At 46.0% G+C, this 136,750-nt stretch overlaps 13 protein-coding genes, 1 long non-coding RNA gene and 1 pseudogene across 23 annotated transcripts in view; 8 read left to right on the top strand and 7 right to left on the bottom strand.

Moving 5' to 3' along the window:
* Nucleotides 1–12,336, top strand: part of LOC112893244 (protein MON2 homolog) — a 19,228-nt gene extending 6,892 nt beyond the window's left edge. For both annotated transcript variants that reach the window (XM_025960455.1, XM_025960456.1), the window contains 29 exons: nucleotides 80–204; nucleotides 297–354; nucleotides 551–648; nucleotides 1,553–1,637; nucleotides 1,732–1,797; nucleotides 2,026–2,085; nucleotides 2,256–2,342; nucleotides 2,524–2,698; nucleotides 3,240–3,283; nucleotides 3,362–3,493; nucleotides 3,573–3,701; nucleotides 3,772–3,824; nucleotides 3,906–3,954; nucleotides 4,376–4,434; nucleotides 5,840–5,988; nucleotides 6,069–6,202; nucleotides 6,530–6,658; nucleotides 6,740–6,825; nucleotides 7,251–7,366; nucleotides 7,457–7,569; nucleotides 8,522–8,645; nucleotides 8,723–8,841; nucleotides 9,124–9,328; nucleotides 9,425–9,596; nucleotides 9,790–10,114; nucleotides 10,251–10,390; nucleotides 10,681–10,802; nucleotides 10,958–11,159; nucleotides 11,871–12,336. In XM_025960455.1, coding sequence (XP_025816240.1) covers nucleotides 80–204; nucleotides 297–354; nucleotides 551–648; nucleotides 1,553–1,637; nucleotides 1,732–1,797; nucleotides 2,026–2,085; nucleotides 2,256–2,342; nucleotides 2,524–2,698; nucleotides 3,240–3,283; nucleotides 3,362–3,493; nucleotides 3,573–3,701; nucleotides 3,772–3,824; nucleotides 3,906–3,954; nucleotides 4,376–4,434; nucleotides 5,840–5,988; nucleotides 6,069–6,202; nucleotides 6,530–6,658; nucleotides 6,740–6,825; nucleotides 7,251–7,366; nucleotides 7,457–7,569; nucleotides 8,522–8,645; nucleotides 8,723–8,841; nucleotides 9,124–9,328; nucleotides 9,425–9,596; nucleotides 9,790–10,114; nucleotides 10,251–10,390; nucleotides 10,681–10,802; nucleotides 10,958–11,159; nucleotides 11,871–11,949 — 3,435 coding nt within the window. In that variant the 3' untranslated portion in view covers nucleotides 11,950–12,336. The remainder of the gene's footprint in view (nucleotides 1–79; nucleotides 205–296; nucleotides 355–550; nucleotides 649–1,552; nucleotides 1,638–1,731; nucleotides 1,798–2,025; nucleotides 2,086–2,255; nucleotides 2,343–2,523; nucleotides 2,699–3,239; nucleotides 3,284–3,361; nucleotides 3,494–3,572; nucleotides 3,702–3,771; nucleotides 3,825–3,905; nucleotides 3,955–4,375; nucleotides 4,435–5,839; nucleotides 5,989–6,068; nucleotides 6,203–6,529; nucleotides 6,659–6,739; nucleotides 6,826–7,250; nucleotides 7,367–7,456; nucleotides 7,570–8,521; nucleotides 8,646–8,722; nucleotides 8,842–9,123; nucleotides 9,329–9,424; nucleotides 9,597–9,789; nucleotides 10,115–10,250; nucleotides 10,391–10,680; nucleotides 10,803–10,957; nucleotides 11,160–11,870) is intronic.
* An 886-nt stretch (nucleotides 12,337–13,222) lies between these two features.
* LOC112893419 (single-stranded DNA-binding protein, mitochondrial-like) lies at nucleotides 13,223–17,354 on the top strand. Of its 2 annotated transcripts, XR_003228788.1 has the most exons (8): nucleotides 13,223–13,445; nucleotides 13,595–13,665; nucleotides 13,775–13,917; nucleotides 14,006–14,211; nucleotides 14,329–14,429; nucleotides 14,595–14,654; nucleotides 15,093–15,179; nucleotides 17,305–17,354. XR_003228788.1 is itself a non-coding variant. In XM_025960730.1 (7 exons), exons 2-7 carry the CDS (start codon nucleotides 13,602–13,604, stop codon nucleotides 15,107–15,109), a joined length of 591 nt encoding a protein of 196 aa, XP_025816515.1. In that variant the 5' UTR covers nucleotides 13,224–13,445; nucleotides 13,595–13,601; the 3' UTR covers nucleotides 15,110–15,393. The 2 variants fall into 2 exon arrangements, 1 of the variants encoding a protein (XP_025816515.1); XM_025960730.1 differs by lacking the exon at nucleotides 17,305–17,354 and having other exon boundaries at nucleotides 13,224–13,445; nucleotides 15,093–15,393.
* Nucleotides 17,355–20,390: 3,036 nt separating this feature from the next.
* On the top strand, nucleotides 20,391–24,240 carry LOC112893418 (signal recognition particle 54 kDa protein 2). Its single transcript, XM_025960729.1, has 9 exons — nucleotides 20,391–20,621; nucleotides 20,753–20,852; nucleotides 21,832–21,985; nucleotides 22,061–22,211; nucleotides 22,305–22,453; nucleotides 22,926–23,026; nucleotides 23,109–23,266; nucleotides 23,439–23,553; nucleotides 23,641–24,240. Exons 1-9 carry the CDS (start codon nucleotides 20,391–20,393, stop codon nucleotides 23,970–23,972), a joined length of 1,491 nt encoding a protein of 496 aa, XP_025816514.1. The 3' UTR covers nucleotides 23,973–24,240.
* Nucleotides 24,241–31,476: 7,236 nt separating this feature from the next.
* Nucleotides 31,477–38,026, top strand: LOC112893117 (dymeclin). The gene is made up of 18 exons (XM_025960285.1): nucleotides 31,477–31,869; nucleotides 32,806–33,045; nucleotides 33,180–33,243; nucleotides 33,336–33,465; nucleotides 33,575–33,716; nucleotides 34,127–34,381; nucleotides 34,461–34,545; nucleotides 34,970–35,072; nucleotides 35,447–35,572; nucleotides 35,648–35,761; nucleotides 35,934–36,052; nucleotides 36,153–36,240; nucleotides 36,337–36,429; nucleotides 36,501–36,590; nucleotides 36,681–36,800; nucleotides 36,893–36,984; nucleotides 37,361–37,415; nucleotides 37,630–38,026. Exons 1-18 carry the CDS (start codon nucleotides 31,671–31,673, stop codon nucleotides 37,657–37,659), a joined length of 2,145 nt encoding a protein of 714 aa, XP_025816070.1. The 5' UTR covers nucleotides 31,477–31,670; the 3' UTR covers nucleotides 37,660–38,026.
* A 383-nt stretch (nucleotides 38,027–38,409) lies between these two features.
* LOC112893118 lies at nucleotides 38,410–43,768 on the bottom strand. Its single transcript, XM_025960286.1, has 15 exons — nucleotides 43,556–43,768; nucleotides 43,389–43,466; nucleotides 43,143–43,229; nucleotides 42,893–43,060; nucleotides 42,645–42,713; nucleotides 42,412–42,538; nucleotides 41,904–41,976; nucleotides 41,680–41,796; nucleotides 41,217–41,336; nucleotides 40,495–40,513; nucleotides 40,104–40,182; nucleotides 39,390–39,673; nucleotides 39,148–39,263; nucleotides 38,971–39,064; nucleotides 38,410–38,707 (listed from the first exon to the last, which is right to left on the bottom strand). Exons 1-15 carry the CDS (start codon nucleotides 43,697–43,699, stop codon nucleotides 38,651–38,653), a joined length of 1,632 nt encoding a protein of 543 aa, XP_025816071.1. The 5' UTR covers nucleotides 43,700–43,768; the 3' UTR covers nucleotides 38,410–38,650.
* Nucleotides 43,769–53,630: 9,862 nt separating this feature from the next.
* On the bottom strand, nucleotides 53,631–56,537 carry LOC112895890. Of its 2 annotated transcripts, XR_003229292.1 has the most exons (3): nucleotides 56,383–56,537; nucleotides 54,222–54,724; nucleotides 53,631–54,113 (listed from the first exon to the last, which is right to left on the bottom strand). It is a non-coding gene; the product is annotated as an uncharacterized LOC112895890 (long non-coding RNA). The 2 variants fall into 2 exon arrangements; XR_003229291.1 differs by having other exon boundaries at nucleotides 53,631–54,724.
* Nucleotides 53,957–57,051, top strand: LOC112895887. The gene is made up of 5 exons (XM_025963888.1): nucleotides 53,957–53,995; nucleotides 54,098–54,171; nucleotides 54,261–54,347; nucleotides 54,423–54,626; nucleotides 55,029–57,051. The coding sequence occupies exons 2-5, from the start codon at nucleotides 54,141–54,143 to the stop codon at nucleotides 56,924–56,926; spliced, it is 2,220 nt and encodes a 739-aa protein (XP_025819673.1). The 5' UTR covers nucleotides 53,957–53,995; nucleotides 54,098–54,140; the 3' UTR covers nucleotides 56,927–57,051.
* A 1,102-nt stretch (nucleotides 57,052–58,153) lies between these two features.
* Nucleotides 58,154–69,656, top strand: LOC112895888 (alpha-mannosidase I MNS4). 2 transcript variants are annotated; one of them, XM_025963889.1, is made up of 17 exons: nucleotides 58,164–58,413; nucleotides 59,245–59,364; nucleotides 59,462–59,554; nucleotides 60,984–61,070; nucleotides 61,538–61,628; nucleotides 62,118–62,173; nucleotides 62,584–62,656; nucleotides 63,201–63,310; nucleotides 63,643–63,693; nucleotides 64,335–64,423; nucleotides 64,951–65,032; nucleotides 65,118–65,231; nucleotides 66,288–66,367; nucleotides 67,099–67,234; nucleotides 67,927–67,997; nucleotides 68,083–68,317; nucleotides 68,856–69,656. In XM_025963889.1, the coding sequence occupies exons 1-17, from the start codon at nucleotides 58,273–58,275 to the stop codon at nucleotides 69,243–69,245; spliced, it is 2,019 nt and encodes a 672-aa protein (XP_025819674.1). In that variant the 5' UTR covers nucleotides 58,164–58,272; the 3' UTR covers nucleotides 69,246–69,656. The 2 variants fall into 2 exon arrangements, 1 of the variants encoding a protein (XP_025819674.1); XR_003229290.1 differs by lacking the exon at nucleotides 68,856–69,656 and having other exon boundaries at nucleotides 58,154–58,413; nucleotides 66,288–66,386; nucleotides 68,083–68,207.
* A 347-nt stretch (nucleotides 69,657–70,003) lies between these two features.
* On the bottom strand, nucleotides 70,004–70,786 carry LOC112895889 (photosystem II reaction center W protein, chloroplastic-like). Its single transcript, XM_025963890.1, has 2 exons — nucleotides 70,626–70,786; nucleotides 70,004–70,521 (listed from the first exon to the last, which is right to left on the bottom strand). The coding sequence occupies exons 1-2, from the start codon at nucleotides 70,678–70,680 to the stop codon at nucleotides 70,199–70,201; spliced, it is 378 nt and encodes a 125-aa protein (XP_025819675.1). The 5' UTR covers nucleotides 70,681–70,786; the 3' UTR covers nucleotides 70,004–70,198.
* An 11,457-nt stretch (nucleotides 70,787–82,243) lies between these two features.
* Nucleotides 82,244–86,191, top strand: LOC112894664 (transcription factor BHLH148-like). The gene is made up of 3 exons (XM_025962439.1): nucleotides 82,244–82,696; nucleotides 82,787–83,104; nucleotides 85,784–86,191. The coding sequence occupies exons 1-3, from the start codon at nucleotides 82,259–82,261 to the stop codon at nucleotides 85,919–85,921; spliced, it is 894 nt and encodes a 297-aa protein (XP_025818224.1). The 5' UTR covers nucleotides 82,244–82,258; the 3' UTR covers nucleotides 85,922–86,191.
* A 1,812-nt stretch (nucleotides 86,192–88,003) lies between these two features.
* Nucleotides 88,004–90,042, bottom strand: LOC112895194. Its single transcript, XM_025963114.1, has 6 exons — nucleotides 89,819–90,042; nucleotides 89,601–89,659; nucleotides 89,178–89,405; nucleotides 88,935–89,064; nucleotides 88,360–88,830; nucleotides 88,004–88,249 (listed from the first exon to the last, which is right to left on the bottom strand). The coding sequence occupies exons 1-6, from the start codon at nucleotides 89,921–89,923 to the stop codon at nucleotides 88,004–88,006; spliced, it is 1,239 nt and encodes a 412-aa protein (XP_025818899.1). The 5' UTR covers nucleotides 89,924–90,042.
* An 892-nt stretch (nucleotides 90,043–90,934) lies between these two features.
* Nucleotides 90,935–96,310, bottom strand: LOC112893167. 6 transcript variants are annotated; one of them, XM_025960348.1, is made up of 7 exons: nucleotides 96,007–96,309; nucleotides 95,311–95,670; nucleotides 94,778–94,936; nucleotides 92,675–94,688; nucleotides 92,016–92,131; nucleotides 91,783–91,874; nucleotides 90,935–91,500 (listed from the first exon to the last, which is right to left on the bottom strand). In XM_025960348.1, exons 2-7 carry the CDS (start codon nucleotides 95,636–95,638, stop codon nucleotides 91,393–91,395), a joined length of 2,817 nt encoding a protein of 938 aa, XP_025816133.1. In that variant the 5' UTR covers nucleotides 95,639–95,670; nucleotides 96,007–96,309; the 3' UTR covers nucleotides 90,935–91,392. The 6 variants fall into 6 exon arrangements, with proteins under 6 accessions (XP_025816133.1, XP_025816135.1, XP_025816136.1 ...); XM_025960350.1 differs by having other exon boundaries at nucleotides 94,778–94,933; XM_025960351.1 differs by having other exon boundaries at nucleotides 94,778–94,891.
* Nucleotides 96,311–98,877: 2,567 nt separating this feature from the next.
* On the top strand, nucleotides 98,878–103,407 carry LOC112893371 (myosin-binding protein 1-like). Its single transcript, XM_025960660.1, has 6 exons — nucleotides 98,878–99,238; nucleotides 100,022–101,082; nucleotides 101,169–101,321; nucleotides 101,415–101,555; nucleotides 101,646–101,810; nucleotides 101,881–103,407. Exons 2-6 carry the CDS (start codon nucleotides 100,113–100,115, stop codon nucleotides 103,194–103,196), a joined length of 2,745 nt encoding a protein of 914 aa, XP_025816445.1. The 5' UTR covers nucleotides 98,878–99,238; nucleotides 100,022–100,112; the 3' UTR covers nucleotides 103,197–103,407.
* Nucleotides 103,408–103,696: 289 nt separating this feature from the next.
* On the bottom strand, nucleotides 103,697–115,956 carry LOC112893369 (TNF receptor-associated factor homolog 1a-like). The gene is made up of 14 exons (XM_025960659.1): nucleotides 115,769–115,956; nucleotides 114,822–115,036; nucleotides 113,075–113,186; nucleotides 111,384–111,472; nucleotides 111,232–111,300; nucleotides 111,029–111,158; nucleotides 110,300–110,458; nucleotides 109,828–110,191; nucleotides 108,784–108,896; nucleotides 108,425–108,563; nucleotides 106,925–107,128; nucleotides 106,725–106,840; nucleotides 106,461–106,647; nucleotides 103,697–105,632 (listed from the first exon to the last, which is right to left on the bottom strand). The coding sequence occupies exons 2-14, from the start codon at nucleotides 114,997–114,999 to the stop codon at nucleotides 103,860–103,862; spliced, it is 3,633 nt and encodes a 1,210-aa protein (XP_025816444.1). The 5' UTR covers nucleotides 115,000–115,036; nucleotides 115,769–115,956; the 3' UTR covers nucleotides 103,697–103,859.
* A 2,789-nt stretch (nucleotides 115,957–118,745) lies between these two features.
* LOC112892358 lies at nucleotides 118,746–134,938 on the bottom strand (annotated as a pseudogene).
* Nucleotides 134,939–136,750: the final 1,812 nt, after the last annotated feature.

Below are 136,750 nucleotides of genomic sequence, written 5' to 3'. Positions count from 1 at the left end.
AGAACTAAGAAGAGACGATTCCTATGAATAAAATAATGAATCTGGGAATTTAAAGCTATTATTTTTTGTTTGTTTTTAGCTTGAATCACCAAAATGTGAATCAAATAGTGTGGAATGTAGTGGACAGTTGGCCCTTCTTTGTATGGCCATGGTCAATTCAACGTGGTTAACCATCCTTGACTCTCTGTCACTTATTTTGATGAGGTCAGCCCAATCTTTAAACTTATATATGTACCTTCCTATAAATTATATGATATTTTTCCTGTTCTTACGGTTAGGGGTAATCTAATTAACAGGTCACAAGGGGAAGCTATAATATTAGAGATATTGAAAGGATACCAGGCATTTACTCAGGTAATAATAATGATCTGTTGATGTATCAAAACCTTTTGAAAATTTCCCTACTTGAGTCCACTTAGAGAATAACAGTATCCCTCCCATGATATGGCTTAAGAGCTACTGAACTTCTGTTGCTTTTTCTATTCTATCATTTCCCATCCTTTGTAGTAAATTAACTGCTTTGATAATCAGAATGTGGGGTGCATTTCAGGCTTGCGGAGTTCTCCGTGCTATAGAGCCCTTGAACTCTTTTCTAGCATCACTTTGCAAGTTTACAATCAATACTCCAAATGAAGGAGAGAAGAAAAGGTATGCCACTGGTGTCTGGTGTCTTGTTTCCTATAATACCGGCATACGGCCAAATATCTTGTTTTGAGAATAATATATCAGTTGCCTGCAGCCCCCTTCTCTTCTAAGTTCCTATTGCTCTTTGTAATACATGAGATGTGATGAGTATCGTTGTATCATTTGCCTGCAATATTCATTGTCTTGTAAATTCCAGCTTTATAATTTGTCTAAGGATAATTTCTGGGGTCTATGACCTCTTAAACATTTAGTCCAATTAAATTTTTATCTTAAGCATGTGATAGCGCTAAAATTTGTGGCTTCATCTGTCCTAAAAATGGGCTTTTCTATCTTTTGAGTTTTAAATTTGAAACTAAGGATTTGAAAAATGGTACTGTATTCTTTTGGACATTGTACTGACAGACTTACCTGAGATTTTCAGGGCGTGCTTGATAATTATTTTCAAATATTTGCCGACACACGTGTTCCTTTACTCTATTTTGGTAGGATGCTCTGATTGTAGCTCCCTTTTTCTTTTGATAGCTACAACTACAAGAATATTTGCAGTCTTGTCTGCCATATCAGGCATCACTAATTAACTCATAGAGGATCAGATTTTTGTTTCCTTGTTTACTTCTGTGGTAGTAGTATTGTGATTTGATATGTCAAAAATGGCAGCTTAAATGGCCACTGTATAAAATATTAAACACAGATCTTGAAGGTTGCTGATTGGATTACGCCTTCGCTAATGTTCCATTTACCCTTGTCTTAGTCCAAAATCTGGAGATTCGTGCTTTTATATTTCATGTGATGTCTTTATTTATACTGAATGGTTCAGTTGTGCCTAATGCTGTGTGCCGCATCTGCTATTTATGACCTTCCAGCAATTATTCACACCATTCTTATTTTCCTTTCATATCTATGCCAGCATCTTGCAGTCTCCTGGATCAAAGAAGTCAGAAACTTCCATGGATCAGCGTGATAGTATTATTCTCACACCAAAAAATGTGCAGGCAAGTAGGAAACAAGCGCAATGTTTCTTACAGCTGTATCATGATCCCTTGCTTTTTTTCACATATATTTACACTTGTTTCATTCTGAATCCAGGCACTAAGGACACTTTTTAATGTTGCACATCGATTACACAATGTCCTTGGTCCTTCCTGGGTTCTGGTAAGTTATGTTGTACTCCCTCCGTTCCAAAATGTAGGTTGTTTTGAATTTTCTAGGTTCATAGATTTTGCTATGTACCTAGACATGCGTTATATCTAGGTGCATAGCAAACACTACGAATCTAGGAAAGCCAAAACGACCTACATTTTGGAACGGAGGGAGTACCATTTTTTTAAAAAAATTGAGTTTCATGAATTATTGCTAGATCTCTTATCCTTGGAATTGTAGGTATTGGAGACTCTTTCAGCACTTGATAGAGCTATTCATTCTCCACATGCTTCCACTCAGGTTACAGTCTTTTCTCCCCAATTTACTCGTTATGTTTGGTGTGGAATTTGTGTTATCCGATATACTCTTCTTTTCAGCTAACATATGATTACCAGAAATGATACATTGTTTCCTATGTCTACTTTATGTTAGTACTATCATTTTGTTGACACTACCATTTACTCTCACAGGAAGTATCAGCTTCTGTTTCAAGACTTTCAAGAGACACATCTGGACAGTATAGTGACTTCCATATTCTCTCTTCTTTAAATTCTCAGGTCAGGAGGGTTTTTCTTTTCAGTTTTTTTTTGTTGCTGCTTTTCATCTCTTAACTGCATTGCCTGTATGCTAAAGTGCATTTTATTCCATTGATGGAGAGATTTGTTCGAAAGTTGCTGCTTTTCATGTTTCAACTACATTGTAATGCTAAACTGCATTCTGTTTCTTTGTTGGAGGAAGCTGTTTGAAAGTTCAGCCTTGATGAACATAGCTGCAGTGAAGTCACTTCTGTCTGCACTGCACCAATTGTCAAGTCAGCACATATCTGGAAGTTCTCAATTGTCAGGCCAGCAGATCGGGAGCATTTCATTTTCAGTGGAGCGCATGGCATCGATTCTTGTTAACAATCTGCATAGTGGGTGCTTTCTTTACTTGGAGCATTCTTTTAGATAAAATAACATGTATGAATCAGTTATAATCTTTTATGCTGCAAACTAGAAGTTTGATCAGGTATAAATACTGCGAAGATGTACTTTTCTACAGTGGCAACTTGAGGTTATTTGTTATTTTTACTGGATATGTTTTGCTAAATTGAACAGTTGAATTTGCTGGATTTCTGCTTTTCGAATTTCAAAGGATGAGCGTAATTTGCAGTTGATATCATCTATATTTGTGCTTGTGAGACATCTCATTTTGTCCATTCTGTGTGGCATTGGTAATTTATTGAGGAGCATGCGGTTGCATGAGATATCCACATAGTAAATTGTTACTGATGACATAGTTCATGTGAATGAATGAGCACTGGATTTAGGAAGATCAGATCATTGGTGAACTTGATCATTAGTCTTTTCTGTGTGGTGTAATTGATGTGGAGCATATTTAGGAGATAAATCTAATTGACACCACAATTTTTTGTAATCCTGCTATTGATTATTTTTGTTATTTATCCTGTTCAGGAGTTGAGCCGATATGGGATCAAATTGCTGCTCATCATCTTGAGGTAGCAGTATTATCCAGTGGTAGTTTTCTCTCCGTTTATGTAACACCATGATGATCTTGGTCATGGCAACACTTGCAGCTTGCCAATTGCTCCAACCCACAATTACGAAGTATGGCTCTGGATTCATTGGATCAATCAATTTGTTCAGTAGTGGGTTCTGAAAAATTTCAAGGCATCAGTTCAGCACCTCATCAGTTTCAAGAAAGCCAAGTAAGGGCTCGATAATTTTACTCAGCTGTTTGCTCTGCTTATGCGATTTGTCTGACATTTCTGCTCATGTGCTTGGTAGATGGTCAATGAAAGTGAAACTGTATCATTTGAGTATGCAGTTTTATCTCCATTGGTGATCCTCTATTCCTCCAACAAGAATGTTGATGTTCAAATGGGTGCACTAAAGATTCTTTTGCATGTTCTTGAGGTACTTATTTTCTTGTATATGCTTTTCACTGCGGGCATCAGACAATATCTTCTTACCTGTATTGTTTCAGAGACATGGAGAAAAGTTGTCATATAGCTGGCCCAGCATTCTTCATATGTTAAGGTGTCACCAATATTCATTCATTCCATGGTATATGTTTTTATTTGGCATTTACTGGTTGCTTACATACATCTTTTCTTCCAGGATGGTTACCAATGCATCAGAAAAAGATCTCATCTCCTTAGGCTTTCAGGTAAAATTGCTAAATTACTCTTTGCTATGTTTAGCATGATATGATTTCTCTGTGGGAAGTTCCCCTCTTGCATAGCTGCTCGGGCCTGTTATATTTTTGCCTACATTGGACTATGGAAGTCGAATGGAATTATGGGACTATATTGCTCAACTCTAGAATGGAGGACCAAAGAAGCATTTTTTTTAAAAAAAGTACTGATAAACTAATTTTGTCCTCTAAAAGCTGTTTTAAATACGCAACTAAGATACAGTGGGGAACATTTATGAACTTGAACACTGATTTTGTTTGTACTGGTCATTTTAGTTAAACAAAAGGATAATAAATGTCAAGTGCTCATTTGTTCATCTTAATGCTCTGTTACTAGCATATAAGTTGTACCATGCCCTTTATAGATGCTTCAACACAACCATTTAATTTGCAGAGCATACGTGTAATAATGAATGAAGGACTGGCAACTATACCTGTGGAATGCCTTGATGAGTAAGTCTCTCGAATCCACTGTTTTTAGTAATGTTTCCTCTTGCTAATATTCTCACTTTGCTAAAAAATAGCAACGTATTTGTTGCCTATGAGAGGACCTTTTCTCCAGGTTTTTCCCTGGTTATTTCAAAACAAAACAGAACCATGGAAAAATAGGAAGAAAACATGTATTAGTATCTCCTTGGATTCTATGACTTGACAGATAGTAACAATTTTAAGTTGGATCGGTTTCATTGAAGCAGTCTTTGGTGGAGTGACAGTATACATAATACTTGAGACTGTTGAATATGCTGTGTAGTCTGTCACCATGGCTCTTGCCGGTTTAACTTGGTGATTTGCAGCTTATCATCCTTGCATAACTGATGCTGCCAATTACGCCACTTTTTTTCATGTAAAAGTACCCATTCAACAGTTAGTAAATAACATGTTGGTGTTTCTTTCGTTTCATAGATGGCATGTCTTGTTTTGTAAGACTAGTTAACATGAAAGTAAATTCCAATTTGAAAAGGAAAACTAAATTAAATTATTTCAAGTCTTGGCTTCCTTACAATTTCATTGAAAGGCAGACCATAAAGTATGGATCTTTCATAAACTATTGTCACCCACATAAATCCTGAAGAATGATGATTCAGAAAAATTCACATACTACACCTTGGGGCTTGTTTGTTTTTTTGGATTGGCTTTTGCATGAATGAAATGTTACATGTGATACCCCTAACAAATCAATCCCACGGGAACCAGCAAAGCTCCTCAAGACCTCTTCTGGCTTCTAATACAAATGCAGCTCTTGGCTTCCAAAATCCACTTCAAGAATCAGGCTGTTTGTTCCAGCTTTTGGCTTCTGATAAGCAGAAGCCGACAGAAGCTGAAACAAACAGGGCCTTAGAATAGTTTGCTTATGTTAACTGAATGGACACTAAAAGTACTTAAGGCTGTCAGATGTACAAATTACAGATGCAATAACCCTCGACTGGTATACTCCCTACACACGAAGTATATGATGATATTGAGTATCTTAAATTGGTAAACTGCACTGACAAATAGACTTATAGACATCCTGTCTATGCCATAGTTATTTGGACACAAGATCAGGGCCTGACCAGTGATCTCAATATCATTTGCCAATCGCCATCATTTGCTGCATTTATCTAGATTTTTTTTGTGCTTTCTGTGTCAATCATGACTGATTGAATTGGCCGGTTAAACAAACCCCGTTTGAAATAGAGGGTTAGTTAACAAAAACAAGGGTAAGAAGAAAATTCCAGCTTGGCTTCTCAGTAAGGCTCTGAAAGGAAAATTTATATTCAGTTCACAAGAGTTTTATCCTCATCTTGGAAATGAGTTGTATATTTTTTTTTACTATTTGTTGCAATTTTCTTAAACTTTCTTGTGTCAACAAATGCAGATGCATTTTGGTAACTGGAGCATATGGTACCCAGAAAACTGAAATAAACATAAGTTTAACAGCAGTTGGCCTTTTGTGGACTGCTACTGATTTTGTTGTGAAGGGATTAATCAGCAAGTCTGTTGAGCAAGCTAATCACATGAATGAAGGTGTGTAATCACCACGCATACTTCCCCCTCCCTGATTTCGTGCATCACTAATAATACGTAGCTCTTGTTTTGCTTTGCAGAGGCTCAGTTGGGTGCCACATTTAAAGAGACAAACATCAAGCAAGTTTCCCCGAAACAAGTTGTTGATTATAATAAACTTTTCTTTTCAGTTTTTTCTGTCCTCCAGAAATTGGGTTCAGATGATCGTCCTGAGGTACATCTTCTCAGCAAACCATCTGTTCTGTGCATGAACACCCGTGATATAGTCGAGCAATTTTTTAGTAGCTCATTGAATGATTGGTGATCTCTGTATGGTACTGCCGTTGTGCTGTAATACTAGAAATTCATGGTAACCTTGGCATCCTATGTATGCGCATCACAAATACAACGTACACTTCTTATTCCTATCACGAAAATAGTTTTAGTTTGACTTTTTCTTGAAGAAAATTTCAATTGAATATTAGGCAGGCACAAATTTTCTCGCTGCCAATAACATTGTTGTACAAACTTATGCCAATTATGTTTTTCTTTCTATCTCAAGGTTCGGAACTCGGCTGTTAGGACTCTCTTTCAGACTCTCAGCACTCATGGCCAAAAGCTTTCTAAAAGTATGTGGGAGGATTGTCTGTGGTTATATGTTTTCCCTATGTTAGAGCATGTTTCCCACTTGGTAAGTTAATGTCACAAGTAGGTATTTGATCCTTCCCATGAATCTCCTCTGATGTTAATTAGTCTAAACCTTCTTTTTCAGGCATCTACCTCATCTCGAGATGAGTGGCAAGGGAAGGAGCTAGGAACTCGGGCAGGCAAAGCTGTTCATATGCTTATCCATCACAGGTTTAATTTTTTTCAGAGAACCATAAACAATTGGTGTTGGCTATTAACTGAATATGAAACCACAAACTAGTGCTTATCAGAAAAGAAAGGATCAAGTGCTGTGAGCTTTGTAAATTGATCTAGGGGAACATTAATTGACTTAAGTTTTGGGGGGCTTCACTAGAACTTCAATAATTTATGATCGTTAGCTTCATTAGGAATACACCTAGATATTAGCTTCTAGCTTCTGCATTCCCTGTAGGGTTAATTGCTCTGCATTCTTTTTGAGTTTGCACACCTTTTCAAATCTTAAATCAGCGAATTACCTGCTGCGAGGATAAGAGGTTTGAAGTCCAGGATTGAAAAAAGTGTTTCTTATCCTTGCTAATTGCCTACTCATGGAGTTACCTCCGTCTTTCTTCTAATTTACTTCTTTGTTTTTGCAGTCGAAATACAGCACAAAAGCAATGGGATGAAACTATTGTCCTTGTACTAGGTGGTATAGCACGGCTTTTGCGTTCTTTTTTCCCTTTCCTCCAACAATTGAGCAAATTTTCATCTGGTAAACTTTTCTTGCACTGCCTTCCGTACGTATGTCTGTAATCTGTTATTAAATTTCAAGTAACGTTTCATTGTATGGAAATATGTTCAGGTTGGGTACTTTTACTTGATTTCATAAAAAATAGCATCTTACATGGTAGCAAGGAGGTTGCTCTTGCTGCCATAAATTGCTTGCAGACATTTGTTGGCGCAAATTGTCCAAAGGTACTCTCCTGCGCCCCAACAATTTCTCTCTAGAATTGTCAACTTATACTTTTTACCTTGTCTGGTAGGAGCGACTTAATCTGCCCTGCAGGCCTGCTTGCTTTATTCACCATAAGTATCTGCTTATTATTGTTAGGGAGAATACCTACGTGTCATGCCAATTTCACTGCATTATCCCTATTTTTTTTCTTTTTAAGAAATTTATGTGAACAAGTATCAATTTGTACAAGAAAAAAAAGTATGAAAAATTAACATGGGCCTTGGCCCAAAAGGTGCAATGGTGTTAAACAAGTTAGCCAGGTCTAGAAGCTCAAATCACCTGTGGTTTGTAATTTAGTATAGTGCTCACTTTGTTTGAACTCTGTTAAATGTCTTAATTGAGCAGACTAACTTCAGAAATAAGTGAATAACAAAACCATGATTTCTCATAAATGTATTCAAGTATTGGCATACCAGCAAACAGTGTCCTTTGGTACTTCTTTCCCAAACAAGTCAAGAGGTTACTAATTTTGAAACTAATGGACAGTTTTTGTCGAGATTGTGCAGCCTTGTATGCTGGCACTAGCCACCATTACTGGAATGCAATCTGTTAGGAAATGTAGTTACATGATAACGGATAAATTGACTTACAAGTTACCAATGCACTGGCTTATATTTGGTTTTTATTATATCTGAACAATACTTGATCTGTACTCCCTCCGAGTCGACAAAACATTTGTTCTGACTGGAGCAAGCAGGTAATTTTGTTAAGCAAGCCTGGTCGGAAACGACATGTTTTGCCAACCAGAGGGAGTATTTCACTGGAAAATTAATTGTTATTAACTTATTACCTGAAAAGTGCTTATTATTACTGTGGTTGAAATTGAATGCATTGGACCAGTCATACATTTCAGATATTATTTAGATAATGAAAGCATCATAAATACATGTTTCATGGATATGTTTTTTTCAGGGAAATCTGGAATCTTCATATGTCAAATCTGTTCTTGATATTTATGAACTTGTTCTTCAAACTTCACCCAATTTTAAGAATGACTCAACTGACAAAGTGAAGCAAGAGGTCCTCCGTGGTCTTGGTAATTTATGACTTCCTGTTTTATCCTACAAGCATCAGATAATGCAACGAGCTATTAATTATGTTTCACTCCTGCAGGTGATCTTTACGTTCAAGCACAATCTCTGTTTAATGATGAGATGTATCTAAGGCTCATGGCAATTATGCATCTGATGATTAAGGCTACCATGACTCCTACTGATTATGATAGTGAACTGGTATACCTGTGCATGCATTTTTATTGATATATATATTTTGCCAGAATACGGGGTCTAACCATATAAGTTTCTCGGAACATGCTTCTTATCCTACAGATCTGGTTTGTGTGAAAACTGGACATGAAAATACAGCACTAGATAATCCTTAAACTATTTTCTTCTCGTAGACAGTCTTGGAACCTGTTTCTTTTTTTATGCTTCTATCCTGATAACTTTCATACTTTCAAATTGGGTTTGGTCCAGTGTTGAATTTGTTGTCTAAATTACTCTTTTATACTTTAGGGTAGTATCCCTGCTGTACAACGAGGTATATTGGAAATCATTCCTATGCTACGCCCGACGGCTATATTGTCCTCCATGTGGACGCCTCTCCTCCTTGAGCTGTTATGCTATCTTAATGGTCAAGAAGGGCCCCTCCAGAAAAATAATAGACAAATACATGATCAGAATTCCGGTGTGCCGGTAGACGGTGCAAAGCGTACCCTTGGTAAGGCATGTTATGATATTTTATGTATAGTGTTGCATAATCTGAGAAAATATATTTCTTGTTGAGAAATATGTGTGTAATTTGCTATGGTTACAGTTGAACGAAGTAGGCTCAATGGCAGCGGTACAAAACTGGATAGTGCAGTGAGCTGTGGTTGGGGTATTCTGTTTGTAGAAAAGCTTGTGCCGATTATTGTCAATCTTTTTCTGGAGGCTCCACCAAGTGAAAGGTTTAGTGCCTCTCCAGAAGTCATTCATGGTCTTGGGAGGTAATTTCCTTTTAATTGATATCATAATGCAAAAGTAAGAATACATTCACTTATCAAGAAGGCTCTACGCTCATTGCAGAACAGCAGAACTGTTTTATACTTATTTTTTATTTCCATGTCAAAATCGTTTAAACAATGCAGATTCTAAATAACGAGTGGTCCTGTATGCTGACTCTGAAAGTTTCCTACTTAGGTGCATGAATACAAGGAGAGACAACCCAAGGGGTACCCTTTGGAGAATATCTGCTGAATGCTTCAATCGTGTTGTGACCGGTGAGGTGAGGCAGGACAATGCCGATTGCAAAAGTGATGTGAATTCATATAGACTTTCTAGAGCTCGTTTCTGGAAGGAGGTTGCGGACGTGTATGAAACCTTTCTTGTTGGTTCTTGTGGGCGCGTGTTGTCATCAGATGTTCCTTCAGCTGACTCTAATACAGCTGATGAGACCCTTGAGATGAGTGTCCTCACTGTATTTGGAGATGATATTCTGAAATTGCAAAAGGATGCTCCAGTTGAGGTTAGTTTGTCAATAAGAAGTATTTGTTTACCTCTTGCAATGCACCGACACCCTCTAGTCCGATGGCTTCGAAGTTCCTTTTCTCCTGACCTTGTAAATGCTCAATTGTGACCATCTGACGATCACATTCTTTCAGGTTTTGCAAAGGCTTGTTAACTGTCTTGATCGCTGTGCCTCACGAACAGGATCCCTGCCTGTTCAAACTGTTGGTCTTTTACCTTTGCACTGCAGCCGATTTTCGCTGAGCTGTTTACAGATGATGTTTTCTTTATGCAGGTATAAGCATTGTGCAAGTATATGTAAAATAGTGTGCGCATCAATGTTTAAAGTAATTTTGCAGTATGACTCATTTGAAGAAGTATGAATATAACATGCGAGGGATTTGGGGAATAGGGATCTGTCGAAAAAGATACTGGGTGGATGGCAGTCTTACATGCATCTTACTTTCCATTTCTCCTTTTTGCGGCACTGCCTCTATTAGATGTGGGCATTTGGCAATGTTAATTTCTTCTGAAGCTGAACTGTGTAAATTTAGAACTCAATGCAGCTATTTTCTCCGGTTGCAGCTGTATAGCAAAGGCAAGCTCATGTGCTGCAGCATCAGAAGCCAGCAAAGTTTCGATTCCAATTCTTATGAAGCGGTGTGAGGTTATATTGGGCCAATTTTTAGCCGATGAAAATGACCTAGGTATGTTCGAAATTCACATTTATATTCGTGAGCTTGTTTTTTCTTAATAATCCTGATGTACTAATATTCTTTAAAAACTATAATCTACCTTACCATTATGCTTCAATTTATAAGTATAAAACCCATTGATCTTGTCGTACTATTGGCGTTTGCAGGAGAACATCCTTTGCCTAGTGTGAGGGTTAAAGAAACGATTTGTGTTCTTCAAGAGCTTGCTAGACTAATCATAGACATTAATACAGCTAATGCTCTCAACATACCTACATATCTGAAAGAAGCTTTGGGGAAAAAGAAATCCCATCGTCGGGCTCATTTATTGTCTTTGCTTCCCACTTTCTCTGAGCTAGTGGTCTCAAGGTAAGAAAAAGGTTTCTTGTAAATCTTACAGCACAGCTGACAGCTTATAGACCATGGCAGTTCATGTCTTGTTCCTTTTTATGCTGAGTAGGCCATTTATCGTAGCCAGCAACTTGTGCATTCCCATGCTGGATTAGAAAACTCTGATCATGTGACATGCAGGCCAAAGCTTCTTGACTTTGTTCGCCCCTGTTTCTGTTTATACTGACTATCAACATTTTAAAGTTGAAGGTTTTTTTCCCCTCATACGATCCACATGCAACAGTAAGACAAACTCTAAAAAGTGTTGTGTAGATATTGGACACTAGGGACTCAGCATAAATATCTAAAGTAAGGTATTGGCTAGCTCAAGTCATTTCTAATATTGGAAGTGTAGATAGTTAGCATCCCGTTACAACCGAATTTTGAAAAGAAATTGCCCAAATTACTGTGCAAACTTAGAAACATCAGATTTTGAAACTTAGACAACTAGGATATATGTGGAATACTTTGGGTCAAAGTAGAAAAGCCAAAGGATATAAAACCTTCATTTTTAAGCATCAGATTTGAAGCAATCAAAACTATTGCCGATATCATGTGTGACTTTTATAAGCTTATAATTGATGTGTATGTGTGAACAATAGCTTAAGAGTTGGCTTTGGGTTTTTATGACCCAACTTTCCTTGTGGTTGTGTAACTTATTGATTGTTATTGTCCCTGCTGATCAATCAGAGAAGCTAGGGTGCGGGAGCTTGTACAAGTGCTGCTCAGGCTCATTTCCTCGGAGCTTGGACTACAACGTCTGACATAACAACTAAAGGCGAAGTTCTGTTTTCTTTTCTTTTTTTTGTTGGATGAGAAATCATATAGTTTTGTCAGTGTTTTTTTTCTCTTGCAAATTCGATTTTGTATATCCATCATGACAGGCAGCTTAGGTGCTTGTCACGTGTATCTAGGAGCAGAGTTTGTATATGTAACATTTTGATGGGAAAATATGGTGGCTGTTTCTGTAGTATATAGCCCATTCTTTTGACGTTTTTGACGTAAGGAATACCCCTTCAGCCACTCATGTAAGTTATGCCACTCCCATGTACCTTTTGACATGAATATAGGTTGTGGACTCTGGAGTTGTCTTGAAGAACAGAACGCTTGCCCACGCGAACAACCTTGCAAGTAATATTAAGCTGCGTTGTTTAAATTTGCATAGGTTTTTCATTGTTCCTGATTAAGTTATGACGTTTTTTATTCAGTTCTGGACCAATTAAAGTGGCGTATGGTGTATAACTTTTTTTATTTATGAAATTTCTCCAGTCCAGACATGTTACAATAGTTTTTATGCAATTGGACTGGAATCGTCGCACCGCGAGGCTGGCTAATACTCCCTCCGTTCTAAATTACAATTCATTTTACCTTTCTTTTCTAGATACGTATATTTTGCAATACACTTAGATACTATATCTAGATATATAGTAAAAATTATATACTAAAAAGTTAAAATAAATTATAATTTGAGACGGAGGGAGTAAATGATAACCAATCAGTTGTTGCACATTTGCACGACTTGGTCTGATTGGGGCTTGGACCAACGGCTGGAAATCTCCAGCTGTCTTGGTGAGGTATTTGAACGGATGCTCAAAGATCTCTTGGCGAAGCAACGTGACAGTATGAAAAGTGTCTCAGATCGCCCTTGGGTCCTCTCGCTCTCCCGCTTGACTAGTATAGATCGAGCTGCAATCAAACAGCAATGTTCGTTCTTTATTTATGAGTTCTCTGTCATCTTCGAATTATCTCCCCTTGATCGTATTGAATGGGAGAAAGAGCATTCAGTTGGTAAACGGAGCCGGTCCAGTCATCACTCACTTCATCCTGCTCATGAAAAAGTTTAGAGAGTCCTCGAACGTGTTTTTTATCAGGTAAAATCCATTTTTCACTCAGCTCAATTGGTATATAAATGCATTTCTCAACGAATAAAGTCAATATTTTATAGATGAATTCTAATTTCCTTCTTTTTCTTGAGAAGGAGCAAATTTCCTTCTGAAAATACTGAGACGAATTTGGGCTTATAGACCGTTCAGGGCCCAGCCCAAGACCCGCACTGACCTCGAAGCACTCTGCTGAGACTGCGACGCCGTCGTCCTTCACTCCTTCCTCGCCCGCGCCGTCGAATCCCGCCTCCAGCCATCGCAGCGCGCCAGGCAACGACACCACTAACCCCGCCGCGTGGTTGTCCTGCTCCTCCTCCATTTGCCGGTATTGGACTGCGGTGGGGTTTTGATTCATTGGAGTTTAGATTGATTTCTTCCGCTGGTAAGGAACCCTAACTTGCTTAGGTGTATCTTTCGAAGAGTGAGTTTAATCCTAATTTCATTCTCGCGGTAGATTTGTAGGAATTTTTGGTAGGACCAGTTGAATCCATTTCACCTTTGGCTGATTGTCGATTGTATCCATGTGTGTAGACTAACCATGGGCACAAGACTTATGAAGGGCTCAAGCCTGAAGAGGCTCTTAGCACAGCGGAGCTCAGCTGGTGGGTAGTAATTCTCCTTTCTCGTCACGGAAGAGGCTCGCGATGTAAATTTACATACTGCTACAAATTTTTCTGACATAAAGTGCACAATATTGTTTCTTTTCTATAGATCTTTGCCATAAATTACGAGCATTCAGCTCCACTGTATCTATTTCTGATCTCGATGAGAAGGATGACATGGGTGGCAAAGGTGATGATGAATTTAAAGGTCCTAGGAAAAATAAGGAACATCAATTCCGAGGTGTATACCGGGTAATCGATACATTCAACAAGAACAGCTATTCATACTTTAGTTTACACTGGGGGAATCTGACTTGTTTACATAACTCATTCTTGCCAGGCAATTATTTGTGGCAAAGTTGGACGGGTGCCCGTGCAGAAAATATTAAGTAACGGGCACACGGTAACTGTATTCACTGTTGGGACAGGTGGTATGTTTGACCAGAGGATAGTAGATGATAACTTGCCAATGCCAGCACAGTGGCATCGGATAGCTGTCCATAATGAGGAGCTTGGTGCATATGCTGTTCAGAAGTTGGTCAAGAAGTATGTGATCTAAATCATAGGGTTTTTGTTTTCTTCTGAATGATATGATATCAGAACTTTAGTTCAGAGTGTCATTTTTACTGGTATAAAAGCTTTTATAACCATGCATTATTTCAGTGCTGCAGTCTATGTTGAGGGTGATATCGAGACTAGAGTCTACAATGACAGAGTCAATGATCAAGTGAAAAATATACCAGAGATCTGTTTGCGACGTGATGGTATGTTAATTTCCATTCAAGTCTTGGTTATCCTCTTTTCCCTGTAACATCATTCTATAGCAAAATGGCTTAACTCATATGGGGTTAATTCATCCCTGGCTGGCTATATTGTTTACTGGAAATGAAATTTCCGTGCTAATTATAATTTTGTTCATTTCTGTGCAGGCAAAATCTGCTTGCTTCAATCAGGGGAAAGTGATGTCAGCAAATCATTAGATGAATTAAGTAAGTCCAGTTTGCATCTAAAAGGTTTTACGTTTCTTATTTACTTGTTTAGAACATATGGATTATTGTACTCCCTCCGTCCCAAATTATTATTCTTTTGGCTTTTTTAGATGCATAGATTTTGCTATGCATCTAGAAAAGCCAAAACGACTAATAATTTGGGATGGAGGGAGTAAGTTCTTATGTACGATTAGTAACTAGGCAACATTTTAGTTCTAGAAATGTTTATCTGTGTTCCTTTTGCTTATAGACTAGCAAGCTCACTCCATGTTTATCAGCCAGTAATTCAGCATCCACTGGGTACTGTGATTTCTCATGAAATAGGAAAATGGAAGCCTAATTCCCTAATAATTTTGTTCACTAAGATACAGATTCATGTTTAGTATGTCTTCCTCACAATTCATAAAACATCATGACAACAACCTTTTGGTGTGGCAGGGGAAGGACTATTCTAGTTGCAACGCAAAGGACTGACGGCTAAGACAAGGAGTTGGACGAGCGTTAGATTTGCTCCTTGAGCCGCAGGTTGATGGGAATGCTCTTACTATGTTTTGCAGCATTATGCCATTATGTCGGAGTGATGCACTTCGTGTCCTTCAAGATGCTAGAAATGTGTTCTCTTTCAATTTGTTTCTTTTTTTTCTGAATTTAGCTGAAGGGATGATCTTATGAATGTTGTGTCACGACCCAAATTCAAAACCACGTGGTTAAAAATTTAAAAACATCATCATGAGCATCATCCAAGCATCAAGGAGCATCATGTGCATTTAATTACCTGGTGATCATCCATTTTCTTGTGTGGTTTAAGTGAAAGTTGCGAAGCAAGTTTAAATTTTTCTATGTAGCTGTGCCCCCAAAGATTTTATTCAAATACTAGATTTCAAATGGTGATTTGTAGATATTTTTCCTCAATTTTTAGATGTCTCTTCCGAGCCATAAAATTTTTGGAAAGTTTGAAAACTGCAGTTTTGGATGAATTATTGCGGGCAATATTTAATGCCTTTTTGAGTGTTTGTTTTTGCATTATGTTCTTGGTAGTGTGATCTTGCTTCAGTAAAAATTTGGTGAATTTTGGAGCCCGGGAAGTACCAGTTTTAGATTTTTGAAGTTGGGCCTTCCATTTTCGGGTATTTTCCTTCCTCCCGGCCCCACCCGTCAGCCTCTCCTCTCTCTCCCCGCTCGCCCGGGCCCGCGCGTCAGCCGTCCCCTCCGTCTTCCCCGCGCCTCCGCGCCCGCCCGTTGGCCGGCCGCGCGGCGGGCGTCGCTTCGCGCCCGCCGGTTGGCCAACGCGGCCCGGGGCAGGAGTTACCCCGCGCACCGCCGCTCTCCCTTCTCTTTCCCCGTTCAAATGTGCCGTTTCCTCTTCTCCCTAAACCCTAGCTTCGCCCGCCGCCTCTTCCTCTTCCTTCCGCCCGCCGCCGTCGATGAGCCCCCATCCAATCCCTCGCGCCCACACCACCTCCCCCCCTCTCCTCGTTCGATTCCCTCCGCCTGCAGCTCCTCCCCGACACGCTCCTCCCTCTGCCGCCGCCATGCTCTGCCGCGCCGCCGCTCACCGCCCTGCCCCGCTCGCCCGTGCCGCGGGCAAGCACCCTTGCTGTGCCGCGCTGCCTGTGCGCGTGCGTCCCCACCCCCTCTCGCGCTCCCGCTACCTCGCCGCCCGTGGGCCGCCGCGGCGTCGCACCGCGCGTGCGCACGTCCGCGTGCGGGCCGTGCCGCGGGCGTGCGCTGGCCGCGCCCGTGGCGAGTCAAGGCCACGGCTGACCTTGACTCCGCCCGGGGCGTGCGCTGGCCGCCTGGGCCCGCCTGTCGGTGCCCAGGGGCGCTAGATCCGGGTGGATCTAGCGCTTGCCGCCCGTTTTCTTTCTTTTAATTATGCTGTGAACTTGTAAATTGCATAGAAAATGTTCCAGGTCTCCAAAAATTGTGAAACTAGATTTGTTGGACTCCTCTGTGATAGATCTATTTAGAGAAATTAAGTTTGAGCATGTTAAAGTCCTGTGCCTTGAGTTATAATTTATTCTTTCTAAACCTAGTTAAATGCTTAACTTATTTTGTGATGCTCCAAAAATGCTAAATCAAGCTTTGTTAGAATCCTTGCTAAAAGTACTAGATGATATTGCAGATTGTGCAAGTGTTTCCATGCTGTTTGATAGGGTTTAATGTGTTTAATGATTTTCTGCCCTGCAAACTTATTAATTTCATAACTTGGGTTTGAAACGTGATAAAATGTCAAAACCACTTTTGTTACCTTTGTTATCATGTCGTTTGTCTCTGGTAATTCTTTAAGAATTTATGAGAATGCTTTGAGTGCCTTTTAAGATTTAACTTGAGTCTAGCAGCTGAAAATTTATAAATAACATAAGTAATTCCATAAAGATGCTTTTGCTGCAATTTCAACTCTCATGAGTTTCTTTTGAGGTTCCCTTTGTGCACGATTTAAATCATAATTTATGCTTGTTAGATGCCTTGTTAAGCAAATTTCGCCTTGGCCTTAGAAATAAAACTAGTAGTCAAGCTTGTTGTGCCATGGTCGTATTGCTTTCGTATTGGAGTGACATTTTTCTTCTATTGCCATATCATTGTATGTCATCTTATTTTCATGCCATTAGTATCATCTTAATGCACACATCTCATTCATGCATTATAGTGACCGAGACGCCGGAGGACGCACCCGTTGAACCCACCGAGACCGTTGAGACCGAGCCGGGAGCCGAATTTGTTGTGGAACAAGAAGAAAATCAAGGCAAGCAGCTAAGCATGATCCCTTGACCCTTTTAACTTGATTAGACTTAGTTATCTTAATGGGTATATATATATATATATTTTATATGTTTAATTATTGCATCATCGCTCCTATTTACTTGTGACGACCTTCCTTGTTTTCGCTCTCATGTCCTTGTCACGTGTAGTAACAACTAAATGATCTAGCAAATATTTAGTCATGCTTAGAGTTGGCTTTTAAACTTGCAAGAAACACTAAAATAGGGTTACCTTGTTCACTACACTACCCTTAGTATGTTCCTACTTATTCTTTGTTTGTCGGAAGATCGGAAAAGGGATTAGTGGGATGGTTATGTCACGATTCGAGCGGAAGGTAGGGTCTAGGGAAAAGAGTCTCGGAGGCTTAGTCCGCTCGAATTGGTTAAGGACTGTCCGTGGATGACCTCGGAAATTGAGCACTTATCGTACTACCACATATCCATTCATGGGGTGGATAAACCGATTACCTTCTAGTTCTAATCGTTGATGCACGGTTCTAGATACGTGGCCATAGGGCTTTGTAGAGAGGCTTAGGGGTGTCCCCGGTGGATCTAGGTAACTCTCCGCGCAAGTTAGGTGTGATGTTCAACGGTTACAACTTATCGGGAAAGGTTGATGCGAGTACCCTCTTGCCCAACGTGATCGATTGGGTGAGTCGCATGGTCCTTGTGTCGTGTGGGTAAAGATGTATACCCTTGCAAGGTTATTAAATCAATTCGAATTGCCGCGCTCTCGGTTATGAGCAAGCTCTTTATCCTACGAATTCTTCGTAGAAGTTTTGGTCATGTGGTTGGTTACATGTTACCTCTTGTTCATGTTTAGGGATTGGTCAATTTAATTAACTAAATCTTGAGGTGGGTTGGGCAAGTAAATTAAAATGCTAAGGGGCTAGGTGGTAGGTTTGGGGAGCCCATGCTTATCTAATAATACTTAACCCTAAAGCCTCTTTTTGAGCCTTCATATGCATACTCCTTGGTTATTAATTATTCGTGTAAGTCTTGCGAGTACCTTTGTACTCATATTGTTTTGTTATACTAAGTTGCAGGTGAGCCGGAAGTGGTATTTGGCCATTTCTACCCCGCCGATTCCGGCGCAGGTGAGGAGTAGGCCGATACGGTTATAATCGTGTCCTTGAGCAAGACGCCATTATTTTACCTTGTTATATTTTCCGCTGCGCTATCGTATTTGGGATTATCATGTTAAACATTAAACTCTATGGTTTATATTCCGTTTAATGTATTGTGAGCCCGAGGCTTGTATCATGTACTGAACCTTTAATTTCAGATTTGGAACCCTCCCTCGTATCAATGTTGTAATGGTTAGTTGCTTAATTTTATATTAAAACTTGCTCTTGTGGATCATCGGTGATGTATGAGCTTGTGACGGTACGTGCATGTGCATGATCTTGGGCATATGTTGGAGCACATACCGGGACTACCGAGTTTAATATCATTTTTGGCGAATAATAAGTTGATCCTTTGTAGGTTAGATGTGGGTTAACCCGTGGCGCGCTATTTATACGAGCGCGTGTTAGCTCTCATTTTCGTAACAAGGACTGACGGTTTCGTTTAAAATGGTGTTAAATTGGGCGGTTCTCACATGTTGAAATAAATTTATGGTGTCATCTGAGATAAGAGTGAACGACATTTCAGCCATTACTTCATAAATTTGCAGTCTTCTCTCATTTTGTCTCGAGCTTGACGGCCTCTTTCTGCAGACATGATTTGCTTATCTGGAGAAACCCTCGCCATTATCTGGCAAACAGAACTGCGCGATGGGTAGAACTCTAGCGATTCTTAAACCAATGCTCTATGAAGGACGCATGAGAACCTTCATCTCATTAGCTGAGCACTAGTTTTCATCATGGGACTGCTAAAATCGAATGGTTCATGTATGACCCTTGACACCAGATTACTTCTGGCCACGAAGATGCCAAATTTTTTTGGCATGCCTATATTTTAACATATCTATATTTTAGTAGCCAACCAAGCAGGCTCTGTATTGCATGCGGAGTTAATACCAAGTCAGTTAGTAGAGTCGTCCAGTTTCGCTACAAATCACGAAAGACCATATGAGCTTATCCGACGAATCAAATATGTTTTTAGACTCCACAGCTATGATAACTTATATATGATATGACCACCAATAGTTTACATACCGAAAATGTTTAAATTTAACAATATCATCCAAAAAAGATGAATATATCTGCATTTTATCGCTCTGCAAATAATACCCATCCAATACTCCAAACAATCAAGTTAAAACCATAATGTTAGATAATCCATCCATCCCAATCCAATTGATAGATCCAAACCATCACATGATTCCGCGTTTCGGGGATGTTTGGTTTCACGGACTAAACTTTACTGTCATATCAAATGTTTGATTACTAATTTAAAATTTAGAAGTAATTTAAAAATATTAAACATAGACTAATTATAAAACTAATTGCATAGATGGAGGCTGATTTGTGATATTAAGCATAATTAGTCTATGATTTGACATTATGGTGCTACAGTAAATATATGCTAATGATGGATTAATTAGATTTAATAGTTTCATCTTGTGAATTAGCGCCTATATATATAATTAGTTTTATATTTATCTCATATTTAATTTTTCTAATTAGGATCCGAAGAATCGATGCAACGAGAACTAAACTTTAACTTTACTCCTGTATCCCTAGCTAAACACTGTTTGACATGTACAAGAAAGTCATAAATTCGTAACTCCCCGACGGAGGAAACGTCTCACCGTAAGCGCGAGGCGGCGTGAACGCATCTCACTTTTCTCCTCTCCGCGTTTCAACCCCCGTCCGTCACCTCCACGTCACCATAACCTCTTCTTCCCCATCCCATTCTCACGCGAGCGAGGCGTCCCCCCGATCGGAACCCTAATCCTCTATTCCCTCACCCACGGAAGCTACCACCACCGGCAAGGGAAGCGGAATCGGGGCACCCCCAGTCCGGCAAGATGGTGCTCGCGCAGCTGGGCGGGAGCATCTCCCGCGCCCTGGCGCAGATGAGCAACGCCACGGTGATCGACGAGAAGGTGCTCAACGACTGCCTCAACGAGATCTCGCGCGCGCTCCTCCAGGCCGACGTCCAGTTCAAGATGGTCCGCGACATGCAGACCAACATCAAGCGCATCGTCAACCTCGAGGCGCTCGCCGCCGGCACCAACAAGCGCCGCATCATGCAGCAGGTAGGGGCGTAGTGCTCCGTCGCCTCACCTGCCCAATCCGTCGAAAGCTTCGAGGGATTTCAGTGTGATTTGGGAGGGGACCTGTGCATCTCGTTGATTGCGTCAATTGATCGGTGTTGCTGCTGCTGTAGGCCGTCTTCACGGAGCTCTGCAACATGTTGGATCCCGGGAAGCCTTCCTTCACACCCAAAAAGGGCAAGCCAAGCGTTGTCATGTTCGTTGGTCTGCAAGGTTGGTCCCCCTGTTGCTGCTCTATGCCTCATGCTGATAGCTGCACATTTGCCCAAGTGAAGTCTGGCTTATGGTTTCCTTTTCTCAAGAGCTCCTGAACTATCAAAACTTGATTTATTGCAATCTAATCTAATTGGAATGTTTTGCCCTTTGCTCATTTTTTTTTAAAAAATAACAGACCATTGCTACCCATTATTAATTTAAGTGAAGCTGTTGAACCATTTTACGCGCATAATGATGTTCACAGTGGCTTTGGTCACTGGCTCACCGCCAGCAATCCAACTCAGAAATTTAAGGCGGTTAAGCTCTTACTTGTATCAGGAAGTAACAAATTGATAAACTGAAAGTGCGATTACATTGTTAACTCTCTCAGATTTGCTCATTCTCATATGGGGTTTATAGGTGCCATTATCGAGGTCGTTAATACCTGAAAAGTTGGTCAAAGGCCAGTGCCAAAAGCCCTAGCAAAGTGCGCACTTTCCTATCTAATTATTGATCTTGTTATCCTTTATAGAAAAACATATATATATGTCAACAAGTTTTCCTAGAAATCAAGGACCGCTCAGTTAAGTTATAAAAGCTTTGTTGGACGTTCTGCTTTCTGGAATGTACCAAAGGTAGTCGAATCGTTGATCGATACCAGAAGTTATGTATATCTCTTGTTAATATCGAGTTGTTTTTGTCATTTCCTTGAAGACACGCATCTTGAAGTCCAAGCTGTTTGCTGAACTTATGGGCTGTTTAAAATCTGAAAATGAAGAAGATGGATGTTTTGATATGAGGCTCAGTGCTATAGCATCAAGTTTCTCCATTCTGGCTGAACTTGGCTACACATCAAGACATACCTTTATGTAATAGGCCTTTCTACAGCATATGTAAAGATGGGACAAATCCTAAATTTAATCACGATAGAATCAATGTGTTGTTATCCCTTGCACGCTCATCATTCTTGTCACAAGATGATGTCATTTTCGTGCAGGTTCTGGTAAAACTACCACTTGTACAAAATATGCGTACTATCATCAGAGGAAAGGATTCAAACCAGCACTGGTTTGTGCTGATACATTTAGGGCTGGTGCTTTTGATCAGCTAAAACAAAATGCAACGAAGGCCAAGATCCCCTTTTATGGAAGGTGCTGTAACTCTCATGTTCATTTTTTTGTTGATCTTATTATTATCTCTTTTTTTTTCTAACACTCTCTTTGCAGCTACATGGAGTCTGATCCAGTGAAAATTGCTGTTGAGGGTGTGGAGAGGTTCAAGAAAGAAAATTGCGATCTCATAATTGTAGATACAAGTGGAAGGCACAAACAAGAAGCAGCACTTTTTGAGGAAATGCGTCAAGTTTCAGAAGCAACTGTATGTGCACTCGAAATTCTCAATTACATTCTAGCTTTCAGCATGCCGTGAAACCTAGCAAAATTTCACCGCCATTCTTGTATTTTCCTGCAGAAACCAGACTTGGTAATATTTGTGATGGACAGCAGTATTGGTCAGGCTGCATTTGATCAGGCACAGGCATTTAAACAAAGTGCTTCTGTTGGTGCTGTGATTATTACGAAAATGGATGGTCATGCGAAAGGAGGTGGCGCTCTTAGCGCGTTAGTATTCTCTTCCTTTTGTTTCAATATGGTCTTGGTGGTATTCTCTTTTGTGGCTTTAAAGATTTGATTCCCAAAAAACTGAAGTAGATGCTCTCAATTGGAATCTTTCTTATAGTCAGGGTGCATTTTGCTCACATAATTCCACACTTACATTCTAGAGAAGTGATGTAATGAGTACTCAACCATGAAAGGTCAGTTGGATGAAGATTCTAGATGGGACTATGAGATAGCATTACTCTTAAAACAGCTACATCAACATTTTGCTTAGGATAAATGCAGTTTGAGCCTAGAGTTACTGTACTCAGAACTTTTGTGATGCCTTTAGTTTGTTCTGTTTCTGTAACAAGGTTTTTGCCTAATGCACATGTGTGCATTTAGGATACCTTCACTGAAATTAACTGTACATCAGATTCAACATTTCAAAACATATGTGGAACTTAACATGTCTTGCATCCTTGTTTATTTTCAGGGTTGCAGCAACAAAAAGTCCTGTTATATTCATTGGAACTGGAGAACATATTGATGAGTTTGAAGTTTTTGATGTGAAGCCATTTGTTAGTCGCCTGTTAGGTCAGTGAAAATATAAGGCGTTTTGTTTTATGACTTTATCTGTGTGTTACCTTCTGTTAAGCTTTCTTTGTGTAATTCGCAGGTATGGGAGACTGGTCAGGCTTTATGGACAAGATTCATGAAGTAGTGCCTACAGATCAACAACCTGAACTTCTGCAGAAACTGTCTGAAGGAAGCTTTACTCTCAGGCTTATGTATGAGCAGTTCCAGAACATTTTGAAAATGGGTCCTATTGGCCAGGTTAGCTGTTTATAATCCTTAAAAGTTCTTGTTCATCTTGTTAAAACCAATACAGTAGTAACAGATACCTTTTCAAAATGTTTTTTAGAATGGCAGTAATAGAGGATTTGTTCCTTACATCATTATCAAGGCTCATCTCTCAAATACAATTTTGAATTTCAATTATTTTCAGGTCTTCTCTATGTTGCCTGGATTCAGTGCCGAATTGATGCCAAAAGGGCATGAGAAGGAAAGTCAGGCCAAGATTAAGCGGTACATGACGATGATGGATTCCATGACAGATGCAGGTAAGCCGCAGTGACAAATTTCCTCCCTACACAAATTACTGTATTAATATTGCAGATGTTGTGTTCATGTAAACATTTTCTTCTCAGAGCTTGACAGCACCAACCCAAAGCTAATGACTGAGTCACGGATTATTCGGATTGCCCGGGGGTCTGGCCGGCCTGTCAGAGATGTCATGGACATGCTGGAAGAGTACAAGCGGCTTGCTAAAATCTGGGGCAAGATGAAGGGGCTCAAGATCCCAAAGAAAGGAGAGATGAGTGCACTGTCCCGCAACATGAATGTCCAACACATGAGCAAGGTCCTTCCGCCACAGATGCTGAAGCAGATTGGTGGCATGGGTGGTCTGCAGTCACTGATGAAACAGATGGGATCAAAGGAGATGAGTGGAATGTTCGGAGGCATGGGTGGTGACCGGTAATTTCACAGAGACAAGGATCAACAATCATCAGAAGTATTGTTTTGGGTGGATCAACAGGATGCTAAATTGAGACCTTTGAAGTTGAGATCGTCGTCAGAGTTTTCCCAGAGGATTCGCGTGCGCCTTGTTAAAAATGTTTGATTCGCGCACAGGATTACTGTAGCCCCCTCCTTGCACCTGAAAATTTATTTTATGTACTTTATGTTGGCTCTGGCAGATGGAAATGGTATATTTTGACAGAATGAAGATAGTTGTGTAGTTTGCACTCCATGCGCTACTCGTTTTTCCTTCGGTTCTATTTCGTGCCACTGTGTTGGTTAAGCATGTGAATCCGAAGGATCGAGCCGGGTAAAATTGTAGTCCGGTGGAAGATCGAACAAACTGCAAACAGCGTTAGCCCAAACATTTTTGGCACGCCCATTTGAAAATTACACGTTAGCGATGAGCGGTCATACTATGTACTGATTGGTTGTCCAGATTTGATTTTATTGGCATTCCAAGATTGCATTTTTATTGCTGAAGAACGCATATGGTGTCCTCTCGTTCAATTACACTGCTGGTTGTCCGACCAAAGCGAGTTGGAGGCGCACGATGATTCATCGCCTCTCCAGTCTCCACCGGCAATCGAAGATACGAACGTCAGAGCACGGCCACGGCGGGGAGATCGTCGTATTCGTCGGCGTCCGCCTCGCGCAGCGCCCGCGCGATGGCCTGCACCGTGGCCGGGCTCGTCCTGCAGCACCCCCCGATGAGCGCGGCGCCCGCCTGCCTCGACTCGCCGACGCACGACACGAAGTCCGTCCCCGACGCGCCCGCCGTCGAGTCCTGCAACGCCGTCTCCCCGCTGTTCGGGTACACGACCGATCGGCTTGCTCGTCGCCTCTCCGATCGAGACGATGAGCCCCGTAGATCAGGCTGGGAGCCGTGCGCTTCACTCCGACGGCGGCGACCCTCTCGCAGGACTCGGCCACGGCCGCGCACTCGGGGGATCGGGTCCCCGCTCGCCGCGCTGGCGCCGTCCCTGGAAGTGAACGAGAACCAGGCCGCGATCCGTATGTCATTAGTCAATGGTGCGAAGTGTGATCGTGTGAACAATGGTTTCCTGTGCATCAAAGATGAAGAATAGCTAGATAAGAGCTGGATGACCGTGAACCAATGGCTGGGAGTTGCTGCCCGAAGAAAACTTTCATTTTCATTCGGCTGAAGGATGACGTCGCCCAATTTTCCATGACGTCGCCCAATCTTCATTTAGCACATTTTCATTCGGCTGAAGGACGACGATAGCTGATGGCCAGCCGGACAGTTCAGGGCGTGGAAAGCTATACGTGGCAGCAAGTGCCAATCCTCCTCGGCGTTAGAAAGCTGCTTCCTGTTGATGTACACCCTGACTCATCTCGGTCCCAATGGAGTGACGGCCGCCGACGAGGCCATGGTGGTGCCCCGCCAGCTCGATCAGCTGGCCTTACGACGGCGCCATCATCGCCACCGCCCAACATGGCCGAGGCCATGGCTTGGTTACTGCGTGGGACGTCCAGGCACCACAGTTCTCGCCGTGCGACGTCTGCTTCTTCAACCTGCGTCTGCATCTTCAACAGGCCGTGTCGCGCTCCTGGCTGCGCCTGCGAGCGCGGCGAGGACTCCCAGAGGAAGAGCAGGAACGGAGGTTAGCGAGGGTCGTCAGAGGAGCCGACCGTCGACGGCTCGTCAGAGCAATGTCCGCGACGTGCCGTCCCGCCGCGCGCGGCCAGCAGCCCCGGTCGGTCCCCTTCGCCTGCAGTGCTCCAGGACAGCCATCACACCAGCGGGCCGGTAAGATCCAGGACGGCGAGGCTCCCTGGTGCCTGTGAGGAACCAGGGACGGCCTGAGCTGGGCGCGCCATGCCCGGGCAGGACGCCAGGGGTGGACGGTATTCGAAATACCGTCCACCCTTGGGTGCCTACGAACCGTCCGATCCGGCCTGTGAGGTATAGATTGGAAGCATCTCAAGAGCGTCTCCTCGCCGCCACCGCCAGGCGCGCGCGGCGCGGCAGCCGGTGGCCTGGAGAAGCAGCGACTTGCTCACTTCGTCGGCGACGACGGTGGCCAGCGGTGGCATGAACGCGAGCGGACGTGTTCGTGGAAGTGCTGCATCCGCTCGGGCTTCCGGCGAGGATCTTCCCGCTGCCGCGCGCACTGGATGCACAGCCAGAACTGGTCAGCTTGTGTGCTCTGCCGCTCCGGCGAGACACGTGCGGCTGCACAGATGCCGCCCACGCCCGCCTGGGCACCGTCCCGAGCGGTTCATGGGCACCGTCCCGGCGTCCCGGGCACCCACGAGAGGGTCCATGTCGATCGATCCTGAGTAATGACATCGGGCAAGCAGTCACCGGGCACTGGCATCCGATGAGGCTTCCCTGGGCATTCACGCCGCCGGCGTCACGGACAGCCCGACCCCTGCTGAACGACAGCGCCGGCCATCAGGCGTAAGCTGCGCGCTCGGTGGAACCGTGGAATGGTGGAGGCAACACGCGGCGGCAAGACTGCCGGCGCGGGGAATCTAGGGACGGTCTGAGTGCTCTGCCGCACCGGTGAGCCGTGGCGTGAAGCAGCGCGGGCGCGGAGTTGGAACCCCAGGGCACCCGGCTGGCTGCGGTCGCCGGCGACCGTGCGTGAACGTGAGGCCGGCCCAAACCTTTGCAAAACAAACCCTGATTTGGATAAGCGTGATCCAATATTTACAATTAGCCCCTAAGCATTTACATATGGACCCCTAAATCGGATCGCGATTAATAATCGCGATCCGAATATATACAAATAGATTCCTATATTTTACAAACACAGCCCTACTTAGCTTCCTGGTTCAGAGAGCTTTCCCCCCGGTTGTCCGCCTCCGCCGCCGACATCCTCTCCGCCCTCCGGCTGATCTACTCCAGCAGCTGGTAGCCTGCGAGCGGAATCCGGACGCGCACTCCGTTTGCCGCTGTCCCGCGCACATGGTCGGGCATGTCGCCCGACTTGGTCGACGCTCCCGCCCCCGTCTCCTCCCTGACCGCGGCAAGGTAGGCGATGCCCGGCCACGGCAGCGGTTGCTGTTAGAACTAAGCTTGACGATGAGCGGTGTGTGTGCGTTGTGTATGCGTGTGTGCTGCTTGGAGCGCGCCATGGGCGCGGGCGCATCGCGTCCAGCGAGCACGAGGTGGCTCGGGCTGGTGCGGGCGATGCGGATGGCACGAGCTGCACGTGTAGGTGATGCAGTCGTGGGTCGTTGGTGTGGTGGCGGGCAGCACGGATGGCCGTTGGGCACGAGCGCACGTCGCGCGGGCGGAGCGCGTCGCCCGGGCGCGAGAAGCGCGCAGCGTGCGGCCATGGCGGGATAGCCGGGCGCGGAGCGGAGCCGTGTGGTTATAAGAGCCACCACCCACCCCTGTGTAATAGAGTCGAGTCGAGATGTGAATGAAAGGCCAACATACAGGCCGCAGCGGCGGCCGGGGCGTTCGTCGCCGAAACACCGAACACCTTGTGTGCGTACTGTTCTTCTTCTTCCTTGCGTCCGCCGACGATTGTGAGCGCATGAGAGCGTCGCGAGGCGAGTGCGAGCTGGGAACGCGTGTTCGAGCTCGCCGCGGTTCCAACAATTGGTATCAGAGCCGGTTTCGACGGAGGCGCGCTGGTGGTGGCCGGCGGCGTGATGGCGTCGAGTGATGACGGTGCGGCGAGTTCGCTCGGTCGTGTGTCGGCCCGCGCGTGATCACTGGATGGAGGCGCTGGCAGTGGATCGTGTGTCGATCCTGCCGAGCGTGATGCGCTCGACGGTGTGTGTCGCCGGAGCCAGAGAAGACGGCGTTTGTCGCAGGATCGAGGAGCCGCTGGCGGAGAAGCCCAGCGTGTGTCGCTGAGGGAGTCGCCAGCGGAGAAGACGAAGTTCGGCGTGTGTCGCCGAGAAAGCAGATGGTGGCGCACGGCGGCGACGTGCGGAGCGGCAGCCGTCGGCGACGTACGGAGCGGCAGCCGTCGGCGCGGAGGAGAAGCTGTGCGTGTGTGGAGCGCGACTGGCCGTGTGTGCGAGCCAGAACGCGGTGCACGCGTGTGTCGGGTGCGGAGGCGCGTGTGTGCGTGCAGCCGTCGTAGGTGATCGTGTGGCGATCAAGATAGGCGTGTGTGCGCCGGACTGCGTGTATGCGCGCGCAGCGTTCGCGTGGGTGATCGTCAGAGCGATCAGTGGAGCGGAGATCGTGTGGGCGATCGAAGCTGTGATCGTGCGTGCGATCGGGCGGCAGCAATCCGTGGAGTGATGCGCGTCAGTCGCATGGAAGACGGTGATGGCGGAGTCGGGCAGGCTGGAGCCTTACAGCGCACAAGGAGCCGGCCCGGGAACGCGTGGACGTCGCGCGGACGTGGTGGCCGCACTATGCGGATCATGGCGAACGGCGGTGATGCGAAACGCGGCGGCAGTGGTGGTGCACGCGGTGCAGGAGACGACGCTGCACGCGGACGTCGGCGAGGATCCAGTGAAGCCATGAAGACGAAGGTGTCGCCACGTCAAGCTTAGGGGGGTGATTGTTAGAACTAAGCTTGACGATGAGCGGTGTGTGTGCGTTGTGTATGCGTGTGTGCTGCTTGGAGCGCGCCATGGGCGCGGGCGCATCGCGTCCAGCGAGCACGAGGTGGCTCGGGCTGGTGCGGGCGATGCGGATGGCACGAGCTGCACGTGTAGGTGACGCAGTCGTGGGTCGTTGGTGTGGTGGCGGGCAGCACGGATGGCCGTTGGGCACGAGCGCACGTCGCGCGGGCGGAGCGCGTCGCCCGGGCGCGAGAAGCGCGCAGCGTGCGGCCATGGCGGGATAGCCGGGCGCGGAGCGGAGCCGTGTGGTTATAAGAGCCACCACCCACCCCTGTGTAATAGAGTCGAGTCGAGATGTGAATGAAAGGCCAACATACAGGCCGCAGCGGCGGCCGGGGCGTTCGTCGCCGAAACACCGAACACCTTGTGTGCGTACTGTTCTTCTTCTTCCTTGCGTCCGCCGACGATTGTGAGCGCATGAGAGCGTCGCGAGGCGAGTGCGAGCTGGGAACGCGTGTTCGAGCTCGCCGCGGTTCCAACAGTTGCTGCAGCTGTGGTAGATATGGTTTGCATCATCAGGGAATACGAGGAGTATGGTGGCTGCGATTCGTTGACGGTCTGTGATCTCCTTCTGCACTCTGCAGCTGCACAATGCTGAATGACCCTGATCTCTCAGTGTGAATCTCCTCGTCGCAATGGATAGGGTTACATCTGGAAGCACAAGTTCAGTCCGAAATCAATGATAGCAACAAGGTTCTGACGACACGCATAAAGCTGCACTTCTCAACATCTGCCAATTCTAATCTGTCGGCAGCAGCTAACTGGTTGCGATGGACTTCTTAATTAGCTAATTTATTTGCATATTGCAGCAGCAGCCAGCATGTAGAACACAGCAATGTGTTCCTCTGAGTTAGCGATGACTGTCGACTGGTACAAGAAACTATAAAGTGCACTGGTACAAGAAACACACCAGTTAGAACAATCAGATCACACGGTTGCTACGTCCTCTCATCTCATGGAACCACGGTCCACAGGCATGGCACAAAGTGCCTGTATTGCAGAGAAGCAGAGAAATCGCACTAAGTGTGTGTTCGTTTCCTACCCTCTAAATTTTAGATCCATCGCATCAAAGAGAATCTTATCATTTAGAAGTATTAAATAAAGTTTAATTACAAAACTTTTTGCACAGATGGATGCTAATTCGCGAGACAAATTTAATGAGCCTAATTAATCCATAATTTGCCAGTAATCATCCGCTAATCATGAACTAATATATCTCATTAGATTCGTCTCGCGAATTAGCCCTGGGGTTCTGCAATTAGTTTTGTAATTAGACTTTATTTAATACTTCTAAATGATAAAATTCTCTTTGATATGACCCTCTAAACTTTAGACCTCAGAAAACGAACACACTCTAATAGGCTTCTTTCTTAAAAGCTTGCAGGAGCGCAAGAAAATGACATGTCGAAGAACAGGCCACGCAGAGAAATGTGAAGTACGTTCTGAACCTGCACCTTTCCCCAAAGGTCGTCATGATCTTCAAGATGTGATAGCGACTGTAAGTATATGACGCGATTGAGCAGACAAGAACATGGTGCGATAAAACTGGTCCCTGAATAGAGATACTGTGCTTGGCTCTGCGGCCACGTGGCAATGCCCATGGTTTCTTTTGTTGATCCTCAGATCGGTCCCAGTCTGGTGGTGGTGGAGGACTTGCGGCGGGAGGGACTAGACGGAGGATGAGGAGGTGCCATGGAGGTGGGCAGGGCTCAAGTAAAATCCTACTCCTCCCTGATGACCCGCTGGACGACGCAGTGTTTCTTTCGTCGCAGCGGCACGCGCATCTGCAGGAATCCTGGCCTGTACTACTAGCCCTGTAGAGCGTGGAAAGCTGTGGCAGGCAGCAAGTGCCAATCCTCGTCGCCGTAGAAAGCTTCCAGTCAACGTACCGGTTGGCGTGGCCCGCGCGACCGCCGGCGCCTGTCGCCCTCCACGGAGGCGCGGGGCGCCTCCTGCGCGACGTGCACGCTACGACGCAGCAGCGCCTCGCCCTCGCCTCCGTGAGGCCCCCCGAATCCCCGATCGCGGCCTGCGACCAGTAGCGACGACCGCTCCCGTCGTGACAACGCTTGTCGTCGTGGCGAATGTGTATAGCTGCTCGATGCCGGGTCTTGAACCGCACGTGGGTGGGCTTGTGTGGCTTGGAGGGGGTGAGGGCCTGGCCGCTCGGGGGACGTGCTGTCAGCAGGGACCCGCCGGCGGCCACGTCAATGAGCGGCGCTCCACGTGTCGTCCTGTGCTGGCAGTGCGTTCTACGTGCCTGCACGTCAGCACGTGCCTCGTAGTCGCCGCCGCATGGCTGATTGGCTGCGCGAGCAGCGTTCGCCGATGGACGCGATCAGTTAGTTGTTCGTTCCGGCGGCTCGTTTGGACCTACATGCATGGAATGCTTCTCCCCTCTCTCTCTAATAAATGTTATGTTAAATTTGGCATCAAGAAATGTTCTATCTTTCGTTGTCTCGTGCAGCTTGCTAACTGCCGGTTTTCCAACAAACCCAACTCCTGCAAAGAAACGAAAGACCCAAACAGAGGCGAACAAGTCAAACCCGCAGGGTCGCTGGGCCAGAAAACAGGTGGAGACCGCCCAAACCTCTCCTCGAACCCAGCAAAGTGCCACACAGCCGTCCTCATCACGCCCCCTGACTCCAATGAATGCGAGTCGCCCACCCCACCCCGTCGCGAATCCCGAATGCTCCGCCACCAAACCACCTCCACCGACGGCAGGCCGCCCCGCAACAACGACACCACCCCGAGCGCCCCCAGAAAAGACCGTCTCGCCCCCGGGATCCCCTCCCGCTTCGGGAAGAGAACCGGGGCTAGTCTGGCCATTTCGTAAGCCGATCAAAACCTCCCCAAACCCAACGCGCACCGGCTAGTCGCTGCGCTCGCACCCGACCTCCTCTCCTCTCCTCGGCTCCTCCCTCCCTCCCCTTCCGCCCGAAGTCTCCACGCTCCCTTTCTCCCGTTTAAAACCTTCGCTTCGTCTCGACTCCACTCGCGGCCGGCCATATCCCTCCCCCCCCACTCGCCCAATCCTCGCGCGCGTCAAAACCTAGGGCCCCGCGCTTCGTCCCCCCGGGGCGGGCTCCCAGATCCAATGGGCGCGGCGCCGTCGACGCCGAGGCTGGGCGCGGAGGGCGCGCCGCCGTCGCCCGGCGCGGCGGAGCAGATGTTCGCGGCGCTGGTCGGGGACAAGGCCTACCCGATCTCCTCCGAGTTCTGGAAGCAGCTGCTCGAGCTGCCCCTCCCCCAGCAGTGGCCGCGCGACCGCGTGCTGCAGGCGTGCCACGCCTTTGGTGAGTGTCGCGCCCCGCGCCCCCCCCCCCCCCCCGCGCGCGCCTTCCACGCGACCTGGGGCTGCGCTGATCGCTTCCCTGTGCTGCCGCGCGCGGTGAATTTTTTCCCTCTCCCCCTTCTGTGCGGGTTTTGATCCGTGGGGGCAATGCGGATCGTCTGTGTGCGGGCTTGTCGGCTTGCGCTGCGGTTGGTTCACGCCTTTGAAGTGGAGCGCTAGGTTGATCGGGGTGTTAACGGCATCTTTGCTAGGATGATTGCGTCTTTAGGGGGAGGCTCCTTCGGATGGCGAGCTTTCATGATGATGGCGATTCTGGGGGTTTAATTGCCGCTCTGGCAAATTTCATGCGGGCGTGCTGGAATCTGCGGGGCATGCGTTCGTATGAACTCGTGAGTCTCGGCTGGCAGTCCTTGGTTTTGTTTCAACTTGCAAATTATGCCATATTGGTAATGACGTTGGTAATTTCTGTGCGTCTGGGTGACCGAGTTTGTCTTTACTTGGACTACTTCGGCGAGTAAACTGTGCATCACTCCACTTTTTCGGTAATCTGAATGCTCATGTGGAAGCAAGTGATTGTTTGATTGGTTGAAAAGTGTAAATGCATTGGGTGCTAGCTCCAATTTGAACATTTGTTGGACATGCTGTGCTTTATTGTATAATTGATTGATTGGTTCCGGAGTTCATGGCATCAAAAGCCTGTGGAATGGACCACTTGGAACCAGCATTTGTGCTTTATGTTCTCAGTAATTAGTGACCTTGTCAATGTGCTGATGCAACAGACTCTTTGGTGCAATTGGTGACATTATTTCAAACTCCCACTTTATTAAACTTGATGCTCTGCATATTTTTGGCTGCTTTTACTTTTTTACACGATTGGTTTCTCAAATGTAACTCGCAAATATCTATGCTTACGGGATTTAGTTATGTGCATTTACAGCCCAGAACAACTACCAAACCAAGCATCTTGCAAAGATTTTGATCCATTTGGTTTGGTGCTTGCAAGAGTGCACCTTAACAACTTCTGTATCTTCTGTCGTATATGGAAGGGCTATCAATGCTGCATATATCTCATCCATATTTCTCAAATTCATCATTGAAAATGCAAAAGCTGATAATTGGCAAGAGCTATGCCTTGACATTGACAAGAATGAGAAGGGGATGGAAAAGTTTCCTGCAGGTAATTGATTATTCACATCCAGTCTAGTATGTTGCAAAGGATGCTTATTCTGCAAGCCGATATGTGCAAATTATTATATATAAGTGACTTGGCTGGAATTCTGATAATATTCGATGTTACATTGATCCTTGAAGAAAACACTGTGGAGTATTTTCTGATGAGAGGTGTGCTGAACTACATTGGTAGTGTAGATGTAAGGTATCTCATTCATCACTTCTATATATTAGTGTTTTCCATTTTAATATACATTTTTTATATGATCTAACTGTTTTATTTTGTCCTGTATTAAGCCTGGAATCATGCTACCTACATCATGAACTTTTGAACTTGATGCTAGTTCTTATGTCAACTCAGTTATGTTCTGGACCATCCCCAGAACCAAAAGATGTGCATCCTTTCATTGATGCAGCTATGCTTCAGGTAACACTGAAACTAGTGGTGCATGGTGCATCGTATATGCTGATTTATTTCTAGTCATTCTTGAGATAAAATTTGGAGTGTATCTCCGTGCGGCATTTTTGTTCTGCAGGACAGCTCCATAGTAGTCTCAGTGGTGCGAAAGTTGTTGCTCAATTTTGTAACACGGCCAAAGTTTCCTCAAAATGGTTCACACCCTGTTTTTTCTGATGATGGTAGGCCTGGTGTTCTGCAGCGAGTTGGGTCAGCAGCTGGTAACGTGGACCCCTTTCTTCAGCTAAATCGTTAATAAGATTATGAGTTACTACTAGATTATCGTTATGACGTGTGTCATGTCAATGCCCTAAGCAGTATGTCGCCTTCTAAGTTCAGCTTAAAGATGTTTCGAATATATCACTTGTCTTGTATTTTCATACTTCTCATGAGAATTTAATTGGTATTCCTCTTATGTTGTCCAATCCTTGTTTCTAACTTGCAACAGTATGCTAGTTAAAAATGATACTGTCCATTTTATTTCAGATAATACCAGAATATTTATATGTATATTTTTTACAATTACCAAACATCTTAGAAAGTCCTTGTACCATCTCAGCCATTGGCCATCCTTTATAGTTCTCAGTCTCTGCTAAGGTATCTGAATTACTCTGGTTATCTGATTCTGCAGCAAATTTTGTCTTACTGCCATATTATACGTTCAACTACCTTGTAAGCTCAACTCCTGAGGGTGCAACAAGTCAATTGGCAGATAACAGTTTACTTGTTCTGCTTGTTATGATCCACTACCGGAAGTGCATTTCAACTAATGATTCCATTCCAAGCAACAATACATACACGGGTTCAGATACCAATGACAAGGAAGCTCAGGTTTTTCATGAGAATCCTTATTGCAAAGCATTAAACAATGCTAAGGACATTCAATGTAAGATACACCATTACTACAGAGAAACTGTGGCACTGATATAGATCTCTAATAGTTACACAAATGAATTATGCTGCAGATGATCATGCTGATGTTGAAGGAAATGCTCAAGATGGACCTGTTGTCAGGTTGTCTTTTGCATCATTGTTTGATGCTCTTGGAAGGTAAGTGACTCCTTATCTGCTGATGTTTAGGGACATTGCTCATATTTTAATTTATTAGCTGCATGCCAAATTGCCAAATATTGTGTTCCATTCTCAAAAATAATGGCAGTGATCTATTTTAACTTGGAAATGAGAACACAGAAATAGTTTTGGTCACTTGTGGATTATAAAAAAAAATTGAAATATCTATCTCCTGATAGAATTCTCTGTCAGACTTTAAAGGTTAAATTTTCTGCAGTTCTCTATGGTTGTCCAACTAATATATTTAATAAATGTTCACATTTTTCAGGGCTCAATGTCTAGGGTCTATCATAGTATGGATCAATCATAATGTCTGTTTATCGTATTCCAGCATGCACACTTAATTTATTACTAGAAAATGCTTCTTGCAGTGCACTTCATTAGTTTCCCTATATCCATACAGATGCTTAAACAATGAGAGCTCGGTTCTGTTGCTCTATTCTTTGGTCCATGGGAACTGTGACTTTCAGGAATATGTCCTTGTTCGGACAGACTTGGATACTTTGGTATGTCTTGTTAGCTTCATTTCTAAATTATTATTGCTGGAGTAAATGGGTATTTATGGAAGATTGGGTTATGCTTTGGATTAATGAAAGAACTGCAATGAAGTAGTTTTCTTTCCAATGAGAGTATATTATCATTTATTATGATTTTGATTAGTATCATATGCACATTGGCCTTATTTTTTGTTTCATCTCTTTGCCTTCATGTACTGATTTATTTAGTTTGTTGGTAAGAAAGATATTTTATTCTGTGAATGAAGTGAATTCATCTATGAGTTGAATCAGTTAGCATAAAAAGGTTGAAAACTGTTATTTTAATCTAATTACATAGCAACCTCTTGATGCATGCTAATTTCTTTTGTCAATTATTTTAACAGCTCATGCCTATCTTGGAAATGCTCTACAATGCATCAAGGAAGACTTCGAATCAGATTTACATGCTGTTGATTATTCTCCTAATCCTCAGTCAAGATTCAACCTTCAATGCTAGTGTGCACAAATTGGTAAACAAGCTAGTTAACTTCTAATTTGTTTATTGCATATTGCAAAATTATTAATGATCTAACGTGCAACTCCAGGTGCTTCCTGCTGTTCCTTGGTACCATGAGCGCCTTATGCATCAAACATCTTTGGGATCTTTGATGGTTGTAATACTAATCCGGACCATCAAGTACAACCTCTCCAAGCTAAGAGTAGGTATCAGAATCTTTGGTGTTTTGTACTGGAAAATTGAAGTGTTCTTGATTTGCCATATTTGAAGTTGCCTTTTGAATTTTCCTTCTATTTGATGCTACAGTTTGTATGTTGTGCTAACACTATTCCTAGTAAGTAACTGTTCGGTGATAAGCTTATCCACACATGCAGGATGTCTACCTTCACACAAACTGTCTTGCGATATTAGCAAATATGGCTCCTCATGTGCATAGGCTGAGTGCCTATGCATCACAAAGGCTGGTTAGCCTATTTGACATGCTTTCTCGCAAGTAAGCGATCTCTTTCTCTCTTTCACTAGATTTATTTACTTGAATGCCTACTTCAAGTTGCACCTAAAGTAAACTTTTTTGCTTGTGTACAATGCACTAGGTATGCCAAACTAGCCGAGTTAAAAAATGACCAGTCCCACAAAGTTATATCGGATCAGATGGAAGCAGACAACATCGCAGATGATATGGTAGTCTACATTTATTTTGTACTGTAATGTCATCGGCATGACAGCGTCCTTGCTTATGTTTATCTCCTTTTTCTAAATAATGATTTATTTTTGCAGTCTACGGAGCTTCACGTATATACAGATTTCTTAAGAATTGTTCTGGAAATCATTAATGCAATCCTCACGTATGCATTGCCCCGAAATCCTGAGGTATGTGCTGGCCAGCAAATCAGTTACTTACAGGAAGAATAGAACTGCTTCTAACATTTTTTTTTCTACAGGTTGTGTATGCTGTATTGCATCGTCAGGAGGTTTTTGAGCCATTTAAGAACCATCCACGTTTCAATGAACTTCTTGAGAACATATACACTGTATGTGTTACTGTTTATATATCATGAAGTTTCAGAAGTACACATAAATATGTTTTGCAGATTCATCACATTTCATGCGGTATCTTGTAGGTATTGGATTTCTTCAATAGCCGAATGGACATGCAACAATTAGATGGGGAATGGTCTGTGGATAAGGTGCTTGAAGTCATCAACAAAAACTGCCGATCATGGCGTGGAGAAGGGATGAAGGCAATCATTTCGTCTTTTCTGTTTTTTGCCCTAAATTTATGTATGATCTTCTGGTAATAAGATTGACTGACAACATACGTGTTATTTTTCAGATGTTTACCCAGTTAAGGTTTACATATGAGCAAGAAAGCCACCCTGAGGAATTCTTTATCCCATATGCATGGCGCCTTGTACTGTCACGGGGGTAATCATTTGTTGTTCTATATATGATTCACAATTTTCAGATAGATCTTTAGCAACATGCAGTATTATAAATAGCAAGTCTTAGGCATGTCGTAAATGGTACCAGAGAGATGCTTTCAATCAATACAGAAAATATCTTGATTTTTATCATTCATCTTGGTTTAAAATGTACTTGTAAACTTTCACATGCAAGTCAGAGGATATGTTGAAATTTTGTTGAGTCTTTGGTGGCCAACTAGACATCTTTAATCAGTTGCCGAGACATTTCCTTTTTAGATTATAGAGTGGTGTCTTAGTTCATTCATGCATGTCAGGGCTCTACATTTCCAACTTCAATTGGCACTGGTTTGTCTAACTGTTTCGTGTATTCAAAACAGATTCTCTTTCAATCCTGGCGCCATAAATCTGTTCCCTGTGGAGATTCACCTTGATGTAAGTTACAATCTTCTCTCCTGAGTTGATGCTGCTATTATTAATTGGATACTACCTCTGTTCTTAAATTTGTTTGTCCACAACAGCATATATTTAAGAACAGAGGGAGTATTTGAGCCACTAACTCTGTTTCTGAGTAATAATTATGTGCACTGCAACTGCCACTTCATTCTCATTGTAACATTTTCTTTGTGCCAAAATGATTTACTCCCAGGATGCACCACCCAGTGAACAAAAGGTTTAGGAAGAAGGATCCCAACCTAAGTTCTGACAAGAACACAAAGACATCTTTTTGTTCCATCGCAGCAAAGAGCTCGTTGTAAATAGGCGGCATACAAACTGTACTAATTCTTTTGTATTAATATTTCTGTTGTTTTCATTATGCGTGTATGATGGAAGGGATGTGGAGGGATTGCGCAAGGGGTTAGATATTTTGTTAGTAGGGGATAGATGACTATGTAGCGTATATACACAATCTGTTCATAAGTTAATGTTGTATTGTACTTTAAGCTGAAAAGCCTTGTAACCACCACGGCCCCACTCTGCATTGTAAAATCCGCAACCTACCCTTTTTCCTGTGCTGTATTGTAAGCGCTGCCTCTGCCTCTGCCTCTGCACCTGGATTTTACTCGTCTGGTACCTGGACCATTTGCAGGTGAAATTTCGCTTTCAGAAGTACCCTTTTAGGTCGACATGGGTGCCATCATTAGCATTAATTTAAAAGTATCAGGGGTGTTTGGGTTGACTTATCACTCGCTCTGGGTTGTTCCATGGCCACCTCTACCTGTCCTTGACACGGAAATGACTAGTTTTTTTTTAAGGAATAAGGAAATGACTAGCATAAGCATAATGGATGGAGCCATTCTACTAAAATTTTAGATGATGCTCAGGATGGATTAGGTGATTTTCTCAAATAATACACCCCAGTATCATTGAGATGAAGATACTTATGTTCGTTTTGAAGAAAGAGCGCAACGAACGAGGGCAAAAAAAAAATCCAGATAACTCGTTCTTGAGCAAATTTTACTCGCCCGTGCTGTTGAAAAGTTCATATACCAAACCAACGAGACACTTATTTAGTGGAGACGCTCGAACATCCACATCCACCAGTATGCTAAGTTCCGAACAATAATGTGGCCATCCGTTCACGTTTCGATTAAGCAAACAGCCACAAGCTTTGGAGCACTTTGTACATATGCTCCATGATCCACTCATTGGTCTTTAACTGTAACACATTAGCTAGGTCGGTCTACATGCACCCTGAGATACCTGTCTAGGACATTCTGGAATACCTGCATCAGAAAAACAATATCGTCAAAGATGTTGGGTTGGTTTCATAATGATAAATCTGCAGAAGACAACCATTCGAGATTATTTCCATGATATCAAGCATGGCTGGCTAGTTTGCATCATTCCATGATAGGTCGGAAGCACGGATTGATGGTATTTGTATTTAAGCTAGTAATTGACAGGTCCGTTAGTTTTCGCTGTGTTATTTCAGTGAACATTTAGAGATTGTGGCACAATGATATATATTTTATGAATGCAGAAGTACCTGAAAAGAAAACAATTCCTTTCCATTGAGAAGCACATCCATTGCAGCATACTGATCCTCAAACACGCTATAGAATGTCTTGTAGAATTCAGCCCTGCATCATGTCATTCAACAGTTTAGAGGTGTTAAAATGTGGTCCGTGTCTGCCTTAGAAAAATGACAGGACAGAGTACTGACTGTTCTTCTTTTGTGGTTAGTTGATCGATCTCATCAAACTTTCTAGTCAGTATCTCTGCTCCTACTGGCCCGAGCATGTTGAGGACTAAAGTTTCTAATGTCCTTGGGAAGGTACGCTGAAAAATCATAGAAGTTTAAGAGGGCTCAGCTTAACAACAAAAAAAAAGTGATGTATCACATGTTGGATTTGGAAAGATAACAGAAATGCAACAGAAACTGATTGATCAATACATAATGCATACCACCATTGCAAGCATCATACTCCGTAACTCAAGTGGTTCAACTGACAAAATGGTTTTTGCAACAGGATCTTTGTCCAAGAGGGACAAATCATCTGGAGCAGCAATCTTAGTTTTGTCTCCTTGGTTGGAAGATGTACTCTCAGATGCGGGTTCTGTTCTGTCATTTTGGCTAACCACTTCAGCACTGTCGTGGACCAGTGAGACGAGTTCATAAAGTGCTTGGAGAGTGGAGGGTTCCAGAGTTTGCAATGGTGAATCCTTTTGCAAATTGAATAGATGGAAACCTGTTAAATGATAAACATAAATTCTTGTTTGTGTGTTGGAATCACAACAGAATCAGATCCAAAGAAATGGAATAAAAACAAATATAAAGAAGGTAACTGTTGATTCAATTCTATCTTTATCTTTACTTTTTCAAAGAGTGTGTTGGTGGTGGCGATGGTTGGTTCTACACCTAGTTAGAAAAATCTAAATTTGTGAGCGATGGCTCTGTTGTCAATTTTATCCTTCAATTTTACTTTATTGGAGATCTGTTGCAACGCGTGGCACACGGCTAATAAATGAAAATAAATTGCAGAAGAAACAAATTTATGTTGATGTGTGACATTAAAGTATCAAACTACGAACAACACCATAACAGTTGTTGTACCAATGAATATATCAAATAATCATAGGGTGGGTCTTAAGACGCCTCATGTAGCACAGAGTATTGACCTGTCAATGCTTTGTCCATAGGCTGAATATTTGTGCAGTCTCCCAAACGACAAAAAGGACTCCTTTGCACCATTATGTTCTGTCTCATGAGAAATGAATAAGGTAACACAGATTATTCATTCAAAGAAACATGAACCTATTCACTTATAGGAAATAGGAGTGAAGAACCAAAGATACAATGGGAAAAAGTATTGTAAAGTGCATGTGTCTTGTACTGCAAGCAAAATAGATGAATCCTCAAAAGTTTAGAGGGTTAGATCAAGACAAGGAGTGCAATAAACAAGGTGACTAGAAATCAACAGCACACTCCTACAGTTGATGAAAGTAAGTGCCTGCCTGTTCTTATTCTTCTTATTCTATAACTACAACAGAAGAGGTTAATGGTGCATACCATCTCCTTATCCACCAATCTTCACTAGAAACCATTTGTTGAGGCAGAAATCCATGAGACAGTGTGGAAACAAGGGTAAAACAGTCAGATATTGGTCGAGTATGGCAAAATAAACATTTTAAACAAAAAAAAAACTGGTGAGGAATTAATTTCATCAATGTCCTTCAGATGTAAAGTCACATTTGCCAGCAGAAAAAAATCTTATCCTCAGTGTCGTGTGGGGCCAGCACTATAGCCATTAGTCAACACCTGTCGGGAGGCAGCAGGGCAGCAGCTACCCTGTCTCCTCCTCCAGAAGCCACCTAGGCTTAGAGAAGAGTCCTTGTGATACTTTACTAGATTATTTAATCATGTGTCAAAGATTGTTAAGTAAGAAGTAAGGTTGGTATAAAGAATCTGAATTATATTGATAAATTGTTAAGGGGTATTCCTAAGATCTAAATCAGTTGGCATTAGTCTGAATTTTCATGGGATGGAAGTTTTGAGGGAACTACTCTATAAATTGACCTTTGATGGTAATATATATCAACACATACCAAAAAGGTAACAAATATGCGTTTATCACTGTGTTGCTTGCTAAAGGCTAGGAGTGGCAAACGAAGGTCGCTAGGAGGTACAGAATACTCATGTGCTTAGTCTCACTATGGATAACCTATCTAGGGCTAATGTATTACATGTTGAAGGAAATGTACATAACTAAAACAGTAATGCATTATAAATACCTGCTCAGGATTCGGCGTAGATAGTAGGCATCCATATGTTCAAACATTTGAGTCATTATTCTTGACTTCCACCAAAAGTTAATTGCTATGGTTAAATCATCACTGTCGACTTGGTGATACCTGTTACAAGAACACTCATTGTTAGCTGGTCGATGCAGTACTGATCTATCAGGTATAAATGACAGGATAAAATAAGGAAACAAAAGTTGCTATGCTACAATGTGCAAACTGTCACAAATATTTACTATCTTAGGAGGGAAAAGGTATGTCAAACCACATCACCACATAGGATTTCAGATTAGTATTGTGAAATAAAGTTCACTTCAGACTCTACAAATGCAGATTAAAGGTGGCTTAATATCTTTTTAAAAAACCTAAGTATCCGAAACTGAGTGCCACCAGATTGAAGTTTTACTGTGAACCACATAGTAGTGGTAATCAATGACAGAATATAGAGGTGTACCATCCTTCTGGTATGAAAAGAACATCGCCGCAGTTTAGGACAACTCTTTCAGAATATTCTTGCATGTATCTTGCCCTTGTATAGCTTGAATAATCTGGCTCCTCAATGCTCACAGAACTGAAAAAAAGATAGTGAGATCAGAAGAGGTATTTCAGGCAGCCAAATTTAGAATTACTCCAAGATAGTTCAAAGAATTAAAATACTTCCTGAGTGGAGGACTTCACCTGTGGTTGGAGGCCTCACCATACACAGGCATAGGGTATAAAAATGGGGATGCAGACGGAGGCCACAAAGTTACTGTGTTTAATTTATAGGAGAAAGAAATCATTAGCCTAGGTTTGTCTAGATAATCATCAAAGGGCGCTACACAAAATCCATAAGACAGACAACTACAAAGACAAGAGTTCTTTACAGTGGTGAATGATTCGGAAATCAAATTTGAATAAGGAGAAACAGAGATATTCCAGCTGCAGTTGCAGTGAAAGGAGTTTCCATGATGTCCCAAAATTGACACATACACCAAAGCACCAGCAACTTGCAAAACATGGGGGCACTTTTAACCATGTCAAAGCATTGTTTTTGTGACGCTGCCCCTCAATGGCTATTCGAAGCAATTAGATTGTACAAGAAACTTTTGCAAATAAATTAACTGTTTAGAGTTATGGCTAACAGTCCAAAATGACATCAAACAATAGCAAGTTGCCTAATAGCCAAAAAGCGTCAAATACTTACCCTTTTTGCAACCAGCCAACACACAAAGAAGGTTATGGTGGGGATCATAATGAGTACTCGATCTCAAGTGCGACCCATTCATCCAAAAGTTTATTGATGAAAATGATTTTCCTCTCAGGAATATAGGCTGTAGCAATAAAGAAAAACAAATTGAAAGAACAATCAAACTTCAATGTGCAACTTCAAAGTCATGAGAGTAGACTATTTGGCTAAAAGGCAAAATTGGTATATACCTCCTGAATGTCCTCTTTCAAAACTTCTAACGAGCATCTCTCTTTGTTCTCAGCATTCATAATAGATACCTGCTAAAGGCAAATTATTTTAAAAAAAAACGAACCAGGCAGGAGAGCTCTACTACAACACCAGGATGACCCCGCTGCCGCATCGTAGAGAGCATCCCGCAACCCCGCACCACATTATTAGATCCATTTCCTATCAACACAATCTGTTCATATGGTAAAGGTTAATGAAGTGTGCTTGCCTGTGCAAGATATACTTGTTCTGAGTTCTCCGAATTGCTCGAACACATCTCCCTCAAGCAAGTAGGCTCCTCAAGGATTCCCTGATCTATGAATGTATCACTAGCCCCATTTATCCGACTCAGGTAAGACTTGCACGAGTGAATGAACGTGGAGAATGGAACAGACACCTGAATGGATGAACAAGTAACATTAACATCTCCATTCCATCTGCTCATAACTTGCAAGTAGCAATTCAGAGCAAAAACCAGCCCTCTCATGGCTTCTGAGATCTCCATAGAACACATGCCCAGTGTTCGACATCATAGCTTCCACATCGACATCGCGTCCCACTTTTTCCTAAACAAAAAATAGACGAAGAACTGATGATTGTAGCGAAAATACGTAAAAGATAGATTGCCCCCCCCCCAACCCACCTACCCACCCACCAGCGTCCAAGGCGCATTGGGGAGACTTGCTAAGAAAAAGAAAAGAACAAGAGTGAGGAGTGATGGAAACCAGAAGGTAGTCGAGGCCACCATGAAGAGGATCCCACCGGGTGGAGGCTGCCCACCCCTTGGCCACGCCGCGGAACACCTGAAGACGCGATTTCACCCAGCGGGAACATGTCAAGAGCTGATGGCAGCAGAGGAGGGCTTTGGGAAGACGAGGGGTAGAAGGATTACCGCGGGGACGTTCTTCGGCTCAACTTCGTTCCCGAACTCGTCCGCGGACGGCGGCGACGTGAAGCGGGCGGCGCGGAGGCCGGCGTCCAGCCGCGCGCCCACGAACTCGCCCTCTTCCGCAGCCTCTTGCATCCCTGGGCCCATCGCCGCTGCGGAGCACGAAGCAGTCCCGGGGCTCTCCGAAGTCTACAAGAGAGCTGAGAAAGAAAAAACAAGGGGAACATCGGCATGGGCTGAGCTCGGCGCAATCTGGACCGGTCCCGCGGATCGGAGCAGGCCTGGGTAGCAAAAATCGAATTCGGCCCGATTTTCTTAGTTGTTTCGTGTGGTCCTAGAAGAAGAGCCGACCTCCAGCCCAAGATATTGGTCAGCCCGAAAAGATATCCAATGGATTACCGCCAATTCTATACAACTTTCGGGAGGCAGGAAACTCACCCACCTTCGATTTGTGCGGCTTCCGTAGATCGCACGATCTTATTCTTCCACCATCTCGCGTCGTACTCCCCGCGGCACGGCACCTCGATGCTTCCGTCCCACGCCGCTGCCGTGGCAGCCACCCCGACCCCTGCTTCCCGCCACGATCGTCCTCCGCTCCCTGCTCCCCGCCGCGTGCCGCCCGTCACCCCTTGCGTGATCCACCTTGGGAACGGAAGGGTAGGAGGCGGACGTGAGCGGCCGGCGGCGAGGTCGCCGGCAGCCGCTGGTGATGGTCTAGGCGGCGGTTTTTAGGGTTTAGGTTACCAGGGGTAGGTTCTCTCCGTTCCTGGCCTTAGAGGGAAGGACAGGGGCGGCAGGGCGGCCTGGCGGAGGTGAGGTCGGCGGCGGATGCCGTCGGCCTGGACGGTGAGAGAGAACGGTTGGGCCATGTAGGGGTGGGGACGATGACAACAACGATGGGCGGCGGGGTAGGAAGGCGGCAGCGGTGACTTGGCGCAGAAGCATCGACGCGGTCGAGACGGCAGCGGCGTCTCCGGCGGCGAGAACCGCCGGAAACGAGCAAGACAACGGCGGGGGCGAGGGCGAACGATGGAGGGGGGAGGAGGAGGAAGGAGGGAGGGTTTTGGTGGGGTTTGATGGGTTTTAAAGATGGATGGCTTATCCACCTTTCGGAAAGGTAGGTAGGAGCTCTATTAGCGTACACGGTGAGTCTGAAATATTTATACATGCTGCGATACTGATACTCTATCAGTTTAGTATTTATCTGTATAATATATATCTTAAGTGATGCTCAAAAGGAAGAGGGAAGGTTTGGGCATTACTCTTTCCACTTTGGCATACGATGCCAATTCGATGCGTGCTTTTGTGTCTGTCATCGTCAGAGGCCAGACGACAGTGAGCCTGCATGCAAGGGAGATGAGCTGATTTTGCTTGTGTATATATTTTGTTTAGTACCCACGTGGGCCCTACAGTGATGCATGCACGCTGCAGCCTGTGAAGCGTGGTGCCTGTTTTTCATGATGGGGCCCAAAATTTTTTGAGCTTCGCTTGCACACTGCGGAAGGCCAAGGAACCCTATTTAGTCAGAGTTACACAGAACACAGAAGAGTTCACGATCTACGTGCTGTGACTCTGTTCTATAAAATATTACACATATTGACGCTGATTTTCCTTGCTGTGACGAGCTACAGTACGGCACTACAGCTACATATTCGGTGGCGGAGATGCTCCCGCAGTTAGTTGATGGAGTTCGTCGACCGAGACAGTCCGTTTGGCATGACTCCAACACTAACTGTAGCAGCTCTACTCTAAAACTCCAGCTGAATCTAGCTTGTGGCGGCGTTAGAACTAGTTGGATGGGATGTTTGGCATGGAGGATGCCCAGCTCCTGAAAAAAGGTTTTGAAGGTGGATTATCCTTTTTTACCTCCAGTTTGATTGACTGTACCAAGATAAATGAAGTGGCTATAACTTTTTTTGCCGTACATATAAAATAAAGTATTCATAAAAAATAAAATACAAATATATTATGAGTCTACGGTCTCCAACTAAATATTCCATAGATTATAAAATAAATATATGATAGATCCAATGTCGCATTCAATGTCCAACGAAATTCACACTAATTCAATCGAATTCAACTAATTTTACTAGTATCCTAGTGTCTAGATAACAAATACAACACGTTTTGCTATAGAGAAAAAGAAGAGAGAGATAGGGAGAGCAAGATTCCTTGTCTGGCTCAATGGGTGACGCGTCGGGTCTTGTTTCTTGGAGGCGGTGGCGGCTTCCTGCAGCAGGGGAAGGAAGGGGTGGCGATGGCGGCAGTAGGGAGGAAGGGCAGCGCACGGCAACGGCAGCCAGGGGAAGGAGGGGTCAGCGCACGGCCTTAGCGTGGGGAGGAGGGGCGGCGCTCGGCGGGTGGCGGTGGCGGCGGGGCCTTGCGCATGAGGATTGGGTACGGGAGGGAAGGGAGGGAGGCTCGAAAAAAAAAATTAGAACCAAACGTTTTCTTTGTATAATGGATGGTATTGGTGGGTAATTAATTTAGAACTTCATGTCTAGACTGAGTTTTGGAGCTGCAAAAGATGTGCTCCAAAACTCCAAGCCTACAGTTCCAGAGTTGGAGGCGCTCTGTGAAGTTTTGGAGTTGGGGTGCTTAGCTCCAAAATTGATTGGAGTTGGTGGAGTTTCAGCTCCAGAGCCATACCAAACAGACCCTAATTGATGAGAACATTACTCATTTAGATGCACACAGCATTTCACCGCTGGACATTCAAGGTCCAATCACTGGAGCTCGTGCACGACAATTGAATTTAGACGTGAGCTCGTTACCAAGCACTTCAACTTATAATTTTGAGAATAGATTTTTACTTAATGATTATATTATGATTAGGAACCAAGGAGAGGATCAGGAGATGCATGTAGAAGGATTTGGAGGCATGGAGGTACACCTAGGGAGTGCAAGCCAAGTTGCAGACCCAGTCCAAGTCGACTTCAAGTCCCCCTCGGAGTTCAGAGCAGTCTGCCTTAAATTGGACGTCTAGGAGTCGAATTTGGACGTTCTATATATGGTTGGAATCAGAATTTTATAAGGCTTCCAATAACACCGGTCCCACCTTAAAATTCCTTCTGAGTAGACAGGAATTGTCGAAACAAATGAACGTCCAGAATCTGTCAGGGTGCTGCGTCACCATCTTTTGGGCCGCTGGCCCGTGTATCGTGTTGGAGCCCGTTAGGGTTGCGTCCAGAGTACTTGCACACCCCTAACTCCTTTTATTCAGTAGCCGTCGCCACTTTAGGGTTTGGGTTTTGCTTAGATTCAATCTGTCATCGAACAGTATCGCCGTTCATCGGTTTGTGAGACCCCAACTTGTGAGTTTAATCATTCATCTGCAAATTGGTTGCATTCTTTCTTGTTCTTGCTTGTGTTCTTCGATTCGCAAGCAAGAATTTGCCTTCTTGACGAGGTCGACCGAGCACCGCTGGTCGATAACCAGAGGAGACGTTGTGTTGCGATTGCGGGATTCGGAACGTGTTGTTCAAAAGCCGGATCGAATTGTGTAGCGACTCCACTGAGCTATCAGAACCTTTCGGAAGATTGGGAACCCTAATCTTATCATTAATAATATGAAAAAAGAGCAGAATGTTGCAGCACATGAATCATCCGGTAGCGGTGCATGCATGCCATGCTTTTTTTTTGTTTCATAAAGATAATGAGTGTAATGCTATACATATTTTTAATAGGTTGAAATTTGTATCTAATAGTACATTCTCTTTTACAGAGATCCTTAAAAAAGAAAGCAACTACAACCATTATGTCTTCTCCTCTTCCGGTGCTCATGTTACAATGAATATGAGTACAAGTGACAATAAATTGTTATGATGGAAAGCGAAAAATGTCACGGATAGTTCTCATTCTATAACGATTCCAACCATTTCACCATACACAAGTGCACTGGAAATCAGTATGCTGTATGCCGGAGCCTGAATGAGCAAGCCTCCAAACGATGCTAATGAGGGCCCCGACCATGGATTACAACAAGGGAACACTTTACAACCAAAATTAGTGCATCTGTACATTGAAAGCCCATCAATGGTCACTGTTCCTCCGATATTGGCCAAGGAAAAGAGATCCGCCACCCTCACCCTTGGGAGTGTCGAGTGTCAAGAGCGAAGGCTCAGATGTAGAGAGATCGCAACAATTAGCACAAGAAATGAAGTAGTAGATGAACCCATCTTAGAGGGAAAATGTAGATCTTCTCAACCCAAACACATGAAACTAGAGAGAGGCTCCCCTCCAAAAGGAAGCCATGCTGGAATGGTCGTCACAATTATTGCCAAATAAGGCACGTCATCATTTCTGACATGGGAAAATCTAATCACCAATGCAAGGTTCTGAAGAAATAGTTAGGACCTAAATCTTAAAGCTACAAGATTTAGAAGATGGGGGTGGAGAGGGTCTATCTCCCCACCTTCTCATCAGTAGTAGATCACAGCTAGCGAAGTCACTGGCATTGAGGTTAATTTTAGTATTTGAGCTTATGCTAAGTAGTAACATTTGTAGGTTCAGACACATGAGAAACCTGAAATCATAAGATAAACAAGTTACTACTAGCATCTAGGAAATAAATAGTTGGATAACCTGGAAAATTTAAGAACGAAATTCTGGATACTGGTAGTAGCGAATTGCCCATGAATGAAATGACTATTTATATATTAATCGTTGCCAGAGATGAATACAAAGACTAATAAAAAATTATTGGAGAAGATCAATGCACATATCAAATTTAATGTTAGCTAGCCGGCCGCATGCTCTACATGTTATCATAGAGATTATGAATAGCTTGGTCGAGGTGCATTGATTTAACACAAAAACAAAGCAAGATCTCATAATTTTTATATTTGATAATGTGAAATTAAAAGCGATACATCTATAGTGAGAACAATCTGAAAAAAAAATCAAGCTTACAACACATACAAGAGACACGAACATATATCTGGTTGATAAGTAAAGCCCAAAAAATATATTGGTTGAATTCAGCAAGAAGAATAAACAGAAAAGGCTAAATAATTTCAAGCTATAATTCCTTCATACATGCCGGACAAAAAAAATTAATGATTCTGAACCTCTTATATGATCTACTTATACTACTGTTGAAGTATTCAAACGCTGAACCCAAAAATGAAAAGATCATAGATCAATGATTCTTCTTTAGATCCATAAGATTTAATAGACATACGTGTGTTACTTCCTACAAAGATTTCTACGTACATGCCTGCAATTAATTTTTTTAATTTCTTGATGGAAAAGGGGCAAAACGGAAGAGTATATAAATCAAAGAAGTCAGATCTAACATCGAATTGATGAAGATGCATACAGGAGAACTACAGATCAATCGAGAAAGAAGCAAAGAGGTGCACTGAGTAAGAAAGAAAAAGGATAGGAAAAGAAATGATCAGAATTCAGAAGCAAACCAGGACAAGAAATGATCTGACTATACACTGACCAACTGACAACAAACTACCAAAAAAATCACGCAGAAATGTGTCGCCCTCCTAAAAATTCCTAGGGCAACACACATGCACATATCTTTGTGTTCGGGTTGTGAGGAAGGTAATTAAGAGCAAGAATACTATGGAGACAGGCACATCGATGACCCAAACGACTCACCTCAGAGATTATTTCTGTGGCGGCAAGGTGGGACAGAAATTTAAAGGCTGTATATGGAAAGGCCGGTTGCGCCTAATTTTTCTGTGCTCCAATGAGCAGGTGAAACTGCACAGCAAGATCTGAATCTACGCATCATCCAAATAAAGTTGTCAGACCCTCATCACCAGAAGATCGAAGGAACTTAATTAGAAGAAGAAAGATCGATCAGATCATGCTGGCAGCTTCAGCTGCTTAAGGTGCACACATATATACCACTCACATATCCATCCACATGATGATGAATGTTAGCTACGATATCACAGCAGGTAGTGGGTGAGGGGTTGGCGAAGGTTAGGGGGCACACAGGAGCTCCTCATATATAGAGAGCAGTAGAAGGTGAAGCGCAATACGGCATCTATCTCAGTTAATGTTAAACAGAAGAGAGGTTAAAGTTCAGAACGGGATCGAGGAGCTGAATTTTTGCTAGATTTTAAATGTCGAAAAGCTAGCTAGCTACGGGCTACTATACGGTGGTCCTATATAGGAGCGAGCATGCAGAGGAATATGTCGAAGAACCGATGTTGTCTTGCATATGCATGCGATGCTGATGCTGATGCTGATGCTCACAGCACCATGAGCATAGCATAGCATAGCTAGCATAGCCTTGGGTACCTAGGGTTTGCACAATTGTATGTATATCTGTATCTACTTGGACACCTTTTGTGCTGGGATTAGCCGAGGCGTGCGAACGCAAACAAGGCCAAGCTGGCCGTTGCAGCAACGGTACGGCGACCTAAGCTGCTACTGCACGGGACCATCGCTAGCTATAGCTCCCGGATGATGGTCTCATGCTGTGAGCCGAGAGCGAGAGCCAAGTTTCAGGCGTGTGACGTACGGAGCTAACTTCTTGCACGCTAGCTCTTCTGACGATGATGCACGATTGGTGTGGTACAGCACGTACGCAGCAACACTACAGGTCGACGAGTGCAACCTGTGACTAGCTAGGTAGGTTTTGATTCAGTGGGGGATTTTGGTGGGATAGTTCAGCAGAAAAATCTTGTGCAGTTGTCTAGTTTGATGTCAAGGCTAGTTTCCTCCGTGTTTCTGAATACACACACACACACACACACACTTGGCAATTTTGAAATAAATAAAGTGCAGTTGTCTAGTTTGATGTACGAGGTGAAGCCGCGGCATGCACGGCATGCACCGTCGTGCGTGTGTTGGTGAGACTTGTTGGTGTTTAACTCTTCTTCTGACGGCGCCGCGCCCTCTGAACTGAAGCCGCGAGGCCTGCCGGCTGGTTCAGGTTCTCGACTCTCCGGAGCTCCCCCTCAGCTACCACATACATGCGCTCAACAACAAACCGCGCGCGCGCGCGCACCGAACAGAGGGTGTTGTTGAGGCCTAGCCTAGCCTGCCCGGGCGCCGGGTCACCAGCAAAGATACATGGGTGTTCAGATACACTTAATTACCGGATGGTACTAGAGTTTTACTTGGATCGAGAAAGCTCAGCTAGAGTTGTGCAGACAGTTAAAAAGTGGTCAAATGGGCCTGTATTTTAGATGGGTTCAGTACGCATAGAGCACTGCACATACTGATAATCTTTTCTACAGCTGAGCGGCAACCGGCAAGGGCGCCACTTGCTAGCTCGATGGTTATCAAATTACCAGTAGAGGTTTCCGCAAATAGTAGTTACAATCATGCAAAGACGCATGGGGTCGACACATGTACAGATCCCGGATCAGATTCCACCTATGGCATGATTGGTTGCATTTCCTTGGCCAAGCTTGTTGGAATCTTCTTGGTTTCCCTCTGTTTGGTTGCCTGCTGCGCTGAATGCGTTTGGGGCATGGCCACACTACTGATGCAGAAGCACTCTGTTCAAGTCTGGCTGACAAGAAACGTTAGATTTTCACCGTTCCTTAGCCTCGGCGGTCAGCTAGCACCTCGGCGGCCGGCCGGCCGGCCGGCGTGCGTACTGGCTGATCCACGGCGCCATTGCATGCGCAAAGCCATCTCGGAGGGGCGCGCATCACATGCAAGCACGCGCGCGTGCCGCGGTTCATGTGCGCGCATGCATGCATCCATCCGTGGTCCACCCTATTCTGAACGGCAAAACGTACGCATCGGCACTACAAAATTAATGCTTTTGAGCAAATGTAATCAAAATGAATATCGCAGTGCCAAGGATATAGTTTCACAAACAGCCGCTGACAAGTAGGTTCCGACTCGGCGGCGAAATATAGAGGGACTACCTGTCAGCGAGCGTTTACTTATGTTTACAGTGTTGCAACGTAAACTATGATATAGGTTTAAAGAAAAGATTATTCATAAAGTGTAGTCAAACGGATCTAGCAATGTACGAGGCCTGCTGGGACCAAAACTATAGAGAAAAAGAAAACCCTATCTTGCATGGATGTGGTGTGAACCATTGACAACATCGAGCTTCAAAGATGTTGGTGGTCCTGATCTACCACACGTCGCTAGTGCGCCGCATGATCTGCCGCTATGCAGGCATGGGGGCCTGTCTGTACACCAGACCACCAGTAACCAATGCCCTTCAAGGATGCACCCAAAAGCAACTTGATATTTGTACTGTCATTGTTGTAAAGTCAGTTATATATACGTGGTTTAGCATGAAGTCAAAAACGACATGGGACAAAGCTTCGATCGCATGAACATCGTGGCAGTTGACAGTCCTCGCAGTACTCTATCCATTTCAAGATATAATGCGTACTCGGATTTAGAAAAGCTCGATATTTTAAATTTTGACTAACTATATATTAATCAAACTATGCGCATGTTTAGTATACAAAAGATGTATCCTTAAGTCTAACTTTCAAAGCATACTTCGAAAGACTTTCTTATATCCTAATATGTCTTATGAAAAGAATCGGAGGGGTAGATGTTAGGGTTCATAATCACAATTTTCTTCTCTTGATTTAGGTGAAACTATAGAGATTTCTTAGGCAAAGACTAATAGTGTCTTAAGAAAATAGAAGACTTGCATTGTAAAATAGTAATTCACATTGCTGCATTGTTTAATCATTCTAACTTCTAATTAAGGTGAATGACAGGTTATCTATGGCGATCTATGTGAAAGCCATGGCGCATGGTTATATGAGTGAGGATATCCCCTTCTCACGGTTAACTCATAGATACATACACACCTTGTCACCTTATATTCACCCAAGGAAGAGAGATAATGTTTACAATATCTTGGACAACAAATGCTGAAAGTATCCATGAATACTGCCCATACCATGTGCCACGGCGGATGAGAATCCACACATATGGCCTATGTGGAATTGTGGATCAGTGGACTTGCGCATGAGTAGCATGTTCCTTAGCTAAGTTTTCATACCCTCGCTCGTTCAAGAAGGGGTTTACCTGCAAAAGTAGGCTTATGAGTTGGTGGCATAACGTACCACAAATATTACTTTATCTGGTTGCAAATACAAGTCATTTAGTACATCAACATGGTCTTAGTTTGACTAGCGATTTTGTGAGTATATATTTTTAAATAGAAAGCTACATACATGCTATGAAATAATTTTTCACGACGAATCTAGTAATAACATGAACCATAGTATTCACAAAGAAAAAAACATGAACCACGTGTTGTCACTCAATGTAACATTTCATATATTGATGGCCAGGTCCAAAAGTTAAAAATATTTGAGCAAAAAGATCTCAAAGAGAAAATATTTGCAACTGGAGGGAGTACATGCCTTTGTGTCCTTCCATATGACCGAATTGCAAATTCACCAAGTTTCGCATCATGGAAAGTTTAAGTTTGACCAACCCCGGTAAAAAAAAAGTTCAAACAAGCTTGCTTATCTATCAACAGCCACTACGCTAGATTGAGCTGGCGATAGCAATCATAAACGACGTTTGTTCAAAAAAAAAATAGCAATCATAAACGACACAATTTCTTAGGAAGGCATGAGGTGGAAAACAACTTCCACCCTGTACGAAGGGGAACAACACCGGAAGGGCCTGTGGAATTCCGTGAAGCAGGCTAGCAGCAGAAAGGGAGGTGTAGGCCATGATTACACAAAAAACATAACATCATGTCCCCCTCCAACTCAACTCGATCCAGCTTTAGAGCCAAACAAGCCATGATAATGCTTCCACAAATTAAATCCTGAGACAGGGAGCATGACTTGGGAGGAATCAAATGTGCCCACAAGCATACTTAAACCATTAAACCTGCGCCGAAAGCTTGATTGATTGAAATGTTCTAGCCGACGCTCATCAAATTCTGTCAAAAGGCAAGCTTAGGATCGCTGTTCTTAATACATGATGTGTTTACCAACTCCTCACATATTTAGTACAATCTCTTGGTGCTGCCTGTAAAAGGGTCCATGTCCTGCATCACGTACTGATACTTCAGTAACTTAAATCTTCTCCAGGCACGTCGATTTGCGACACGAGGATAACAGGTTGAAAGAAGAACAAAATAAATTGCATGCTTCCAATGTAAGCAAATAAACATATCCTTAGTTCAGCAAAAAGCATACAACCATCCTGTTAAATCATGCCCCCAATATTACTAATCCTTTGTGATTAAAGGGTTCAGCTTTCCTGCTGAATTTCAGTAGACCCTATTTTAAACAAACTGAGTCATGTTGATGAATGATATGGTCATAATTCAATCAGATCACCAGCTTTACTTTAGTTAACTTTTCAAAAAAAAAAACAAGAGGAAATAGTGACCCACAAAGCTAGTGTTTCTTATAATGAGCTCCGTGCACTACAAATACTACAAGGCTCACAGACAACAATATGCTGTCTTCTTGTGCTCTTTCTAGCTAGTCTTGAAGTGTCTGCCATCAATCCATCGTGGTCTGTGGTGTTCGCTTGCACATCCCCTTGTCTTTCATATCCGATAATTTTTGTTCCAGGTTGGGCTTGAGCTAACTAAAATGCTGTTCTGATTGCTCATAGTATTTCAGAACTTGAGCTGCGAAGTGCAGTAGGCAGTGAGATCATGGGAAACAACAACGTCACTGGACAACAAGGTATGAATTTTGCTGAATACTATCTGCTATCTACCAATGAGGTTTCAGACTTTCAGTATTTCACAAATTATCTTCTTTTCGAAATTTAGTATCAGAAGAGACCGCTAACAGAGTCGACAAAACCATTGAGCCTCCACATGGTTCACCTGCGCTCAACAGCACGAACAGTGAAACAAGTATGGTTATGGTGTACTAATTTAGGCAAAAAATTCAGTATAATGAATTTTCGCTGATCTGCTTGTGTATGCCAGATAATGAGAAGCATGGCACTGAGGATGTCAACTTGTCAAAGTCCTCAAAGGACCCCATCACTACCAATGCTGAAGATAAGCAGGTGGCCTCGTATCAAAATAGTTCATCAGATAAGATTGTAGCCTTAGATGAGAAGGACAGGGGCTCAATTCAGGATATTGCATCAACACAAGAAGATGATCATAGTAGTAACTTACCAAAAGGTTAGTTCAGTTCTCCAATTCAGCTTCTAGCTAGCTTGGTAACTTTGCCATATTATTTTTATTTATTTGCTTTACTTCAGAAAAGTTCTCCCCCTTCCCTAATTAGTGAAGAAGCATGGCAATCATAGAAATGTCATAATGTCAGTGGTAAGAATGAAAATAGCCCCCCAAAAAGAGAATGAAAAATAGCAAGATAAATACAGATATTCCAAAATAATACAAATATGCTCCCATTAGGCAGCTATGCCCCTTAATATGTCATCTTCAACAAACAACTATGCTTTAATGGATAAACTTCAGAATATAAATTGATGACTATTCACTAAAATAAAAGAACAATTACTGCTTTTAGTTTCCCTGTATGTCTGAATTCTCTTAACAAAAACAAGCAATTTGATGCAGATAAACCATTGAGAAAAGAAGCAACTGAAACAACTGTATTTTCTACTGAAATAACTGCTCTTGTCAGCACCACTATTGAAGATGCAGCAAACAACAAGGACAGCTCAATCTCTAGTGAAAAAACCAAACAACTTATGCATGGGACTAGAGATACAAGTGAAGAAAATATCGAAAGCAACTACAAATCACTATTACAGGAAAATATAGAAGCTTCACAAGAAGATCACGAAGAAATTAGCAGTCATGAAAATGCAACCATGGTTGGTAATCTAGCTGGTGAAGATACAACTGAAAACTTAGAGCAAGGATACATTGAGAAGCCAAAAGTAGAGGTGGCAATGGAAGGAGAAACTACATCATCAACAGAATCATTTGTCAGCACTTATCTTGATGCTGATGACTCTGAGATCAAAGAAGTTGTTATAGAAGATAATCCTAGACCTCCACCAGATGTGCAGCCATTAGATGGAACAAAAATAGATACATCCAAAAGTGACAATATACAAACACAAATACCACATGACGAGGAAGAAATCAGCGAAATCAGTAAAACTGCAACAGCAAAGCTTATGATTGAAAGTGATGAGGCACTTAAGGATGTTAAGCATATCCATGGATTGGGAGATCAGGATGAAGATGGTACAGAATGTACATCATGTGATAATCTCTACTATGGTGAGGTTGTTGCAAAGTGTCAGTCATCTTTAAGAAATCCAACTGCTATTAATGACCAAGAATTGAGAAATGAACAAAATGTTGAGAAAACTGTCGCAGTTTGGAATCTAGAAGATAATTTTGCAGCAGAGAAGGAACCTGAAGAATATGATGGTGACTTAATCAGTATTGCTGAGGCTACTGGAAAGGATTTTACAGGCTTGCACTCATCTTCATTAGATTGTCATCTTATTGTGAATGAAGTGGTACAAAGAGAAGTCAATGGAGTAAATGGAATAATAGAATTTGATAAAGAGACAGTAAAGAAAATTTTAGAAGAAGATAAGGTAAATACTCCAGAGGAATTAGGTCTCCATGTTGATGCCCATGTAGTGGAGAATGAGGGAGGAGACTCACCCAATTTACCTACGACCACACCATCAACTCCTCTTCAACTACTAGAAGATACTGACAAGGAGATATACATAACAAGGGATACACAAGAAACTATGACCAGCTCACAAGGTGACCAGTCTCAGCGGATATTGCTTGAAGAATATGAAGTTGTGAAACTTGAGAATGGTGAAATTCTTAGCAACTGTGTGCAGTTGTTGAGAAACAGTTCAAATGTAGGCATAATCGCTACTAATGGTATCAACCATGAGAAAGAAGGTATGAACACTAGAACATCAGATTTTACCTTTGAAGCCAACCACAAGGAAGTCACAGCAAGCACTGCAGCCACTGGCTTTATTGCTGAATGCAATCAGGCAGAAGTCACAGAAAGTATTGACCTGGCTACCGAGGAACAATGTCCTCTTCAGACATCAACTCCAGGGAGAGAAGTCGGTGAAGAGATACCATTACTTCAGGCAGCGCCAAATATAGGTTTTTTCACTTCTACTAAACAACATAGCCAAGTAGACGTGGAAATCCCCATGACTGACATTGCTGTGATGCAACTCAAAGCTGAAGCTAAGGAAGAATCTGAGAAGAGTCCACTGTTAAGCCCCAGGGAAACATCAGGAGGAGACTTCAGAATACCAAATCATTCTGCAAGAAACAAGAAACCATTTCAGAGCTTACTGACAGAAGGCAAAATTGGTATGTGGTCTCCATTGAAGGAACCAGAATCGAACCCAAAGAGTATTTTCATGGCTAGTTCACCAAAAAGCAATGAAAAGCAGAAGCCAAGATCCTCTCTTTTTACCTGTTGCATGTGTTGTGCCACTGCTACGAACTGATGTATGGCTCCATGTGTGAGTTTTTTATTTCCTTGATTCTTCGGTGTTTGGTTAACTGTTTTGCGCTACATGCTTGATGATTGAGTTGGCCTAGTGAAAAATATACCGTGGTTCCCAAGATGCAACTTTTGAGATATCACAATTTGTACTCGCATCTCCTAAATTTCAGTCGCCTGAAATATAGGGATTTCAGGCAACGGGTTCAGGATGGGGCTGCTGTTCGTTTTGGGCATGGAGGCGGCCGGTGAGGTGCATCTAATGCCGGCTTAGAGGGAAACGGGGGGAGCAGGCTGGCCCGGCGGAGGAGGCAGGCGCCGTTGGCGCGGGTGGTCGGGAGACAACCGGCGGGCGGGTAACATGCAGGGGCACACGGAAGCGACGACATCGTTGAAGATGATTTCGCGTGGCGGGGGCGGCGACTGCGGGCTCGATGGCGGGAAGCCGCTGGGGACGGACGGATCAGGGTGGGAGGCGGGGGCGAGCATGTCCTATATTGGTCTGTAGAAGAAAATGAACGGAGCCTCCTGGAGGTAGAAGAACACCAGGAGCCATTGGATTGAAGATCTACGTTCCACGTGCATCGCCTGAGATTTTGTGATTTTTCAGGCATCTGATTTTTAGCACCATGGATTTGGACCATGTAAATAGTGGTCTGAAGAGTTGTCTGGACTAATACTCTTTCCGTTCAAAATTATGTTCAAAATTGTAGGTTATTTTGGCAGATCTATATATATAAATTTTGCTATACGTCTAGATATACATTGTGTCTATATGCATATCAAAATTTATATATTTTAATTTGTCAAAACGAACTATAATTTAAAATGGAGAGAGCACCCTGTATATATATACTGCATATAATATATAGCATTTCAATATCGAATGGATGCTTAGTAGTTCTCCTCCTAGAATAAGACATATACGTGGAATATTCATACCACATCAGCTTAACCCTACTTGCAAAAAAAAAGGTCAGCTTAACCCTCTTATCTCCTTATTTTCTTTACCTTTCTTTTTCTTATTCCACGATCTAGAACATGTTAGTTTTAGCCCGATAATCAAAAGCAGGTTTAGTAAATCAAAATGTTTACTTCACAGTTCAGAATAATTACCTAATACTCTCTTAAAAAGGATAGACTCAAAGAGTTTCCCTTTCAAGGAGAATCAAAAGCATACTAGTCTGCTCGAGAGATGTGCAGCTGTACTTGTATTGTACTAACCTCGATCGGCAGTTCGGTACCGCAGTTCCAGTCTTCCAGAAGACACAGCGTCCCTATCCTCTCTCTCACACACATTCCTCCTCCCGCCCGGGCCAGCCCGTCCCCAGGCTCGAACAGACGAACACGATGCAGCCGATGCGGCGGCGGCAACGCGGCTTCCCGCTCCTCTGCCTCTCCACCGCCCTCCTCGCTGCCGCCGCTCTTCTCCCCGGCGCTGCCGTCGCCGAGGGCGTCACGCCCTCCGAGGCTCGCAGGCTCCGCGACGAGGTACGACTCGCCGCCCCCCAGATCCGCCGCTCCTAACTCCTGTACCCATTGCTAGTCCCGTAGGCCGTAGCTCCGCACGAAGCTTGCGGTGCGAGAGGTGTGGTGTTTGATTGCAAGGGTGCAGGTGGCAGTCTGCTTGCTTCGCGAGCTGATTCTGTGATTCGGTGGGTGATTGGGCCGGCAGATTGTTCAGCTTGCTTAGATTGATGGCCTGTTAATGCCTGATTAGAGCTGATTAAGATGGCAGTTTTGTTGTTCTGTTAGTGCACATTTGCTTCGGCTCATGCTTATAGCTGGGGATTTTACCTATTGTCTTGAATGGTTCTACTTGATCGATAGGTTATGCCTGTAGGCGTGAGGTTGTACATGTTTTACTTCAGTTTTACTTGAGTACTTCTGGTAGTTGCTGTGTATCAGTACTGGATGTGACATGTCTGAGTCACAATGGCTGGCCTAGCAATTAAGTTTAGGCAACCATAGAAGAGACTCTGTATGGAGCTTGAAGCTGAGTTGGCTGGGCTGAACACAAACTACAACTCAATTTCCATGCAGTGCAGCTGAGGTTGGTACAGTTCTCTGAGACAAGTTCTCCAGGGAATTACCTATACGGCTATACATCAATCTTCCATATCCACTCGTTTATGGCAGCATGTGTTAACTTGGCAACCAATCATATCTGCGATCTTGTCTTGGATTGACTCATACTAACAAGAATGACTTTCTGAGCTTTGGGACTGCATAAGGACAAGCTAGCCTTGTTGTTGAGGCCCTACTATATGGGAAGTTTTACTTGCTTAAACACTGGCTCAAAAAATGGTATCTTTCATGTAGGTGAAAGATATGTTCTATCATGCATTTGATGGGTACATGAAGTATGCTTTCCCACTCGACGAACTGCGACCCTTAAGTTGCCAAGGTGAAGACTCTCTTGGTGGTTATGCACTTACTCTAGTAAGAAACTAAGAAATTGGTTATTCATGCATATTTCATACCGTCTATCACCATCATGGACCTGTCATTATTCATGAACATTTATTTTGTTGAACAGATCGACTCTTTGGATACCTTGGCTTTACTGGGTGATAAGGAGAAATTTGGTGCTGCTGTGGAGTGGGTTGGTAAGAATGTCCGCTTTGATATTGTAAGTAAACACGCGAACCATTAAGTAAATTTGGTTGTACTAGCCACAGATCTCAGCCAATATTCACTATAATCAAGTAATTTTTATTTTATTTGTTGTAATGCCAATACAGTGTTGATTCTTGGGTTTGCATATCCGGAAAAGTATAGATGCTAAGTTAAAAATTATGCATCCATTAAATAGAAAGAATGCGGTTATGCTAGTTTCTGATTGGCAGCAAGATTGTTGATTGGTAGCTGATAAAATCATTACTTATGTGAGCATGTGATGTAAATATGATTCAAAACAATGAATTGAAACCTCGTTTCCAAATTTATGTATATTAAAACACAACTCCTAAAATACAGCCGCCTGAATTTTCGAAAGATTTCAGGCGACGAGCAGTTGCTGCTCTGCTTGGATTATGGGTAGGGGGCTGTTGGGGTTTGGGGGTGGGGGCTCTCCGTTGGTGTGGTCCGTTGGTGGAGGTGGTGGTCGCTGGGGTGTAGGGCAAGGCGGCTGGTGGCGATGCTGGCCGTGGGCAGTGGAGCTGTGGTGGGTCAGGGACTGAGTGGGGGCGCGAGGCGGAGGGAGGTTAGTGCCGCGGGGGCAAAGGTGCTGGACGCGGTGGTCAGTTCGTCTCGTCGGTAGCTGAAGCCAGAGGCCGGAGGTTGAAGACAAACAACGTGTGTCCAATCTGGATCCAATGGTCACCTAAAAATACAAAAAAAAATTAGGCATGTCATAAGTAGAAGGTCCCGTATTAAAACCATTGCAACTGTGCTTACTCTATTGTTGCGATTTTTAGCCAAATACTACCTCAATTCTCTCATCTGATAGAAAGTACTTCAGGTCGTCTTCAGTATCTCCTATAGATGTTCAAGGACAAGTATCTCCTATAGACTGGACGGTTTATAACCTTGCATTTAAGAACTCACAGACTGTTGGATGAATGAAATGCTAAATTGGGATGGCTTGCTCTAAAGAATTATTTTTGGCAATGTAGAACACAGTAGCGTAATAGTGCACATTTGTTGCAATGTTAAATTTTTCATTTTGGAAGCTCTGCACTAATTACCAAACTGTATTCTTGCAAGATTATCACTCTAGCTGCTAATGCATTTATATGAAATTGCTCTGTATGTGTTGACAAAATTATAGTACCATTGCATCCGATATTTTCAAGATTGTTTTGTTAATTCCAATTTCATGTGGTTTTTCTGCTGTATCGAAACTTCTAGTACCAAGCATACTTTAATATTTGTGTAAATATTCCATTGTTTATGGTATTTCTACTTCTGTGCAATGTAGCTATTTTACTTGTTTAAAGGTCAAGTATATAGGACAGAATGCCAGCTTTTGGCTACAACATTTAGCAACCTATTAACACCAGATTTTTTTTTACAGTATATGCCGTTTGAATAATCATGTTTCCTTGCCGTGTATGCAGAATAAAACAGTCTCTGTTTTTGAAACCAACATACGTATCCTTGGGGGTCTGTTATCAGCTCACCTGATTGCCAGTGATTATGCCACTGTATGTCTGTTTTATCCTTTGTATTCTTTTTTCCTTTGCCCTTAATCTCTTCAACTGATTTCCTGCTAGTTTCTATTCACTGAGTGCATTACTCATTGTTAGAGTATTTTTGGTAGTATAGGAAATATCTCGGGGAGGCTTCTTGCCCTCTAAATCTTGTACCCCTATATATTCGCCCTCGAGGCTCAATGCAATACAACCCACGATTCATACGCAATCTATCCTTCGTGTTTTACTCATACCTAAGCCTTGAGAAGATTTCATAGTTATTATTTTTATGCAATAAAATTAGCATAATGCATGTAAAGGTGAAAGCCAAAAAATACTGTGAATTTAATTTTTTTGCTTCTTGTTTTCAATCCAGATTAAATATTCCTCTGTATTAAGAATGCTTCTTGGCCAGATAGATTTTTGAAGTTTGTTATGGTTCAGGTGGTCCAATACTAATTGTTGCTTCTCATGGATAGGGTTTGAGAATCCAATCTTACGATGATCAGCTACTTCATTTAGCGGCTGACTTAGCTCAGAGGTTGTTGCCCGCATTTGACACTCCTACAGGTTCATTACCTTTTCTATTATTATAATCTTCCTGGAATGAATGGAATCAAACATTTGATGTCCTCTTTTTTAATGATTTTTGTTGTAAAAGGACCGTTTCCACTGGTTGGGATTGTCACTTAATTTAACCCTTTTCCATCATGGCGATACACACCAAATCTCATACACACCACCATTAGCTCCTTTATAATGAAGACAGAAATATACGGTGAACATTGTTTAGTGATGGAAAGAACTTCGGGATCGTCATATTAACTGGTCTCTGTCCAAGTTTGCAGACTGAAAAATGGTGCCAAATAGTTATGTAGTTGTTTCATATTCTCAGTAGTTAATCTGATTGTTACTTCACTGCTTCAATGAATGCAATTGTTGGAGACAAGGGTTATCTGGGAAAGGTGGTTTGCAAAATGCAAATTATAGAAGTTACCATTTATATTGAAACCTTCTCACACCTGAACCATTTCCTAACTAGTGTTCTTTCCTTCGCAGGTATTCCATTTGGATCTATTAATTTAAAGTATGGAGTTGATGAAAATGAAAGCAAGGCAAGCTTCTTTCTTTCTCCATTTTGTTGGTTGTAGAGCTTGGCAAACATAAACAGTTCTGCACACCTACTAATGATGTTTAACCTTGAATATTGATTTTGGAACCACTAAAAAAACATGAAGGGGGTACCTGGGTAAGGGAATTTCTAGGCAGCCTTACTCTTACTTATTTTGCAAGGAGGCTTAGTGGAGGGAGACTACCACTGCGCCAGGCTACCCAGTGCTGAAACCACTATAAGGACATACAACTGGATTTTGAAACATCTATCTCACATTTTAATTTCCATTCATTTTTTCCATAACAAATACCAGCCTGTCAACCTTGTCTAGTTTTCCATTTGTCCTCGAATGGACATAAACAGTATTGAAATTTCACTGCTGACAGGCTGACACTCTGCGTGTTACTCCAGATAACATCAACTGCTGGTGGTGGTACTTTGACACTGGAATTTGGCATATTGAGTCGCTTAACTAATAATACTGGTAAGTGACTGTTTTGATGAGTGCCCTGATATATTATATTGCACATTTTCTACATGGCTGTGATGTCTTGTACAAGGAATCTAGGACTACTTTCTTTTTTGGTGGTTTATTATGTTGGCCATTAAGTATGTAGGGTATATTTTATGCAAACTATTCAAGCATCCCCTAACCCTGAGTGGTATGCTTTTTGATTGTCCTATTTGAATAGTTCTAAAGTCTATGCTGACTGCTAATTAGCAATGGTTTTGTGTCAATGTAGACTTAAACAATGTCATTATTAGAGAATGTATATCTGTGTTCGGAATACTGTGTTAGATGTTTAGAACACAATAATGCATACCAAACAAACTTTACAAACTGAAAGTAGGTTACCATGCTGAACATAATGCACTGGTTATGCATCTTGGTCTGTTCATCTCACGCGTCATCTATCATATTTCTTTAGCTCTACAAGTGTTTTTGGGCCTCTGAACAGTGATTTTGGTACTCATTATTAATCTGTTATACCATATTTTTTTTAAGCTTGCTACTTCTCTGGTTGCAGTTTTTGAGCGAGTTACAAAAAATTCAGTGCGTGGAATATGGTCACGCAGATCAAAACTCAACCTTGTTGGTGCCCATATAAATGTCTTTACTGGTGAATGGACACAGAAGGTCTGCTTTTGTCCTCTCAGTTGATAGTTTTAAAGCAACTGCTAGCATTTTCTTGTTAATAACTCCGTGTATTTCATTGCACCTGGGGAGCTATGCAGCTTACTATCAGCAATAAATATCATGTCGAGATAATTACCTGCTAGTTCTGTTTATTAAGTTGACGTGTAACTGATAACCCCATAGATATATGTTCATTTTGTTATGGTATCAAATACGTCCCGATTTTATTAATGTCATTGTCATTGCATGATACATAAATATATTAATTCTTTTCTGCAATGCTTAATTCTTTAAGTTGATTCACCATGCTAATGATGTTTTCCTCATTTCAGGATGCCGGAATTGGCACAAGCATTGATTCTTTCTATGAATATCTTCTAAAGGCAAGGAAGGCTACCACCTTTTATTATTCTTGGTGTTCATATTTATTCATTCCAGTACCTGGAATCACATTTTCCTTTATTTTTTAAACAAAAGCTTTACATATGCAAAGTATTCAAGGTACACCATATGATCATGTCATAATGAGTTAAGACTAAATGTTCTTCAAACTTGTGCGGTATGCTCAAGTAGTTCATGAGCCTGTGAGCTTCTTTTGTTTTTGCTTAAGCCTGGAGGCAAGCATTTGTGAGCGGAAGTGCTTGTGTTCTAAATGCAAACACTGAACCGTAACTGTAAGGACCATTTTGGTCCTGATGCAGCACAGAAGATGGGCTGGTGTGTTGCCGAACTTTAAAGAACAATTCAATACAACTCCAGGAAGCCCAGTGTGCCCTAAGCAACTTCATTGCTATAAACGCATGATTCTCAGGTTCCTAACTTATTTGAACATAGCACGCAAGTTTAAGGACCCCAACAAAATCTAGTCTCAACAACTCCCAGAATAGATTATCGAAATTGTCGTTAATCTATATTCTTTGCTAGAGGAGGACAAAAGTAGGCTCATCAACTAGCTGGTTCATTCTTCCTCTTCTTCCACTATCACGCATTTTAACATTTAACTTTGTGTGTCAACATTGAACAGGCATATTTATTGTTTGGAGATGAAGAGTACCTGTATATATTTCAGGAGGCTTACAAGGCTGCTATGCACTATCTCCATCATGATCCTTGGTAAAAATCCTAGTTCCTATTCATTACAGTTGACCTTTCCTTATTTAGAAGTTGGAAAGCAATCCTGGTTATATTCATGACTCATGAGCAATCTAATATGAAACGAATTAATTTTTAGTCCTCCCTTTTGTTTTGTAAGGCATGCATGTATATAAAGATTCTACCTTCTTTAATCGTTGACTAAACATTTGTAAACTATAGGACAAAAATCGGGTACTGTTGGATTTACATTTGAAAGTACTTCATATGATATGAAGCTTGTGGTTGTGAGCAATGTAATATAAAAATATAATAATGGTCAAAGTATGGCTTTGAAGACCGTGTTGGTCAAACTGCCACCTTACATTTTTTGAAAAAGGGGAGTATTTAGTATCTCTAGCAGAAAAACGTGTAGCTACATATATGTGATTATGTTTGTTTAGTCCTTGGTGATTATCAGATAGTTCAGGTCTGCATGTTCCTTAAGAAGTTTGGGGTACTCCTCTTTCAATTTTTTTTTCAAACCAATGTTGAAAATTCCATTCCAGGTATGTGGAGGTAAATATGAATTCTGGTGCTACTGTTTGGCCACTATTCAATAGCCTGCAGGCATTCTGGCCAGGACTTCAGGTTTGGGTTACTTATATTCTAGAAATATTTGTTGTGGCTCTGTTGCACATATTCTAGACCATTGCTTATGCTGCTTAGATTTAAGGTTTTAGCCGGAGATGTTGATCCTGCTATTCGAACACATGATGCCTTCTTCAGCGTCTGGAAAAAGTATGGTTTCACCCCTGAAGGTTTTAATCTTGCTACATTGGCTGTCCAGGTAATGAAACAAATTTTGTTCCAAACCTTTAGGCAAGATTCACTCACTTTTGAACTTTGAGCTATCAACCTCAAACTCTCATGTTATACCTAAATACAGAAAAAGGGTTGTAGCAAAATTGCATGAATTCCTTGAAGGGTTGATTTGTTTCATGTTGGCCTGTGATAGCTGGGGGCACTAAAGTTGAACAGCAAAAAACACTGACTTATTTATGCTACTAACCTTGGGGATTTGGGAAGGTGATTGTCTCTTAGGGATGAGAGATCTATATATAGTCCTCATGGGCCATATGGACCTACAATATATGGGCCTTGATATGGTTAACACCCCCCTTCAAACTCAAGGTGTAAGCGGAGGATCTGAAGCATTGAGTTTGCGGCCAACAGAGCAGATGAGGGAGAGAAAACCGATGGTGGCCTGATGAAGCAGTCCGTAGCAGACAGAAGAATCAGCGCGGAGAACGTGGGGAAGTCTGGCCGCTTGCACTGCTTAGTGGTGACAGGCTGCACCACGAACAGGGTGACGACGCAGCGGTGGGTAGGAGTACAGGACGGCCGCGACAGGCGGATCCACGGATGGGCGGACGGCGGCTGTCGACGAGCGGACGGCCGCGCAGGCCCACGCGCGGACTGCGCGGACAGGGGCGCTACAGATCCGCGGACGGGCGGATGGCCGCTGGCGACGCGCGGACGGCCACGCGGGCGCACGCGCGGACGGCGCGGACATGGACAGGGGTGCGACGGCCTGCGCGGACAGAGGCGCGACGGCCGGTGCGGACGGCGCGGGCAACCACGAACGGTTTCGTGACGGGAAGAAAAAAAATGGTGATGTGCCGGATGGGATCGTGGGTAGGCTAAAAAACTTTATTAGCTCTAACCCTAATCCATGGCTGTGATACCATGTTACTAACCTTGGGGATTTGGGAAGATGATTGTCTCTTAGGGATGAGAGATCTATATTTAGTCCTCATGGGCCATATGGGCCTACAATATATGGGCCTTGATATGGTTAACAATTTATACTTGCACTGACATTGCTGTTTCCAACGTTTCATAGAATGGACAACGCAGCTACCCTCTACGGCCAGAGTTGATTGAAAGCACATATTGGTTGTTCAAGGCTACCAGAGATTATAGGTGTGTCTTTCTTTACAAGGTGAAGATAGAATTTATTTTGTTGTATAAGCAATTCATTGTTTTAGTTGCAATTGCCCTTATTGGTAGAAAGAAAAGTAGAGTTGCTTTTGGAGTGTGGTGATTGCTTGGGGACCTCTGGTGTAATTTCTCAAAGAAGACCTAGCAGTATCTGTTTTCATGTCGGGAAGGGGGTAAAGTGCACAGAATCATGCATTCAACCCAATGTCCACAGTTGAATTTTCAGTGCAAGATTCACCATTTTTGATATATTCTGTTTAGGTTGTTTCTTCAAACCTGGTCAAGTTTGCCCAAACCATTCGGTGATAAATTTAATTTGTCATTGTCTACTTATATGATATATCCTACTTGTACTAAGTACTAACCCAAGGTAGTCCTGCAATTGTGATTACCCAAGGTATGCCTGCTATGCGATTGTGTCCAAAGTCATGTGCAATCTAAGCACATGTTGATTAATGTCACAGCACTTGCATTTCTAGTTCATGTGACAGTTGCTTCAGTCAATTCTTGTAAACTGAAAATTCCTTGTGTGATTTGTTTAGTAGTATTGGTGTCTGGTCCATTTGATTTTCACCTAGAGACCCAAAATATCGAGTCATTATTATGAAAAGGATGCAGGATCCAACACTTTTAACTGTCACCATCAGGATCTGATACTAATTTCATTCAATAATATGCCCTAGCTTTAATGTTTTATCTTTATATTATTGCAGATACATTGATGTTGGAAGGGACATATTAGCAAGCCTTCAATATGGTGCTAGATGCCCTTGCGGCTACTGCCACATATCAGATGTGGAAACCCACAAGCAGGATGACCACATGGAGAGTTTTTTCCTTGCAGAAACGGTGAGCATCTCTACAGCAAATGCTGCTGCTGATTTTTCCTTTGCTGATATGATGCTGGTATGCCTACGATGTTTCTGGCTGAGGGAGTGTGTGGAACATCCAGTGAGGAACTCAGGATCTATTAGATTATATTTTAACAGAATGGCAGTTGTATTAGCCTTAGCATTTTGCATGAAGACGTCAGATGACAATTTAAGTTGTTACTAAGCTCTACTTAGTACAAAAATATATCTAGGTTTACATAATTGTAACATAGACCTACGTTTGCCGTTTTACAGTAAGGTGCATAAATATACGATTATCATGAGTGAACAGTCCTACAGCCTAGTGGTTGCAGTGCTTTACTGGCACCCCAGCAGCCTGGGTTTGATTACCGTGGGAACAAATTTCAGGGCTGGGTAAAAAAAACATCCCTTGCCCCTGCTGTTCCAGTGTCCACGGTCTCAGAGATATATGTGGCCTGCAAGCGTGTCCTGGCTGCACCTGGGCAGATATCCTTGTGTGTGGTGGGGCCTTTGCAGTGTTTTCTCGGTCCTGCAGCGAGAAAATTCTTCTGCTTGTAATACCCGGGGGTGATCTCCTTCCTCCAGGCCTGAGCTTTTTTATATGATTGCCATGAAAGAAGTCCTTGATTTGTTTCCAGTTCAAGATCTGTCCTCTTCTGTTGAAATCTAACTACGAGCACATACCAGGTCAAATATCTCTGGCTTCTTTTTGATTTAGCTGCTGGCCCTGATAACATTGTTGAAAATGGTCCGTATAAGTAAGTATGATACAATGGATTCAGTAAATTCAACTGTTTATTCAGACTTAACATTCATACTTACAGTGTATCATTGGCTCGGCAGGTACATATTTAGTACAGAAGGTCATTTGCTACCTGTTACTCGTGAGATAGCCTTGGTAGATGAGCATTGTTCGTACTTTGGAGCATTCTGTAATGGCAGTGCAAACCGTGGATATGGTACAAGTGCTAGTTCTACTAAGCATAAAAAACCAAACTATACTCAGTTAGATGATATCCAAACCCCTTCCGGTCACTATTCAGCATCCAACATGTTTGCAACAAGCAGTTACATCAAGGTAACTCTAATGTGTTCCTGATAAACAATTTTTATGGGTCAGTGCTGTGCCTTGTTGGTAGGAAACGGGACAATAGTGGATTGTAGCTGTTTAAAGAGTCTAGTGATAGGTTCCATGGGACATAGAACAGTGTCTATGGCATCCTACAGTTAGCAGCTATTAATTAGTTGGAGTTAGGAAGAGACTAATATATGAGTATGTAGCTTGCTTTCTGTCTGAATCTGGTGTATATGGCATCCTATGATTAGTAGTTATTAATTAATTGGAGTTAGGGAGAGATGAATATGATATGACAGCAAGGAGCAATCTAGTGCATTTGTTATTTTGTTACATATAAACAAGAACAATCATATTTTTTCTGGTTTTGTTCTATATGAATGCCAGTCCTGCTAAGAGGATCTTCTATGTTTTCATCACTTAGATCTAATACTGTAAATACTGCACAAAATTCAGAGTGTGTTTCTATATTTGTATGTTTTGTCCATTAAATTATGTTTTATTTTTCTTTTCTTCAGCCTTATCGTATCCTTTTTGTTAGGGAGTTTGTCCAGGATTGACTCATGCACAGAAACTTGGGATATCGTATTCTGATGAAGAGGGTAACGTGATAGAGCAGACTTCTGAAAGTCATGAGCATCATGGTGAACCTGCAGTAGCATCTAGCGTCCAAGCCCAATCAAGTAACATTATACTGATCTCTCACCCAGTTGCAAGCCAACCGGATGAGGCTTTGAGGAGGTGGTCTGGAAGTGGAGATCATGCAGATATTGTGGTAACTGCTGATTCTGATTCTATAAGCCATGATAATACTGACGGCTCACTCGGAGTGAACACTGAAGAACTTACCGAGGACACTGGGCGCTCTTCCAAACAGTCGGAAGATGAAGATATTGCTCAGAATTTGAAGTCGAATGAAGATATCAGCTGACCTTAAGTTCACATAGGGAACAGATTTTTGTCACTTACCTGCGGAACATTCAGGGTCCAAGCTCGCCCAGTGCAGAATTAGTAAGCAAGCATATTGAGCCTGGTCGATGCGGCAGTATCTGGCCCCTTAACTAGTTGAGATGAGCTGGTGAGGTCATGAGGCCATTGTTGCGTCGGGGACAGTGACCTGCAACCTCCGGAATCGATATTTACTTTCAGAAATGTTTTTTCTATAGTATGATAACATAGGGTGAGCATTCACCAATTTGTTCTTTCTGTGTATTGGTTGCATAGGTTCTTTTGATCAATAGTAAATGTAAAGTTTTGTATAACAGAAGTATACGAACAGAAGTGCATACATGATGGGCTTTATTGTAGCCAGATTATTAGGGCAATTCCCACTTAGACACTACCATTTAGTCTCATTCAATCCCCCATCTTCTCTCTCCTATTCTCTCACAATCCCCCTTCTACTTTCCTTGGTTTTAGATTAGAAATCGAGGCGCTGAAGCTAACATGCTGTTAATATGTGTGGAGGACATGGACTGTAGACTTGGTGTCGGCCACGGCGGTGGACTGGCCTGTGGGAATGGAGGCGCCACCGTGGAGGAAGTGGGTTGTGTCATTGTGTCGATGAAGTAGAGCGTGGCCATGGAGGGAGATGAATGTTTGGCCCAGGTTGATCAGGAGCTTGCAACGAGATTTGTCTCCTCTAAACAGCAAGAGCTCTACTGGAAGCACAAACTCACACAGAACATCATAGTTTTCTCGCGAAGTCGCTGTACGCGCGTAATCTCCACGGATCAACATATCATCACTTCATCCGGCCGCTAACATCTCGCAAAAGCGAAGCTTAGATACAAATAGCCATGTCCAGATTACACCGGTGACCATCCACCGCCATGTTTACATCCGGATCAACAGCAGCAGGAGCAGAGGATGGACAGGAAGGATCTAGAGCGAGAGGCCGCCGGACTCCTCGTCCTCGTCGAGGTCGGAGGTGTAGACGGTGTAGAGCGACCAGATGAGGCCGAAGACCCCCAGGAGGATCCACCCCAGCAGGTTGTTGCTGAGCCCCAGGCTCAGCCCGGTGCCCTCCGTCGACATCCTCTCGTCCACGAGCGCCAGCGCCGGCCCCGCCGACGCGGTCACCGCGCCCGCCGCGGCCAGCAGCGACGCGCCGGCGCCCCGGGCGCTCACGGCGGCCGCCGCGCTCCTGGCGTCCCTGGAGTAGCTGCACCGCACCCTCTCGCTCCTCGCCCTCAGCTGCGGCAGCCCTGCGCGCGGACAGCGGCGAGTGAGCCGTGATGAGCTAGCTAGCTTGCAAGATGCACGGACGCAAGCGTGAGAAGACAAAGATGACCAACCCACCAAACCGTACCTTGGGCGGCGCGGGCAACGACGGTGGTCGCCGCGGCGGCGCTGACGGTGGCCATGCCTGCTGCCTCTGGATCTCTCGCTGGCCGCTTGCTCTGCCGGGTGCTGGAGAGTGTGGTGTTCGTGGTTCGCGTGCGCTAGTCGCCGGCGTTTTCCTTTTAAGGCGGTATATACACGAAATTATCGCGAGCCGATGTGGCTGCAAATCGCCTGCCGCCGCCGGGATTGGGTGAGGCACAGGATTGGCTATCCTTGCACCCGTGGCCTATCCGCTCGAGGCCAATCGGCAGGAGCCAACTGGAGTACTGGACCCATCGATTTCTCCCATGTCGGGTGGTGACTGCGTGCTGGTTAGGAATTTTTAAGGTTTTGTCTGTATCAAAGCGTTGATGAGTGAAAGTGCTAAACTTTAGCAAATATAAGTGCTAATGGGGTGCGTTAAACTTTAGCTAGGACTTAAAAATTTTAATATAGATATGATTGCTAATATGTGTTAAAGTTTAGCATTTAATTTTAACTCCTCCAAACAGGCACTTAAGGGAGATGTTAGCAGAACTTGAGGCTGGCTGGCGGGTTGTTTTTGGATTTGGAGATTGGCCAAAGTGTTTAAACTCCACAGTTGCTAGATTCATATTCTTCAACTGGAGTACGAGTCAAAGCACTGGTACTGTTCTATTTGACATGCACGGCATTTGCATGCCCGGTGCTTAAAAGTTTACTATTGCTCGAGGATAACTCGAACCGCTACCGAGCTTAAATATGCTAGTTTAACTACTATTGATGCCAAAAAAAATTGCATTGAACTTGCAATCCATAGAAATACACCTCGTAGCGATCATTCAGAAGGGACTCAATCATGGCTGGTGCATATTAGGTTTTCCTAGGGTCCGAGCCAGGACACCTTCAATCCCTATTGGTATCATACTACCATGGAAGAACAACACTGTTTGGAAGGGATTATGGCTTGAGATGAAAAGTAAAAGATATTTATATTGTGATCAATTGGATATCCTCAATCGGTATTAGCCCTTCCTACATATAATATGCCCATTAAAAATCAAAACTCTTATATTACGAATTGCGTCAAATTTTAACTCTTGATTCAGCGCCCTAAAACCTGATACTCTGATTTTTGGAAACTAGATACTCTGGTTTCACCAAACTTTGTAGTCCGACTAATTTTGCTCATCAATATAAGCCCTACGAATCTCTCGCACGAGATTTATTCGCTATACTCTTTTGTATACTTAAAAAATTTTAGTTCAATTTTATGAAGAAGATTACGGTATTTAAAACTCGTATGAAGATGGTTAAGCGATAACGTTTTGCAACGTAGAATCCAAATATTACGATAGTACGATACATCAAGCCATTAAAAATAAAATAGTATGATAAGAAAAACAGTTTAAATATACAGAGTCCACCGAAACAGGAGTATCTACTCCGCCTGTCCCGGTCCTCGAGCTCTCTTGGTCCTTCGCCCTAGTCCTAGGCCGTCAGCGTATGTGCCCCTCCAAGTACGTGAGTGCACCTGGAGCATGGTGAGGACGAGGCGGAGGAGGCGCTGGCGTGAATGGGTCATCCTGGGACTGTGGAGGTGGAGCGTCATACGTTTGGGAGGGGCCAATGATGTCTGGCCCGGCGCCGCCGCCCTCCAACTTCGACAAACTGACGGAGCCGCCGTCCCAGACCGGCACACCGAACAGACCACCGTGTGCAGGAGCTCCCATCGACCACGCATGCTGAGTATAGTCCTGAGAATACGGAACAGCTGGTGTCGAACCCGACGGGAGAGATGTTCCTGGAGCATAGGCGCCAAACGTCTGAGGCTCCATTCTTGCAGAAGGAGACCCCAGTGCTGTCGAGTGCATGACTATAAAAACAAACGAAATTAGTCGTATAAATAAAAGTTGATCGAAATGGCAATTACAAAGGACTTACAGCTCGAACTGGCGGCAGTACCGCTGGACGCTACGTGTGGTGCTGCAGAGGTCGATGGGCCAGCTGTGTACACGTGGGCGGACGCATGAGATGAACTGGAGGCCCCCACGTCGTATCTGCTGCAACACGTCAGTGCACTTAACGCTCGCATCAAGTTGTCATCAATCTGACGAAAGCTCTCTTTGTACCGTGCCTCCGGTAGACGTACTCCACGCTCAAATAAAGTGATCTAAGATGCAGGTTCGACCTCCGCGTAGTTGATCAGATCGATCTGCATGAGTAATGGGAAATAAAGTAATATTGTTATCGATTTTTTAAAAAAAAGGTTTAATAATTGAAGTTGCGAAAAACGTACCGCACCACGCTGCGCCTGATCACGGTATAAGGGATACGTGTCCGAGATGGTCGGCGGGTTATACTACATATTAATACATAACGACCCTAAGTTTCAGCGATTCCTAGATTATATTTTTCAGATTCTAAACTATTCAGAATATAAATTATACTAAAAACAATTGAAAATACTAAAAACTATTCAAAATATAACTACCCTAAGAAATATTCCTAAAAATAATTAAAAATACTAAAAACTATTCAAAATATAACTACCCTAAAAAAATATTTCTAAAAACAATTGAAAATACTAAAAATTATTTAAAATATAACTACTCTAAGAAATATTTCCTAGATTATAGCTATTTTCAAGTAATTATACGACTAGAATGAGAATATACCTCCAAACCGACGTGTGAACAGGGCTTCGCCGCTTCCTCTCCTCTCTTTCTTTTTTTCCTGATTTTTGCTGAATATAATGGGAATTTGGGGGGAGGGGGGCTTATATCGGAGCTGGGGAACCTCCCGCCCGCCCAACGGGTGAGATGCCCCTCCGCACTGTACGGACCCCTGACCTCCGCCTGTTGGACGGGTGGGATGTCCCCGCGGCCGCGTTAGGGGCCTCTTCGCGAATAAAAAAGTTTTTTATTCGCGAAGTGGCCCTCGGGAGGGGCCTGGGAAAAAATTTGGAACCTCCCGCCCGTTGGATGGGCAGGGGGTTTCCGGCCCCACGCCTCCCGCCCGTTGATCGGGCGGGAGGTACCTATTTTTCGAAAATTTTCAAAACGGCACCTTTTCTGAATTAAATTTTTTTAATCCTTTTTTTTTAAAAAAAAATCTCGGACCTGGGTCCTGCCTCAACTAGTCCCTGGGCCTTGTCGAGAGGACACGGCACAGTGGCAGCCCGCTGCATTCACCTTTCATTTTTCTTCTTTCTTTTTTCTTGCTCCTGCATACTGACAAGTGACATAAATTATCCTTACAATTACAAGGCTGCAAGGATACTCCTAGCCACATACCTACTCTATTCGCGTACTCTCTAGTTTGAGCCAGACCTCTTATTTTGTCCAAAAAGAATCTTTGAACCAGAACAGTAGGTCGCAAAGACAGCTAGACAGCTGATGTTCAATCATCTGGCTCCACTCCATTTTCTCTTCCCCACAATTATCTTCCTTCCACCACAAAACACATGGAAAAAGTTTCACTAGGACCAGCCGTGCAGTTGATAGACCAAGAGCCGTTTCGAAGACGCATGATTTGGCCATCCATAACTTGCTCTCCCCCTCTATCTCTCTTTTCTCTTCTCTCGCTCCCGCACACCCGTGACCCACCCCTCCCTATCCTCGCAACCCGAGGCTATAATATTGAATCATTGCTACAATTCTCGAGTATTATGCGCACCATATACTTCTACTAGTAGCCTAGTAACTTGCAAAATGGCCCACGACAACTGCTCCTTCCTTGAGAGGCTGGGGTCATGTCGGCGCGAGCAGAGCGGAGGTCATCTCCAGCATCATTGCCGTTACCGGCAATGGCAACCTGGTCGTCGCTGGGAGAGCGGCCCTCATTATCGGGTCCATCATCAAGCAGGCCGGCGACGGCCAGCTGGTCCACGGCGCGGGCGGCGAGGAGGTGTTGCAGGTCGCTCGTGAGTATTGACATGTTCATGGAGCGTGCTGCACCTTCACGTAGCTATCCCCTCTTGTATTCATTCTATGTTGATGGTGTTTGCGCTGTGCTATTGGGTCCGCCACTTCTCATCCCAGTGTAATTTAGATTTAGTTTGCATTTGTAATGTTTAACTGATTGATGTCTATTGACAACTTCTATTTCAACTCTAAATAGTTTGAGCAATTTCATGGAGACGTGACATTGGTGGACAACTATGTGGGTGTCATGCCATCACCAATGTCATTGCCGGCAATGACAACGTTATAATAACTTAGCTAATATAAAATATTTTACAAATATGTACACATAATTCATATGTCTATTTCTAAATATGTTTCATTCTAATACATAATCTATAAGCAAACGAGACATTTGTTAACAATCCAATAATTAACAAACTAACAATTCTAGGCACATAAGAGCACACCGTCTCTGTTTCCATGGGTTTTCTAATTCCACTCTCTATTCACATAAGTTATGCCATATCTTAATAAACATTGTTTCATCTACAAGACTTTAGAATGAGAACTTTGCTAGTCGGTTGGCTTTTGTGGATATTTAATAATCAATAGCTCTTGTAAACAAAATATAAGAAAAATAGTACACTCTTATGACCAAATTTAAAATGCATACACTATCATTTTTATGTATTGTGTTAATATATTTATGTATAAAATCTTAAATCTAGAAACATCTTCAAAAGTATCAAATAACTATATTACCGTGTAGGGCTTGTATCTCTATTTGATTTTAGTAGCATTCTAGAAGTCCTATTTCTTTGTGAGGTAAACTATTTTATATGTGGTAATCGGCATGATATGTTCATGTAATACTTTTGAAGGAACAAAAAATATTCTAAATATTTTCTAACAAATGTAGGAAGATTGAAATAATAAAAATGAGTTCGCGATTGTCATTGAAGATGTCTTTATAGGCCCAAGTATTTTTCTAATATAACCAATATTATATATGTGACATATTAGCAAAATCATAACTTTTTAACAAAGTTTATTGCTTGTGCTTCTCTCTCTTAGTATCTATTGTTCTTGTTACAAATTCTTGTGCAGGACAAGGTGATAATAACTTGTTTATTAGCTAATGTATGATCCATGTTGTTGTTTGAGTAGGCTGGTGTGGAGCCGCTAATATAGACGCTTATGGATTCGATAATGGCCCAACAATTGAGTCTTTCGATTTTACATGAAAAATGATAGCTGGACCAGATCAGCGTGCCTATAACACCAATACGCGAGTACGAGCGAACTGAATGTAGCTGATAAGGTTTCTTATGGTGGAATATGCCCATCCACGTTCAAGTTTCTAACTCCGCACAGGTGCTCGCAATTTTTTGGATTTATTTCAGAATTTAACCGGCGTTATTCATTCAGTAGTAGGTGGCGTGCCCGTCAACAGTAAGGCGTTTGTGGTGACTTAGTCAATCTCGAGAATCTGCCGGCTCAGTCTTTCGGAGGTGCTCATAAAGGTAGAGTTGCGTGCATATATTTATAGGGGTGGGTGTGCGTGTAGTTTGTGAGCGTGTGCGTCTCTACCGTATTTCTCAAAAAGAAAATTAGTAGCACAAGTAATGGAAAGAGCATCAATGAATATTTAGAAATATTTATCATCTCCTTCTTCAACTTTTGGTTATTCTCTCTCTTCTTCCTCGAGATTCTAGGGTATCTCGGATTGATTCCGGCACCTAGAACTCGCTGATCTCCTCTCATTTCCCCTGCTTCGCTGCCTCTCCAAATCCTATGCTATTCAGTTTGTATCCCCTGCTTCGCTGCCTCCCCAAATCCTATCCTGTTCAGTTTGTACCAGATTCTATTGTATCAATGCTTTGGTAATCTGCTAATCAAGCTCGAGTGATCTGGTTGCTAACAAATTGGTTATCAGAGCTGTTCGAATTTTTTTTTCTTCTGATCTGTAGATGGTGTGGACTAAGCAAGTGAGCAGGAGTAATTTGGGTCAGTTTGCCGCAACAATGGTGCCTGCAACCTATTCGATGAAATGCATACAAGCTATTCGAGGTCTGCTAGCCACATTCTGGAGATCACCGTTTGTCGGGTTTACTATCCCATTACTGAGGAGGTACTCCAACATGTGTTTGGTCCATTTGGTGTGGTGGAGCAAGTGAACGTTATTGGCGTATGAGATCATGTTTTGGCTTGGGTCGATTTCCAGACCAAGCATGCCGCTGCTGAAGCTTTTGGTGGCTTTGCATGGCCATTGTGTGTACCGGCTGTTGTCAGCTAGGCATCAAATGAGGGTTATCTCAAGACGTGAGCAGCTGTGACATCATGGCGACCTCATCTCCAACCATGTTCCGAGATTCTGCTACATCCACCATCGTCGAGGAACACGTTCCAGCCAGCCCCAAGCTGGCGAATGGCGATGCGGGTTCAAGCCCCGGCGCTGGCACCGAAAGGCCCATCTGCGGCCTTCTCTTTGGAAAAAAAAAATGAAGAAAAAAAAACACGTTCCAGACACAGACCTTGCTGTTGCGGCTGCGACGGCCACCGATGTTGTTCTCGATATCACTGGCTTTGAGCTGCCCACCACCAGTTCGACTTTGGGCCTTGATGTCAACGCTGAAGGCAACCATGTGGTGGCTGCGTTCTCACTCGTGGAAGCTGTGTCTGAGGACCTCAACTCCGAGAAGCTACGTGCAGTTTCGACCACTGGTAGTCAGGTTGCAAGCGGCGCGGGCCACTCCGCCGACCCGCTGGGCCAGGTAGCGCCGCTAGCCCATGTAATCTCGCATCCAAGCCCACTGCACCGAAGCGGGTTTATGCGGGTAACCTGCAACAGTCCGTACAGCCCGCTTACCCACATGATAACCTGGTCCTCCCAGCTCCCCTTATCGGCATCTAATCTCGGACGCCCTCCACAGCCGCGTCGCCACGGGGAACCGTAGCTCCGCCTGACCGGCGTGTGCGCTGCCTCCACTGCCGTCGCCTCCAGCATCACGAAGTAATCACGCACCGACATGTGTTTCAGTTTCCCACGCCGGCGGCAACGGCGTTCTAGCAGCACACTCCACCAAACCACCTCAATTTCGTCGACCATATGTAATTTCGTCGGCCAAAATCAAACCGACGAAAATAAATAGTTTATTTCGTCGGCCAACATAGGCCGACGAAATTAGAACTTATTTTCGTCGGCCAGTCTAAGGCCGACGAAAAATGATCCATATTTTCATCGGCCAGACCCTGACCGACGAAATAAAGAGACTATTTTCGTCGGCTTGCCTTAAGCCGATGAAAATATATCAAGTTTTGTTAGCCCAGTTGGCCGACGAAAATAGAGTACCCCTAATAGCGCCATTCGATCAGATCTTGTTCTAGGCCCGGGGCATACTGCGTGATCTCCCCCCCCCCCCCCCGCCCCCGCCATCACCGCCCCGGGCCCGCCACCAACCCCAACGCCGCGGCCCTTGCCGCCGCCCCCTCGCGCCCGTGCGGCCGCCGCCGCCTCGGGCGCGCGGCCCCCTCGCCCCCCCCCCCCGCCGCCGCCCCTCGCAGCCCCACCCCCCCCACCGCCCACGCCGCCCCCGCGCCCCCCCCTCGCCCCTCCCCCGCCGCCCCGCGCAGCCACCAACCGCCGCCCCTCTGCCCCCGCCGCTCGCATTTTGGATTTTTTTTGTTTCCTTTCTTCATTTATTTTTGCTTTACTTCATATTAATCATACTGATGGTATCTTTGAATTAATGCTATGTACTTCATATTAATTATGAACCAACCAGAAGTCTTGCTTGAGATAAACCAACTAGAGGAAATACGTTTATGTTCTTGTATATTTGTTTCAGGACAACATCTTATCGTCTGGTTCACATTTCCAGGTGAATGGAGAGATCTATAACCATGAAGAGTTGAAAGCAAAATTGATAACTCAATCAATTCCAAACTGGCAGTGATTGTGAAGTTATTGCCCATCTCGTAAGCCACATATCTATTTCTTACACCCTTTTACAGTGACATAACTTTTGCCAACAATTTGATTATCTTCATCGATGCATCATCCTTCATCATAAGCTATTTAATCCTGGTAGTGATACCTTTTAATCTTGCTTTTACACAGTATGAAGAATATGGGGAAGAATTCGTGGATATGTTGGATGGCATGTTCTCGTTTGTTCTTCTTGATACACGTGATAAAACCTTCACCGCAACCCGTGGTGCTATTGGCATCTGCCCTTTATACATGGGATGGGGTCTTGATGGTATGTACAGCGAATAATTCATTCAATTTTTGTCCTTTGCAGAAATTTAGGGGTGTGAATGTTTATCCATCTAAAATTTATTTTCTGAAATTTGCAAATCGCTTGTTTTGTTGTACTACTGTTGCCGTAGTCAATCAGTGCTTGAAGGTCAGGGTCCAAATTCCTGGTTGCAGCCAGCTAGTTACTGCGAGTAACTTGAGAAACCGCACAGAACGTTTTATTCAAATTTGAATTTTGAATGCTCATCTCATAGTAAATAAATAGCAGAAGCACCATTTTCTGTCCATTCCTGTAATAATTTGAAAAGAGCTAACAGTTGCAAATTCTAGATCTTACCATCTGGGATTCAATGCTCCAGCTGACAGGAATTATCTAACTTGGTGTTTAGGATATGAAGCTATATTTTTTTAATGTTTGGATATACACAAGAATTTGCCAAACTTGGCTTTTATATGGAATTTGTTTCTGGAAATCGTAAGTAGTACTTGCAAGCATGTACTGTCTGGACTTGTTCCTGGTGGTTAGACTTGCTGCATGCAGACTGGTTATTGGCACAGTGTATTATTGGAGATAGGAACATGGGCTATGACCAAGATTGGTATCTACATGTCCATGAAATGTCAATAGTTTATGGTTACTAAATGTAAAAATCAAGGCAACAGTTTGGAGTTTGAGATAACCACACAGTTTAAGAGTGACTCTTATGGACTTTTGGTTTTCATTACCCGTCTGGAAGTAGGATTCTCAATGCTAATGTCTATTCTGTTGCCGAAGAATTAAAAATATAAAAAGTACTATGCAGCTATGTTATTTAGGAAACTATTGTTCATGTGTTCGAAGAAGTGTTCTATGGTCCAGCAGCTTGATGGAACCTCCAACGAATGAGTCTGGTGTAAACAAAAGGTATCATGGATTTGATACTTATGTTCCTAAATCCTAAACTTGGCTTGCATATTGCACTGTTCGTACTGATTTCAGCTGATGATGTCTTGCATATACAAAGCTTGGAGCAAATGCTATTCTCGCGGTGTCACTGGCATTGTGCAAAGCTGGAGCTATGGTGAAGAAGATTCCTCCTTTTTTAGCAGGGATCCGATTATTTTCGTCGGCCATTAAAGCCGACGAAAATACTTGACGACCGTATTTTCGTCAGCAGCCGACGAAAAAACGTCTATTTTCGTCTATTTTATTCTATCGGCCTAATTTTGTCGGTTGGCCGATGAAAATAGCTATTTTCGACGGTATTAGGCCTATTTTCATCGGCTTGACTATTTTCCTGTAGTGGCAGCAGCAGCCGCCGGCGGCGGCGGCCACGTGCTTGTACCCAAGCCGGGGCCACGTCCATCCGATGCTCCAGTATTGCAATCACCTGGCTCTCCACGTCCTGCGCCCCATGTCGGCTGTTACCCGCTTCAATCCTCGCCACCTACACGCCCGCCGCCGCCGCGCTAGGCGGCATCCGCCTTGCCGCTGTCTCGGACGGCTTCAACCGCGGTGGGTTCGGTGAGTGCGGCGATGTCATCGTCTACCTGGCCCGGCTCGAGGATGCTGGCGGAGCTCCTCCGGGACGAGGTTGTCGGTGGCCGCTCCGTTCGCGTCACGAAGCATTCAATTCCTACCGTCGACGGCATTGAAGACTGAACTGCTTTTCTTAACATGTCCTGCCTTATCGGGTGTGTTTGGTTGGCTGTAACTATTGCAAAAGCTGCTACGTTGTGAAAAAATTGCTATGAAAAAACTGCTGCGGGAAAAATAGAAAATCGTTTGGTTAGAGCAGGTGTGAGTTGTGAAAAACTGTATACTGTAGGTGAAATACCTGTAATATCACTGAAGGTTTATGGGACTGGATATATACCAAAATACTCGTACAAACCTAATATATTTACTATTTCGCATGTAAATATATCTTTTGGAAAGAAAAACATTAAATTTTCTAAGTTTTTCATCCATATGATCCACATAAATAGAACTGTAGCAATTACACAAGATAAATGGCCCATATAATAATTATGATATATGTCAACATAAGCTTAGTGTTCGGCAATTATGATTATTTTCGATCGATTCTCTAAGGTGAGTGGTAAGATGTCTGAAGTGCCCCCGAGACTGATAATATCTTATTTTTTACTAAATACAAGGAGATGTCAATAATTTTTTATTTTTTTATCTTGAATAGATATACAATACATTTAAAAAAGTTAAAATAATAATTAGCAACCAATCCATACATCAACTTTGCACTAATGGTCCATTAACATATCTAAAATCTAATGAATCTTTATAGCGCCAATAAAATGCAATAATCGCATCATAATATTGCTTGTATTGTCTGTTCAGAAAGGAGCAGTCAAGACGTGTCGGGATTCAGGGGATGAGCCGGCACAGCAGGGCTGGGAGAGAGCATCCGGGCGGGGTGGCGTCAGGGCTGGCGGGGCGGCGATGGAGCGGGGCGGGGTGGGGTGACACCAGGTCAGGGCGGCACCGGGACGGGGTAGTGCGGGGCGGCGCCGAGGCTGGCGGGGCGGGGCAGAGACGGAGACGGATCGGGCCGGGCGGGGCGGCGGGTAGGGTGGGGCGAGAGGCGCGGGTGGGACGGGGGACGGGAGTCGGCGGGGGGAGTAGAAGCGAACCGTTTTTGTCATAACCAGTGGTAGATGGGTAATTTTTTACCTCAAAAGTTACTTTCGGAAAAGGTGCTTTTGCATTTGAACTACGGTGAAATCTGCTTTTAGATCAAAAGTTACTGAAAGCAGGGGAAGAGGTGCTTTTGCATTTGAACTACAGTGAAATCTGCTTTTAGATAAAAGCACCTAAAACGTTTAAAACTTTTGGTTGGTTTTTAACTTTTGCAATATTAAAAGCAGATTGAAAGTCTAACAAAATACACCCTAATACGTGCGGCTCCTGCGGGCTACCGTAGAGGTGCACAGCTAGCTTGCGGGATCTTTGCAGGCCGCCGCAAACGCCCGCGAGAAACTAGCGGCGGATCCGGACGGGTAGTGGGTACCCGCACGCCGGCCCACTTGAAACCTGAACTGGTAGCGACCGATCAACGCGAGTCGTCAGTCGCGAGATCTGTACATATTTAATCCTGCACTGCACACACATGACGCGGCTTCGGCGACAAAGACGCTCGCACGCGGCACGCTGGTTCTCAGTAACCATTCTTTCACCGTGCGCGGTAACACGGTACGCGGGGTTCGCTTTGGAAATTGATTAATAAATAAATCTTTTAAAATGAACACGTGCCTAGTAGGAGAACTACTCGTAGTCCTCTGCGGCTTTAAACACTGGCGTGTCAACGTGCCCGGCCGTCGCCTGGCGACCAGTCAGACCACACGAGCGCGCGCGTAACGCCACTCTGACTCGCTGGTGGAACCTTCTGCCCGCCGCGTGCCTCCTCTCGATACGTATATAAGCGCGTGGCGCCAAGAACCAGAACATCAGAGCGGCATGCGAGCGCGGCAGCCATGGCGGATCCGTTCTTCTACTTCGGCCACGACGACGACCAGGACGGCGCCAATGAGGACTACCTGACGGGCCTCGGCCTGGTCCTCCCGCCGGAGCTGCCGGCGGGCAGTGCATTCGATGCGTACCAGCGGCGGCGCGCGCCGACATTGCTGGAGTCGCCCCTGATGATGGGCCGCGGGCGGTACAACAACTCCGGCGGTGGAGCGAACGTGCACCGGAGGATGTTCGGTTACCTACGACGCATTGTTCGTCATGACGCCGCCGCCGGACCTGTGCACCCGGCACCCGCGACACTTGTGCCGCCGCCATCGCAGCCGCCGCGCCCGCGCAGCAGCTCGCGGTTCCGGCACATCATGCGCGAGCGGCTGCGCCGGGAGCGCCTCAGCCAGGGCTTCGCCGACCTCCACGCGCTCCTGCCCCCCGGCGCGTCGTCCAAAGTTAGTCACAGCTAGTTCACTGCACAATACACGAATGTACTGCATCTCGCGTACCAGCCACTTCTCGGCTTGTAACCTGTGCGCACGCAGGGTGGCAAGAACGACATCGTCGGCGCGGCGGCGGGCTACATCAGGGAGCTCGAGAGGCGGAAGGGGTGGCTCCGCGCGAGGAACCAGGAGCTGCTGGAGCGGGCTGCCAGCCGCTGGAGTGGAGGAACAGCGAGGAACGCTGGCAGCGGGGACATGGTGGTGAAGGTGCGAGCCGAGAGCGAGGACCGTGCGGCGGCGGTCGACGCGTTCGAGACGGTGCTCCGGCGCCTCAAGGCCATGGGGGAGCTGCGGGTGACGGCGATCCGGTCGTGCTTCTGCGCCGGCGGGATGTGGATGAACGTCGGAGTGGAGGGCCAGGTACGCGCGCACCTAGTTTCACATGACACGGGCTATATGAAAATATTAGGATCCTTTTTGCAAATATCCGGATCGCGCTTATTAATCGCGATCCGAATTAAGAGGGTTATATATAAATATTATGGTCCTTTATGCAAATTGTCGGTACATAAAGACAGGGGTACCTCCTCTTAGAGCGTCCAACCCGAGGGGCGCGAGGTTATCCGTAATCTCGCACTAAGCCAACCTTTGGGTGACAGGAGGTACGGCCCGGGCCTGACAGCTGGGGTCACGGTCTCCGGACCTCACCCCGCGGTCTAACAGGTCCGGCGCCTCCACGTGCCCACGCGGACAAGTACTCAGGAACGGCTACCGCGGGCCCGAACCACCGCAGGGTGGTCCGGGCCTTTACAAGTGGAAGCCGGACCCCCAGGGGGCTGTACGCCTGGGCCGGCCTGGGGGGTCCGGACCTCCCTTCCCACCGGGGAGGAGGTCCGGTGCCGTCACGTGCCCCTGGGGAAGCGGCCGCTAAGCCAGCTCTGCCACGTATCCAGTGGCAGCCAGCCTTCTGCGGGAAGCTAGCCCAACTACCGCATTAAATGCGGGTAGTTGGGGTGCGCGTGCCTGAGACAGGGCATGGGCTGCCCACTGACACGTTGGGCAGGTATGCTGACACCACGGTAAGCCGGCCTGTTACCGAGGCGGCGCGTCGCATCACCGCACTACGTGCGCGGGCGAGGGGCGTGTAGTCACGTCACAGCGCCGCGCGCGTGAGCGAAGGGTAATTATGACCTACTGCAGAAGGGCCGCGGCGTGTGCTGCTACAGTGCCCGGAGGCTACAACACGGCAGGTCAAAATAGCCCCTTCGCCTGTCAGCGGGAATTGACCCTATAGTGACAGCACGTCTCCCACTACGATATCACTGACAACAACCCTGTGCTAGCGAGATAGCACATGACCATACCCTGGTAGAGGATACGCACAGGAGCCGAGAGAAAGATTTCCGAATTCTGTAGCATTTAAGGCTCCAATATGTACATTATTTAATATGTCGCCGGGCCCACCTGTCGGGCCTCCGCTCAGTGTACGCGCCCCCTTTGAGCCTATAAAAGGGAGGGCGCGCACGTTAGAACTCAAGCTTTGTAAAGTCCCAGAGACACTCAGGCTCTCGCTAGCTTTCTCAAGTTCCACAGACTCACAAGCAATACAACACACAGTGCACGTAGGGTTTTACGCTCCGGCGGCCTGAACCACTCTAAACCCTTATGTGCTTTCCGTGTTTTTACGCCTCTTGATCAAGCAATCCTTAATTTCCCCCAAACTCATCCTAAACTAAGATTAGACGGGTGCACTCCGCCACCCGGCTGGAGAAATCGTCCGACACAAATATTCGGATCGCGATTCACAAATCAGGGGTCTTTTTAAAAATATCCCTCCGGTGAAATGGCTCCCCGCGAGCTCGCCGGCGACCTCCGCAGCGGCAGCGCAGGAATCGGCGAAGTGGGGGATCTCGCGGATCAGCTTCCCTAAGCAGAGGATCCCGGCATGGATCTCCTCATCCTCCCGGGATGCGGATCCGCGACGGCGGCGGCGTGAAGGCAGGGGCCGACGAGAGCAGAGCTCGAGTCACGCTCGCTTGGGGGAAGAGGGAGACATAGGCCAAAACAACAAAGTGGCGACGACGACAGTGGAGAGCAGTGAGCTCTTAGAGATGCTGCACATCTCGTGGTGACAGCCCTCCTGGAGGGGAGGAGCAGCGGGGAACGCCGCCGGCGGGGACATGGTAGTGCAGGTGCGAACCGAGAGTGAGAACGCGTTTGGGATGGTGCTCCGGCGCCTCAAGGCCATGGAGGAGCTTCGGGTGACGGCGATCCGGTCGTGCTTTTGCGCCGCCGCCCGCGGGGATGTGGATGAACGTCGTAGTGGAGGGCCAGGATCGCGCCGCCGCCCGCCGGGATGTCAAGTGTCTCCATTCTCCAATCTCCTTAAAAAAAACAAGGGGTATCTGATGTTGGATGTGACTACTATGTGACACATTTCCCCGAATAGATCAACCCTTAACCCTTATGTGAACTTAAAAGCATCTCCAGCAGTTTTCCAATAAAATAGTATTGAGATGTTTCAATACCACTTTCATATATTATCGAGAGAGATGCTTTTACAGTTCTCTAGTAACTTCATCCTAATACAACTAACATATTAGGACAACCGAAATTCTCCTTTTATTTGAGAGGAGCTGGAGTGAAATATTGGGTTAATTCAATAATTATTAGAGAAAGGAAGAGATTTTGGGAAACTTCTTTATCAGTTTACTAGAAAAAAAAGACCGATAGAGATGCTCTTATTCTAACCAAGAAATGTTGAACTCCAAAAGTCAAGGCACCGTTTACTATTGAGCACAGCACACCACAAAATTGATGAACAGTTTTCAGGGGCGATGTGCCATTCCTTTCTAACTTTCCAAGGTCATTTCAATCCAAAGTTCCTCAAAACCTTGCAAATGTTTTGTTTCCATGTTGGCAGTTTAATTTGAAAGCAGCACCAGTGTGTCCATGAACTATATTCTGAAAACAATATTATACGGGGGCAAAATACTGGTCTTTTATTTATACGCTGCCAAGTCAAGAGTCGCTTCTCTTGATTAAGTATTTTTCCTGTCACCGCCTGATTACTAATTACGGTGTATCATGTGCATGAAGGTCTCCACGCGTGAGGTGGACAGGGCAATAACAAATGCCTTGATGGAGCTTGCGGGGAACGAACTGGTGAAGAAAGATCCAAGAAGCAGCAAGCCGAGCTTTAGCTGCCAGGTCGAAAGTGGCGTGCCGATGGGTTGATGTTGGCCATCACAAGAGTTAGCTAGAGATGAATGAATTCTCTTATGGCATCGTTCGTTAGCAAAAAAAAAAAAGGATCGTTTGAAGAGCTTTTACTAGAACAGGTCAATGAAAATGTCACCAATAACCAGAGGAAGTTGTAATGCTGCAATAGTAGAACCTAGACTATTTTTCTTTTTCTTTCTTTTGGAGTAAAGAGACCTCCACACACGCTGCTGCCTCGGCCTCCGTTGCTCCTGAACATCTGAACAATACGCGCCATGCCGTGAACTGAATATCACCATTACTATCCCGCACTGCTACTCCGATGCCTGCTTCGCCCGACGACTCCGCAAAGGAGCCATCCACATTCACTTTGATCCATCCATCAGGGGGTGGCGTACACGTAGTATTTGGAACTCAAAAGAATCGTTTGAAGAATTTTTACCCAGTGTCGAGTGTCGACTTCACAACCCCAATCACCAGGGGAAAAAATTGAGCGAGGATCAGCGAGGGGGATTACGGATTACCAGATTCGGGGTGGTGGCAGCCTAGCAGGACATGATCCAATCGATGACCTCGGCGGCGTCGACGGCGTGGAGCTCGTGGAGGAGGTCCAGCGTGGTGAGGCCCCAGTAGGCGCCGTCGAGCCGGATGTGCTCCATCACCAGCGACTCGAACGAGTCCCTCTGCTGCGCCGAGAAGAGCGGGCGTTGGGAGCGCGGGAGAAATCGAGGAGGCGGGGGCGAGAGGGCGAGGTGGATGGGCGCATTACCTTCTCCACGGTGACGATGTAGCGGGCGTGCTGGTCCGCGGCGAGCTCCGCCATGGCCGCCTCGCTCGGCTCGTGCTCCTCGTCTTCCCTGATCTTCGAGCCTGAACGGAACTCCTCCACGGCGGCTGCAAAAGTTCCTATCCATCTAGGGGGTTGTATGAAAATAATAGGGTCCGTTTTGCAAATATTCGGATCGCGATTACTAATCTCAATCCAAAAGAGGGGGTTATATGTAAATAGTAGGGTCCCTTTTGCAAATATTCGGATCGCGATTAATAGTCCCGATCCGAATTAGGGGGCTTTTTTGCAAATGACTCCTCCGGTGAAATGGTTCCCGGCGAGCTCGCCGGCGACCTCCGCAGCGGCAGCGGCAGCGCATGAATCGGCGGAGTGGAGGATCTCGCGGATCAGCTTCTCCAAACAGAGGATCCCGGCGTCGATCTCCTCGTCCTCCCGGGATGGAGATCCGCGACGGCACCGGCGTGAAGGCGGGGGCCGACCAGAGCAGAGCAGAGCTCGCTTGCGGGAGACAGAGTCAGAGAGAGAGAGAGGCCTGAGTCCGATGCTGAACCTGCTGGCCTCGCGTGCACTTGGGCTGCGCGGACTGGCCGAGCAAAGAAGGCCCGGTGGGGCGCTGGGGCCGTCCTTCGCCGGCAACCTCCGGAGTGAGCTGTTCGTCGGAGCGCGCGCACGGCGGGTCAGATCAGCCTCGGTAACAAACTAACAAAGCGGAGACGGCGGCAACCGCCGGGGTGAGCTCTTCGATCGAGATGCTGCACATCTCGTGGTGACAGCACTCCTGGAAGGAACAATGTGGAATGCCGCCGGCGGGGACATGGTGGTGAAGATGCGAGCCGAGAGCGAGTAACATGCGGCGGCGGTTGACGCGTTCGAGGCGGTGCTCCGGCGCCTCAAGGCCATGGAGGCATGGAGGAGCTGCGGGTGACGGCGATCCGCTCGTGCTTCTGCGCCGCCGGGATGTGGATGAACGTCGGAGTGGAGGGCCAGGATCGCGCGCGCCTAGTCTCTCATGACACTCTGATGCGTAGGTATGTTGGATGCGTCACATATACTGCAACGGAGCTTGAGCTTGGGGCAAAACTTGCCGTTCGAGAAAGAGGGGAGAGGGAAAAAAAAAGGTTTGGTTCAGGTTCGATCGGTGCATCATCTCTTACTTATTCCGCTTGGAAATTTGGGTTGGGCACAAAAGAGATTCACTAGCCCTTATAAAAAAAGATATTAGTTAGCAGCTTAATTAATTACAACTAGTCGAGCAAATCATCAGAACCTCCGGGGAATTAGGCAGCCGGGGCAGCAGCCGGCGGAGGCTACGGGGACGGGAAGCAGGCCTCGCTGTCGTAGATGGCCCCCTTGAGCTCCCGCTGTATGGACGCCCTCACCGGCGACGCCACCAGGTCCTCCCACACCGACCCCGCGCCGCCCGTCGGGTGCCCGTCCGGGTACAGCTCGTGCACGCAGTTGGCATCCTCGTTGATCCGGCTCACCCGGTCCAGCAGCCCGATCTCCTCCACGTCCACCAGCAGCCGGCTGTCCTTGTCCTTCCACCCGATCAGCTGCAGATCACAACATGCATGGCATTTGCTTCAAGATCGAAGCCTCGGGCCTCTGATCAGTGGAGGTATCGATCGAGTTCTCTGAAGAATTAATCATTAAATTGAAGGACCTTTGCGCCGGCGATGGTGTTGGTGCTGTAGAGCCTGGCGTTGTCGACGAGGTCGCAGTACTTGCGGAACGCGCCGGCGAAGCGCTTGTGGGACTTGAGCTGCGAGTTCACCCGCACGGCCCTCCCGGAGATGATGGCCCGCCGGATGCCCCTGACGACGGCGAGGTAGGCGTCGCAGATGATGCCGACCATCTCGATGCGGTACGGCTTCCTCGCCCTGGGCACCCCGTGATGCCCCTCGTCCTCCTCGTCGACGACGGGCTCCCAGTACTTCTCGGTGGTCGTCCCGTCGGCGGCGACCTTGTAGCCGACGCCCATGCGGTAGCGCTGCCGGTGCACGGACCGCGCCATGGCGATGGTCTGCAGCACGAACGGCTCCCACGACATGGTGCCGTCCATGATCACGTCTCGCCCCTCGTTCAGGGCCGTCACCAGCAGCGACGCCGCCGCGTCCGTCGACGACTGGTGCACCTGCGGACGCACGCGTGGCGTGTTGCCAGCCATGGATAGGATCCGTGATCTGCAGGTGCCAAGCTAGCAAGAGCCTCGACCGGGTTTTGGACGGCGTAACGTACCAGCTCGGCGGTCTGCAGCATGTCGTTGTGGTGGCCTCGCGAGCTGATGGCCTGGTAGATCACGTCCGACTCCTTGAACGCGTCGGCCTCCACGACCACGGCGTTCGCCCTGGCGTCAGTCCAGAACACCCTGCACGAGCACACGGTGATGAGCGATGATGCCACTGGTGTTCCCGAGGCTGCACCTGGTGTATGCTGGTGACGGGATGAATTGTTGAAGCGAGAGAGAGATCGACGACTCACTCCTTCATGATCTGCTTGAGCACGGTGCTCTTGCCGGCGCCCATGCCGCCGCCCATGAAGAGCAGGACGGGGCTGCGGTCGCTGTGCGCGGCGGGGACCATGACGTCCGTGCCCGGCTGCTTGTCGTGGTGGTGGCAGATTATCCCGATGGCCCTGAGCTCCTCCACCAGCGTGGTGAACAGCCGGGTCACCTTCAGCTCCCGCGTCACCCTCTCGAACCTCATCTTCCTGTGGCCCGATGAAGATTAATTAATTTAATTTGGTAGACAAGATCCATTCCTCCTCGAATAGAATCTCACAATGATGGACGTACTCACAAAAAATTCCATGCCATCGATCGCAAAAACAAAATAAAAATAGAGAGGAGTAAATGTGTTGTTGCACATTTTTTTGCCGTACTCCTACGTCAACGGTGGTAGTTACCTAGTAGCCTCCATTACCATTCTTCTGAGTTTTCTTCGAGGGTGCTCGTGGGTGAGAACCTATGCAGGTGAACAGCACGAGCATTAGGATGCATACATGCATGGCGCACCCCACAATAAATATCAATTTCATCAATGGTAGAACATTAGAAGAAGGTGCGTCGATTCTCCGGTGAGCAACATGAACAGTTTTTCTTCTTCTGGTGGATCGATCGGTACCTGCGTTATTATGTGGGTTGCGAATTTCCAGTGGAAGGAGAAGTAGCCGAGGATGCATTTGTCGAGCTCCTCGATGAGCTGCACGAGCAGGGCGTCCGGGTTCATCCTGTTGTGGAAGAAGGCCAGCAGGTTCTGCTCGTAGCCCTCGGTCTTCTTCAGGTAATCGTAGGACAGCGTGCAGAGGTGCGGGCACTCGTTCAGATCCTCGAAACCGATTTGCGTCGCTGAAGAAAAAGAAAAAAACTAAGATCAATCAAAACAAGAGCGAATGCCTATTAAAAAAACTCCGATCAATCAACCTCCGATTCAATTAATTGACAGGGAAAAAAAATCAGAAGCAAACACGACGCCACGCGCTGCTCGTCGACAATAACGAACGTAACGCGCGTACCGACGTAGTGCGCGAAGGTCTGGATCTCGTGGACGCCGCCGCCGGCGGACACGAGCAGCAGCGGCACCACCGGCTTCGGGCCGCCGTCCTTCACGGCATCCTCCTCCTCGCGGCCGCCGCCCGCCGCCCATGTGGCGCGGCCGGTGGTGAGCTCGGGCAGGTTCGGGCGCGACATGAGCCCATCTACCAGGAGGAGCTACGCGGCATCTCCTGTGGTGGTGGTGGTGGACGACCGGGACCTGGGGAAATGTGCCCTCGCCTCTGGGATGCAGCGAGCTTGGAGAGGGTGGGAGGGGCGGGTCGGGATCCAAAGGGTGCGGTGCGGAGGTGGTGGAAGACCGGAGCGAGAGCGAGCGCATGCATGCATGGGGATGGATGGGACGGGGGCCTAGCAGCCAGCGACGCTATTCTTTTTTGTTGTTTGGTCCCCTTGTTTTGTTAGGTCCCACTACATATGCATGCGCGCCGCGCGAGCTCTTCCGACCGCGGCAGCGTCGGCCGGCCGGGCCGCGCACCACCGCAACGACCGGCGGTGGCCTGCGGCCATGCGGGTTACGCGGAGGCAACATGCTCCTCGTACCAAGCCTGTTCACCTGAACGCCATGCAAGGACACCACACTGAAACGGTCATGTCATGTGTAGTGGCCTTCATGCACAACACATCTCCCAATTCAGGAAATAGTGGTGAACAGTAAATCTCACTCACAGAATTCAGCTCTCGCCCGAACAGGAAACGGCAGTGCCGAACGATAAATCTTATTTCGAGGAAGTATTAGTTAACAGCAATACAACTGTACCATTGTCAGTAGCTTCCTATTTACAGACAGGATGATATAACACACACAGCATCCCATCCCATCACAAAAAAAAAAAAAATCAAATCATATATATGCTAGTACACAACAAGCTGATGTTACAACCGACCCCTAGCTCAGCAAAGAACCACATCCTGATACACCTGGACAATACCAAGGATGATGAAGATAGCGTCGTTGCCCTTTCAGACCAACTGCGGCCGAGCGGTAGTTATGACACCGCAAAAAACGAGCAGTATAGAGCTTATCGTGCCGAAACAATTGATGCCACGTTAACTGGCTGGCATTTACCATCAAGGAAACTAGCAGGATGGATAGAAAAACATCGGTATTTCGGTACTGCTGTGGGGTGTCGAATTCGTTGTGTTCTAAGAACGAAGTAGCTCTCTTTCTCTTAGCTTCATACTCAGTTCTTCTTTTGATGGTAGCTTCCATTCACCCTTCATGGCAGCAGACCACCATGCCCTCAGCTCATCCTAGAAAAATTAAACATAGAATTCATCATATAAGTAAATTGCTATTCCTGATGGGTGGGACCTGTACAAATGGAAGCGAAGCGATTTGGTAGAATGGTGTCTATCATGTGCCTTTTCTGTTATCCACAATTTGCCAGGTATACAACCTGGTCGGATCAAGGTTGGATTGGAAATTCTTAGTGTGGTGCCACCGTATTTGGTAAACTTTCAGTTGCCACCCAATTAAGACAGTCAAAACATCAAATTTCTGTAAAGTGACAGTATATATAATTCATGCATTACCTCATGGAAGTCATGGTTGGATACAAAGCGAGAATCTACTTGACAGGTTGAATTTCTGATCGTTACAGAAAGGTGATTCCTATCCAGTGCTCCTGTAAGACAAATCCATATCATTTACTCTCCTTTTCACTCAACTATTTTTTCATTCTTTTCTTATGAAATCACAAATGCTCTACAAAAATTATCATGTTTTATTCCAAACACCAAATTAAAACAGCTTTTTAATCATTTACCGTTCAGGCGGGCAACATGGTATCCAGTGCCACCCAATGCTTCCTCCCATTTACCAAATCGTAGTCGCACAAAAAAGCCATCTAAGGTAGTGTCCATGATCGGTGATCTCAGCCATCTGTCAACAAACACAAAAGAGGGTTAATCGTCAGCTTTTCAGTTCTGGGAATTTCCCTAACTTAAGCATAGTTTACAGAGTCAGCAACCCTGAGGGCTTTATCAAAAAAAGCAACCTGAGGCATAACCCCATTTACGGTTGCAGGGTATACGAATCACACATTAAAAGTCCTAGGTCATTTCCTGAGAAACGTATTTTTCTCCACTATATATGAAACAGGTGCCATTTCTCATGAAAAAAACAAGAAAATGGCTTTGTGTGCTCTTTAGATAAAAGTGACTTCTCTGGTCATTTTCATGGTTATGAACCAGGCAGAAACAACAGTCAAACTACATGCAAGTTAACAAGGCTATCTAACAGTATATATATTTGCCCACTGGAATGTTCCCTGACATCATTATTTATATGTTTCCTGTCTTACGGGGAGAATATTTTACGAATCACCTGGATGCAAACATATGTGCTCAAAATGCATGTGCATCCTAGAAGGCAGAATTTTAACCAACAGAATTCAAAGGTGGTCCCGAGAATCCTGTGGAGTACCTTATTATATCTGAGCGAGACAAGCGAAGCCTATGCAAGGCTCCAAAAACAACACTTGATTCATCAGAGACAACATTGGGTATAATGCCGTAAGGTACAATTTGCTTGTTATCTGGCAGACTAGCCACAAAATCTGAGACTCCTCCCTTCAATTCTACTCTTCTTCTATCAACATCTTCGGCCAATGTGTTCACTTCCAAATTATGCTGAGGAGTTGATTTTCCAGCTGTGCTTCCTCCATGATCCTGATGCTCACGCTCAGACAAAAAATTTCCTCTTAACTCTTCGTTACTTTGAGTACACAATTGTCCCTTACCTTTGTCATCTGCACACAAAACTATTCTTCCATTTCCGCTAGAAGATTTATGAGTTCCATGTCCCACCTCTAGCTCATCATGGCTGCTGTAACTAACAACTAAAGAGTTCGTTTTGTGGTTATTCAGTTTGGGTATTCCATGATCACATGCGACAGTCAACCTTAATGCAGAGGTCTTTGCATGTCTAAGTGCATCCAATCTCTTTGCAAAAACAGAAGCCATTGATTCAGATTGCTTAGGTTCTTCTGGAGGCATTGCTGGACATTTACTACTTGTTGCACCATCGCTGCTTCCTCTGCCAGTGAAGTTTTGTATAATGTTCAATTCCTTCTCATTGAGATTCTGAACAGATGGACAATACAACATGTCACCCACAGCCTTTGGATTAACAGCACTCTCTACATTGCATGGTGTTGCCTCCATCACTTCCAATGATGTTTTTGGCAAAAGCCGACTTACCCACAAGCTTTCCATGAAACCACCTTTATTTCTTGTTGCATCATTTGAGCAACCAACAGCGCAATCAGTTTGTTTTTCTTCAAGAGGTTTAGAACAAAACTGACTGGAGTTGGGCAGTTTCATATTTTTCTCTGGTCTCATTGGGGATATATCGATTTGATTATGAAAGTTTCCTCTACTACCACCAGAAACCATCTGAAAGCGTTCAGCAGCTAAAGTATCAGCAGTCACATCAAGAGTTTCTCTGCCCATGCCAATTTGTTTGTCCAACATAGAATTGCTATTATTTAATTCCAGAGTCAGTCTATTGAAAACATGCCCGGTGCAGTTGCTTTCTGGTTGACGACAATTATTTCTTGAAGTTATCATAACAGTATGAGTATACAGAGACTGGAAGAGTGAATTGAAGCCAACACAGTGCATAGGAATGCCGCTATTGTTTTGAAGTGGCAGGGGAGGTGCTGCAGATCCCTCTCCTGTACTTGCTGAAAACTTCTGGTCAAGTGCAACAGCAGCAGTGGCTTCATCAAACATGGGTAACCCATTTGTGAGTGATGACATCCAGTTAAAGAAAGAGCTACCACATTTTTCCAATAAGCCTGAGCAAGAGCTCTCATTGTCTCCCCTTCTAAATCTTTTGTTTCCAGAAGGCATCATGGCTTCAGAACACTGCGCATGCTTCCGCTTTGGGGGTTTTGTGCTCGTACAGCTCTCTATGCTCTCATTGCTGTCATCACTCTTCTTCGTATTGCCAACACAATTGCTGTCATTGTACACAACTTTTTCTTTTCCCTTCTCAAGCCTTCTGGCATCAACTCCAGGTGCTGACTCGCATTTTGCAACAGCATTGACAGCAGATGCTGACCCCCCTCTCGCAACAACAGGCTCATCATTATGGCTTTCCTGCAGAACTGGATCTTGGTGATTGTCACAGGAAGGAATTACTGGAACATTACTAATAACATTGCTATCATCGCCCGGACTCTGAACATTTCTGTTATCTAGGAAACCTACCAATTTGCCTGAGACCTCTCCTGCACCACATGAAATTCCTAAGGTAGAATGTGGCAATGCATTCTCTGTTTTCTTTGGCAACATAGAGTCTTTCTGACAAACTGCTTTTATTAATCGAGCACGCCAGGCATTAGTTTCCCAAGATCTTTCATTGTGGACAGTGGTTGCACAGTAAACCTGGTTTTCTGAAATACTAGCCATGACTTCTTTTCTGGAAGCTGAACCTGTAAATGACATTATTTAAGTATTTTATTACAAACAAAATAAATTAGATTTCTCTTAATTATTTTTTTTCCAAAACATTGAATATTACCGTGGGAAGCATCCTTGCAACATCTTGTTGGACAACTACCCACTTCCATGTCCTCTGGCTTATCCACGCAGCAGTCTTCAGACCTTTCTTTCCCTTCATTCATAACATTGATCCCTTCACAGCACTCCACAAGTTTAGCATTCAAAAAATTAATCGCTGCTGGAACAATCATCAGATGATAGATAAAGAGAACTTCTTAGATTTCTTTATCCTATTTGAACTATAGGTACACATGGTAGATTGAATTTCAAAAGCTAATGCAACAGATGCTAGGTAACAGAGTTCCCTAACAAACCTTAGAAAAGAGAAGAGTCTTAGCTTCATTGCAGCGGTGCAATTTGTTCCGACTTTATTAACAGAATGGTTTTTATATTCATTTAACTGGACGTTTCTAACATGATGAGCAGCTAACTAGACCATCAAAGAGTTGCCAAATGCATATCTCTGGTCTCTGGACCAAAAGGAAAAACATACACAAAGAATTGTCTTCAGACAACTAGCTTACTGAAATAGATTATGTCTTTTAGACTTACTTGAGTCTTGCTCTTGCGATCTCATTGACGTAGATTGTAGGGCATCAAGGTTTGTGATTCTATTTGGGTTAGCTGTTACTCTCAGTGAGCTGTCACTGTGAGCCCGTAGTTGTGATGGCATCTTTTCTGACACCTCTAGCAGGTTATCATATATGTTATCACTGCTCTTTGCACCACCAGCACCACTTTGTTGAGGTGAAGATATTACTATGCTCAACGTATCTGCATTCCAGCGAAGAGAAGCCTTCCTTGTGCTTAGGCTGGACGCTGCAATTTTAATGCTCAAACCCTCATCCGGAGACCACACCAGCTCAGAGAGGGGGCTCATCCCGAATTTCTGGACTGCATTTACACCTGCACCTGAATGTCGACAATAGGCCTTCAGAAATATATATAATATAGATGATTGTGAATATTATATTATATATAGTTCTTTTTTTCATAAAAAGCAGGTAAAACAAGTTAGCAAATGGCTAGCAGCAAATATTCACAGCAGCACTGGCAACAAATTAACAATATAGGTGAAGACACGGATCATGACGTGAGAAAACACACGCACCCACCTTTTAAAAAAAAGGAAAGAATCATCTACGTCCAATTGTGCTTGTTTTTGTTTAAAAAATTACAGAAAGGTACGGTGAAAGCTTAACCGAAAGCGGGGATGATCTACGATGCGTAAGACAGCAGCAGCCGCACCTCCGGGAGTAGCGAACCACTACCATCTCATCTCACTGCATTCCCGCCCCATCGCCGCGCGACGAACACCACGCGGCACAGGAGGAGCGGCCGGCCTCTCGCGCGCCGCCACCGGCGGTGCGGGTGTGGCGACCACGAAGCGCGGCCTACGAGGCGGGAGGGGTCTCGGCAGTAGTAGGCCGGGGTCGCGGCGGGGTGCGGACAGGGGGGAGCGGCGGCGGCGAGGTGAATCTGGGAGCGGCGGCCGAGGAGGAGGAGGAGAGCAGCATGTCCGCACAGCCGAGGCCAGAGGGCAAATGAGTGCGGCGGGGGGAGACTTTGTTGCATGCGCCGCCGCGGGGACATGAGGCGGAGGCTGCTCCACGTAGAGGCCGCGCGGGACACAGGCCGCCGGTGCGCCGGGTCTACCGGTCCACGGGGGCCTCGGTGGGACCCGAGCGACGCCGCGCTCCTCCGCCTCTCGTCCCCGCCGCTCCCACGATGCCAGGAGATCGGGCGGCTGGGGCTCGTCGCGCCGGTGGATCGGCGGATGCCGGCCGCCCGATGGGATGGGGGGTGGCGTGCAGCGGGGGGGCATCGGGCCTTTGCCTTGCTTGATGAGCCCGAGCTGTCCGTCTCGTGGTAGGGCCGCGCGAGACGGGGATGGGATTGGGATTGGGGCTGGGAATGCGACGGAGATGACGGGACGTGACGGCGGCGAACAGAGGGAAAGGCTAGGAGCCTAGGAGGTGTGACCGGGACGAGCGCCGCGATCGCTCCGGCCCGGCCGGCGGCCTGGACCTTCCTCTTTCGGAGTCGGAGCGCACCAATCATGCACCTTTTTTTTGTGGCATAAAGAGAGCCAACGTTTTACATGTAGGTGTACTCTCTAACATGTACTCAGTGCATCACTAGCGAGCGTTTTACATGTAAGTAGTTTTTTTTCCCGTGAAGTAGCTTTCACAATTTAAGTTGCATATAGGATTGACACATATACTCCTTCCAACCGAGAGCTTTTGACCACTATTTTGCAAAATATAAAAAATACGATATGTTATCAAAATTAGTTTCAAGAAATGGTAAAACTAACCAATTCCATGTTAATTACAAAGGTTAAGCATGTTGACTATATGCAAACCAGAACCGCATTATTTTTATTTGCGACTAAGGAGAGTACAAATCTGTCAGCATTTTTCCTTGCAGCAGTAGGCCTTTGCTTGAACTATTATCCACCTCTCCAACCGTCGTTGCCGTCACTAATTTTTATACGTTCACTATAACCATCAAACACCACTTGTTATCTTGAAAAGGACACACATATCGTTGACCACCTTGTGTGGCAGGCTAGCAGCTGCTTGATTTCATATTTTCAATTTGCGCTACCACCTACCATGTTTTCTTTTCTCATAGCTACCCATCAAATATCACAAATCTTGAAGAAGTATATCAAAAGCTGCTATTAAATGTAGGCGTTAATGAAGAAACTGATATACTCCAATTGGAAACGGATATTGACATGATTCCCTAAACATGACCTTGACTACTCCTTTCGTTCCAAATTATAGATCATTTTAGTATTTCTAAGTGCATAATTTTTACTATGCACCTAGATATATACTATGTCCAGATACATAGCAAAAATTATACATCTAGAAACACCAAAACAACTTACAATTTAGAGCGGAGGGAGTACTAACTTAAATTACAATACATCAATAAACCATAGCAAAATTGCTTAGGTACGAAAGGTACATTATATTTTTTGAGAAATGCACACATCCCATTCAAAATAATCAATCTCAATATACACAAAGTAATTAATAATACTTCTTGCAACTCAAAAGATGTTGCTCATGATAATTTCTTTATTGTCAGTCTTTTTCTTGGAAATTATTTTATAATAGACTTATATACATAAGTTTTTCATTGTTCAACTTGTCGAGACAATTTGTTTGAAATGTGATTTTTAGGATAACTAGTACAGCGCCCGTGCGTTGCTACGGGTAATATAAGTTTTACCCGAACCTACATGAGATCACCAACTTTGTGCTCTTTCACTCCATGTACACACGCCATGCTGCGACAGCATAAGGTATTGATTGAGTTCCAATTGATTTGTCAGGATTCCAATTGATTTATCCGGATTCTGATTGACGGACTAAGGAATCATTGCTTGCTTTAGAAATAGTAGAGATCGAGATAGAGATTGAGATTTGTTGCAATTAAGTCATGTACAAACTTGTTCAGAACAACTAACCCAAATAAATACTATACAAAACTTATATTGGAATAAGATTTAAACAAATAGTCTAGAAACACTTATCAAATAATTTGTCCTGAAAAGCTTTGTTAGAAATTGATAGAGATCAAAACGTGAAAAGACCAAAATTTCATCAAACATGGCGACAAGTAGTACGACAAAACAAGAGGCATAAACAGGGTAATAGGGAAAAGGTCAATAAAAAGTAGGGGGATTGCTGAAGCACACCGTCACCGTGTGCTCCGAGCGCGCCCGATCGCGGAACTAGATTTCCACCTTTCGCCAATGGTCAATGTTGAGATGGTTGACTAGTTATACCACCTTTGTCCATGTTTCTCCTTTTCTGGTGCCAGTCATACCCATGTCTGAACTGAACATCCGCACTCGCGGATCAACACACCGAGCGAGCGTAACCGTGGTGTCGTGTTAGGAGCCTTTCGCTGAGCGACGGCTGGATCCGGCAACCACGATTTCAACGCACGCTAATGACTCGACCAAATCCTTTGTTTATCCATCGCCTAATATAATCCATCGAAACCGACGTCACTTCTCCACGGGGGCCCCGGATCATTCAACCTACTACGCTGATCCACGTCGGCGGCGCACCGAGAGCCCAACCACCGCGCCGCGCCTTTCGGCCGAGGCCGGCTCGCGTCGCTGTCCGGGGGCGGCCCCGGCGGCGTAGCGACGCCACCGCCCTCGGCGCCGCCGCCGCCTCGCCCCGCTTCCGTCTTTGGCTCCTTCCGCGGGCGGGGGGAATCGACCGGAATACTTGTTATATTCAGAGAGGGGAGCCTGCCTGGGAACGAGAGGGGAGGGACGCAAGTGGTCGGTGCTCGCCACCTTTCTGCCGAATCGTCGCCTAATACTACCACCAGCTTAGCTGAGCTAGCGAGCAGAAAACCTTTTTGGCCGCTGCTCCCGACAAGACCTCCCGCCATCCTGCTCCGGCAGCCGCAGATCGGGATCTCGCGAGGCTGTTTCATTCTCCAGGTGCGTTCTTGCACGCCGAGTTTAACTCCGTGCCACAGGTTTCTACTGATTCTTCTTCAAGCTTTGCTCGGCTCTCAGCTTGTCGATGACTTGTGTGCTTCTTGACTGAGCCTAGCTCTGTTGTTCCTGTACCTTTTGCTGGCTTTGATGATGCTATTGGCTAGCTAATTGTTGGGAACTTGAAATACCCCGTTCTGTTGACTAGAATCATTCCGATTCTTAGCTTTGGTTCTACGGAATTTGGCTGTGCTGGTTGAGCTTGGACGCTTGGTGGTTCTGTAGAAAGATTAGCTTTGAATTCCATCCGAAGATAAAGAAGAGAGAGTACCTTTATACAAGTTTCGGCCTACTCTTCAGATCAATTCTCCCTTTTCTGAATTATTACTTGTCATCTTCAATACAATTCTCACGCTCCGTCGTGTTGTCCTTGCAGCAAAATTTGATGCGTTATTTCCTGTTCATGCGGCATGATTGGTGCGCGTTTACTTGGACTTATGTGCTTTGCAAAATTTGTCTTGGTCCTGGGTATCTGTCAATTGCCATTACGTTTGGTGCGGGATGCTTTTAGTTATGTATTCTAGTGGTTCCCAGCCTGGTGTTTGGGCTCCCTGCCTTTTCTCCACCAATGATTAGCTTTAATAATTCATCAAAATGTTCCCGACGCATCAATCGTACTGAACTTTTATGTCAAACAGCTCCATAAGCTCTTTTTCATTTTATCAAGCAGTAGATGTTAGATAATTCTAACATTTAACTCACACTTGCTCATTAAATTCCTTGTAGCCATCCTACTTCAACGTCAGTCATCTCTGAGGCTCTGGCCAGTCTTGACATACTAGAAAAACCGTTCTGAAGATTTGAAACAATATTGGAGATGGGTACAAAGATGCCAATCTTACGCCGAGTATCGAGCGCACTGTCCACGGCATTACTGGAGTGGATCTTGATGCTGTTGCTGTTCGTTGATGCGGTTTACAGCTTCTTGGTCACTAGATTCGCCCGGTTCTGCAGACTACCGGCACCATGCCCTTTCTGCTCCAGGCTTGATCACGTCCTGGGCAACGAGAAACCATGCTTCTATAGGGAATTGATCTGCAAAACTCACAAGTCCGAGATTTCGTCCTTGGCTTTCTGCCGCCTCCACCAGAAGCTCGCAGGTGCCCAAAGTATGTGTGAAGGGTGCTGTGAGAAAACAAGCGATGACGATAAAGCAGATGAGCCTGTGATGGATGTCAGTGAACTTGATAGTGATCAAGGAAACGATGACATGTTGAATTCCTCTCCGACAAGAATCTGTTCATGCTGTGGACAACGTTTTAAACAACAGAGTGTTCCCTTGTTCTCTAGAAAGATTGCAGAAATAGAACCTACTGAAGCTGCTAGCTTATCAAAGGTTTACATGGATTATTCTGTAGCAGGTCAAGTGGATGAGTCTACGGAACCTAAAGATATTTACCATCAGAGTGATTATACGTCTCATGAGAGAGACAGTCTGATACAGATGATATCTGACTCCGAGGTTGAGGTCCCTTGTGCCAATGGTGTGAAAAGTTCACACTCTTGTGAAGCAAATGCAATGGAGGAAGACTTTCAAGAAGATGCAGCTTGTGAACAGCCCATTCTTCCTTCCACTGAGGTGGTAAATGAATCTGAGAGAAAGGTTGCGAGTGAGCTTAATGTTACAGATGCCTGTGACTGTGATACATCCTTGGTGTGTCCTGGTGGGGATGACCATCCTGATCACGGAATTGATCGGGATGGGATGGAAGAAAAGGAAAGCTTATTGACGAAATGGACATCCCAGCACGATCCCGTACTTGTTAGTGAAGATTCAGGTTTAAAAGGTATTTTGTTTCACAAACTTGGGCAATTACCTTATAATGACACTTATCATGTGATAGATCCTATAATAGGTTGAATGATCATGCAGAAATTCCAGCTGCATCATGTGATGAGCTTCCTCAGATTCTTGGTGAAACTGATCCATCTCAGAACACAAGTGAAGGCAACGCTGACCCATTTACATCCCAGTTCACAATACTAGAAGAGCACTATGCTGTTTCAGGAGAAAGAAAAATAAAAGGTATGCTCTCTTGGTTCTTGAATCTTGATTGTAAGAATGAGAATGGTGTTTTGCATATCTCCATCTAACCCCAACGCAACAAACATTTACTAGATAATCTGGAACAAGTTCATGGGTCAGAAATTACTGGCAGATCAAGTGGTGAGTTTTCCCAGAGAACAACCAATCCAGATATAACTGAATTTGCACCACAGAACACTCACCATGTTGCTTCAGAAGATGCAGATGTTAAAGGTTTGTTACTTTTGACTTCTCTTTCTGAATTTAGCATTTATACACATTTGCTTAATCTAACTAAAGGACTTTTCTGGTTTCCTCTGTCAGATGATTGCAAGGATATCCGTGTTTCACAAGTTGGTGCTGATTCCGAAGCAGTTGGCAAGGTTGAAGGTTCTACTAAGAAAATTGAACCCACAGGTGACATGGGGACACATGAACTGATAGTCCAAGATCCTTCTGATACTGGTCCCAAAGATTTTATAGACAAAGGTTAGCTAACAATGCTTTATGTCCAGCCCCAATTTTAATGTCTGTCCTTACATTTAACTATTCTGTTCAGGTTATGTGGACAGAGCTCATTTTCCAGCAGTTGCTGTTAGATCAAGTGGTGAAGTTCCTCAGGATCATGGTACTGCTGAGGAATGCCCCAAAACAAGTGAAGCCACTGTTGAAAGGAGACCATCTCTAAGCACTCAGATTAGCATGAACGAAGCCTACAGGCTTGCCACTGGCAGCAAGAGTAGCTTGCCATCCCCTACCTTGACGGATGTCATCCTTGGAAAGGATTCTACTTCTAGCATAAACGAAGAATTAAGGTTATTGTTGTCACAGCTCTCAGCTTCCAGGGGTCTCGAGGCGCCATGGGTGGATCCAGGCCCTAGCCCCCGTGCATATGGGCGTGGTGATGAACTGGTAGTGCAGAACATTACCAAAAGAATTTCACTGGAGAGAAATGCATCCGGTTTGGAGTCGCTAGACGGAAGCATTGTTAGTGAGATGGAAGGTGAAAGCGCCATTGATCGGTTGAGACGACAGGTTGATCTTGATCGGAAATCGATACACCTGCTCTGCAGGGAACTCGAAGAAGAGAGGAATGCCTCGGCCATTGCTGCAAGTCAGGCGTTGGCTATGATCACCAAGTTGCAGGATGAGAAGGCTGCAATGCAGATGGAAGCTTCACACTACCAACGGATGATGGAAGAACAAGCAGAATATGACAGCGAAGCACTTGCAAAAGCTAACGAGTTACTTGCTGAGAGAGAGCAACAAATAGAGGAACTGGAAGTTGAACTTGAAAACTATAGGAGCCAGTATGGAGGTGAACCAATAGAGAAACAAGCCAAAGCCCCCTTTAAACAAGAAAATGCTGATACAGCTTTCCTCGAACAAGGTGGTCTTGAAATTCCTATGGTTAAAACACCAGAAGGCACAAATTCTTTTGCGAGTTTTGAAGAGGAGAGAGCATATATAGCCACTAGTTTGAGAAAGTTGGAGCAGAAGCTTCAATCCTACTCGAACAATAGCACTTCTGATGATTTGTCTAGTTCAGATGCTATTGAGGATGACCTCTCGAACAAAGCTTCTGTTGCAGAAGACAGATCGCTACATTGTCAGGATAGCTCAAGGAAGGCAGAAGAGCGTATTTCCTCGGGTAAGGGGGCCGTCTCATCGGTATTGGGTGCGGATGTTGATCTAACAACAGTTCAGGAAGAGATTGCAAGCTTGAACAGAAGGCTGAAGACGCTAGAAGGTGACCGGAATTTTCTTGAACATAGCATAAACTCCCTCAGAAATGGCACCGAAGGTTTGATGTTTATACAGGAGATTGCTTGTAACCTGAGAGAACTGCGGGCGATTGCTACTGACAAGAAATAGCCTGCAGCAAGATGTGCAACAGATTCCAACTCAACATGTGCGTTGTGCATTTTTGTATATCATCTGATTCAAAAGAAATTCTTCTTGTAATTAAGGTGCCAGATACTGTTGTATTATTTCTAAGGGACTTCCAGGCAAAAAGAAGCTTGTACTTACAGGAGGCACATCGTTTCAATCAAAGCAGTGAAAAAAAAAAACTTTGCCAATGACATAAAAAAGTATGCGGGCATGACCTGTTAGTGGCTTGAGACTTTCGCGGTACCTGTTATCTGGGCTCCAAGTTTGCATTACTCAGACTGAAGATACCTTGTCATTTGGTTTTCCGACACAGGTGCTGCAAAATACCATCACGCCTCCACCTTCCCCAAGCACCTAATCATGCCCAGCACAACATCACACTGAAGCAAGAACTCCAAAGTGCTGCAACATTGGGCAGGGTAGCGATTTATCTGCTTGGCTTGTTAACCGCAGTTTTATAGTCTCCGAACACCACAAAACAATATACAAGCAATATAGTGATTGACTTTGCAGGTAACACGTTACATGATGTATCCTTTCTTTCCCATTTTGAACTTAAGAAAAATCAAATTAAAGGCCATGGCAAACCTTAGATTGGCACCATGGTCAGTTACAACAAGCGTTATTACTGATTGTATAGAGGCATCACCATTGCCTGTTGGCACGGCGATATAGATATTCCGGGTATTCCCCATTCACCCTCCCATTTGCTAAATTAGTATAGTCCCCGATCCTCTGTGGGAATGCATTAGAATTAATTCCATGGTTCACTGCTGGATTTGAATGGCTATATGGCCAAGGCTTCGGGGCAGTTGTGTCCAACCTTCCATTGGAGTAAACATCCAATGTGGAAAGTTGCCCATCTCTCAACCTATGCATAGCATTCTGTGTGTCGTAGGCCCTCAGGTAACTTTCATCGTAGTAATGGTCGGTCGAGTTAAACCGGCCAGAACTACTTATAGAAGCCATTTCAGAGTCCACCATATTGCCTCCTGTAGAAAATGGCAAGCCAAATGTATGATATTCATGGAGTGGAGAGGCAGCCATACACACACTGCTTTGATCTTCATCAAGCAAGTCATTGATAATATCAATGTGAGGGAATTCTTCACCCACTGGCCCCTGCTGCTGGTATGAAACAAAACTTGCAGGCATCTCACTCTGGAATTGCCTATATTGTAGTCCACCCAATCTGCCCTGTTCTATTGCGCTGGTGCCCAGTTGCTGATAAGAAATATCTTTCACGGGGTGAACATGCACATCGCAATTGGTTATTTGCTGGTTAGGAATATCATCCTTCCACGTATGTTTGTTGACATCACTATTTCCTTTCCTCAAGTGCCAGTTATCGAGAGCTTCTGGCTTGCTAGGCCCAAACATGTAGCTTTGCTTTCCTGGTAATTGCTCATTCCTTTCAGTAGGAGACGCCATGACAGATGTTGCTAATGCATATGCTGACAATGGCTGTGAAACTGCAGTATATTGGCCTATAGAAGTTGATTGCTCATGACTTGATGAGGTTGTATTCAGACTACCCTTACCAAGGAAAGCATTTCTGTAGGCCTGTGATATAATTGGGGCAGAAGGGGAAGGCTCATCCCTCAGTCGTTCAGACACAGTCAATGAGTGTGAAAGCAATGGAGAAACTTGGACTGATGGTGTAGGTGGTGTTGAACTTGGTGCCTGGAACAGAGGAGCACTTGTAGGCCTTGATGTTGGCGTAGGAGTTTTGGTTCTGGGTACAGAAGTGGCTACAACCCTCTCAGAATCTGTATCTTCTCGAGCTTTTGAGATAGATGTGGATCGAATCTGTCGTGATACTGAGTTATGCTGCGAAATTGTATCAACCTGGGTTGCAGGTGATTTTGGGCCAGCTGATATAGCACCTTTATCGAGCTGTGATGTAAAAGATTTTGTGGTTGCTGGAGTAGCTTTAGAAACTGTACCAACCTGTGGAAGAGGTGATTTTGGTCGAGCTGGAGTAGCTTTACCAACTGTATCAGCCTGTGGCAGAGGTGATTGTGGGGGAGTTGGAATAGCTTTATCAACTGGCGTTGATCTCGAGGGCATCAACGTAGTGCTCTCAGCTTTCTGGCTTGAACTTGATGCATGTTCTTCGCACAATATTGGCTCAATTTTACTTGGAGTTGGTGTGATAGGCACAGATTTGGTGTTTATGGTGGATGTTGCTGTTGCTGGAACAGCTTCATTACTGTCACCACTTGTGGCTACAGGTAAAGACTTTGATGCTGGTGCATTACTATTTCCATCATTAACAGTTACCAAGGATTGCACTGGGACCTTCCGAACCTGAGGAGTCTTTTCCAAGGAGTCAGATGAGGATGAACCTGCTGCTGCCTCAGCAGCTGCCTTCTTTTCCAAATGGGCCTTGAGTAGTTCCCTGCCCTCAATTTCCTTCTGAAAAAATCAAAACAAACATAAATGGAACAGACTAATCAATTTATTTATCGGCAGGATAGCTGGTCAATATAAGTGCTAAAGACCTATAATCTATCTAATGACTAACAAAATTAAATAAAAAACCATTGCAGGAAATGAATCATCAGAGAACTTTTTTTCCTTTTACGGACATCTACCAAGCAAAATGTAACAAATATGGTTGTCAAAATAAGTTTTAAGACAAATATTTCAAATGTAACCTTGATGCATCTGGCTTTAGTATATTCACATATCTGGAGGTGGTTCATGCTTTCTGTGCATATAACGAAAAAGGAAGAAATTGGGGCTCAGCCAACTGGAACATGTTAAACAAGTGATGTGTTCTACAGCCGAAACATTATCCACAGTATCATAGCAAAAGTTCTTTTGTTGGCTGCTCAAATTTCAAAGCATCGTATTTACAGTATCAAGCATCTGCATCTTACATTTTGTAGATTTTCCAGGAAAAAAACCTTGAATTTTTAAAAATTACCATAATTTCACTCTGATACAGTGAAAATCTTAACCACTAAACATGAAGCAACCATTTTTTGGGAAAAAAAGAAGTATCTCAAAAAGATGATCTAAAATTCTAAATTGGAAACCACATGGTATAATGAGTATAATAGTAATGTAAATAAATCTGATTCAGGAGAATCAAAATTGAGATAAAAAGCTAAAACTAACTGAAAGAGTGAGCTCAAGCAAGGCAGATTTGTCCTAAATGATTTGAGTGAAAATTCAAAAATAATTAAACCATGATTAGAAAATATAATGCCCGACACTTTTTCAGAAGAGTAGTTTCACCTCATGTAGTCGTTGCCCAAGCTCACGGAGCCTATCTTTTAAGGTGAGTAAAGCAGTCTCTTGGTCACGCCTTGGAGCTGGGCCACAACCATATGTATTGCGATCTGAACAGCTAGATGAGGGAAGATCATCTTCATATTGGGAAGCGATTATACTGCTAATGACCCTGTTGCGCCGAGATCTCCCTCTGTACAGTTATAATAATTTATTAAATCCAAGCTGTGAACAGAAGTATAGCAAACTTCAGATGGGATGCTAGCTAACCTAGTAATGTGGCTTGTGCTGTCTAGCAAGTTATTTATTTTGCCTCGTATGCTGCTCACGGTAGCAGATACAGATGTTACCAGTGACTCAATGTCCACAGTTTCCTTCTCGCATGCCTGCACAATTTTCATCTCTCTGTCAACATCATTCATTGCATTCACAGGTTGAGTAATCTTGTCACACGTGTCAGTTTGGCATACCTCAATTGATCCATCTACATTGTCTGATATATCTGAAGCACCATCTCCAGAGTTGTCAGGTTTCGCGGCCAACAGTCCAGCATGCTTGGAGTTTTCCCTATCATGATTTGTGCTTCCATCTCGACCCCTTTCTAGAAAATTCGAATCAGATTTCTCTACTCTTTCCTTGTCCTTAACCTTACGACCGTTCTTCTTTTGTTTGGCCTGAAATTATTAGTGTAAGAAACCAATTTCTAAACTCTGACATAATAAAAAAGAAATGAGGACAACTGAACATCAATAAAAGATATACAACTAAAGTAGAAACTCGAAACAGATCATTGAATTCAAACTTTCAATATGGTATTACCAAAACTGGTTTTCCTGTCATGCAAAGCTTACAGGCTTCTACAACACTAGCAAAACATGATAACTTACAGAATCTTAAGAGCAATGAATTTGGAGCTGCTCTATTTTTACGTCAACAAATAGAAAACCATGGAAATTACTTGATATTTGATGAACCTTGGGAATATGGGCACTGGCTACATGGCAGAAGCAGTGCACTGGCCAAGAGCACCTCACACCAGATCCAAGAACTAGTTAGTAAATGTGTGTGTGTTTTTTTTGGCTTGGACGCATGGTTAGCTAGTTAGTTGTTAGATGTGTATCCATCTGTTATTTGTATCAATAAGTTAGCATGCATTTTGGTATGGCCATATAAAGAACATGTCATCTCCTTTGTACAGAAGCAAGAAATAAATAAGCTTCAGCATGACCGGAGTCTCCTGAGGCAGTAGGGACGAGCCCTGCCTAGGACAAGAGTGGTTTCGCCATTATTCCGTTCCACTGGCAGTTCGGACCCTCCAGGTTCCCTGGATGGTGAATTCTCCTGCACCCTCGGTCCCGAAACCCTTAACCCAGTCCATATCACGATGACTTATATTCATTCTAAGTCAGTCGCCATAAGAACAGTTCTCTTTAATGGCTTTGTTAACTTAACTAAAAGCAGATATATTACGAACTTTGCTTCAAAGGGCCAAAAAGAAACATTGCATTAGCAAAGAAAATTTAAATTTCATCACATGAAATGTTTTTTAGAAACAGGTTGATTCAAGTCAAAGGAAGCGAGTCAGGATTCTGGTCACTTTTCAGCCCAAATAAAATCAACCCTCATTTTTCATTTCTCGACACCCACTGAGAAACTAGATTGGTATCCATCAGTCAACACCAGGAACCTATCAAAGTAATTTGTCAGTAAGAGGGCGGATATGGCAAACCAACCTGAGGCCTCTAGAAAACAACTAGGAAACTCGCCAAGCATCAAGCAGTGAAACAAGAGCACACAATTGATATGAAAAATAATCATCAAGAATTCTAACAGAAAAATGATGTTCTTCCAGTTAACAAACTTGTTCAAACAAACTGTAGTAATTGGAACAATTTCATCATGTCACCCTGATTCCAACCACATTAAACTTGATGCAAGGAATCAAAATGAAGACGGAGGGTCCACTGAACCTGTTTTTTCTTAGCACGCTTATCCTTCTCATTGGCACTGCCCCGCTTCCCCTTCTCATTTTCTAGGAGTTCCTCTTCGCGAATAAGCTCCTCTTGTCTCTTCAAAGCAACATCTTCTTTATAGGCAACCTCAACCCCACTGACATGAAAGCAAATGTCAAGACATTAGAGTATGTTATTACATATCTAGCAGAAAGAGAAATGAATCCAGTTTATGTATGAAAAAACATTTATCTATGGTAAAGAACTATAAGAACACTCTTTGATGAAGAAAAAAAAGGCGAAAATTGATTGAACAACTGGACAGTAGATCAATCACATGGGGATAACAAGATGATGAAAATAGATAAACGTCGTACCTAAATATATGAGACAGCACAAATGTTTCAATTATCTTCTGACCAAACCCAGTTAGGCGCCTTTCTTCACGCTCAATAGGAACTTTGTTAACTTCTCCAGAACCACCACCATCCTGGAAGGATGAGAATAAAAAGAAACTGAGCAGCAAAACAATAAGTATACTGCACAAAATACTAGTAATGCTAACAATCTCAGACATAAAGACCACAAGCAGAACAGTTGATGATTGCAAATGATTAATACTGCCACTTGTCACAAGAAAAGGTGTCATTTTGACTTCCAACCTCAGAGATAGAACTTCCAGGACTGAGAAGTGTGGATTAAACAAATTTGGAGTTTAGTGAAGAGTTCAAGGGGTGATATGAACTTCTCAAATAATCAAATCTCACCCCCAGAAATTAACACGCTAATGAGTCATTATATTTTAAAGAACAAACAAGCTTGTAAGAACATACAGATGATCGCAGAAGCAAAATATCGCCCCCATTCGAAGTGCAACAGGTTGGAGAGTAACTAATCTAAGTGAGTAAGTATAGTTAGTAGGGATGCAAGATTCTTTTCAATTTCTTTTGTGTGTGTCTGTACACTGGTGGTGGGGGGTGTAGCTCAGTAACTCATCCAAATGAACTAATCCAGTATTTCAAAACAAGAAAAATGGAGCGAAAAACAACTAAGACAATGATCCAGAACTAGCCGTTGAGTACCCACTTGCATCCCCGATTGAAAAATCAAAGTTAGTGTGGCCAGACTTGCAACGGCTGAATGATGTGCTAGCTAGCAAGTAAAAACATATAAAAAACACTGCAAATCAACAAGTAACGTAATCGAGGGAAGACCAGGAAAACATTAAATACTGAATGCAAAACAAGTAGATAAATTTGGAGCTAAACAAAGTTAGTTCAAATTTCATACCAATGCAATTAAACAGAAGAAACACTAATGTCGTAGAAAAGAGATAATCATGATGGACTTCATCCGTGGGAGAAAACGTAATCTCGTTTACAAAACTAAAAGAGCAGATTAATCATGCAACAAATACCTACCTTAGCACGGCTTTGGGAACATTTGTCATCTTTTGGTGACAGAGACTGGCAAGACAATGGCTCTAAAGCTGCCCTCTCAAGAAGTGATATGAAATCACCAGCCAAAACAAACATGTCCATATCAACATGGACCATAGGTGCTGGAAGGTCCTCCAGGTCCATTGATGTTACTATTCCTTTCTTGCCATTGCTATGGCCCTCAAGTGCCTTCAAACCAGTGTACAGAGCGTCCATAACTAATGTTGAGGTGACTTCTTTCTCAAGGAAAAAATGCTTCACCACCATTTTCAGTATGGTGTCGCTCTTCTCTCTGGACATGCGGTGTTTTGTTGTTGGGTCAATGGCAAGCCAGAAAGCGCGGAAACTGCAACACAAAGAAAGATCAACATGCATTGGAGTATACCAATAAGAAATTGACAAGTACAAAACCGTTCATTGTGGCATATAACATTCAAAAGGCCCATTATCTAACCTGGACCACTTCCATTTATCATCAATGAGCCTGATAAGTTTACGTCTGCGTTCTTCAACAAAGCGTCGGTAAATCTGCTCTATGTTCGTCATGTATACACGGAGCAATTCTCGACGATAAGGGCGATCAAGACAGCGAAATGGTCTGTCCGCTTTCTCTCTCCAGTATCGGAAAGCATGGGAGATAACAGTTAGAGATTAGTTTGTGATTAATTGATGAGGACCCGGTATCAAGAAGAAAAAAGACAATGAGAGAAGCATAATTCTCAAGTAGAGCTGAGCTGAGATAATAATAGGTGTACAAAAGAACAATAAAAATAGAAGCTAAGGTTTAAACAATAGTAGGTAAAGGGAGGGCCTTGAATATAAAGAAGGAAAAATGAATGAAATACAACAGAATACATGCTTCTTGCAATAAGAAAAGGATTCAAAAGAGGGTTTCTACTGCATGAGCAATTACATCTTGTAACATGACAAAGATAGCAAAGTTAAAAAAACTATGTTTGAACTATCTAAAGCAGCGAACAGGCCTCTAACTGAATTGGTTAGGTGGCTCTAGTCGCACTCCTCAGGTCCTAGGTTCGACTCCCCGTGGGAGCAAATTTCAGGCTGGGTTAAAAAAAATCCCCTCGTCTGTCCCACACCAAAACATAGGTCTAAGGCCCGGCCCAGGCCGTTGGTCGTCTCACACGTTCTAATCATGAAAACTGAGAACTGACAAACTAACTACCTGATAACTTGAACTTGAGCTATGATTTCAAGAACATCGTCAACAACAAAACCATCTTGAATCTTTGACAACTCCATAAACTTTTTCCATCCCCAATCATGTTCCTTCTTCCAGAATCTGTGTAAGGTGTCTGCAAAGTCACTAGGTCAACCCCTGAAGCTGGGTGTTTAGCACAGAAGGAAGAAAATGTCATTTCAGATCACCTGAATATTTAACTTTCTTTGGATCAAGGTTGCCCACAGCTATAGTAAATTGTGCAAAATGGCTCCATCCTTAAAGCGTCAAAGCCATGATTAGGAAGGGAAAAGATGTGTGGAGGATAAAAGATAGTTTAGGCAACATAGTAGTACCAAACCTGGGAGGAGTTTTTCATGATTAGCAACACAAAGAAACAACGACAAGTGATTGGAGACATCACATCCTTGAGGGTAAACTAGAATATACCTGCAAAAATTAACATTTGCAAATGAGCAAGGGATCGACTTTACACAAAAGAGCATTAAATCAGTATGCATCACAAACTGAGCTACTTAACAATTTAGACTTCTAAACTCAGAGAAGCACATAAAACTACTGAAAAACGGTAACAATAATAGCATACCACGAAGGAGATACAGTAATTTACAACTTTACATAGACTAATTAGTTCAAGGGTATTGAAAATGTTACAAGAACTAGAATGCAGAAGAAAGGGACTAGAAGGTGGCCTAATAGCATGCTCCAAGCTCTAGCTTGAGTTTGGAACTGGTCAAACAAGTTAAAATCATTGGTAGGGTACCCATAATGCAATAAAACCAATTTGAGAAAGTCTTTGGGGTTCAGCAAAGGTAAACATATCAGCAAGACAGATATTGAAAAGGACATATATAAGAACTTGTGTTATCCAGCAAAGGCCAAAGATAACAGTAACTAAAAAAATCCATGGAAGCCAGTGAAGTTATAAAGACCACAATACTCACAACAGACAACCAGCAGTGCTAACATTCATACTCAACAATGACTAAAATTTAGGCTGCTGGGTTTGTAGCAGCCATTCCAGAACGCTAGGGGTATGAAACATATAGACACCTTAAGGAAGAACTATCTACTCATGCTGTGGTATATTTCATCTTCATGGTCTTAGCAATACTGTAGCTCCATCATCAAATTTTAATAAAACGTCAATCTCATTTAGACTCCTGTTACAGTATGGCTACAATGCAACGTCCACATTGTCCTCAACTGTTGTGGGAAGCACATATGGAGTTAGCTTGCCTTGTAGCAATTTGAACAGGAAGTTCGCAAATTTGAAATTTGTTAGCCTCTAATTTAAATTTACAATCACAAAGATAGTCACTAGCTCATAAACTAGCATTATTAACCATGATACTAAATAATGTAGGCAAACAGAGAGTGAACATCACAACTCAAGAAACTGAACAAGGAGGAATGTTTCAAGAGTCAGAGAGCTTTTGGTGCAATATGTATTTCTTCAAAGAGGTTCTAATTTCTAAACCAATTTTTGACTTTCTACATACAAGACATAAGTAATCAAAGTATCAATTATGTACAAACAACTCCTAGCACAGATTCATGATTCCTATTCGTACTCAGTGTAAAAACAATATATTTACGATTGAAACAGAGAACGTAGCATCATGACGAAATCAAATAAAAACTACCCCAGATAATCAACAATCAAATTTACATAAATTAGGAAAAGCACAATTTTATGTTTACCACTAACGGTGAGGGCACTAGAGTTTAACACCATTATGAAAACATTCGACAGTTCCCTTACTTGCAGCACTGTCACATAAAACAGTGAAGAAATATGAGCCATAGAGTACTGTCAGCAGCCATCATACAAAACAGCCCAAGTGAAACAAAGTTCAATTAAGAAACCAATATCATGTTAATCTATAATAGACTAATAGCATATAAATTTCTTTAAAGAAATGCTAAGCTGCAGAGACATTCAAACTAGGTTTATCACCAGACCAATAAGAAAAGAAGAAAAGAGGGATGCCACAACATGTTTTAGTCAGCCATCAAAGGGAATCCTACCACTTGTAACCACCAGCTTCAAATGGTTCGCTTTTCATTTCTCTCTTCTTCTCCTTTGAAAAGTTTTCTATTCTCCAAGTATATCGCCCAAATAAATCCAAAGGTCTGGTCCCTGAGATCATAATTTTCAGATATGAGGTAAACAAAATGCAACCACAGATGCCACTCCACCAGTAATAAATTGAGAAAAAGTATAAATTCCTCTATGGGTGGGGTGGGTGGGCTAGAGGGGGGCATGTCAGAAACTGGATACAGTTACAAGTGTCAAGATATGAACTGAGAGCAGGTGCCCAGATTTGTCCTTTAGTCAACTAACGACAAATACTGGTGCAAGGACCTGATTAGGTTGTAATTGAGATAATATAAGTAAAACTTGCATTCTACGTCAATAGGTAATCAGTACCATTGGAATAAAGTTTTCAAGGAGCCGAATGTAATATAAGTGATTTATTCACATGGAGGGGAACTGCATGGTGATGACGTAAAAATATATAGGTTACGGCATAACTTATTTTGAGTGCAAGTACCCATGTGGTTACAATTCGACACAGATCTATTGAGCACAAAGCACAAGACATAATGCTACTGACACTTGTAAAATCAAACCAAATCCCAGAGAGCACTGAACAGCTAGTAACCTAGCATGCAGGTCTTAGCCTGCACGAATCAATTACGCAATATTCTTTAAGTAACTTGCAAACATCTAAAAAACAATAACAGTAATAAAGTAACAATCAAATATCCACAATATGATATATAGCAGCTACAGCAATATGCAAAAATAATGGTACAAGCAGCTAACCAACGCTAAGCCCTAAGCAGCAAATTTACCATCAGATTTACCTGCTCTAGAAACCGGATCTCGTAGACTGTTTTAAGATGTAACATGGGAAACTCCCTAGTTCAATCGGAATGCACATGGTTGGGAGTTTAGGGCTCTCCAACAACTTTTTGTTCTGCCTTCAGATTTAATGCATTTCAAAATTTTGGTCACGTTTGATTCAAGGTTAAGATGCACATTAGACGTTTAACCGGAAAAGTTTGAAGTGTTTGACCAATTGACCCTAAATCCAAGATTAAGCCCGCCCACAAAAGAAGCAAACAGTACTTTATACTAACTAGCTGCATAACACAGAAAATGAGCCAAGCTAACCTAACTAGGTCAGGATTGGTAACTAGTTATTTTAGGTCCAAGCGACCCAAAAAATGCAATATTCAGCGAGGAGACTGTGGTACCAGTGTTACCCAGTCACCCTTGTCCAATTTTTTTGCCGAGTCAGACACCCCGCACCGGTGTCGGATCCCAAGTGGTATTTGGCCTTGGTGTGTCCTAAAAAAATCTGCCGAACCGGATACTCGCAACCGAGCCGGACACCGACACCCGCACCATTTCCTGTATCCATGTAACACTGTGTGGTACTGATTTTTTTTTTTGACACGCAGTAGTGGACCAGAGGAATAAATTACGAATCATTGGAATAGTGATGCTTGTTGACACTTCCTTCAAACAAATACTCTAAAGAAAGTTATAAACCTTTCAGTATGGAAGTTGTAATCTCAGTCCATACTGACACACTGGACCATTATAACAGATTCCAGCACTACTCTACCAGTTCCATATCTAAGGATCATAAGTAACTAGTCATCAGAAAAGGGTATATGTTTTCTTTTTCCTGAAGATGGTATCCATTTTTTGTCTGACTTTATTTGAATGTAAGGCTAGCAACAAAGGTAGTCCATCACGCACCAGGATCATCATCATCACCATCGGTGTCCCAAAAGGGAGGGGAAGTTGATGGGAACCCATTATCAACCTGCTCGCAGGATCGCCACATAGAGAGTGAATCACCAGTGACACAACGATCCTCGTCACCCAGCCCACTGCTGCTCGCAGCAGAATCATCAATTATGACAGCACCAGCCATCGGCCCTTGATGTTCTAACAATTGTCTAAAGTCACAGCTGCATATTGAAAGAGCAAGCACAAAGTTACATTGAATTTGAATTCATTACACTTACAGTTTGAAGTAAACAGATTCAAATGGATGATAAATTATCAAAGTCTCCATTGAAAGCCCCAGAAATTGCCAATAAAGCCACAGCATCCCATAAAAGTAGCATAGAAATTACCACCCAATTTAAAAAAGGTGCCTCTGCTGCAGGCTCAAAATCACTGAACCTTATCGGAAAGTGGATACAAAATCAAGCTAAAGCTACTAATTCGGCCAGGGCCGGACTAGGTGTTGTGCATAAGGGTCCAGTTGAAACCCCCTTTTTTGGAAAACAAACTGCAGCAGTAGTTATTTAGGCACCGAGAAGTGATATGGCGCCAAGGAGCAACGAGTTTTGAGTTTAACTAAATCCATGGATGGATGGACTGGGATAGTAAGGCACCACGCAGCATACACCTCCGCAACAAACCGATTGGAGATAAGAGAGAAATATTAAATTGGAACGAAACTAACTAGTAGAACCAACGGAATCCATCCAAGCAAAGCTAGGACTACTTCCCAAGCCGCGTCGGCATGGATCTCCACACCACCAGCACGATAGCGGAGCGGCTGACTGGGCCACGGTGTCGGAGGATCCAGCAGAGAAAGGAAAGTGACCGGTGGCCTCGAGCCGCTCGGCTGCGCTGGTAGCCTAGGTCCAGTTGCCCCAGTGAAGCATAGGGGGTACTGGGTAGAGCTCTACCTGCGTCCGCGGCGGGCGACTGCCGCGGCGAAGAGACGGAGCGGCGGCGGCGGCGAAGCTCCCTGGACGGCGAGGGGAGAAAGGGGAGCAGACAGGGGAGAGAGAAAGAGGGAGTATAATATTTTTGGATTAGGAGCTTAGGGTGTGATGTGTTTCTTCCTCGCGCGGTCAGCTTGGTGCCGCCGAGATGCGCGCACCCGTGCGTAGGATGGAGACTCGTGCAGCAGCCCGTGCAGGCCGCAGGAGCCAGCAAGCTGCAACCCCCAGCAGCGAAAGTTTTTTTTAGAAAACCGGTTTATATTTCACACATAGTTCTTATGGTTTACATTCCAACACTTACAAAGATACCTTTGAGAAAAATGAAAATTACAACCAAGTCCTTGCAAGCTTCTCCCACCCGTCGCCGACGGCCGGACAGTCTCGTTGCAGCCGACCATCCTCCTGACGAAGACACACATATTTTGAACGGCACCCAGAGCAGCACACCAGCAACACCGATGCGCATCTTACTCGCTAACGTGCAGGCCTAACAAGATGGCCAACAACAATCACATCGTTGGAGAACCGAATATCTGACGCCTCAACTGTCAACCGGTTCGCCGGACGACGATACACCCTGAAAGGAAAAGAAACCACCAGAAAAGGTGGAAGATGAAGACCAACCCGATCCCACAAGCTGGTAAAACTTACCTCCCGAACTTCGCACCGGAGAATCCAACATCACCAATGCCGGCACCGATGGAGAAGAGGAGGGACAGTAGGAGAACCGCCTTGATCCGAAGCACCCACCAGGGCTCCAGATTCGACATGCTCGCACCTTATTCTCCATGGACTGTCGTCGGAGGAAGGAGCTTCAGCTTTGTCGACGCCGACGCTAGATCTGCCTCCACCGCACCCTCTGACAGCGCTCTAAAGGAGCAAAAGAGCCAGCAGCCAACTAACAGGCTCCACCGGAAACCGAATCCTACTATATAGCTACCTATATACAGAGGAAAGCCAATCCGCCGCCGATTCAACCATCCCCCCTCCCCCTCTACTCCAACGCCAGCAAGGACGACGGAGTTAAGGACCACGGTGAACCGGTGGAGGAACAACGAAATCCTCCAACAACAAAAGTAGTCAAGTACACACCTAAAACAGACCGTAAAGCTATTCCTCGAGTGCATTTTGGCCCACGTGGGCCCTGTTTTCTATGGGAGTAACTGTACACGAAATCAAATTTATCACAAAACTTAGGTTTAAAAATTGTCACACAAAGTTACAGATGCGAGTTTCATAGTTTTAGAAGAGTAACTTAAAAATTGTATTACAAGTCATATTTATTGTGCAACGTCAAAAAATACATGATTGTTTGCACTATGTAAAATACTATATAATTTTGTAATAAATTGATTAACCCTATAGTTTTATGACACATTGCAATCTAACAATTATAATTTTGTGATACTTTGATGTGTTAAAAATTATTATTCTTAAATACCTTGCTTTACTTTTGGCGATCTATATCTATTTTTTGATAAATATTTTGCCATAATCTACCCAAATTCGCCTATACTCGCTAATAAGCTGACAATCCTCCGGAAATTTGTTTCAGCTAATAGATTGTTTTACCTAAAACTACAGTCATTTGAGATGGCTTCACCTGAAACAGTGGTGGAACTAATAAAACTGGCTTTATCCTCTTTTATTTTTTTTACTTTTAGAAAATGACTTCACACAATTTAATTCACGCAAAACTGATCATACCAGAGAATAGAAAAGGTTCTTTCCTTCCAAATAAGCCACGGATGGCCGGATGGGCACTGATATGCACAAAAATACTCGGGCGGCAAATAAATCCGATTGATGTGCTAGCTTCGAGACCATCCTAAATCTGTCATATTCTGCGAAAAGGTCTATATCCTAGTGGTTACAAAAGTATGTAGCACCTCAAGTTTTTGGTTCGACTCCCCGTGGGAGTGAATTTTCTAGTATTCAACGGCTTTGTGCTTTCAGTAGTAGGTGACGTTCCCATCAACAACGAGGCGTCTATAATGACTTTATTAATCTCAAGAATTTACCGGCTCAGTCTTCGAAGATGCTTATATTGGTAAGATTTGTTTATAGGGATGAGTGTGCGTGTGTTGTGACTGCATAATTAAAAAAATAAATCCATCCTCTTCTCGCTTCATCCGTGCTGCCGCCGTCGAGCTCCCCCCGCTTAAGGCCCTCTCCTGACCGGCCTTCTTCCTCTCCCCGCATTCTCCACTGCCGCATGCGACAACTGCGACACCTGCTGTCCGCGCGCGCTCCACCATGGGATTGTTCGGTGACCCGCCTGTTCGTGCTGCTGGAGTCCGGGTGCCCGCCTGTTCGCGGACCGAGGTGCCCGTGCGCGCGAGCAACGCATCCCTCCCACGGCCGGCGGTTTTGAAGCCAAGAGGCCCGTCGCAAGCATTCACGGTGAGCCGTTGCAGCTGTTTCATGCACACCCAATATGTTGCGCATGCACAAATGGACCTTAAGAACAATTGCAAAATTCCACAATGTTGTGGCAATAACTTGCATAAAAAATTAACCTGGACTGCCGCTTATTTCAGTTATTCTTGCATTGCAGAACTGCCGAAGGTTATACTTCATGGAATTCTGTTAAGGTACGTCGTGCTAAAAGTTCGCATGAGTTCATTTAAAAAAAATAACAAAGTTCCAGGATGCATCTCGGTTTTTCTTGGTACAATGTCAATGGCGAACTATTTTTTCTTGTGCGAGTTGATTGGTCTGAATATACGAACCCTGTAATAGCAACTCCAACTAGTATTCAGAAACCAGGGCAAGCGGCAACTTTAGTGGCTGCATAACAATACTTGCCAAAATATACACCACCTGTACCCACAAAATAGAAAAACAAAAGGTTTTCATTCTACAATATCAGTATTTTCGAAGTCCTGCAAGCTATGACTTAAGAGGGAAATATTATAGTTGCTAAAAATTTTCACCGTCACCCAAATTGTTGAATGATCTAGATAGATGGGATGTGTTTGACCCTAACGAAATCTTCACCAAGTTCTCCCAATCTACCAATAAACAAGCTTGGCATGCCCACCAATCTCAGTCTCTGCAAACGAGCTTGGCATGCCCACCAATCTCAGTCTCTGCAATGTAGAAAGAGACTGCAACCCAGTAGGAACTGTCACTATATTATCAAAGAAAAAGATCCACACTTCCAGGACACATGGTGTCAGCGCCACGGGAACGAGATCCCCCTAGCTATGGATAAATTGAGGATAAATGGGCTAAAAGGCCCTCTTGGGCCATTAGCAATAATGGGTCAAACTGAGACGCCTCCTAGAGGACCTGAAACCGTGGGAGGCCAAGCGCCTCCCCGGGATGAAACGGCTCCTTCGTGAAGAAGGGATCGTCTGACGGGGCATTTAATGTGCCCATCCTACTACAACCGGGCGAGGCCCGTGGGCGGGGCGCGCCTTCCCCGTAAAACAATATGATTACGGGGGAGGCGTGCTCTCAGACTGCGGCGACCGGGACAGAGGGACCCTCCCCTCCCGGGTCACATCGCGTCATCTGGCATGGATAGACATGGAAAGGAGCGTCTACGGCCTCGGACAATGCACAGGAAAGATCTCGGACGATGCACGCCTCCCCCATAATCCCTCGAGGAGGACCCCGGATGACGACAATCCTGACCCACGGCGCATGACCTACCTAGCAAGCGGACGCCACTTGCAGGCCGGTGCCCCTCACCAGGCACCACATTCACACTTAAGACAGTAAGCCTCTACCCGGGACCAACGAGGAAGGATATAAATAGAATAGACGGGCAATGTGCAGGGGATCAAATCCAATTGACCCAAACTCAGATTCAGCTCAATACTACCACTAGTTCTATACAGGACGTAGGGTGTTAGGCTCACAGCGGTCCGAACTTGTCTAAACCACCTTATCTCCCGATCTTTACACGGTCGGAATCCTACTACGTGTTACACCCTGGCCGAATCTCTAAACGGGGATTCTTATGAATCCCTGCTTGCGGTACTCACCCACCGACACATGGCATGGCTCCTATATCTACATCCCATTCTTCCTGTTTCTCAAGTTTACTTATGATGAATATTTTCAATTTTGGAAAGTCTGGACAGCAGCATTGTCGGAGGAATTCTCCAGCCGGGTGGCGGAAAGCACCCGCCTAATCCTAGTTAAGGATGGGTTTGGAGGAGACTTAGGAGCGCTCGATCGGTGGACAGATGAACACAGGAAGGACACGAAGATTTAGAGTGGTTCGGGCCGCCGGAGCGTAATACTCTACGTCCACTTTGGTGTTGTATTGGCTATGTTTTTGATTGTTGAACCCTGTATTCTAACGAGTACACTCTCCCTTTTATAGTGCAAGGGGAGTGCTTACACCGTGCGGGACCCCGACAGGTGGGCCCGGCCAATAGGAGCTGTTCTACGAGAGATATAGAGGTCATCTCCTCGAGCTCCTCTCCGTAGTCCTCTCGATCGAGAAGTTGATGTGCGTATCTACAGTCAGGATATGGCCGTGTACAGCCTTGTCTTGTACAGTGTCCGGCGTCAGCGTTACCCAACAGTGAAGCCGTGCTGTTACTGTTGGGATGGGACCTTCGGTCAGAGGGCGAGACGGGGCTGTCCTGTGGCGCGCGCACTGTTACAGCGCACGCCTTGGCCCACCTACTACAGGCCATCATCACGCGCGCAGCGCCGTGACGGGACTGCACACAGTCCGCGTACTGTGCGCGGTGATACGACGCGCCGCCTTCAGAACGGGCGGGCTTACCGCGGTATCAGCTTACCTGCCCCGTGTGTCAGTGGCAGGCCGCACCTTTTGACTTTGGCGCGCCCGACCCAGCTACCGCATTGAATGCGGGTAGGTGAGGAGGCGACCCGTAAGGGGCCTCCGGCCGCAGGCACGCGGCGGGGCCAGCCCCGCTCCTCCCGCTGGGCAGCACATGGCGGCACCGGACCCCTTCCCGGGGGAAAGGGGGGTCCGGGGCCCCCGTGGCTGGTCGGAGCGGGCCGGCCTGTGATGGTCTGGCCATCACACGTGGCGGCTCCGGACCTCCCAGGGGAGGCCGGGTCTGCAGGAGCTTCCCGAGGGCTCTCCCGCCCGCCTGGGTGCGCAGAGGCCCCGGACCTTATGGAGCCCGGGGAGGGTCCGGAGACCGTGGTCCCAGCAGTCAGGCCCGGAGGCCGTTTGCCACGTGACTCAGAGATGAGGGGGTGTTCATGGATTATGAGAAGCCAAGAGCCTGGACACCCTAGCAAGAGGTACCCCTATCTGTGTGTACCGACAGAGGCCCCCGGGCCCACCTCGGGAGAGGGATGAACCCGCAGGTGGGGCCAAATCCCAGCATCGCGCCGGGTGGACAGCTCGTTCCCGCCGGGCAAGGGCATGGACGTCCTTTCGCCCGAAGCGGAATCCCCGAGGGGCCCGTCCTCCGCGCGCACCGTGCGCATCAGACGGTTCAGATTCTTGTCTTATTTGAGCCCGTCGCGCGGCTCGGGCGGTTCAGATTCCGCCCTTCCCACGACCCTCCAGCACCCATGCCAATGACAGGTGGGCCCGAGCCCACTGGTCATAGAGTGTGAGGGATGGGAAGGCGGCGCTGGCGACCGCTCGGCTTCTCTTCAGTCGCCGCGGGACGCTAAGGGGGGAGCAGCCTTTTGCATAAAAGGTAAGCGCCGAAAGGAACGGCTACCTTTTCGCACTTGCCAACAACAGACGCCGTAGCGCCCCTTCGTCTCCACATCCCTTCTCGCGATCGGCTCCCTTACGCCCGGCTCCTCCTTCTTCCTTGTTCCTTCGCAATCCTTGCCCAACAATCTCCATGGCTTCACTTCCTTTCCCGCGCCGCTTCCAGACCCGGGAACAGCTGGACGCGGTGCGGCGCCTTCTGGGGTGGACCGCGCCGGCAAACGCCGGGAAGGTTAGGGCCGGCGAGATTCCCCTCCGCGACCTTGCCGCGGGGGAATTCGTCCTTTTCAATTCGTACATTATGTGCGGGTTGGTTCCTCCGATCTCCTCCTTCTTCCTCCTACTCCTGGAGGAGTTCGGCCTCCAACTTCATCATCTCACCCCCCACTCCGTCCTCCTCGCGGCGGTCTTCGCCCATTTCATGGAGATGTTCGTGGGGGTGCGTCCCTGCACCACCATCTTCAAACATTTCTACTCCCTGGTTGGGACCGGGAAGAAGCGCGGCGAGATTGGCGCTTACTACTTCCAGCTCCGGCACGGGATGGCGGGCTCCTACATTGCCGCTTTGTCCAGCTCCAAGTGGGAGGAGTGGCGTGAAGGCTGGGTCATCGTGGCTAACGAGCCTCATGACCTCCTGGAGCTGCCAACGGAGGGCCCCCAGAGCGACCGGAGCACCTGGAAGGCCAGGCCGACAATACCGGCGGAGCTCGACCCAGTGTTGTACCGGATCAAGAAGTTGGCAAGGAGCGGCCTGACTTCTATGATGGTGCTGGGCGACTTCTTGAAGCCGCGAATCGTGCCCCTGCAGCAGCGGTCCCGGATGGCCTACGTGTACACGGGGCTGAACGACTGCTGCAGGATCGCACGCGGGCCCGGCGGCGACTTCACCAGGGCGGAGCTGGAGGCAGCGGTCCGGGCGATGACCGGCGAGGCGTTCATCCCGGAGTCCCTGGTCCTCCCGAGCGGGGTCAAGGCCCTGTGCGAGGACCAGGCATTGCGGTCATCGGTCCTGTCGTTGATGCCGACCCTGGACGAGGGCGGCCTGGCGGTCCGACAACTGGGGGCGACCCCAACCGCGGGCTCCAGATCCCTGGCGTCACTCCGGACCGCCAGCATCGTCCCAGCGAAGGTGCTGGGGAGCCGGGACCCAGAGGTCCGGCCCCCAGCGGGAAAGGAAAGGAGAAAGTGCCGGCGCCAGAGCGCCGGCAGAAAGATAGTGCGGGTGCTGCCCCGGCCCAAAGGAGCGACGAGGCTCAGGGGGCGGCACCTGAGCGGCGCAGTCAAGCTGAAGGGAGCAAGTCCCGGAGGCTCCAGCGCGGCGACGGTTCCCTGGTCGGGGAACCGGCGCCGAAACGCCAGAAGACGGCGGGGGCAGAGGAGCAGAGCAGAGCTCCTCCACCCGCGCCACAACGCCAGCAGCCGGAGAGGGGTCCGGAGGAGACACGTCAGCCTCCTCCGCCACCGCCACCAGAACGGCGTCCGGCGACGCCACCACCACCGCCCGAGGCCAATCTACTACCCCCATCACCGCCACCAGCAACTCCGCTGGCGAGGGACACCCACCAAAGATCCGGGGGGTCCTCGGCTGGGAGGAAAGTCCCCCCCGCAGCCCGGGGCAGATGGGAGTGGTCCGACTTCCCGTAAGTGGTTTTGTCATGGTTTTTCATTTTCTTTCTTGGCTTCCGGTCCTTAACCATACAGGTGATACGGCAGGCCGCAGTCTTCGGATGCTCCCACTGGGGGATCCGGCCCCCAGCCAGCATCGGGGCCCTCGGCGCCGCTCCCAACAGGCCCCCCTCCTGGAACAGCTCCAGAAGCCCCCGGACCCATGGGCCCGGAGCCAGAGGCCACCACACCGCCATGACCCGAAGCTGCCCCCCAGGAGGAGGGCACCAGGTCAGCTGCGACGACCGAGGCACCGGCGACAGCGCCGGGTGTTGAGGTCGGGCCCTCACCAGCTGACCTAGCAGCAGAGGGGGCCACTGCCACGGCGGAGGCTGCTGCGCCAGAGGCAGCGGAGGTGGTGGAGGTCGCGGCACCAGAGGCGGCAGAGGCGGCTGCTCCGGAGGCGACAGAGGCGACGGCTCCAGAGCCAGCAGGGGCAGCGGCTCCGGAGGTCGCCGAAGTTGCCAGCAGCACCCACCCACCGGCAGAGGAGGAACCGGAGGTGGTGTTGGGAAGGTACCTCCTCCCGAGCACAGCGGAGGTCCCGCTCCCCCGGCTCATAGCCAAATGCCAGCAAGCTCAACAGGAGCTAGAGGCTGGCATGCGCCGGGAGTGGGAGAAGCTGGAGGCGGAGCGCCAGCGGCTCTCCGACTGGGAGGTCCGCCTGGGGGACCGCATCAACTCTGTCTCCGCCCGCTACGCCGAGGAGCGCGCCAAACTCGTGGCGGGGCGCGAGCTCCTGCGGGAGGAGCTGGAGCAGGCGCGCGTCCGGGAGGAAGCAGCGCCAGCGGGAGTTGGCGGCCACACAGCGGGAAGCAGAGGCTCTCCAGGGGCTGATTGCCGTGGAGAGGTTGAAGGAGGCGGCAGCGGAGAGGGAGCGGGCCGCCCGGGAGCTGGCAGACGGGGCGAGGGAGGCATTTGCAACGGCCGAGGCGCAACAGGCCGCCCTCGCGGATCAGGTAGCGGCGGCAGCAAAGAAAGAAGAAGAGCTGGCCGCCCGAAAAGCAGAGGAGGTGGCCCGTCTGCAAGAGCTCCAGAAGCGGGAAGAGGCCGTGGAGGAGGAGCTGGCAGCTGGGCACCGGAGGCTCCAGGAACGCGAGGCAGCGCTCCAGGAGAGGGAGGTCAAGGTGGAGGGGCTCCTGGCAGAGCAGCGCGCCGGCGCCAACCGATTAACAAGATGGGTTGGTGCGGTGAACCCTCTGCTAGAAGCGCTCGGAGCCAACCCCATCTGGGTACCAGAGGCTCCTTCACCATTTGGTGCCGCACTCCAACTGCTGGACTCCACCGCCAGGCGGCTACAGGATGCGGAGGCCGTCCTTCAGGACCTCCTGGAGGCAGAGGGACGAGTGGTTGCCCGGGGGATGGCGGAGTACATCCTCACCAGCTTCCGAAGCCATGATCCTGCCGTCCAGCTGACTCCCGTCCTGGTCGGACCCCTCCGGGCAACGGCAGCCGCTGCTCAGGAAGGAGTCCAGGAGGCAGTGGACCTGGTCGCGGCCCGCCTCCGGCGACGTCCTGAACCTGCAGAGCGTGGGAGTGCCTCCGGACCACCAGAGCAGTAGTGCTAGCATCTTTTTATTATTTCTTTTGTAATACAACTTTTGTTATTGTAAGATAATATTGTGCATATTCAACGCAATTTTTGTGAGAAACTTAGCTGTTTTCCTGCTGTCGGTTTGTAAGGTGTTCTTGTGCATACCAAGGTCCCGTGTGGCCCCCTGGGAGGTAGTCGCGATAGGACGGGACTAGCTGCCATAGAACCGAGGTCCTGCACATGACTTAGATCGACGCTTAGTGGACGTCCCCACGAGGTCCCGGTCCGGCCAGCAAAAGCCTACTGTGTTGCGTAACGAGTCAGAGCACCGGAGCCATAGTTCGGGAATCTAAGGGGTCCCGGCCCCCGGGTCCATTGTTCAAGGTACAACGATACCCGTCCTAGGGGGGCAGGGCGTGTAGGCTTAGGGTACGGAACCAGGCTAAGCGGCTACACAGCCCTGGACCCCAGCAAAGAACGAGCACGCCTCCCTGAAGCCAGTTCCCGGGTGCCCGGTTCCTTTTCTTCCGCGAGACAGGGGTCCCGGGCAGAGACATAGTGTAGCAACCTAAGTAGGACTTTCGACACGACACAGACGCGAAAAACCACGTGGGGGGTTAGCGTAACAAGAAGCGAAAAAACCTTAGAATCGCATAGAGTTCAAGGACGCGTTTGAGAACAAATTTCCCTTAAATGAATTGGTACAGAAGAGTTGTGCGATGTACGCCAGGGGCCGGGTTTACGAGGGCGGACCTCGACCGCCCTGGACCGCACAGTGATGCTACCAATTACAAAGGGAAAATTCCCACTCAAACGGGTCCTAGGGATAGAACTTACGGAGGTGCTCAATGTTCCATGGATTGGGCAGTTGCATTCCATCCTCCGCAGCCAATCGAACAGATCCGGGTCGGCACACCTTTGTCACCTTGAAGGGCCCCTCCCAGCTGGGGGAGAGCTTGTGCATGCCCTCCCGGTTTAGAATCCGCCTTAGGACTAGGTCCCCGACCCGGAGCTCCCTACTACGCACGAAGCGTTGGTGGTAGCGCCGGAGCGCTTGGTTGTAACGTGCGTTTCGGACTGCTGCTCACCATCTGCGCTCGTCGACGAGGTCCACATCTTGGCGACGCTCCTGTTCCTGCATTTTCTCATCAAAGGACCGGACTCGTAGGGAGCCCATGGTGATCTCCGGAGGAAGGCACGCTTCTGCCCCGTAAACCAAGAAGAAAGGGGTTTCCCCTGTTGCACGGCTGGGTGTGGTCCGGTTCCCCCATAATACACTCGGAAGCTCTTCAATCCACCTTGCGCCATGCTTCTCAAGGTCACAGTAGGTTCGGATCTTGAGCCCTCTGAGGATTTCGGCGTTGGCCCGCTCAACTTGGCCATTGCTCCTGGGATGTGCCACTGAGGCGAAACAGAGCTGGATGCCCATATCCTCACAGTACTCCTGGAAGTACTGGCTCGTGAACTGGGTCCCATTGTCGGTGATGACCCGGTTCGGGACCCCGAACCGGCACACAATTGACCTGAGGAAAGCAGTTGCCGACGCCTTGGTAATGTTGACCACTGGGGTTGCCTCTGGCCAATTGGTGAACTTGTCAATGGCGACATAGAGGTATCGGTACCCACCGACGGCCCTAGGGAAAGGTCCCAAGATATCCAACCCCCATACCGCAAAGGGCCAAGAGGGAGGAATCATCTGCAGTGCCTGAGCTGGAGTGTGTATTTGCTTTGCGTGGAACTGACACGCTTTGCAGGACCTTACCAACTCAGCTGCATCCTGGAGTGCTGTCGGCCAGTAAAAGCCATGCCGGAAAGCTTTACCAACCAGCGTGCGGGATGAAGAATGACTTCCGCACTCGCCTCCATGGATCTCCGCAAGCAAGTCGCAGCCCTCTTCCTGGGTGACGCACCGCATGAGGACGCCGTTGGCGCCACGGCGGTAGAGATCCCCTTCTACCACTGTGTACCGCTTAGCCATCCGGACAATGCGCTCAGCAGATGCTTGATCTTCAGGAAGGTAATTTTCCTTCAGGTAGTCCCGGACCTTAGAGATCCATGCATCGGGACCTTCCTGAGAAACTGGGCGTGCCCCCCTGAGGTCTTCGGGACCCTCAAGGGAGCACACGACCCTTGGTGGGCTCCACGGATGGAGCTCCGCCGGGACCGCCAGCTTCGAGGTGGTCGCCCAGGTCGGCAGGCTGGGCGGAAGGCTTCAGCAGGCGTCTCTGGAAGATGCCCTCAGGCACGGGTGCCTGGGTCGATGCGCTCGCGGAGAGTGCATCAGCTGGTGTGTTGCCTTCGCGTGGAACATGTTGCAGTTCCAACACATCAAAGTCCTTCTCGAGCCTCTTCACATGAATGAGGTAGGCTGCGAGCTGGGGGTTGTTGCAGCAGCACTCCCCCCGGACTTGCCTGATGATGAGTTGGGAGTCCCCTTTGACCAGGAGCTCCCGGACCCCCAGGGACAGGGCCGCCGTAAGCCCAAAGATCAAGGCCTCATACTCTGCCATGTTGTTAGTGGCCTCAAAATTGAGGTGCACCATGTACTTTAACTGCTCGCCACGTGGGTCGATGAGGACCACGCCCGCCCCGGCCCTCTTGCTGCGGGCGGACCCGTCAAAGAAAAGGGTCCAGTGAGGTCCGGTGAAGACCGGAGCCCTGACCTCCGGACGTGGGGGGTCCGTGCCTTGGTCCGGACCCCCGGAGACGCTTGGTGCGGGCGTCCATTCTGCGATGAAGTCAGCAAGGATCTGACTCTTAATGGCGTGACGCGGCTGGAAGTCGAGCTGGAACCCAGCGAGCTCCGCTGCCCACTTGGCGATGTTGCCCGTGGCGTTGGAGTTGTGGAGGATGGCCCTCAATGGGTAGGAGGTCACCACCACAACCTTGTGGGCCTGAAAGTAGTGGCGGAGCTTCCTGGACGCAACAAGTATAGCATAAAGGAGCTTATGTGTCTCAGGATACCTGGCCTTTGCCTCATGAAGGACCTCACTGACGTAGTAGACCGGCTTCTGGACGGTCCTGACTCTGCCAGTTGGACTGGATCCTTCAACTTGAGCTGGGGTCCCGTCGGCCCCCAAGCTGCTTAACACTTCTCCAGGTCGGGACCCGGCCGGACCCTCCGAAATAGGGCCGGTTGCTGGAGTGGGGGAGGCCGGACCTCCCCCTTCTGCAGGAGGGTCCACGAAGGTCCCCTGCGGGAGAAGCTCGGACCTCTCGGCGACCAGCACCATGCTGATCACTTCGGTCGTTGCTGCAAGGTAAAGAAACAGTGTCTCACCTGGGTCTGGTGCGACCAGGACCGGCAAGGAGGTAAGGTACTGCTTCATCTCTTGGAAGGCACGTTCTGCCTCTTCGGTCCATACGAATGGGCCGGACCCCCTCATCAACTTGAAGAAGGGAAGCGCCCTCTCTGCCAGCCTCGAAATGAAGCGGCTGAGGGCTGCAAGGGATCCCGTCAACCTCTGCACATCCTTGAGGCGCACCGGGGGTCTCATTGCCTCGACCGCCCGGACCTTATCCGGGTTGGCCTCGATCCCCCGGTGGGAGACCAGGAATCCAAGGAGCTTTCCCGCCGATACGCCGAAGACGCACTTCTCGGGGTTTAACTTGGTAGAGGTCGCGCGTAGCTTGTTGAAGACTTGAGCTAGATTTTCTAAGAGGGAACCCGACTCCCTAGTCTTGACAACGATGTCATCGACATATACCTCAACTATATCTCTAACCAAATCACCAAGAGTGATGTTCATTGCACGAGCAAAGGTGGGTAGAGCATTAAGTAATCCATAAGGCATCACTATATAACAATAAAGACCATCCACTGTTACAAAAGCTGTGTGCTTCCTATCATCACTAGCCATCTTGATTTGGTGAAAACCAGAATAGGCATCTATGAAGGACAACAAATCACACCTAGAGGTGGAGTCCACAATCTGGTCTATACGCGGAAGTGGATAAGGGTCTTTTGGACATGCCTTGTTTAGATTGGTGTAGTCGATGCACATCCGAAGCTTCCCGTTGGCCTTTGGGACTACGACCGGGTTGGCCAACCATACAGGATGGTAGACCTCCTCGATGAAGCCAGCCTGCAGCAGCTTGCGGACCTCTTCACGGATGAAGTTTTGCCGCTCGATGGACTGCTTGCGTGGCTTTTGCCGGACCGGCTTGGCGTCGGGGTGGATCTTCAGATGATGCTCAATCACCTCCCTAGGGATCCCGGGTATCTGTGACGGTTCCCAGGCGAACACGTCGACATTTGCCTGGAGGAAGGCGACGAGCGCGCTTTCCTATTTCTCCCCCAGGTTGCCACCGATGCGGGTGGTCTGGGAGGCCTCCGCTCCGACCTGGACGGTCTTCACGGGAACATCGTCCGTGTCGGACGGACGGACCTTCGGTGCCTTGGCCTGAGCCTTGGTACGTGAGGTCGAGGGGTCGGACCCCTGGGCGCCGGCTGCAGGGGTAAGCCCCGTGGCCAGCGCATGGAGCTTTTCGACCGCCACAACTGCTGCGGCACGATCGCTCGGGACAGTGAGGACGCCTGCCGGAGAGGGCATCTTCAGGACCAGGTACCCGTAGTGGGCGACGGCCATAAACCGGTACAGGGCCGGTCTGCCGATGATGGCGTTGAAGGGGAGGTTAACTTCCGCGACCTCGAACTGCACGTTCTCGGTACGGAAATTGTCCTCCGTCCCGAATGTAACCGGTAAGGTGATGGTGCCCACCGGGTACACGGGATCCGGGCCCACTCCTGAGAATGGGCGTGATGGAGCCAGCTTGGACTCCGGAATCTGCAGGTGCTTGAACGCTGCATAGCTGATGACGCTGAGGCCGGCCCCTCCGTCGATCAGCACATGGTGAAGGCGAACATTGGCGATGGTGGGTGCCGTGATGAGCGGCAGCACCCCCGCGCCCGCCATGTTCTCTGGGCAATCGGATGGCCCGAAGGAGACGGTGGTGCCTTTCCACCGCTGATGGGGCGCCGCCTTCGGCACCCCTGGCTTCACCGAGAGGACCTCCCGGCGAAGGGCCTTGACGTCCCGCCGGGAGACGAGCTCCGAACTGCCGCCGTACATAACGTACAGCTTCTTGCGGCGCTCGTCCCCGCCGGACTCGGAATCGGACTGCTGGAAAAGTCCCTTGAGGTCTTTGTTGGGGGCTTGATACCCCAACTCTCTCTCCGTCGCGGCTGCATCGGCATCGGAGGCTTTCTCCTTACCGGACCGGCGCGGTGGGGAGGAGCCCTCCTTGGAGGCTTGATCTCGCCTCTTGTTGAGGCGCTCCGCGAGCTTCTGGATCTCGCGGCACTCGGTGGCGCTGTGGCGAGCCCCCGGATGAACAGGGCACGACCCGGGGTCGGTGCGCTGCTGTCGCGGGCGCTTGCCACGGGAGTTCTGGCCCCCGGTCGTTGCAGCCGCAACGGCCGGACCACCAATCCGTGACTTGTCGAAGCCACGGCCCTTCTTGTTCTTCTTCTTGCCGCTGCCGGGGGCAGCGACACTGGGCCCACTTGTTTGAGCAGGTCCTGCCTGGGTTGCAGAGTGCCATGCACGGCCCTCTGCAGCCCGGGCGCACTTGTCCGCCAGAGCGAACAGGGCGGTGACGGCTTCCACCTGGTGGGTCGCCAGCTTCTCTAGCATCTTCTCGTCACGGACCCCCTGTCGGAAAGCCGTGATAATAGATGCATCGGAGATACGTGGGATGGTTCCACGCACCTTGGTGAAGCGGGAAATGAAGGCCCGGAGGGTTTCCCCGGGTTGTTGCCTCACGGCGTGGAGGTGGGCCTCCACGCCATGCTGCTGATACGCACTAGCGAAGTTCGCAGTGAACTGTGCGCAGAGCTCACCCCAGGATTGGATGGATCCCGGGGTAAGGTTCATGAGCCAGGTCCGGGCTGGTCCGGTCAAGGCTACATGAAAGTAACTTGCCATGACGGCTTCGTTACCTCCAGCCGCCGTGATGGCGGTGATGTAGACCTGCAGGAACTCTGACGGGTTGGAGGACCCGTCATATTTTTCCGGCAGGTGAGGCCGAAACTTGGACGGCCAGGCTACCGCACGAAGATGGTCAGCGAGCGTTGCACAGCCCACGCCCGACACCGGCGCCTGGGTGAGTCCCTGTGGCCTGGCCACAGCCGCATCGAGCTCAGGCGCAAGGTCCGCCCGACACCGGCGCCTGGGTGAGTCCCTGTGGCCTGGCCACAGCCGCATCGAGCTCAGGCGCAAGGTCCCGACCCTCAATGTTGAGCCGTCGGTTGCGTGCTCGCTCGATGGAGATCCTGGCGTCCTCTCCCGCATGCCTGCGGTTGAGCTCCGCCCGGAGGTCCTCGGTCCGCGCACTCCTCACTGATGGCGAGTGCACAGAACCGGATGTGCCGCCCTGGCGACGGCGATGCCTGGACACAGACCCCCCCGCTGAGCCTGGGGAAGCCTGTGCCAGGTTGAGGAGGCGGTCGACGTCGTCACGCCATTGTCTGTGCGCGTCTGGCGACGCCGCCTCACCAGGGGGGTTGCGGAGCAACTCCCTGGCTGCCATGAGGGGCCCGCTCGGTGGGAGGACCGATTGGGCCACCGAGGCCCGCTCCGCCGCACACGGTGGAGCAGGACGCGGAGCCACCCTGGAGGCGGGATGGCGCGAGGCGTGTGGCGCCGTCGACGCCACTTCTTCACCGATCAGGAGGTCATGGTGGCCATTTTCCTGCGCCATTGAGGTCGTGAAGGTCGACCGAGCGCAATCCAAACCTAAGCCCCCTACCTGGCACGCCAAATGTCGGAGGAATTCTCCAGCCGGGTGGCGGAAAGCACCCGCCTAATCCTAGTTAAGGATGGGTTTGGAGGAGACTTAGGAGCGCTCGATCGGTGGACAGATGAACACAGGAAGGACACGAAGATTTAGAGTGGTTCGGGCCGCCGGAGCGTAATACCCTACGTCCACTTTGGTGTTGTATTGGCTGTGTTTTTTATTGTTGAACCCTGTATTCTAACGAGTACACTCTCCCTTTTATAGTGCAAGGGGAGTGCTTACACCGTGCGGGACCCCGACAGGTGGGCCCGGCCAATAGGAGCTGTTCTACGAGAGATATAGAGGTCATCTCCTCGAGCTCCTCTCCGTAGTCCTCTCGATCGAGAAGTTGATGTGCGTATCTACAGTCAGGATATGGCCGTGTACAGCCTTGTCTTGTACAGTGTCCGGCGTCAGCGTTACCCAACAGTGAAGCCGTGCTGTTACTGTTGGGATGGGACCTTCGGTCAGAGGGCGAGACGGGGCTGTCCTGTGGCGCGCGCACTGTTACAGCGCACGCCTTGGCCCACCTACTACAGGCCATCATCACGCGCGCAGCGCCGTGACGGGACTGCACACAGTCCGCGTACTGTGCGCGGTGATACGACGCGCCGCCTTCAGAACGGGCGGGCTTACCGCGGTATCAGCTTACCTGCCCCGTGTGTCAGTGGCAGGCCGCACCTTTTGACTTTGGCGCGCCCGACCCAGCTACCGCATTGAATGCGGGTAGGTGAGGAGGCGACCCGTAAGGGGCCTCCGGCCGCAGGCACGCGGCGGGGCCAGCCCCGCTCCTCCCGCTGGGCAGCACATGGCGGCACCGGACCCCTTCCCGGGGGAAAGGGGGGTCCGGGGCCCCCGTGGCTGGTCGGAGCGGGCCGGCCTGTGATGGTCTGGCCGTCACACGTGGCGGCTCCGGACCTCCCAGGGGAGGCTGGGTCTGCAGGAGCTTCCCGAGGGCTCTCCCGCCCGCCTGGGTGCGCAGAGGCCCCGGACCTTATGGAGCCCGGGGAGGGTCCGGAGACCGTGGTCCCAGCAGTCAGGCCCGGAGGCCGTATGCCACGTGACTCAGAGATGAGGGGGTGTTCATGGATTATGAGAAGTCAAGGGCCTGGACACCCTAGCAGGAGGTACCCCTATCTGTGTGTATCGACAAGCATCTCATTACTTTTCCCTGGTATGCTTTGTTCAGTTGCAGGAATAGCAGATTTGGCTATTGAGCGAGAATTGAAAGTGGATCTTATTCCAATTTTGAGAAACTCAGGCGCAACTTTGTAAGATTATGTAGCTGAGGAAACCATTCTGGCAATGTCTGCAATGATCCATCTATTTGCAACTTGTGTAGACATGATGAAGGCTTCAATGTTGCAATGTGAAGAGGTTGTATATCATCACCTGAGAAGATGGATAGGTATGATAGTTCATTCAGATTGTTTAGCGAAGAACATAATTTTTTGGCATCTTCATTGTTTAAGTCCTCTATAGAAAGTTTTTGAAGCTTAGTAAGCCTTGAAATCCCATGAACAATAGCTGCAGTTGCTTGCAAACCAGGTAATACTAGGAGCTTGCCAATCTAGGCAAGTCCCATGGGGACACTGGTGCTTTGGCCATCTTGTCTCATCTCTAGATTCCGTAAATTCCTCAAGCACTTGATTTGAAATGCAATTATTTTTATCCAAGTCTTCCTGATATCAAGAGTTTGCAAGTAACAGAGATTTTGCCTTGTTCTTGGTAGCTCCTTTACTTTTGTTCCTCTTAGCCCAAGATACCTCAAGTGAAGTAGTCCTCCTATCTCTTCTGGAAGTTTTAGCACTTTGCCATCTTCCAAATCCAAAATTCTTACTAGTTCGAAGCTCTTTACAACAATTTTGCTTTTCAATACAGCAGGTGCACTACTGCTGAACATGAAAACAGATCGTAATATTTTCTTGCATTCTTTGCGGAATGACACATTGGATGTCTGCAATGAGATGCGCTGAGCACTAGTACTTGCACATCTATCATGATAAATGATAGAAATTTCCCATTTTCAGTCAACGAGATGGCAAGATCATGAAGAAGATTGTGAACTCTGCATGCTTTTACTCTCCCACTGCTGCTAGCGACCGCCACTTTTATCATGCTTCTGTTAATGAGGTACTTCTCTGCAGTTATTTCAAGTATCTCGTTATTTTTCTCTTGCACAAATCCTTCTGCAATCCATAGCCGAACCCGTTTCTTTCGGGAGATCTCCGAGTCATATGGTATGACAGAGAATAGCAGAAAACATGGCTTCAAAGGTTGTGGAAGATCCTTGTTGCTTAAAAGTAGTGCTTGCTGGACTCCGATATCACCATTATTTAGGTCCTTCTAAATGTTTTCCAGGACACACCTCCATTTGGTATCTGTCTTTTACTTCCTTAACATCATACTTCCTGCTACAACTATAGCAAGGAGCAAACTAGAATATTTCCTAACAATGTCCTTTGCCATCTCCTTCAGATCATCAGGGCAAATCCTATCTTTTATGAAGGCCTTTATGCATAACAGATTGCAGGAATCTTCAAATGTCATTGGCTGAAGTTGATCGACATCACTTCTCACATCAACAACCGACTCGGCCATGATGATGTTATGCATTGTCACAAGGACCCAGCTCCTAGTACCATTATTAGGCAGTACCCGCTTGATCACATGCCAGAGCCCTTTGCCCCTAACATCATCAAGCACAAGCAAAAATCGCATACCCCCGAGGCCACTCAAGAGCAGTTCTTGGAGTTGCCCCTCACTGAAAGAGCTCACATCTGCGGAGGGGGTCCTCATCAGCCCCTTGCCCATCTCATGGAGGACACCTCGCAGCTCCATCATGTTTGAAACATAGACCCGTGAACTGCGGTCAAAGTGCTTCTTCACATGTGGATGGTTGTACACCTTCTTGGCAAGCGTAGTCTTAACAATACCACCGATGCCAACCAAGGACATGATACTGAGCTCTGATTCCTCACCCAAAGTGTGATGAAGCAACACATCCAGGTCTTTGTCCAGGCCAATAGTATCTTTGTCATGAACCAGGGGAGATGAGGCTAAGAGGCCAAGGATCCAGTTGTCACTGCAACCTGCTGGTGGTTAGGTTGGGTACTCTGATCTATGGCGGGAGATGTCGCTCTGCTAGTTCCTGATGCGCCTGATCCGAGCCCCAACTTTGATCTGTGCTCGTAGGTTACCAAGGATGCAGGAACTGCGCACCAGACTAGCGTCGAAGACATTGATGGCATCCTTTGAATCAAGCATGATGTCCCTAATTTGGTGGACCCATGCTTCTGTGACCGTGCCGCTATCACCACCACACACCTCAGTTTCATGCAGGAAGATCTGCATGCTGTGGAGCTCATCACAGAGCCAGCGTACATGCAAGGCCTGTGGCTAGGTGGCGCTGTCCCTGATCGGCTACTCCGGCGGTAAGCAGGGATGCTATGCCATGGATCAAGGAAGCCAGGATGGGTTCGACCATGGGAATTCCTTTGGTTCTGTGAGTCGACAAGGACGATAAGCCCATATGACTTTTTAATTTATCTGAGAAAAGTCAATATTAGCTGGCAGCAATGTAGTTTAGTTTTGATTCGAGAAGATATTTTTCACTTCTTTGTGCCAAAAGATACTAGGCCCAACAGCAACCACTTCATCCATACGAGTCATGCCTAAAAGATACTTGGCTTGCTACAGCTCAAGGTGAATGACAGCTTTGTACACCAAAGGCCCGGCCTTACTAAGAGAAAGAATTAGTAGCAGCAGCTTTAATCTTGGGCGATGACTGTGAGAGGGAAATAGATAGGATCAGCATATATATAAAGAAAATGAAGCAATACATGATATAAGTTTTTTCCCCGAGGAGTCATGACAACAAGTTTCAACTTTATTGTACATGAAGTGGTAGTTACAGTGATGTCTCGAAACTGGATATATTTTTAGATTTGTGAGTTATCTTTATTTTTTTAGACGAGGTTTGTGAGTTTCCTCCGTATCATTATTATATCTATAGTTTATGGGCTTTCTGATTGGGCTATTGCCTTTTGGGCACAACTACATAGCAGAATTTTTTATATATATTTTTTATTTTACAAATTTTGAAGAATACACATGCAATCGAAAAATTTGCAAATCTATACCTCTGCCGCCGAATGAAATGGCTACGGTCGGATGAACAGGCGGTAGGTGCACTGTAGCAACCTTACCGCCAGTTCATCCGACGGAATTTCCCTAGCTTGGATAGCTTATTTTCAAAAAATTATAACTAATTTATATAAACTCAAATGGAGATAAACTTTAAATGAAAATTGTAGATCTCAACAAGATCTACAACTTTTTGTAGTTCAAACTTTTTTCATTCGGAGCCATCTTGGTGCTCAAATAATTGATAAAAGCTTCAGATCTACAAAAAGTTGTAGATCTCATTAATTTCTATGATTTTCATATAGAGTTTATCTCCATCCTAGTTTATATAAATTAATTATGATTTTTTGAAGGTGTGCTATCAAGTGTTCTGACCAAAATTTAAATTTTAGATCTGAAATTTGTGTCGATTATTTGAGCCCCAAGATGGATCCGAATGGAAAAAGTTTGAACCAAAAGTTGTAGATCTCGTCGAGATCTACGATTTTCATATAACATTTATCTCCATCCAAGTTCATATAAATTAGTTATGATTTTTTGAATATGAGCTGAAGGATATTCCGCCGGATGAACCGGCAATAAGGTTGCTACAGTATACCTACCGCCAGTTCATCCAACTGGAGCCATTTCATTCGGCGGCGGCGGTATAGATCTGCAATTTTTTCAATTAATGAATACTTTTGAAAATTTGTAAAATAAAAAAAATCCTACACAGCAGCAGGGCACATCAGCGTGCTTCACCAGCCTGGGCCGAATCTGGAACTCAACTTACACTTTCAGCATTAAGAGGAACGCCGAGCCGAACACCTTCAGAGACATGAAATTCAGGCCTGTATGCTCCTGTTGCTCTGATTTTCCCCATATTCTTCTGCTTCTAGTGCATGCGCGCGTTTTCGAACCTGCCTCAAAGAATCAAAATCAAAAAAGAAAGCTGCAGACATATAAGTGCGCACATCTCTTGGTTTGTGATGCGACGAACCCGTCCAAAATCTCGCATCTGCCAATCACACCTATCATGCTGCTGCAGTGCCAACTAACCGACCAAGACTAACATTTCGATCCTGCTGGCTCCATCCAACCATTCGAGTGCAGGCTCCTCAATCACGGCAAGCAGCAGCTGCATCGAACAGCACAACGGCACGAGCCCTTTGGC

Source organism: Panicum hallii, chromosome 5 (assembly GCF_002211085.1).
Source record: "Panicum hallii strain FIL2 chromosome 5, PHallii_v3.1, whole genome shotgun sequence".
Lineage (NCBI taxonomy): Eukaryota > Viridiplantae > Streptophyta > Magnoliopsida > Poales > Poaceae > Panicum > Panicum hallii.
The sequence above is the reverse complement of the archived record's forward strand: the minus strand, read 5'-3'. Positions and strand labels throughout refer to the sequence as shown.

Bases quoted from the DNA above. Each gene is read 5' to 3' on its own strand.
- LOC112893419 (XM_025960730.1), top strand. From the start codon at position 13,602: ATGGGCACAAGACTTATGAAGGGCTCAAGCCTGAAGAGGCTCTTAGCA. The intron at 13,666-13,774 runs GTGGGTAGTAAT...TCTTTTCTATAG, and splicing joins AGCACAGCGGAGCTCAGCTG to ATCTTTGCCATAAATTACGA. The intron at 13,918-14,005 runs GTAATCGATACA...CATTCTTGCCAG, and splicing joins AATTCCGAGGTGTATACCGG to GCAATTATTTGTGGCAAAGT.
- LOC112893418 (XM_025960729.1), top strand. From the start codon at position 20,391: ATGGTGCTCGCGCAGCTGGGCGGGAGCATCTCCCGCGCCCTGGCGCAG. The intron at 23,027-23,108 runs GTCAGTGAAAAT...TGTAATTCGCAG, and splicing joins ATTTGTTAGTCGCCTGTTAG to GTATGGGAGACTGGTCAGGC. The intron at 23,554-23,640 runs GTAAGCCGCAGT...TTTTCTTCTCAG, and splicing joins GGATTCCATGACAGATGCAG to AGCTTGACAGCACCAACCCA.
- LOC112893117 (XM_025960285.1), top strand. From the start codon at position 31,671: ATGGGCGCGGCGCCGTCGACGCCGAGGCTGGGCGCGGAGGGCGCGCCG. The intron at 33,244-33,335 runs GTATCTCATTCA...TCCTGTATTAAG, and splicing joins ATTGGTAGTGTAGATGTAAG to CCTGGAATCATGCTACCTAC. The intron at 33,466-33,574 runs GTAACACTGAAA...TTTGTTCTGCAG, and splicing joins TTGATGCAGCTATGCTTCAG to GACAGCTCCATAGTAGTCTC.
- LOC112893118 (XM_025960286.1), bottom strand. From the start codon at position 43,699: ATGGGCCCAGGGATGCAAGAGGCTGCGGAAGAGGGCGAGTTCGTGGGC. The intron at 41,797-41,903 runs GTGAAGTCCTCC...TCTTTTTTTCAG, and splicing joins GGTGAGGCCTCCAACCACAG to TTCTGTGAGCATTGAGGAGC. The intron at 39,065-39,147 runs GTCAGTACTCTG...GACATGATGCAG, and splicing joins CTAACCACAAAAGAAGAACA to GGCTGAATTCTACAAGACAT.
- LOC112895887 (XM_025963888.1), top strand. From the start codon at position 54,141: ATGGGAAACAACAACGTCACTGGACAACAAG. The intron at 54,172-54,260 runs GTATGAATTTTG...TTCGAAATTTAG, and splicing joins CAACGTCACTGGACAACAAG to TATCAGAAGAGACCGCTAAC. The intron at 54,627-55,028 runs GTTAGTTCAGTT...AATTTGATGCAG, and splicing joins TAGTAGTAACTTACCAAAAG to ATAAACCATTGAGAAAAGAA.
- LOC112895888 (XM_025963889.1), top strand. From the start codon at position 58,273: ATGCAGCCGATGCGGCGGCGGCAACGCGGCTTCCCGCTCCTCTGCCTC. The intron at 58,414-59,244 runs GTACGACTCGCC...TCTTTCATGTAG, and splicing joins CTCGCAGGCTCCGCGACGAG to GTGAAAGATATGTTCTATCA. The intron at 59,555-60,983 runs GTAAGTAAACAC...CCGTGTATGCAG, and splicing joins AGAATGTCCGCTTTGATATT to AATAAAACAGTCTCTGTTTT.
- LOC112895889 (XM_025963890.1), bottom strand. From the start codon at position 70,680: ATGGCCACCGTCAGCGCCGCCGCGGCGACCACCGTCGTTGCCCGCGCC. The intron at 70,522-70,625 runs GTACGGTTTGGT...GTCCGCGCGCAG, and splicing joins CGTTGCCCGCGCCGCCCAAG to GGCTGCCGCAGCTGAGGGCG.
- LOC112894664 (XM_025962439.1), top strand. From the start codon at position 82,259: ATGGCGGATCCGTTCTTCTACTTCGGCCACGACGACGACCAGGACGGC. The intron at 82,697-82,786 runs GTTAGTCACAGC...GTGCGCACGCAG, and splicing joins CCCCCGGCGCGTCGTCCAAA to GGTGGCAAGAACGACATCGT. The intron at 83,105-85,783 runs GTACGCGCGCAC...ATGTGCATGAAG, and splicing joins ACGTCGGAGTGGAGGGCCAG to GTCTCCACGCGTGAGGTGGA.
- LOC112895194 (XM_025963114.1), bottom strand. From the start codon at position 89,923: ATGAACCCGGACGCCCTGCTCGTGCAGCTCATCGAGGAGCTCGACAAA. The intron at 89,660-89,818 runs GTACCGATCGAT...TCACCTGCATAG, and splicing joins CAACCCACATAATAACGCAG to GTTCTCACCCACGAGCACCC. The intron at 88,250-88,359 runs GTCCTTCAATTT...TGTGATCTGCAG, and splicing joins ACACCATCGCCGGCGCAAAG to CTGATCGGGTGGAAGGACAA.
- LOC112893167 (XM_025960348.1), bottom strand. From the start codon at position 95,638: ATGAGCCCCCTCTCTGAGCTGGTGTGGTCTCCGGATGAGGGTTTGAGC. The intron at 94,689-94,777 runs GTAATATTCAAT...TGTCATTTACAG, and splicing joins TTGCAAGGATGCTTCCCACG to GTTCAGCTTCCAGAAAAGAA. The intron at 92,132-92,674 runs GTACTCCACAGG...GTTTGTTGACAG, and splicing joins TCTCGCTCAGATATAATAAG to ATGGCTGAGATCACCGATCA.
- LOC112893371 (XM_025960660.1), top strand. From the start codon at position 100,113: ATGGGTACAAAGATGCCAATCTTACGCCGAGTATCGAGCGCACTGTCC. The intron at 101,083-101,168 runs GTATTTTGTTTC...ATGATCATGCAG, and splicing joins TGAAGATTCAGGTTTAAAAG to AAATTCCAGCTGCATCATGT. The intron at 101,556-101,645 runs GTTTGTTACTTT...TTCCTCTGTCAG, and splicing joins AGAAGATGCAGATGTTAAAG to ATGATTGCAAGGATATCCGT.
- LOC112893369 (XM_025960659.1), bottom strand. From the start codon at position 114,999: ATGGCTGGTGCTGTCATAATTGATGATTCTGCTGCGAGCAGCAGTGGG. The intron at 110,459-111,028 runs GTAGTTAGTTTG...CCGATACTGGAG, and splicing joins GCTCAAGTTCAAGTTATCAG to AGAGAAAGCGGACAGACCAT. The intron at 110,192-110,299 runs GTTAGATAATGG...TTTGTGTTGCAG, and splicing joins GATAAATGGAAGTGGTCCAG to TTTCCGCGCTTTCTGGCTTG.